This window comes from Petromyzon marinus, chromosome 21 (assembly GCF_048934315.1).
Source record: "Petromyzon marinus isolate PM22_M1 ecotype Great Lakes invasive population chromosome 21, UKy_Petmar_22M1.pri1.0, whole genome shotgun sequence".
Lineage (NCBI taxonomy): Eukaryota > Metazoa > Chordata > Hyperoartia > Petromyzontiformes > Petromyzontidae > Petromyzon > Petromyzon marinus.
Genome location: NC_133687.1, coordinates 4597087 through 4741265, shown reverse-complemented (window position 1 = coordinate 4741265; position 144179 = coordinate 4597087). Strand labels below are relative to the sequence as shown.

General features: G+C 48.5%; 3 protein-coding genes and 1 long non-coding RNA gene across 5 annotated transcripts in view; all 4 read right to left on the bottom strand.

Annotated features, from left to right (window-relative positions):
• Positions 1-722, bottom strand: part of LOC116944492 (NXPE family member 3-like) — a 9660-nt gene extending 8938 nt beyond the window's left edge. Inside the window, exon 1 of the mRNA XM_032958148.2 lies at positions 354-722. Coding sequence (XP_032814039.1) covers positions 354-458 — 105 coding nt within the window. The 5' untranslated portion in view covers positions 459-722. The remainder of the gene's footprint in view (positions 1-353) is intronic.
• A 24842-nt stretch (positions 723-25564) lies between these two features.
• Positions 25565-77342, bottom strand: LOC116944491 (NXPE family member 3-like). 2 transcript variants are annotated; one of them, XM_076068436.1, is made up of 7 exons: positions 76695-77342; positions 38658-39379; positions 38250-38326; positions 37731-37940; positions 37229-37380; positions 31650-31820; positions 30847-30953 (listed from the first exon to the last, which is right to left on the bottom strand). In XM_076068436.1, the coding sequence occupies exons 1-6, from the start codon at positions 76797-76799 to the stop codon at positions 31653-31655; spliced, it is 1434 nt and encodes a 477-aa protein (XP_075924551.1). In that variant the 5' UTR covers positions 76800-77342; the 3' UTR covers positions 30847-30953; positions 31650-31652. The 2 variants fall into 2 exon arrangements, with proteins under 2 accessions (XP_032814038.2, XP_075924551.1); XM_032958147.2 differs by lacking the exon at positions 37229-37380 and having other exon boundaries at positions 25565-30953.
• Positions 77343-78647: 1305 nt separating this feature from the next.
• Positions 78648-89067, bottom strand: LOC142925545 (uncharacterized). Its single transcript, XR_012942490.1, has 3 exons — positions 88420-89067; positions 80876-80970; positions 78648-79661 (listed from the first exon to the last, which is right to left on the bottom strand). It is a non-coding gene; the product is annotated as an uncharacterized LOC142925545 (long non-coding RNA).
• A 20873-nt stretch (positions 89068-109940) lies between these two features.
• Positions 109941-137973, bottom strand: LOC142925544 (NXPE family member 3-like). The gene is made up of 6 exons (XM_076068435.1): positions 137804-137973; positions 136358-137079; positions 135725-135801; positions 135245-135454; positions 125478-125648; positions 109941-110653 (listed from the first exon to the last, which is right to left on the bottom strand). The coding sequence occupies exons 2-6, from the start codon at positions 136981-136983 to the stop codon at positions 110292-110294; spliced, it is 1446 nt and encodes a 481-aa protein (XP_075924550.1). The 5' UTR covers positions 136984-137079; positions 137804-137973; the 3' UTR covers positions 109941-110291.
• Positions 137974-144179: the final 6206 nt, after the last annotated feature.

The following is a 144179-nucleotide window of genomic DNA, read 5'->3' as shown; positions in this document are numbered from 1 at the left end:
TTGGTTAGTGGTGTCGTGGGAGCGCGTGAATGGTGAAGTGTCTGGTGAGTGGTGTCTAAGTGAGGGTTACATGTTAGGTGAGTGGTTGGGTCACTGGCAGTGATTTCAGGTGAGCATCTGGTGAGTGTCAGGTGGTGAGTAGTGGCAGGTGTCTGGTGAGTGTTGAGAGTGGCCCAGATCCGTGGACTCACAACCAAGGCAAGATTCTACCGGCTCGCACCATGGCGATATTTCGCAACAAACTCGATTAAGACGCCAAACACGTAGATAACGCTGCGCGACACCACGCAACAATCGCAACGAACACGGAGGGCAACAAGTGCACGGTGAGGCGGGGCAGGAGACGTTCTCACGTTCATCACGAAGACGACGAGGGCGCTGAGAGCGAGGAGCGAGATGAGAAGCCACGACCTGAAGATCCGAGATGGAGGAAGACTCTTCGAGTCCATCTTCATCATTCAGCCCCGAGGAGGGAGACGCGGAACTCTGCGTGCTCAGTCGAAACCTCAACCACTTGCCCCTCCTCCTCGCCCTCCTCCCTCTCACCCTCCGTCTCCTCCTGCCCCTCCTTCGTCTCACTCGAACTTCGTACTAACCACACTACACCGTATATCACAACGGCACTCGCGCACTCACTGACTTACCCACTCATCTATCCACTCGCCCGCCCACCGACTCACCGACCGATTCACCCACCCACTCACTCACCCACCCATTCACCGACCCACTCACTCACTCACCCACCCACTCACTCACCCACTCACTCACTCACCCACTCACTCACTCGCCCACCCACCCCCTCACCCACTCACTCACCCACCCACTCACTCACCCACTCACTCACTCACCCACTCACCGACCCACTCACTCACTCACCCACCTACTCACTCATCCACTCACTCACCCACCCACCCCTCACCCACCCACTCACTCACCCACTCACTCACCCCCCCCACTCACCCACCCACCCACTCACCCACCCACTCACTCACCCACCCACTCACCCACTCACTCACCCACTCACTCACCCACCCACTCACCCACCCACCCACTCACCCACCCACTCACTCACCCACCCACTCACCCACTCACTCACCCACTCACTCACCCACCCACTCACCCACCCACCCACTCACCCACCCACCCACTCACCCACCCACTCACCACGCTGCAAGTCACCTAACGTATCATGCCGCTTCTCCCCTCGCACGGCTCCGCTATGGAATTCCCTCCCCCCCAATCGTCTTTTTCCCCAGTTCTTATAATAACCAATTCATGAAACGTGTAAACTCTTATCCATTTAACAAGCAGGCAATTTGACTCCTTTACACAGCTCTCCCTCCACATAAATGACGGATTTTTGCACATCCCATAAGCCGCACGTCCTTCTCTGGTAGTGTATAATTTCATCAGCATTGGTTCAACCAACACGAGCAAACTGTGGATGTGGCTTCAACGAACAGTGTCTCATCACCATTGCAGTCTCGCCTGAGCAATAGCGACGCATGTTGCTGGCCGGGTTCGTCCTGGGGTAATCCACGTGAATCCCTCTCACCTCGACCCTGTGTGCGCGTACTGTCTCGGTGACTGCCCGCTTCCCCGTGACCCCACATCTGCACGTGCACAGACACATCACCTCGCTTGTCCCGGTGACTCTCAAGAGTGTCTCGACTCATATTCCAGTGTCTTCTTCGCTGCCTCCCCCGTGACTCGTGGTCTTATATCTCCCCGTGACTGAGTTTCTCCCATTTGAGTCCCCCATTTGGGATTCATGGACTTAGGGAGGGGGGCACAAGGCTGCGCTCCGGGCCTGCCTGTGACCCTTTGACGCTTCGCGGGGCCTCAAGGTGCACCGAGCCTGACACAAGCATCCAGGCACTGTCACCGCCACCCAGTGGTGAACCGCCACTGTGGTTACTGTGAATATGCAGTTGACTATCTATTATCCGGGACGCGATAATCTGGCTTCCAACATTATCCGGCGGTCCGGAGCCAATCCGGCGGAATCAGCAAAACCGCTCCAGTCAGGCGTTTGGCACCATGTGCATGACAAAAAAAGGTAACGATGCTTGATTTCAGTAGCAATATTTTATACAGTACATTATACAATTCAAAAACATGAAAATACTGCACGTATATACATTGTTCATGATTAACAACTACAGTATTGAAAACAGAAAATATAGAGTGCGATCCGGTGTAAAAGTGCGTGTAATTAGGCGTTCGCGTCACTGTGGCGATCATCAAACACGCGTCGTTTAGACAAGAGCATATGTACTACATCACCCCATGCAGTCTTCGAGATTGGAGTGGTAAACAGTAAACACGGTAACTTTGCACATTTAAATATGTATTTTTGTCTATTTGTATGTTGATGCCAATGTCATAAACACATTTAAAACACTAAAAATAAATATACTCAACACTTAAAATCATGTGTTGCAAGAATGTGCAAAAAAATACTATTTTAAATAATGATGTGATTTCGATTTAAAGTTTTCGTGACTGCAAGGATTCATCTTCTTTGGTTCTTTCGGTAAAGTCACTTTACCGAAAGAACCAAAGAAAATGATGTGATTATCCAGCGTTTTTGAAAATCCGGCGCCCCGTTCCCCCCTAAGCCGCCGGATAATCGATGATCTACTGTATTCGATCAATATTGAATCTCGTACATGAGGAAAACACAAGAGTCAGGCCTCCAACTTAGAGTGACTTGGCCTAAAAACATTTATCCGAGGTGTGGGGAATGGCGGTCCTAACATAAACCAAGTTGCAGAGAGAGAGAGATCCAATAACATGTATCTTCCACATGCAAGTTTCCCCTCCGTCGTCAACACAGGGACCTCCAGACAAAGGTTAATTTGTCCCTCGGCGTACTTGTGTACCCATCTGCATTTGCATGGCTGCGTTGGGAATTTTGGGTATGTGCTGATGTTAACACATGGACTCCTCTACTTCTGAAAGCGGTTCCAGAGGTCTGTTCGTAAGTTGATTTGTTCGTAAGTACAACTTTACTACTGCCGATTCCAAACATGTTGTACGGCATGTATACTAAATACGGGGAATGGCTTCTAACGTTGTATAATTACCTGTAGATGTAGATGCCACTGGTTCTTCACGTTCTGCAGATGTAGAAGCCACTACCGCCATTTATTGTGCGGCGGTTGAACTGACGACTCTCGGTTCGAACAGGCAACTGGACATACAGACAGGTTTGTTCGTATCTCTGAAAGTTCGTAAGTCAAATGTTCGTCAGTAGAGGAGTCCTTGTATGTCAGTGCTGGACTCCCTGGGGTGCTTGCCCCACCCACATTGACGGGTAAACGCGCAGGGTTGAGCATATCAATAAACGTGTATTGGTCGCATTCACAGTTAAGCTGATGTTATAGCAGTTGCAGCAAAATGCTTGAGTTGTCAGCTCCAGACCATATCAAAAGAATGTAACAAATAAACAACAACAATTAGAAAGACATTAAAAATGACGAAATATCCGAATTAATCAAAATTACAACCAAATAACACTATAACAATAACCCAAATAACAATCTGTGCACATGTAGTGGAATAAATATGTGCATTAGGGTGAGCGGTGAGATCCCGCGGAGGCGAGGACAGTACGGGTTATTACGGCTCAGCCAGGTGCGGTGGCTGGGACGGAGAGGTTACGTTGGGCCAATTAGGCCAGGAGGCCAGAGGCGGCCGTGATTGGCTGGAGCTGTTGTCAAGGCTGAAATGGCGCCTAAATGTCTGGGGGAGAAACAGGTGCCAACGACGCAGAGCGTCGTCGGGGCACGGACTAATTAATTGGAGATTAATGAGAGCGGGGATAAATCGGGAAGACGCGAGAATAGCGGGGAGTTGGAGTCGGGGGCTGGACGAGGCACCGCGTGGAACGAAGCAGCAGTGGCGAGAGCAGAGTGTTAGCGGAGACGAAGATGCTAAGCAGTTAGCAGTGGAGAGAACATAGCGATAGTGAAGCGCAGAGACGAAGCAGTTAGCAGTGGAGAGAACATAGCGATAGTGAAGAGTGAAGCACAGAGACGAAGCAGTTAGCAGTGGAGAGAACATAGCGATAGTGAATAGTGAAGAGCAGAGACGAAGCAGTTAGCAGTGGAGAGAACATAGCGATAGTGAAGAGAGCAGAGACGAAGCAGTAGCAGTGGAGAGAACATAGCGATAGTGAAGAGTGAAGCGCAGAGACGAAGCAGTAGCAGTGGAGAGAACATAGCGATAGTGAAGAGTGAAGCACAGAGACGAAGCAGTAGCAGTGGAGAGAACATAGCGATAGTGAAGAGAGCAGAGACGAAGCAGTAGCAGTGGAGAGAACATAGCGATAGTGAAGAGTGAAGCACAGAGACGAAGCAGTAGCAGTGGAGAGAACATAGCGATAGTGAAGAGCGAAGAGCAGAGACGAAGCAGTAGCAGTGGAGAGAACATAGCGATAGTGAAGAGTGAAGCACAGAGACGAAGCAGTAGCAGTGGAGAGAACATAGCGATAGTGAAGAGTGAAGCACAGAGACGAAGCAGTAGCAGTGGAGAGAACATAGCGATAGTGAAGAGTGAAGCACAGAGACGAAGCAGTAGCAGTGGAGAGAACATAGCGATAGTGAAGAGCAGGGACGAAGCAGTAGCAGTGGAGAGAACATAGCGATAGTGAAGAGCGAAGAGCAGAGACGAAGCAGTAGCAGTGGAGAGAACATAGCGATAGTGAAGAGTGAAGCACAGAGACGAAGCAGTAGCAGTGGAGAGAACATAGCGATAGTGAAGAGAGCAGAGACGAAGCAGTAGCAGTGGAGAGAACATAGCGATAGTGAATAGTGAAGAGCAGAGATGAGAAGAGACGAAGCAGTAATAGGGGAGAGAACGGAGAAGCAGTGATAGCGGAGTGAACGGAGAAGCAGGGGGAGCGGAGCTGACAGAGAAGCAGTGATAGCGGAGCTGACGGAGAAGCAGAGGTTGGAGAGACAAAGGTGGCGAGCGAGTCGAGTGAAGCACGGCGAGCGAGCCGTGGCAAGCCGGGGAACTGTGAAGCACTGAGGACATGTGGAGAACTGTAAATAAAGTGGTGTTGGAAGAAAGACAAAAGTTGTCCGAGTGAAATATACCACTACACATATATGCATGGGATGAATGATATGTAATTTGTTTTAGTGAAATTTGTTGAGTATACGGTATTGAAATATCCCAGTGTATCGAAACAGTATGTAAATTGGAAGTGCCCAGTGTTCAACGTCTCTATATACATAGGACAGTAGTGTTGACTGTGTGTTTGTGAGTAAGGGTGTGTGTGTAGTCCAACAAAACAACCCCCTACCTCGTGGTGCCGGACAGGCAACACTGTCGTGGACAGTGCTGTGGGGGGAGGGCCAATTCCGATTGGCCTTTCCCCTCATTTCGTTTGTAACCACCACAGCGGCCAAATGGGGGCTCTGGATGGGTGCGAGGGGCTGGTAACCCCTCCACCTTCAATTAATTACCACTAAACAACGACGACAATTTAATAAATAAGCTTGTGCCGGAAGCCCCGGGGGGACAGGCGTCTATGACGTCTCCTGGCCAAACCCCATTTGTCAGAGCCAGGAGACTGAATCCTAACCCTTGGGGCTCCTCCAGAAACAACAAAAAACCACTACGTGTGGCCACGTGGAATATTTGAACGCTTACTGCGGAGGAGAGGCTGCTACTCCTCTGTCGGGAGCTGGACCGGTACCGCCTGGATCTCTGTGGTATTCAGGAGGTCCTGTGGACTGGCTCTGGCTCCTGCCACCATGAGGGGTGGACAGTCCTCGACTCGGGGCAGGAGACTGCCAAACAACAGTGTGTGGCTCTTCTTCTGAATAAAAAAATGAAGGGGGCGTGCTAGCATGGTGGTGAGGTGTGGGAAGCTGTAAGCCCCAGGCTACTTTGGGCTCGCCTTCCCATCAACCAGAGGCGAGGAGTGGTGGTCGTGGTTACTTATGCCCCCATTGAAGATGAACATCCGTGGAGGGATCCAGGCAAGACCGATGAGTCATGTCTTCTATGACCTCCTGTCACAGGTGCTAGCTAAACTGGCCCCTCGGGATAGAGTCATCTTGTTGGGTGATTTCAATTCCCGAGTTGGTCATGTTGGCACCTGGTCTGGAGTAATTGGAAGGCATGGGCCAGATCAGCTCAATAACAATGGTAGGAGGCTACTAGATTTTTGTACAGCCCATGGGCTTGTAATTACCAACACGCTGTTCCGGCATCGGTGCATTCACACCACATCATGGATACATGCCGGGTCCAAACAAGAACATCTGCTGGACTACATAGTGACAGAACAGCGGATGCGGGCCCATGTCCTTGACACCAGGAACTACCGTGGAGCTGATCTGCCCACTGACCATCGACTTGTCATCTGTAAGATGCGACTGCCATTCTTCCACTCCGGTGGTGGGTGTACACCCAGGACCCCATTCAAACCCTTAGTGGCATGGTCTCAGCTAGCTGATGAAGCGAGAATTTCATCATTGCTTGCGGCTGGGGTTGGCATCGTCCCCCACTCCTCATGTCGAGGGAAAATGGGCGAGGTTTAGGACTGTGGCTCATGCAGCTGCAATGGCTTATTTGGGTACACTGGCTGACAGAGGAGGTGTTCAAGCTGGCTGAGAAAAAGCGACAGGCCCCCTATCATCGGCTACAGCATCGCACGTCAGAGAATGAGGAGGCTTACCGCAGCCTTCGCTCGGAGGTTCGGAGAGCTGTGAGGTGCTGCAAGGGTGGGTGGCGGTCGCGGGTTGCTGAGGAGATGGAGTCTGCCTCAATGGCCCGCGATCACAAATCCCTATTTAACTCCATCAAAAAAGTAACCTGCAGCGCCACACCTATTACCATCATTAGGGGAAAGAACGGTGATACAATCTCCAACCCCCAGGAACAGGTTTGCAGATTTGCTGAGCATTTCTGTGAGGTCCTGGGGGAGGGGAAATCCCTCAGCCTGGAAAACATCATGGGACAAAGTGGGGATGACACTGCTGAGGCTGCGGTGCCTCAAATATTGGATGAGGAAGTCACCCCCTGTGAGTGGCTGGCTGAGGTGCCATCCGTTGAGGAAGTACTGAAGGCGATCCAGAGTCTGAGACCAGGAAATGCACTGGGCAGAGATGATCTCCCAAGTGAAATGCTGAGGGAGGGTGGCGTTTGTGCGCAGACTGCCCTACATGACATCATAACAACAGTCTGGGCCACTGGACGGGTTCCGCAGGAGTAGAATGATGCCCTGGTGGTCCCCCTCTTTAAGAATGGGGACCGCACAGACTGTAACAACTACAGGGGCATCTCACTCCTCAGTGTGCCGGGAAAGGTCCTGGCAAGGATTATTCAACATCGCCTTGCTAGGCACGCTGAGGAGAGGCTTGCGGAGCCCCAATGCGGCTTTCAGGAAAGGGCGGTCCTGCACAGATTCCATATTTTCTGTCCGTCTGCTATAGCAGACCATTCCAACCCTTGTTCTCACAATCCTATTCTGGTTATTGCTCATAATTGTGGGAGGTGCAATGTCTGCGCTGATAAAGAGAAAAAAATGTAATTACACTTGTTTATTGCCACACTGTCAACAAATTTTGTATATAAATACCACCACGTTCTGTGTTAAAATCCCCATGGGCTCCTCATGCTCTGTAGGTCAGTAATTCCTCTCCTAAAGTTAGCCTGGACAGCTTAGTTTTTTTCAAGTGGGAGATGGGTGGCGATGTAATGACCGAAAAATTACCCCAAGCCATATGCAGCCTAATGGCTATTTAAAAATAAACAAAGGTCTCCGATTAGAAGAAATAGGCCTCCACGGTGATTGGTCGGGAGGGAGACTTTTAAAGGGATTGGGGAATAAGGGTTGAACGGGAAAACAGAAAGGATCCGTTAAACGGAACGGACAGGGATTGACTCAAGGCAAAAACAAGGACAAGAAGATTCGAGAAAGGGGGCCGAGGGATTTTTAAGTGGAGAGCACGAGGAGTGGGGACACTCGTAGGAAGATACAAGCAGGAAGACATGAACGAAGCCTAGGGTCCCTCATTGAGGAAGTCGTTAGTAGGGTTCCTTATTGTGTAAACTTGAAATAAAAGTGGCTATTCTCATTACTTTGTTGACGGAGTCGTTACACAGACATCACGAGAGGACATGATCAACAACAAAGTCCACTGTTTACCACTAAGTGGCAGTCACGTCACCACGGCGCTGATGTCAGGCGAGGTGCACTCAGCTTGTGGTTGTGCGATCATACACGCCATTTACCACATGTTACATTTACATATTCGTACAGTCACCCAATATACGTTTAATATTTCTGTAATATATAGTACTTTAATGGTACGCTGCAGGTAATTTGTTATTTAACATTGATTTGTGTTCGTGCAATATTTTAGATTTATCATGAGACGCAGTTATTTTTGCTTTAATTTTTTTACGTATATAATTGCAGTATTTTATTTGTTTTGTCATGTTGATGACTCAGGTTATTCTGGCAAATGAGACTCTGTGGAGCTTTAAGCCACAGGGCGAAGCCCTTTCCAGACCTGGAGCCTTTGTTCGGACCCTCTGAAGCAGCTCGGTTTATCTTACCCAGTGTTCTTCCCAAGAGATGCCGGCGCATACGGGGCAGGAAAGTCGGCGCTTTAGCCAGGCTGAGAAGACGGGCTAATCGCCACCCACTTCCCATTATCTTGCTAGCCAATGTTCAGTCCCTTGAAAATAAGCAGAATGAGCTTAGATCGAGAATCTCCTATGAACAAGATGTGAAATACTTCAATGTCCTTTGTTTGACTGAAACATGGCTCTCCCTACTGGTGCTGGGCCTAGCGATTCAGCCTGCTGTATTTTCCATTGAACAGGGGAAAAGGACAAAGGCATTGGGGAAAAGCAAAGGAGGAGGGGTATGCTTCATGATTAACAACTCTTGGTGTGACCACAGTCATGTAGAGAAGCTCTCGTCATTCTGTTCATTCGACCTGGAGTACCTGACAATGAAATGCCGACTCCACTATCTCCCGAGGGAATTTTATTCTGTTAATCTCGCGGCTGTATACATTCCCCCATTGGCCGACACCACTCAAGCTCTCAAGGATTTAAAAGGGATTTTTTTTTACAAACTGGAAGCCGCAAACCCAGAAACCGCATTCATTGTGGCTGGGGATTTTAAGAGAACAAATTTAAGGACCGTTTAACCAAAATTGCACCAGCACATCAAATGCCATACGTGCTTAGACCAGACTTTGGACCACTGATATTCTCCCTTCTGGGATGGATACAAAGCCCTTCCCCACCCACCGTTTGGCAAATCAGATCACTCCTCCATCCTGCTCCTACACATGACCAAATGAATGTTGCCCTGTCGCACTCACTTCAGTCATCGTGAAGTGCTTGGAGAGGAGAGTCAAGGACCATATTAGCTCCACCTTACCCAACACTCTAGACCAGTGGTTCTTAACCTTGTTGGAGGTACCGAACCCCACCAGTTTCATATGCGCATTCACCGAACCCCTCTTTAGTGAAAAATAAAATGTGATTTTTTTCAAATTCAAGACATAGATATGTTTTTTACTGGTACACAAAATGAGCCGTGCATGAACATTACCTTGTTCAAAGAATAAAACCAACACAATGCATAAACTCACAACAAATTACATACCTGGAAATCAATGTGACTTCTGCTGTTGCCTTTGAGAGATCAGTTCAGATATGCGTGGCTTCACCTTGGCAAGTGCCACTCTCATGTCATTTTCACAGCAAAGTCTGTTCCTTTTCTTCGTTTTTATGTCCAGCATCCTCGAAAAGGATTGCTCACAAAGATATGTTGTAACAAATGGTATAAAAAAATCCAGGGCTTTCTTAGCAATAACTGGATACTTGTTCATTTGTCGACACCAAAACGTTGAGAGCGTTGTTGTTCTGAAGAGTTGCTGTTGAACCTGGCTCTGCTGAATTTCAATGATTTCGTCGAGGAATTCATCATTGACATCTGCTGTTTCAACAGCAAACGTGAACGGCTGTCTCACCCATGCTGGATATGACTCTCTTGTAGGGAAATATCCGTCGAGAGACTTTGCAAGCTCATCTAAGTGCGTGGCAATTGTTTGCTTCAGTTCCGTGGATACAGAAATATCTCCGATTCCAGACACATCTTCGATCTTACTTGCACAGTTGTCCAGAAGCGGGAAGTTTGCGAAGTTATTGTTCTCTGTTCGTCGTTTCCATAACGGTAGCTTTTTTTGAAAAGCCTTCAGGTGTTCTTCCGCTTCCATGATATTGACTCCACCACCCTGCATCTGCTGATTGAGATGATTGAGAGCTGTGAATATATCAGCCATGTACGCTAAAATGAGAATGAACTCAGGATTTTTGAAGCAATCTGCATGGCAGTGTTGGTGCTTTTGCAAAAACAGGGCTAATTCCACACGCATGGCAAAAACACGATTCAGCACCTGTCCCCGGGATAACCACCGAATATTAGAATGGAGCAGAAGTACCTCAAATTCAGAGCCCATTTCTTTACACAGCTCACTGAAGATGCGGTGCCTCAGAGCACTTTTTCGCACATAGTTCACACATTCCACCACAGTTTTTAATACTTCTGCCATTTTTGGAGGTAAGGTTTTTGTTGCCAACGCATGCCTGTGCAGAATACAATGCGTCACAATGATGTGTGGTGCATCGGCCTTTACTAGCGCACCAAAACCAGACTTTCTTCCCAGCATGACTGGAGCTCCGTCCGTACAAACTGCAGAAACCATATCCCATGAAAGATTGTTGTCTCTGAAGAAGTCATCCACAAGCTTCTTCACATCGGCTGCCTTCGTTGTTGTTGTAAGAGGCTTACAAAATAAAAACTCTTCTTTTATCATGTCGTCTTTCACATAGCGTACAAAAACAGCAAGCTGGCTTAGATCAGAAACGTCTGTGGTTTCGTCGAGTTGAAGGCTGAATTTTGCCGGGCTTGAAATCAGATCCGCGACTACTTGAGCCAAGATGTCTTTACTCATGTCTTCTATTCTGTCACTGACGGTGTCATTTGAAAGGGGAATTTGGGATAATTTACCTTCGGCCGCTGTTCCGAGTATCAGATTCGCCATCTTTAATGCAGCTGGTTTCACAAGTGTTTCACCAATGGTGTGTGGCTTGCCCTGCTTTGCGATCAGGTAAGCAACTTTGTACGATGCTGTCAGGATCGGTTTGTTAACAGGTACAAATCCAAGAGCAGGCAGAGTGGCCCTTTCATCGAATCTGGCTCTCTTCACCCTGAATTCAGCAAGTGTTGTGTTCTTGTATTCCCCGTCTCCATGCAGCTTCAAGAAGTGTTCCTTTAGTTTTGCCGGTGCAAGACTAGAGTTGCTCAACTTGGCGTTGCAAATCATGCAGATAGGACGCTCACTCCCATCACGTTCCGTGATACATGAGAATCCATGTTGTACATATTCGTCCGACCACTTTCTTCTTTTGCCCGACATAGTTAGTATGGATAAAATATTAAAGAAATCACACGACGTACGACAACAACAGTCACACGTTGACTACTGAGTATGCACTAAATTCCCCGCAGTGCTGATTGGCCAAGCAGTGTAGCATGATCATCTGCAGCCAGTGATGGCCAAGCGGGCCGTGTGTGTCATCACAAATTTACACAATAATTCAAGTGTGTCCGGACCTCCGTGGCGGGGGCTCTGCCGAACCCCTGAGATCGACTCACCGAACCCCTGGGGTTCGATCGAACCCAGGTTAAGAACCACTGCTCTAGACACACTACAATTTGCATATCACCCCAACAGATCCATGGACGACGCAATCGCCACCGCACTATACACCGCCCAGACCCACGTGGCCAAGAGGAATACTTACGTGAGAATAATCTTGATTTGAAGCTTTCGGGACTGCAGGAATCCATACTCTGGTTCTTTCAGGTAAAATCACGAAGGTAGGAAAAATAATAGATCACGACGTTTCGATTACCACACAAGCAATCATCTTCAGGTGGGAGGGAGAAACAGGCTGCTGAAACAAGTCCTTACATATAGAGCCGAGAGAGGGGGGAGGGAGGGTTGCCGCATCGGGCAAAAGGGTGGGGGCTAGAGATTCTGCCTAAGCGAGTGAGAAATCCAAAGATGGGAACCGAGATGGGGGGGGGGGGAAGGGGGCGGTTGTGGTTGATGCGAGGACTGCGAGAGCTGAGGAGGTGGCCATTGTATTGTGAGAGATTAGCATGTCAATTTAAACGAACCAACGCAACGGTGGCTCTGCTAGTGGGACAGTCCGCTCGTTAGAAAACATCGAGGGAAGGAGAGAAAGACACACACCGAGAGGCACACCCACGCACAGAGAGAGACAACAACAACAGACAATAACCGATATTCGCCACTAAGTGGCGGTGACGTCACCACGACGCTTGTGCCAGGCCATGTGCACCTTGAGGCCACGTGAAGTGTCGAACGCCCGCTGACAGAAGGTCACCGGGCAGACCCACGTGCCACGGATCGACTGACTGAGATAACTGGCTGATGCACCACCTGTGCCCCCTACTGTGCCAACCTGCTGTGCTTTAGCCACCCGGTGCTCCGCTTGTTGTTGTGAGCGTCGCTCCTCCGCCCTCCGTTGTTGTTGGAGGGCGACTGCCTCCAACTGCCCAGTAGCGTCCTTCACGAACCTCCACCACAGAGGCCGATCTTGACACTGCTGGTACCAGTCATTGGCAAGTCCATTCAGCTCCACGTCCTCCTGTACCACATCATTCCATCTCTTCTCTAGCCCGTGCCGCTCCCGTTTAGCTCCCTCGATCCGGCCGAACAAAAGCTGTTTTGGCATGCGGTGGCTGGGCATGCGGGCTACATGACCCAGCCAACGCAGCCTTGCCTGCCGGAGGAGCTCACCGATAGGACCTTGCCCAGATCTTTTAAGGATTTGTGAGCTCCTCACACAATCCAGCCTGGTTAAACCCAGGATGGATTGTAGGCAGGCTAGCCTAAATGTTTATAACCGGTGAAGATGTTCCATTAGGGGGGTCCACGTTTCGCAAGCGTAGAGAAGGGAGGGAATTACCGTGGCCGAGAAGACCTGAAGCTTAGTGTGGATCGACAGACCAGGTAGCTTCCACACAGCGTTACGCAACTGATGGAAAGATAATTCCGCTCGACTGATTCTGAGTGAGACCTCTGCTGTTAAACCGGAGCCGGTCATGGGCACACTGCCCAGGTATGGGAAACTCTCCATTCTTTCCACAACTGCTCATCACCGATTGGGAGTTGTGGGGGTGGAGTGCCCAATGGTACAAAATACCCAGGCAGGTGCTTCGTTTTGGTGGGGCTGATGGTAAGGCCCCACCTCTTAGTGGCACACTCCAGTTTCAGCAGCAGCGCCTCCAGCTCCTCCTCTGAGTGAGCTGCAATTACCAGATCGTCGGCATACATAACTTGGTTTGTTTAATAGGGAGCCATCCCTTGACCGCACCCGGGCATTGATCAGCTGCCCATTGTATCTGTACCAGATGGAAAATCCTCAGGTACAGCTACTGAAGGCTTCACTTACTACGTGGTCGAAATAGAAGTTAAATTATGTTGGAGCCAGAGGACATCCCTGTCGCACCCCAAGGTGTACAGGGAATGGCTCTGACTCCTGGCCACGTAGTTTTACCCAGGCCTGCTTACCATCATGAAGGTCCTTAATGAGCGTGAGCAGAGGGTCAGGGACTCCGAAAGCACGATGAACAACCCAGAGCCCAGACCTAGTGATGGTATCATAGGCCTTGACCAGGTCAATGAAGCAGAGATGTATGTCTTGTTGGAATTCCCTACACCTCTGCAGCACCATCTTGTGCATTTTGCACGGGATCTTGTCGCCGGCCCGGCATCCACTGCTCCTATGCGTCCTGGGTCACATTCGGCCCTGTGGGTGGTACGGAGTCTTGCACTTGTGATCCTGGTGTTGCTTGTGGCTGCAGCGGCTCATCGAACACCCAAGACTCCGGCGTAACAGGGCATGGTGGGGGGATGAGGTGCTGAGGGTGTGATGGAAATATGGTTTTAGCCATGACGGGTGGATGTACCAACGGCGAAATCCCGATTTCACATGTACACATTGCAGCCGTATTACTTAAATTATTTCTACAGGACCCTGCCATGGTCGATGCAATTTAGGGGAGCTATGTAATGGGACATGTGGATAATGCAGCCATGCCTTCTCACCAACTGACCATGGGAGTGTGCGATTTCCTGGCATATTGTGTCGCTCAATTGCGGCCTGGGCATTCTAGGTGTTTGCCATTGCCGTTGTCTGTGCTTCATGCAGTCGGTCCAGCGAGACCTGTAAGGACACTGGCTGACCTGATGCGCTTTTTGGAGCATTACCCAGCTGTGTTTCTGTGGGAGGTTCATGCTCCGTGTTGTACATGAGGTAGAAGGGAGAAAACCCCGTGCAGACATGTGGCGCTAGTCTGTAAGCTGCCAATATCCCTGGAATGTAAATATCCCAGTTGGTTTGTGTCTCATTAATAACTTGGTAGAGTATAGATGTTAGAGTCCTGTTTAACCATTCCACCACACTATCCGTTTGGGGGTGGTATGTGGAAGTACGCACTTTCTTTGTGCTTAGTGCCTCGTATACTTTTTTAAGGAGTTTAAAAGAAAAACTATTCCCTGATTAGTGAATAGCTGCTCAGGAGGTAATTTATGCAGCACGTACCCATGAAGGAAGGCATTAGTAATTGAAGCTGCTGTCTGGTCCGGCAGGGGCTGTGCCATTGACCACCTTTTTAGGTATTCTACCCCTACCAGGAGAAATGTATTTACCCTGGATGACCATGGAAAAGGCCCTAGAATATCGAGTGCAACCAATTAGTTGACTCTGGAGACAACGATGAATTGTAAGGGAGGCTGTGAGCTGTGTGCCGGTGGTTTTTGGCATGTGCACTCTGTGCACTCTGCGACTAAGTCGTTAGCATCTGCAGACATGCACGATGGGCCGCAGTGGGGTACCTTCTTTATGGATTTTGGGAAGACCATAGAATCTGGGTGGTCTAGCAACCGAAGGTTTCAGGGAGAGCCGTTTGACTGATTCGATTAGAGAAGTCGAACTGGTAATGATCTTGCTGGTTTTTGTAGTTAGGCCGTTAGTAGGGTTTCTATTGATTTTTGAGTAGCTGCCTTCATTGTGGGTTTATCCATGATGACAGTGGCATTGCCCTTGTCGGCCGAGAAGATGACTATATCATCCCTCTTTTTCAAATTTGCGAGTTCAGAACGCTAGTCTTTGCTGATGTTGCTAATGGGTTTCTTAGCATTTTTGAGGATAGTGGCAATTTCAGCTCTAGAAACGTCTGTTTGGATCCGTATGCTCGTTGATACCGGCGCATCTTTGACCATTATTTCTGAACTTATCTATAACATTTTACCTCCCCGGTGTCGCATTTTGGAACCTGTGGATGCTCCGTGTTTTGCCGCCAATGGCGGATCGTTGGGAATAATCAGACGGATAATGGCTGAGTTGCGTATCGCCGTTGTCAAATTGTCGGGCCACATTTTGGTTTCTATGGCCCTAGCCGTCCCGTGTTTGCTCGGGACCGATTTTCTGGGCAAGATGGCCCTGAAGATTTGTGTTGATCAGGGCTGTCTGTAATTGCCGTCGGGACGGCGTATGGCATTTCTTTCGTCGCCGACTCATATGTCTTCCGCTAATGCGACGGTGCAGGCTATTGCGTGCCGAACAGTGCGGATTTCACCTGGCCCACAAATGTTAGTGCCCCTCCGGTTGCGAAAACCGCTCGATGTGCACACTGTGGATGAGGGTGTTGTTTTGGGGCCATCCAATAAACTTAATCGCGGTATGTCGCTAGTGGTAGCCCAGACATTGGTGTCCCAGGAGGGTACCGTGCTGGCACATGCTTCGTCGGTGCGTCCAGAAAGGGACGTTGTGGGATGTGTCGGGGTTGGCACTCAAGCTCGCGGGTTCCGGGATGTGGACGAGGGATGGATTGATAAACGTTGCTCTGAGTGCGGAGATTTATCTACGGGACAAAGGGGGAAGCTGCGTGCTCTCTTGCCTGAATTTTCTGAGATTTTTAGTAAAAGTAAATTTGATATTGGCCGCACGTCCCTTTTGAGCCACCATATTGATACGGGCGATGCTGCCACGATTCAGCAAAATCCTTACCGCTTGAGCCTGGCTGAGAAAGAACACGTTCGTGTGGCGGTTTATGAGTGGGTCTTGACGGCCTGGAGGTTGAAGACAACTGACTTAATTGTCCCGGGGCGTAGTTGCGGAGGTTGTCGCCGGGTTGGTAGTGGCGCGCATCTAATGCCGCCTTTGCTTCCTCCTCATTGTGCGGGTCAAAGCGTTGGTCGAGTCGACGTATTAGTTCCCCCCATTACGCTTGCGTGCTTGCCCGCCCATCCATATGCATATTCAGCTGTTGTAACGCTTGCGCGTCCATCCAGCCGGGCAAATGATTTCCATGATGGAATCCCTTGCCCGGTGAACACGTATCTTACCTTTGCTTGCGGTGGGGTGCCTCTCTCCCTTGGAGGCATGGGGGGTCGTGCCACTTCTGACACCAAGTTTTTGGGGCCGATGCCCGCCTCTCCACTCCCTGTGAGCGGGCAGGGCGCGACGTCCACCCCCTCCACCCCCCCCTCCTCCTCGTCGGCCGCCTCTGGCCGGGCTCCACCGATCGGGTGATCGGCCCCCCCGTGCCAGTGCCCTCTCTGAGGGACATGGCTAAATGGCTGGCTCACCACCGCCCAGGGTTATCTCGCACACGCCCATGTACACCACCACACAAGCGAACGCGGAGGCATGCACGCGCGTGCCCCTGCAGGCGTGTATTTCACACACAAGCGCGTAATCATTCCGCGCAAAGGTTAGCGCTAAAGAAAACGGCGGTATTAATATGCGCGCGCCCCTCCAGGTGGTTAAGCCCTAATCCGTTGCACACAAAGGCTAATGATAAGGGGCTGTATGAATATGCATGCGCCCCTCCGGGTGGCTAAGCCCTAATCTGCTTTTCACCCAAAGGTTAATACTAAAGGGCTGTATGAATATGCGCGCACGCCTCGCCGTTAATGCTATTGCCGGCTGTGTAAACGCCCGGCGAGCAGGTTTATCGCACCCTGCCCCCGCCCTAATTACTCACACGGCACACTGCACGTGCGCGTAAACAACGCGCGAGCGTCGGCGGCCATGTATGTTATAATACACGCGCGCCTCAGACACACGCTCAAATGACTAACACCGCGCCGAGGTTCCACCCACACACACACAGAAATCACACTGCACCGATCCTCTGAACTAAAGTTTATTACCGGCGCAAATACACCCTACCTGGTGGGGGGGGGGGGGATATTTCGCGGGAAGTGCTTAGACTAACTCTGCCTATGAATCCAGCTGCTCAAACATCCTACCGCATACCTCGCAGCTGGACTCACGGCGTCCCACAGATGCTGAGAGAGTCGGAGGGAGGAGGACGAGAGACGACTTAACCTATCACTGTCTCACAGCAGCACTCGCTGGCATCATTTGGATGCTGTGAGCGGCTTGAAGAGGCAGGATGGCAAGGAGAGGGTCTTGACGGCCCGGAGGTTGAAGACAACTGACTTATTTTCTAAACTTCAAAGGCCCAGGGGGACGTCGCGCCACGCAGCCAATCATGCACCTTCCTTTCGATTGTAAACTGATGTCCCGCCCTTACCTGGAGCGTTATTTTCCGTTACGCCTCGACCCTTTGTCTACGCGCCCGCCCTCGGTCCTGCGGAATACACCTCCGTGGAGAGTCTAGGGCTTTCTCTCCCCCCTCCCCGTCTGCGCCGCCCGCATGCTATTTCCCCCCTGGCCCCTCTCCCCGTGCTGTGAGCGTTCCCAATGCGGTCAGCCCAGTGAGTTTCTGTGCGCCCATACAATTTTAAGCCAATTTAGGGGAACCGCAGTGTAACCTGTCCTGCGAGGGTCGGCCAATCTCCTGGCACCAGGAAACCATGGGACTCTCCCTCTAGGGGCCGTTCGGATTAAAACCCGATGTGCCAGGCAACCCCCCATCAGGACACTACGTAAGTGCGCTGTGTGCGGGTGTATGTTTAGTGCGGGGGCTGGGGGGGATCGCAGCGTTTGCGGAGTTGCTCCGTGGTCGTGGCACCACACATGCCCAAACAGCTTATGTTTGGCTGGATACCTAAGCATGCCCAAGCACCTCCAATAAGTACGGTTCACAGCTGTTGTTCACGTGTAAGTGTGTGTGCGCGCAGTGCGTGTGTTACATGTTTACGCGTGTGTGTGTGTGCGCGTAGGATGGAGACTTCACCCAGAATAATGGCACAGTGCCGTGTCCATCTATGGCAGGACGTTCCGCAACAAGAACGTCAAACTTCATACTAAAGCACACAGGGCCCGGTGAGGAGCATGTGTTAACACACCAACTTGCATGCGCTTAACACGGTAACACACATCCTCGTATGCACCAGTACACGCACGCTACTAAACACATTGACACACGCTAATATACAGTGTGTGTGTACGTGTGGGAATGGGTGCGTGCGTCTAGAATGTTCTGTGTGTGTGTGTATTTAATTATGTCTGTGCGTATGTGGAGAGCAATAGCGCACTGTACTGCAAACCCCGAGTTCCATTCCCGCTCATGGCCAACATCAGTGGCAGCGAATATCTGAACATTCCAGGGCATTCTCTAGGTCAACTAAGCCTTCAATCAGAGCCCGATGCAGTTTGCAAACATCAGCATTGGGAGAAAAATATTTAGCTCGGTTTGTTACTGGCGACCTACCCCCTGATGTGCCATGCTAGCATTTATAGGTGCTCGCTACCTTGCTTCAGCAGCCTGTTAGAGGCTCTATGGGGGTATCCTTTGGCTTTGTGTCTCTAACGCTCCTGGTGTGTGTGTGTGCATGCATCTGTAGGGGCGTGTATGGGCTATGTGTAGCGACGTAAACTGACCGTGTACACTTACCTGTAGGGGCTGACGCAGTCCAGTAGGGGCAGTCGGAACACCCCTAGCCCTGGAGCAGGAGGGGGCAGTGGGGTGTCCTGGGATCCCCCGGGGCCCCTCCCGGTGGGAGGGTCTGCGGGGTGTTCTGGGATCCCCTGCGACTCCTCCCAACAGGTGGGGGGCTGCGGGGTGTCCTAGGATCCCTCGGGACCCCGCCCCTCGGGTGGGGAGGTGCATAAAAGCCAGACCTCTCTACAGGCTCGGGGCCAGTCGGAGACATAAGCAAGAAAACCGGTCAGATAGAACCCTGGGACCCCTCGCCCCGCTGCCCTTGTCAGGGCCGGGACTCTGTGTGGCTAAGTGGTGAGACCCTGGGAACCCCCGGGCCGACGTCCTTGTAAGGGTCGGGTCCGAGCGGGCCAGTGGTTGGAACCCGCACCCTGGCTAGGTCAGGTTAGATTAGCCTCCCCTAGGCACCCATAGCCAGAGGACCCACAGTAACAGTCCTGTATTAGGCACGTCAGCTCGGAGGCAGTACCTCCCCAGGCAGTGTATGATAGAAGGGCCGTTGCCCTGAGTGTGCCGGGTTGTACTGCCGAACGTTGTGTTAAATAAATAGTGTTGCCTCCAAGACCCGAGTCCGACGTCTCCAGAATCCACAACACTACACATCTATACTGTCAATGGTAAACGCTAGGAAACACAAATGGATCCCAGCTTTTTATCTGCACGGACCTTACAAAATGGTGAGAGAGTGCATATATGTGTGTGATCGCGTGTATGTAACTCCTGAAGTGGGGAGCGGTAGTGTAGCGGTTAGCGTGCTGCGCTACGAACCTGGCAGCCCGTGTCTGATTCCCGCTACGGCCAACACCAATGACGATTATCTAAACCAATCCTGGGCCTCCCCTAGGTCGACTCAGCCTCAATGAGTACCTGCTGCCATGTGTAAACATCGCCACTAGTTAGACGAAGGCGGCCGTGAGTGGTGCTGGCCTTCCAGCCCCTCACGTGCCATGCCGGCCTTCATAGGTGCTCGCTAACAGCACTTGCCCCAACAGTTTGTTACTGATTATATGGGGGTCTTTGTATCTATATATATTTAAAGGAGTCGAAACAGATTTTTTTTATTTCGATTTAAAGCTTTCGTGACTGCAATGATTCATCTTCTTTGGTTCTTTCGGTAAAGTCACGTAGAATGAGAATAAAATAATAAATTGATAAAATAAAATAACACAATAATATTCTCACGACGTTTCGGCCACAACACAAGCGACCTTCATCAGGTGAAGGGACGAGACTGTCTGGTAGGACAGCGCTGGAGTGAAAGAGCCACGTTCAGATCACGGCCTTTAAGCTGTGTGAGAGGAACAAAGCGCCTTGACAAAGGAATTAGCATATAATTTAGCATTGAAATGGCTGAATGATTAGCTTGTGACTGGTCACAGAAATAGCTATGTTCAAAGTTAAAGCATACACATCCGCAGAGGCACCCCTTGTTAAAGGAATTAGCATAGAATTTAGCATTGAAATAGCTAAGTTAAAGCATACACATCCGCAGAGGCACCCCTTGACAATGGAATTAGCATAGAATTTAGCATTGAAATAGCTGAGTGATTAGCTTGTAACTGCTCACAGAAATAGCTACGTTAAAGTCAGAGCATACACATTCACCGAGGCACTTAGTACAAATCAAACAGGAGAATTTAGCATTGAAATAACTAAGCGAATTTAGCATTGAAATAACTGAGTGATTAGCTAGTGACTGGTCACAGAAATGACTATGTTGAAGTCAAGGCCTACACATCTGAGCTATTCACAGTACTATATAGTGAACCAATAAAAAAAAAACTAAAATATAAATTACCTTAATGTTATCAATAAACTCTATATTCTCCAATCAGCTAAGCTACCAACAATAAGTCGTTATATATCACAATGCTATATGGCGAAAAAATGGGTGGATTCTTACCCTCAACTTTAGCACCACGGATAGCTAGTGGGCTCACATGACATTGACTTCTCCAAGACGGAGGTTCTTTGCAAACCAACCGGCTACCATGAGAGATTCGTTCATGAGGCCATCCACATATACAAGCACAGAGACAATTTCAACCGAGAAGATGGATTCTGGCTTAGTAACCACTGGAAAGAGGTTTTAAATCATTTCTGTTCTTAATTAATTGTATTTTTACGATGACCTTCAGACCGCAGCTCCTTCGCCACCATTGACTCTTAATACCTCTCACACCACGGTTAATGGTATGGTTTTACAACATGGAGTATAATAGCGCCTCGCAGCTGTCTCTCTCCCCCTCCTCTGTTCCGACCATGGACGGACTCGTCCGTCTGAACGGGGCCCGTAGCTATCCGTTCTTGGAGAAGTCAATGTCATATGAGCCCACTAGCTATCCGTGGTGCTAAAGTTGAGGGTAAGAATCCACCCATTTTTTCGCCATATAGCATTGTGATATATAACGACTTATTGTTGGTAGCTTAGCTGATTGGAGAATATAGAGTTTATTGATAACATTAAGGTAATTTATATTTTAGTTTTTTTTTTATTGGTTCACTATATAGTACTGTGAATAGCTCAGATGTGTAGGCCTTGACTTCAACATAGTCATTTCTGTGACCAGTCACTAGCTAATCACTCAGTTATTTCAATGCTAAATTCGCCTAGTTATTTCAATGCTAAATTCTCCTGTTTGATTTGTACTAAGTGCCTCGGTGAATGTGTATGCTCTGACTTTAACGTAGCTATTTCTGTGAGCAGTTACAAGCTAATCACTCAGCTATTTCAATGCTAAATTCTATGCTATTTCCATTGTCAAGGGGTGCCTCTGCGGATGTGTATGCTTTAACTTAGCTATTTCAATGCTAAATTCTATGCTAATTCATTTAACAAGGGGTGCCTCTGCGGATGTGTATGCTTTAACTTTGAACATAGCTATTTCTGTGACCAGTCACAAGCTAATCATTCAGCCATTTCAATGCTAAATTATATGCTAATTCCTTTGTCAAGGCGCTTTGTTCCTCTCACACAGCTTAAAGGCCGTGATCTGAACGTGGCTCTTTCACTCCAGCGCTGTCCTACCAGACAGTCTCGTCCCTTCACCTGATGAAGGCCGCTTGTGTTGTGGCCGAAACGTCGTGAGAATATTATTGTGTTATTTTATTTTATCAATTTATTATTTTATTCTCATTCTACGTGACTTTACCGAAAGAACCAAAGAAGATTTTTTTATGAAAGGTAAACTTCAAATATACTTGTTCGAAGCTGTTATCAAATACATCTGTAGGCAAATGCTGTCAGCCAGTGTTTTTTATTTCAGCCCTAATCTACACCCAACCGCAAGTATTAAAAACATTTTTGGGCCAGATCTGTAATCGACTTGTTTTTATGGATCACCCGCATGTACTTGCACATACCTGACCTGATACAGTAAGCTATTTCAGTCCATTAAAAAACGACTGCCCCAAAAAGCCCCATTATATCACTTTTCTTCTGTACTTTGACTAAATACTACCTCTCATATATCAGTTTGACTGTCAAGCGACAATTCTTAAATGTGCCCTGGGCTGTGTGTGCAGATGAAAGCCTGAACACTGCCAATCCTAATGGAGACTGCGTGGAAAGATATTCAGCAAACGTACAGTGAGGGAAAAAAGTATTTGATCCCCTGCTGATTTTGTACGTTTACCCACTGATAAAGAAATGATCAGTCTATAGTTTTAATGGTAGGTTTATTTGAACAGTGAGAGACAGAATATCAACAAAGAAATCAAGAAAAACGCATGTCAAAAGCAAGATGGCGCCGATGATGGCAGCCTCGGCCGGTTGGTGCGCCCTGTTTTGTCCAGTTTTGTCTTGTTTTGCTTGATCACCCGTGCTGGTGAGAGAGGGAGAGGCCTGCTGTTTAGCACACCCGTGCTGGTGAGAGAGGGAGAGGCCTGCTGTTTAGCACACCCGTGCTGGTGAGACAGGGAGAGGCCTGCTGTTTAGCACACCCGTGCTGGTAAGATTTTTGATTCCTATATGTTGAATGTATGCACCATCCTGCCAAAGTAAATTCCGTGTCTGTGTGAACTTTCATGGCGAATAAAACCCTTTCTGATTCTGATTCTGACAGAATAACAACAAAAAAATCCAGAAAACGCATGTAAAAAATATTATAAATTGATTTGCATTTTAATGAGGGAAATAAGTATTTGACCCCTCTGCAAAACATGACTTAGTACTTGATGGCAAAACCCTTGTTGGCAATCACAGAGGTCAGACGTTTCTTGTAGTTGGCCACCAGGTTTGCACACATCTCAGGAGGGATTTTGTCCCACTCTTCTTTGCAGAGCTTCTCCAAGTCATTATGGTTTCGAGGCTGACGTTTGGAAACTCGAACCTTCAGCTCCCTCCACAGATTTTATATGGGATTAAGGTCTGGAGACTGGCTAGGCCACTCCAGGACCTTAATGTGCTTCTTCTTGAGCCACTCCTTTGTTGCCTTGGCCGTGTGTTTTGGGTCATTGTCATGCTAGAATACCCATCCACGACCCATTTTCAATGCCCTGGCTGAGCGAAGGAGGTTCTCACCCAAGATTTGACGGTACATGGTTCCGTCCATCGTCCCTTTGATGCGGTGAAGTTGTCCTGTCCCCTTAGCAGTAAAACACTCCCAAAGCATAATGTTTCCACCTCCATGTTTGACGGTGGGGATGGTGTTCTTGGGGTCATAGGCAGCATTCCTCCTCCTCCAAACACGGCGAGTTGAGTTGATGCTAAAGAGCTCCATTTTGGTCTCATCTGACCACAACACTTTCACCCAGTTGTCCTCTGAATCATTCAGATGTTCATTGTCAAACTTCAGACGGGCATGTATATGTGCTTTCTTGAGCAGGGGGACCTCATGTAAGCAAGGATGTGGTGGCTGGGTCAAGTAGCCCGCATGCCCAAGCAGCATCTGTTTGGCTAGATAGTCAAATATGCCAAAGCACCTCCGATTCACCGCATCTCCGATAAGTACTGTTCACAGCTGTTGTTCACGTGTGTTACATGTTTAGTGAGTCACTTCGGAGACCCTAGCGTAGTGGAATAACGCGTGCGGGGGTTTGCAAGCTGCGTGCATGCATGTGCGAGTTACGGACAGTGAGGTCGCATCGGGACAGACAGGTGCGACGACAGAGAGCATCTGAAGGTAGACAGCTAATTAAGATGCATATCAATGATTGGCTGAATTTCGATTTAAAGCTTTCGTGACTGCAAGGATTCATCTTCTTTGGTTCTTTCGGTAAAGTCACGTCTAAAGTATAGGGTAGTATAGGGTAGTATAAAGTAACGCATTGTATAATTCAAAGGTGAATTTGTCTATGTTATAACATGCAGTTTGGATTTGAAGGTATGGTATTGTATTGCATTGTGGTCCTTATGCATGTCATGGTGCAGCTCGGTACACGGCGGCGCACCTTGGCTGCGGCACTTGTTTTGGATTAATTAGTGTTTGTTTCCACCAGCCCCCCCCCTCCCTCCTCCGCCCCGGGTGGGGGCTGGTAACATGCTAATCCAACACCGCCCACACAGCCTTAATAAGACTCAGTCCTGGCGTGACGGGGTCCACTCGGGCCCTGTCTCCTGGATTGACCTGTTTCTTCACCTGAGGAAGGCCGCTTGTGTTGTGGCCGAAACGTCGTGAGAATTTTATTGTCTTATTTTATTTTATTATTTTATTTTCATTCTACCTGACTTTTACCGAAAGAACCAAAGAAGGAAAAAAAAGTGATTGGCTGGTTGCACATGCAAGCGCAAAACAGGCGCCAGGCTGACGGGAGATTGGGACGATAGCGGCAGAGGGGGCGGGGGTCGCCAGCTTAATTGATGAGAAATTAATAAGGAGGAGGATGTATACAGGAGTGTGAGGCCCAGTTGTTGAGTTGGTCGGAGTGAAGACAAGAGTACAGACAAGGGAGGTCCCAAGCTCCGCTCGCCACATCTCGTCCCTCTCCCGTGGTGATGGCTTAACCCCCACCGGTGGCAAGGACGAGGTAGGAGAGGCAAGGGAAGAAATGCTAGCAGTAGAGAAGCTAGCAGAGTGTATAGCGGAAGACTAGCAGTAGAGAAGCTAGCAGAATATTTAGAGGAAGGCTAGCAGTGGAGAAGCTAGTGGAGTGTGTGGCGATAGGTTAGCAGAAGGGAAGCTAGCAGAAGAATAAGGAGAGACTAGCAGTGGAGAAGCTACCAGAGTGTATAGTAATAGGCTAGCAGTGGAGAGGCTAGCAGAGTGCACGGTGGGAAGCTATCAGAGTATGTAGTGGTAGGCCAGCAGTGGAGCGAGCGAAGCGAGCGGAGTGTGACAGGCAGGCTAGCAGTGGAGAGGCTAGGAGAGTGAGAGCGAGGACAGGCAAGCAGTGGAGAGGATAGTGTGAGAGAGGACAGGCTAGCAGTGGAGAGGCTAGGAGAGTGAGAGAACAGGCTAGCAGTGGAGAGGCTAGGAGGGTGAGGGAGAGGACAGGCTATCAGTGGAGAGGCTAGGAGAGAGAGAACAGGCTAGCAGTGGAGAGGGCAGCAGAGTGTATGGTGGGAAGCTACCAGAGTGTGTAGCGATAGGCTAGCAGAGGGAGGAAGAGAGAGAGAGAGCGGAGTGAGCGAAGCGTGGCAGGCGAGCAGCGCAGGCGGGAGAGTTGCGACGGTGTTATGTGGTGTTGAACGCGAGGAGTTCTTTTGAATAAAAGTGACACAGGAGAAAAAGAAAGGTGTCCACGTGAAATAAAAACACTACACTAGTAGTAGGAGGCACTCTCATTTATTCCAGCCATCACAGGCACAGGGGATAACTATATACTTGGTCAGGACAGCCGGCAGACTTCCTGACCAACAACACCGAGGAGGTGAAGACGTAGCACAACGAGTTCCATTCCAGACGACAGCCCTGACCCAGCGTTGGGACCTCCCTTTTATCTCCCCAGCGTGGCCTGGTTCCGCCCTCGGCCACGCCCCCTTCTGGAACCTACCAGAAGGTTCTGGGCTTCACCTCACGTGTCCCCTCTATCACATTTACCCTACATCCCTTACCTCGGCTTATCACGTGACCTGCTAGCCGACCGGGCTGCTACGTCCTCAAATGCCCCTTCTCTGCCAGTAACCAGCGCTACGCGCCTTAGTGACCCATTCTATGTCACTACACATGTGCAGTGGCTAACTCGCAGACACTAAGAGTTGGAGGCACTTCTTTATTAATGTAGTGACATAGAATTGGTCACGTAGCAGCATAGTGCTGGCTGCTGGCAGGGAAGGGGATCTGCAGCTGCAGCAGCCCTGACTGACAGCAGGGCATGTGATAGAGGAAAGGTTACAGAAGGGGCACATCGAGAACCCGCTAGTGGGTTCCAGAAGGGGGGCGTGGCTGGGGTGGAGCCAGGCCATGCTGACAGTATCAGAGGGCCATGGGAGGGGACCTCGGGGCTGTCGTTTGGAGTGGGATCCCCATCGTTGTTGTTGAAGATTGTCGCCATCGTTGCTGTCGTCTCGTCGCCTTCGTCGCTGTCATCTTCACCTGATATTATGCTGCTAGACGGTAGTTGGCTGTCTCAGTTCAGCACCGTCAGTATCAGACGGCTAGTGTTGTGAATAGGCTAGCAACTTACGTCGAATTTGAGTATAAGCGAGAGAGAGAGAAGAATGTGTATCAGCGTAAGGTGTGTATTGTGCAGAGGGTGCTCGATTTAATCAAATAACTGCCTCCAAGAACTTGCATCTCCAAGTAAGTCACTACATTAACAAGCAACATTTTAGCACTTTTATAATAAGTCCGTCTATGGTCAGCGACGTTAGTCAGGACAGTTGGTAAGCTGCGTGACTGGTGACGCCCCGAGATGGTGAAGACGGAAACGACGACAAGAAGGATGAAGGACGGGAAGAAGGGAGAAAACTTCAGCAGCACGACGGGGATCCCACTCCATACGACAATCCCTAGGTCCCCTCCAGGGGCCCTTCTTATACTGTCAGCATGGCGTGGCTCTGCCCCGGCCACGCCCCCTTTCTAGAATCTACCAGCGGGTTGCTGGTGCGCCCCTTCTGTGACCTTTCCCATAGATTCCCCCCTCTGGTATATAACCTGGCCTGCTGACGTCAGGGCTGCCAAAGCCGCAGATCCCCTTCCCTGCCAGCAGCCACCGCTATGCTGCTACAATACTATGAATCTATACCACTACACGTGTAATGAGAGGGTGACACCTGCTGGCCTGGAAGGGGAATCACGGGTACAGTTAAGAAACAACCAATCAGAGAAGGTGTATCTTGGGCAAAGCTAAAAAGCTAAAAGGTGGGGTTAGCTGAGAAACTCCTGGAACCTACTTGAAGGTTCCACGAGAGCGCGTGGCCGGAGGCGGGGCCTAGCCATGTCTGGGGGGATATAAGGGGGAGTGGACCCAGGGCTCGAGGCTCGTGTGTGGGGTCTTGGGTCCTGGCTGCGTCGCTGTTCGCTGACATCTCTCTCCGTCATCCCGCCGCGTGGAAGATCTCCTGCCTGGTTTTCATCATTGTCATCGTCATGCCGCCAGTCAGCTGCGTAGCCGAGTGAGGGTGATGGGACCACGCCGAGTGATCAGCTATGTGTAGCCAGTAGAGACATTAATACCTAGTGTTGTACTCAGTGTGAGGAAGAATAAGTGTTGGCCTGTGTTGTGCCCAGTGTGAGTAATAATGAAGAACTACCCTCTACACGACGTGTCGCGGAAGTCGCTCATTACACATGTATATACGCGTGTGCGTGTGTGCACGTAGGGTGGAGACTTCACCCAGAATAATGGCATGGTGGCTTGTCCATCTATGGCAGGACGTTCCGCAATGAGAACTTCATACTCAAGCACACAGGGCGCGGGAAGCATCATGCGCTAACACACACCAACTTACATGCGCTAATCACGGTAACACACACCCTCGTATGCACAAATACGCGCGTGCTACTGAACACATTGACACACTTCGTTAAACACGTCGGCTTTCGTGACCAATATTCATAATTAAGGTTTTTGGGTTAGATCGCGTAAGTATAAATGTGTCGTTACCCTCCACCACCCGACACACCCAATTAGTAAGGGATTTGCCACGTAAACAAACGTCAATTACCTATTTTCCCGCATATAGCCCGCATACCCATATAACCCGCAGACGCATATACCCCGCAAAACAGCCTTTTATGTAAAACAAATTTCAGATAGCCCGCACCTCCAAATACCCCGCATGCATTCATATCTTTAACGTCGTTACCGCAGCTTAATTCCATCATATTAATACGAAGTTTACATTTGTAATACATTCCACTATCAATTGTTAACATTAATTGTTAACATTAAAATCCCGTCGCCGGTAAACAAAAGCGCACCCACTTCAAACATTGTCGTTTCATTGTACAAACAATTCGAATAATTTAAAACGTGATAACGTGCAATTTTAGTGTGAGTGGTTTATTCAGCAGTGCTTTAGTCAAAGATAAGTGGATAGACCTACCATGAAAACATTAAACGAGTTATGACATGTCACACGTGTAAAATATTTTTGGGATAGCCCGCACCTCCATATACCCCGCAGGGTCTTGATTTGTTTGTGAAAACTGGTATACCCCGCGGGTTATATGCGGGAAAATACGGTACATCTAGCATCATCAATGCTGCTGGACGTAATTACCAGTGCAACGTCGTACTCGAATTGTAAATGTTGTGGATTTACTCTCCAACACACCGGTGGGCTGAAGTAGTAACTAATTGGCGTTTGTTTACGTGACATCCTTTACTAATTGGCTGTGGCGGATGGTGCAGGATTATGACACATTTATACTTACGCGATCTAACCTAAAAAACCTTTATGAACATTCACACACACTAAAATACAGCATACGTGTGTGTCTAGAATGTTGTGTGTGTATATATTTAATTCTGTCTGTGCATGTAGGGAGCGATAGTGCAGTGGTTAGCGCACTGTACTACAAATCTCGAGTTCGATTCCCGCTCATGGCCAACATCAGTGGTAGCGAATATGTGAACATTGCAGGGCATCCTCTAAGTCGACTAAGCCTTCAATGAGGGCCTGATGCAGTGTGCAAATATAAGCATTGGGGAGAGCAAAATTGGCTCGGTTTGGTACTAGCGACCGACCCCCTGATGTGCCGTGCTAGCGTTTATAGGTGCTCGCTGCCTTGCTTCAGCAGCCTGTTAGAGGCTCTATGGGGTATCTTTGTCTTTATGTCTCTAACGCTCCTGGTGTGTGTGTGCATGCAGGTATACTGTCAATGGCAAACGCTGGGAAAAACACAAATGTATCCCAGTTCTTTAACTGCACGGACCTTACAAAATGGTGAGAGTGCATATATGTGTGATCGCGTGTACCTAACTCGTGAAGTGGGGAGTGGTAGTGTAGCGATTAGCGCACTGCACTACGAACTCGGCAGCCTGTGTTCGATTCCTGCTCACGGCCAACACCAGTGCGATTATTTGAACCGGTCCTGAGCCTCCCCTAGGTCGACTCAGCCTCAATGAGTACCTCCTGCGATTTGTAAACATCGCCACTAGTTAGACAAAGGCAGCCGTGAGTGGTGCTGGCCACGTACCCCCTCGTGTGCTGTGCCGGCTTTCATAGGTGCTCGCTAAAAGCACTTGCCCCAACAGTCTGTTACAGGCTATATAATGAGTCTATACAGATTTTTTAAAATGAAAGATAAACTTAAAATGTACTTGTTAAAAGTTGTTATTATAAAATACATCTGTAGGCAAATGCTGTCAGCCAGTGTTTTTGGTTTCAGCTGACTCTCATGCGGATGAATGGCGATGAACTTGCCCTAATCTACACCCAACCGCAAGTATTAAAAACATTTTTGGGCCAGATCTGTAATCGACTGGTTTTGTGGATCACCCGCATGTACTTGCACATACATGATCTGATGCAGTAAGCTATTTCAGTCCATTAAAAAAAGACTGCACAAAAAGCCCCATTATATTACTTTTCTTCTGTACTTTGGATAAATACCACCTCTCATATGAACCTTGTGGCGGTACCCCAGGGTACCATAGTACCCCAGCTCTCGCATATTGTCCGTGATGCAGTAATTTTTAGTTTGTTGGTCGGCGATGCGGAAATTGACTCATCTAGACGAGCTGTACACGATGCACTATGGTGCATACGAGCGTTCAGGGTTTCAGCGCAACCGTCCTCGCTTCGTTTCGACATCGCGGAGTAGCACCAATTTCGGATTGATTGGTACCCCAGTTGCGGAGTTAAGTACACTCCTGGAAAAAATAGTGTCCCTGAAATAAAATATTTAATTTCCCCGGCCATTTTGTATTATTTGGTACCTCGGGGTACCGCCATGAGGATCATTTATCAGTTTGACTGTCGAGCGACAATTCTTAAATGTGCCCTCTGCTGTGTGCATATAAGAGCTTGAAAATTGCCAACCCTAATGGGGACTGCATGGAAAGATATTCAGCAATAATACATAAAATTCCAATGCGAGGTTCACAATATTTGAGGATATGTAATGAGAAATACAAGAGGCTTTACTTAATATACCACTCAAGACAAATTTCTTGAGACTTAGTTTTCCCCAATTCTGGTATTGCGAGACGATCTTCCCATGATGTGTGCCGATTTTCTTCTACATCAGGAAGCGGAAACCTTATTGGGGACACACATAGGCCAGGATTAGCTTGATCTCATTATGGATGATGATGGGCTCGGGATGCAAGTTGTCCGGGAGACGGTGGGCCGCCGTCATTTCCCAGGCATCCAAGATAACCACGGGCAACCCCGCCATGAGACGGCGCATGATCTGGTCGAGCTGACGGGTGAGCCAATCGGACTGGTCGGGCGAGTGGTAGCTGGTGTTGGCCGACTTGAAGATGACCAGCGTGCCGGGGGCTCGCTTCAGCAAGCGGATGACCGCGGCACGAATGCCGCGCATGCGAGCGACGTAGAAAGACACGGGGAACCCCGTGAAGTGAGCCCATAAGCTGATCCCCACCACCGTGTCCTTTCCACCTGGGTTGTAGGACACAGACACGGACACGAGGACGTGAGAATGCGGACATACACACAGCAACGCAGACAGAAGGGATTTTCCCAGATGTTTGTGTTCTTAGTGGAGTGGCTGTTGTTGCACTTTTAATTGAAGCGCGAGGTTGGCTGATGAGCCTAAAAAACCTCCAAATTTCTGGAATTTGCCAGCTTGTCGGCCACTGCGTTAAAATGTCACTGCATAGTTAGCATAGGTCACGGTGGTTTTGCCAATCTCGTACGGTTAAGTAACGACAGCCACTTTGCAGTTCGGTTTTTCAGCTCTGCTCGAATTTATAGCGCAACCAAATGCTATTTGTAGGCGTTGTGACTTCATTACATTTTTACATTCAGAACATGCTGCTGCGGGGTAATGTACTAATAAATTCGCTAATTATAAACTGTTCAGTTTTTCTATTGGCTGTTGTAAATGCCAGTACTTATTCTCACAGGAAGACAGACTCGCATGGACAAGCACACTGACGGGGACACACATGGGTAGAAGCTCGACAATGACGGCGGTGGAGGCATGAGAGCCACCGGCTGGATCGGCTCAGATGTGCAGTGGAAAAAGGGCATAAAATGCCACGTCTAGTTATGAGAGAGTGAGGAGCACGGGGGCTGTTTCAGAGGGGTCTCCTGACCGAGGAGGGTGATAGGCATAGGTAAAGGGCTTCTGACCAGTTAGGCCGTCGATCTCGTTGGCCACGTAGTGAATCGCGGCCACGGGCCCGTGCTGTGTGAGGAAGGGGAGGCCCTGCGTGCGGTAGAGCAGGAACGTTTTGGTGGCCACGCTCGCCGACATGAGTGGGCCCAGCAGCGTGGGCGCGTTGATGTCGATGAACTGCATGCCTGAGAGAGGCAGGCGTGTCATATTTATTTTGCACAGCGCCGTTCACAGAAAACACGTACAATTAAAAACAATAGAACACCACACAATATCACTACTTTCACAAGACAATAAAATAAAGGCCAGTGAATAAAAAGTAGTTTTAATTGAGATTGAAAAATACAAAGGATAGCCTAAGATAATTCCACTGTCGTGTAGTGGAGGAAAAAATGGTCCGTCACCCTTGCAGAGAGCCAAACCACTCAGGGCCTTGTACGTTAGAAACATAATCTGTGGGACACTCGAGGACACCAAGCGATGGCAGATATAAAGCCACCCATCGATACAAACTGCTTTTTATTGTAGCAGAAAGATTTAAACCAGCCAAGAACAATTTCCTGAAATACATCCATGGTTCTTCAGGCCATCTCAAAGAACGTCATAGTTAACAGCATCAAAATCAGTGCCGAGGTTCAAAAGACCAAAAATAGATAATGAACAAAATCAGCAGCCATCAATAAATCATGAACAACCGTGCTGTACAGTAATCTGAAGCCTACTTTGTAGAGGGTTAAATGACCGCATTCGTCTCTGGATGGTTTCATTGAAATGCTACAATATTCTCCAATACTGTTTCTGGAAAAGCAGATTATAAAGGGGCCAAAATTACACAGCTGGTCAGGGTCCACATTCTGTCTTCATCAATGGTTTGACCATACTCTTTGGTTCTATTCGGTAAAGTCACGTAGGTAAAAAATAAAACAACAAAAGTAACGACGTTTTGGCCACAACACAAGTGGCCTTCATCAGGTGAAGGGACCGGACCGTCCAGAGGACAGCGCTGGAGTGAAGAGAGCCAAGCCCAGGTCGCGTCCTTTAAGCTGTGGGAGGAAACAAAAAACGCCTTGACAAAGGAATTAGCATAAAATGATGTACTACTGTGAAAGTTTGGGATATCACTACTTGAATAAATATACTGTACAACTGAAAATTTGTTTAATGTTTGGTTTGATTTAGAACATCTTTCCAATGATTGCTTAATTTGAAACCATCCTCTCGGTTGAAATTGTCTGTTTGTAAATCTGAATTGCCTCGTGGACAAATCTCTGATAAAAACCCGTGGGTTTTCAGAGAACCTTGGTATCGGAGAAAACTATATCGTGATCACCCACAGCGTTGTAACAGTGATCAGCTACGCAAGAAGAATTCATTCTGCCGTGTTTCAAATCTGATTTGTGCTCGCGAATTCGGTCAGAGACATGTCGTTTCATCTCCCTGATATAGCAGTCACCACAGGTGCAGATCAATTTGTAAACCCCGGGGTACTGTAAGTCAGGAATGACATCCTTCACGGATGGGATCAGGTCACGGATTTTGTGTACTGTATTGAACCGGACCAGGATCGTGTGTTTGTTTAGAATTTTGGAGATCTTTTTAGTAACGCCTGCTATATATGGTAGTGTGATGGTTTTGATCGGAGTATGAAGTGGTTGTTTCTGTATGGAGGGATAAACAGCTTGGCGGATGGTACGGTCAGAGTATGCGATCCTTTTGAGGGCCAGATGTACATGTTTTAATTCACTGGTCAGGTGGTGTTGGTCCGAAATGCAATGAGCCCTGTGGTATAACGTTTTGATGAGAGAATTCCTTTGCGTCGGGTGGTGGTGGGAATCAGGTTTCAAGTAGGAATCTGTGTGGGTGGGTTTCCTGTAGACAGAATGTCCCAAAATGTCCCAATGAGCCATCAGGTCTCCTCTCAAACAGAACATCCAAGAATGGCAGCTTGCCATCTTTCTCCACATTTATCAGAGACTTGTCCACGAGGCAATTCAGATTTACAAACACAGACACAATTTCAACCGAGAGGATGGTTTCAAATTAAGCAATCATTGGAAAGATGTTCTAAATCAAACCAAACATTAAAATAATTTTCAATGGTACAGTATATTTATTAAAGTAGTGGTATCCCAAACTTTCACAGTAGTACATAATTTTATGCTAATTCCTTTGTCAAGGCGTTTTTTGTTTCCTCCCACACAGCTTAAAGGACGCGACCTGGGCTTGGCTGTCTTCACTCTAACGCTGTCCTCTGGACAATCCGGTCCCTTCACCTGGTGAAGGCCACTTGTGTTGTGGCCGAAACGTCGTGATTTTTGTTGTTTTATTTTTACCTACGTGACTTTACCGAATATAACCAAAGAGTATGGATCCTTGCAGTCACGAAAGCTTCAAGTCTAGAAATGGTTTGACCGTCGCAGTTTTAAAAGTGGTGTAAATTCTTAAGCTTAAATGGGCAAACGAGGTAGGAGTATGAAAGGAACATTATCTAAGGAACATGTTGTGGGTATCATCATGGAGTAGCCTGTACAACTTGTTACTGAAACCCGCATAGATTTAGAAGTACCATTTGACAAGGCTGCAGTTGAGATGAAGTGAATGACTCATCCATAGTAATTTTGTAAAAACAAATCAGGTGTGTCATTATGGTACTCCGCTGATGTTACAGTGACTTAATTCCAATACTCTTTAATGCAACGTTAGTGTGGCGATCGTCGTGTTTGACCATTGCAGAAAAAGTATTTTTATTGAAGCTTCAAACTTGTGAGATAGCACGGCGTATAGCCTAGTTGGGCGTCTACTAGAGAAGAGCAGTCTGTTCTTGATTTGTTACATACCACGACACCTTATGCATATCTCCTGTAACGATGGTTCATAACTAAACAAGGGTCCTCACGCCTGTGCTTGACGTCACGAGGACACGGATACGAGCCAGTGAGGAAGTCTGGGGCTGTCGACCAATCATGGGAGGAGACAGTGGCGGGGAGGGAGCAATCAGGAAGCCCAAGCTGCCCAGCTGTTTGCATGTTCACCACAATTACGTGTGGTTAATGCAGACAGGATTCCTTGAATAAGGATTCTGTTTGGTGTTTAACATCTTGACACCTGTTTTATTTCCAGAAAGTTGAAAACCTATTGTTATATTTTAATACTGGTGTAGTGAGTTCGAATTAGGTGCACACACGACTCCTTGGGAGGCAACGCTGATTTATTAGAACGGTAAGTAATATAACACTGCACATAAGGTGGTGACCACCAACCTACTCTAGCTAACACATACTTCTCAAATACTCTAGCGTGACCCAGCCAGGTGGCTACTGCCAGGTCCGCTGACTGGAGGCTTGACTCTTCTTGGCGTCTTCACGATGCATCTTCGTTCTTGATACAGGCAGCCTCGAACCTCGTGAGGAGGCTGCTTATATGGGCCTCGGCGTGCCCGGGCCCCACCCCGGCCACGCCTCCCTTCGAGAACCCTCTCGAAGCCCCCCTGCTGTCCACGTGCCCTCCGAGGTGCCCCCTAGGCCCCCAGTCACGTGTCCAGCCGGGGTCACAGAGAGTGCCACGGCCTCACACCACCCTCGTGGCCTCCCGGAGCCCAGAACCGGCCCTGACGTCATTCCCGCCTCCAGCCGGGATGACGTCATGCGGGTGTGTAGACCCGCGTGGTCATGACGCTCCCCCGCATAGTGACGTCACGCTTGTGCGTGTGTACACAGTAGTGATTCTACAATCACTACACTGGCAAGAAAGGTCCCATATTGTAACTGCTCAACCTGAGCAATAAATGCCCTGATAGTGCATTGTCTTTGTGCTGTTTGTCTTTTGGTGTTCTCTGGTCTAACACTTTTGAGACTAGGCTCAAAAGAAAGCTGTCTCTGGTGTGGACCAATCAGTTTCAAAGACTGCATATATTATCAGCATGTTTTTTTGTTTGCATGTTCACTACAAGTACGTGTGGTTAATGCAGACAGGATTCTTTGAATAAGGATTCTGCTTGGTGTTTTAACATCTTGACACCTGTTTTATTGCCAGAAAGGGTAAAACCTATTATATTATGCAGGTAAGGAGTTTTTGCTGGAATACCCACGTGTGTGGCACGTGATCAGTGCTATACAATTGGTGTGTTCTCACTCCTCAGGTGCCTTCTCATAATAAGGCTTTGTTAGCTGTATTAGCTTAGTTGTCGTGAGGCTATGTCGCGTGTGTGACCATTTCACTGCAGTATTTAATGTTAGGAGGCCGAGGCGCAGGCCACATGTGCGGACTGTATAACAGCAGTATTTAATATTTGGATATTGATATGCACGTCCGGGGTGGGTGCGAGTGCAAGCCGCATGAGAAGAGTAGAGATGCTGGGTAAGCATGATTGCTACTGTTGCCAGAAGTTAGTGACACCAGCAGCCTCCACCAAGGGGCGGCATGGGAAGAGAGATCCAGGATAACGTCATGGAGTATCGATACTTTATAAGGAGGTTCCTGCTAGATTTAAATCTTTTTACAATTCCATTAATGAGCATGTGGCATTTGACATCAGAGTGGATCCCTGTCTTGTCTCCCACTCATCGTTTCCACTGGCCTTGTGTAGCCGTCCCACCCTGTCCCTCTCCTCCCATGAATCGTGACAAAGAGGACAGGTGGGCTAAATAGAAAACAAAAATAAAGCTCGGAGACGATGAGTAGATACTCTACGTTGTGTTCTGTCCTCCAGAGAAGTGAGTCACTCTACAACAGCTGAGCACCAGAGGTTTGTGAAACGGTAAAGATTTATTTCAAAGTGTTCTTTCGAGGAGCGTGTGGATGCCTGAAATAATGACCAGACACATTCATCACTCTCCACGTCACACAATATCTCAGCTCAGTCACTCAGCACAGAGTCCATCCCAAATCTAAATTGGGGATGTGCCCTGTGTTCCGAATAGTCTAGACACTGCTGGACGTGGCCTGCTGAGCATGTGAGGCTTTGGGTCCTATCTCTGTTCATCATTGCCTTCAATTATAATTTAAAAAACGCACGAGGCGCTCCGTAGTAATCACAGCAACACGCAGCAGAGTATAGAATCATACGTGTGTAAAGACTCGAACGATAAACTACTAGGAGCCACTTTTTATTCATACAGAACAATCTAGGTCCGGGCTTCGTTGTTGATATTGAAGCTGTACTTTTCCTTGAACGTCCCCTCTCCTTGTTCTCTGCCCTTTTATATCTTTCCAGTCCCCTTTCTTGAATGTTCCCTCACTGTTTTTTTCCCTTAGCCAATCCCTATCCTCCTCTAACAGATCCAAAATGTTGCCTCTGGGTTCCACTCTGTTTCCCGCTTATTCTCATTCAAACCAATTCTTTCAATCACTTCAAAAGCCACCCTCCCGAATTTTGACTTTAAACTTTCGTGACTGCAGAAATTCATGTTCTTGTTTTATTCAGTAAAGTCACGTAGATAGAAAATAAAAATAAAACAAACTAAAAATAAAAAGGTAAAATTAATAAAAATAAATTTAAAATAATAAGAGCAAAAAACAAAAAACCCACAACAAAAATAGTAACATGAAACTTAAAAATTTAAATAATTGAAAATGATAAAAGCAAAAAACTCACGATCTTTTCGAGCGCAACACAAGCGGTCTTCATCAGGCGGAGAGAAAAGAGGCAAGCCTCCGAATGCAACTCCTTATAAGGGTTTCCAACGTGAGTGGGCGGGGGACGAGAGCTGCGCAGGCAGCACGGGCGGGGCAGGCAGTCAGCGAGCGCTAATGCAGGAGCAGAACAAATGGGGGAGTTGGGAGGAGGAGAGCTTATGCAGCTGGTCTATCTTTGAATAACCGTTAGGCTGCACATTGACTTGGGCTTATTTTCGGTCCATATACATGTGATTCATCACAGGTAAGCTCACACCAGCTAGATTTGCTTACCCAAAAACCAGATTTGCGTGCCTTGTGAGGCCATAATATTAATGTTTTGGTCTGGCTCGTACCGAGAGGGCGCTGTGCTGGCTGGGCTTGGATGCGCCAGTGGAAAAGGGGTATTTAAGGCCACCGTTGATATAGATAATAAAAATCACTCTGAGCCGGTGGAGCAATAGATGGTGAGTTCCACCTACCTGGCACGTGAGCGGTGAGGTGCAGAAACCACTGGCGAATGGTGGAGTCCCCGTACATGTAGAACCTCTTGCCGCTCAGGCAATTGGCCAGGTCTTGAAGGGCTGGGAAGGGCCGAGTCTTGCAGGACAGCGACACCCACTCATCGTTGAGGTAGAAGCCACTCGGGGAGGGCACGGGGTGGCCCGGCACACATGGTCCAAGGGCATTTGCTAGGACAGACACGCATGCACAGCCAATATCATATCTACAATAAGTTAAGATAAATTATATCGTAGACAAACGTATGACAAACTTACGGAATTGCTACGATCTTACCATGATACCATCATTTACTTTTACATCCAATCTGTTTTCTTTTTCAATATTTATGGTCGTGTTAAAGTCATAGTCTGCTGAATTTATGAGATTCTCTTCAGAGCATTTTTTATACTCTGGCCCTTCTAAACAGGTGTGGCCACACACGTGATCGGCGTAGCTCAGGTTGTGCGAGATGTGAAGTGTGAGTGCTCAGCACTCACTGAGGTTTTGCGATGATGAGGACGGCTGCACCTCAATCTGGCTTGGATCTCCGCTGATTCTCACCTTGGATACGTTGCTGCATTACCCAGGACCAACGCACAGAATAATGGGTGAGGAATGGACCACACAAAAGGGAAGCCACATCAGCAGGTACCATGTAAGCAAATAAATCACTGTGTAGTGAAGATTCGTCTTGTCTGTAAATTATGAAGCCCATCACAGCAGGAGAACACAAACTAGTAGAACACACTATGCACTCAGGATAGGGCTCGTCAGTAATGCAAACTCATTCTCTTCTCTACTATTGCTCTGAAGTCACCCAACAGTAATCATTATTTTGATCCTACAACCATCACATGAATATGTAGGTGACGATTGTCAAACAGGGGGGAGATCTCAGCTCTTACTTGCTGAAGAACCGATTCTCCTGCTTTGTGAGAATGTTTCTGTGTCCTCCGAGTGAGTGAAATCGCAGAGAGTCGCAGGGCAATGTCCTGGGCTTCTTGCAGAACCACATGTGTCCCGTAGCCACGTCCCTGTACTTGCATATCCTGGGCTTTATCATTAAGCGTGGCACCGCGTTGCACTCGGTGGCCTCGCTTCTCGCTCCTTCCTTCTCGAAGTAGCCGGTAAAGAAAATCTTGTTGGGCACCGAGTCGCGCAGGCGGCTGATGATTTGCACGGCCTCGCTCGAGTGAACCAGCTTGATATCCACGAGGGCCTCGCCAGGCCACGGCAGAACGACGCTCGCCGTGTACGAGCCGTTGTTGTGGTCTAGCACCGAGCCGAATGCTCCCGCCCGGAGCGTGTCTGAGTAGACTTTGATGCGAAAGTAGTCTCCGCCGTGCCGCTTGTCCCTGCCATGGTGGTCCCTGGCCTGCACGCCAAGGTACAGCGTGTCACCCACCGTGAAGTTGCGTGTCCCACCCAGCAGCCGGTAGCTCGTGGCCGCGGGGCTGGTGGACGACTCAAAGTCGAACGAGGACGTGGCAGGCAGGCTTGGCCACCATAGGAGTTGTCGCAGGTCGTCCATCTCAAGGTCGTGTGGCTCTGAGGTGGAGCTTCGGAGGCTTGGTTCAGGTATCGCATGGCGGGGTGGTTTATGTGAGGGAGTGAGGATGAGGGACACCTGGGGAGGTGCAAAGAGGAAGTTTAGACGTAGGATCACGTAGCCCAGAGGGGCAGGATGTCGGTGTCAACATTTGCTTTGGGGATGGCGACACGTTTACGGAAACCTGCAATACACCACATCCTAAAGACAATTCAATGTGGCAGGGGTGAAATAACCATCTCAATTATTCACCATCAGGGCTTACGGTGACGTCATGACCGAGTGAGCAGCGCTCAAACGGACGTCCCTGACCCTTTCGTTGATATCAACTCAGCATACTGTGTTTCGATGATTGTCATATTAGTCTGTGGATTGATTTTACTATTTCGACTCATTCCTAAGGGGAGTTCCCGGTTCATGGACATTCTTACTCGTACGTGGCTAAATTTGGCCTCAGGCCTATCCTAACCAACTGAAGCTTCTGCCTGTGGCTTGTCTACCCCATACTCCACGTGTTTAATGGCAAAACGAGCCCCAGGCAAGAAGTCTGAGGCCTCCTCTCCACTTTTAAGAAGAGACCAGGAACCCCTCCTGGAGATGATGGTCTTGCCGAAGCTCAAACACCAGGAACATATTTCCTTCTGTGTAATGAATCACATATGCGTTCTTTAAAAAAGAACATGTTTCGTGCAACTTTTAAACTAGCAAAACACGTGGTGATACCAGATTATTTTGCAGTGAAATGTCGTACTGTACGCGCGTATCGAGTACCACAGAAAATCCCTTTCCTGTCCAGCTGTTAGTTGTGAATGTAGACTGACACACACACATGGACTTACACACACATGGACTTACATACACACACACACATCGACGTACACACACACAAACAAATCGACTTACACAACAGCTCCGCTCGTTGTTGTGAGCATTGCTCCTGGGCTCTCCATTGTTGTTGGAGGGCGACTCCCTCTAACTGCCCAGTAGCGTCCTTCACGAGCCACCTCCACAGAGGCCGATCTTGACACTGCTGGTACCAGTCATCGACAAGTCCACTCAGCTCCACATCCTCCTGTACCACATTACTCAATCTCTTCTCTAGCCCGTGCCGCGCCCGTTTAGCCCCCTCCTAGCCGAACAAATGCTGTTTAGGCAGGCGGTGGCTGGATATGCAGGCTACATGACCCAGCCAACGCAGCCTTGCCTGCCGGAGGAGCTCACCGATGTGACTTTGTCCAGATCTTTCAAGGATTTGTGAGCTCCTCACAAAATCCAGCCTGGTTAAACCCAGGATGGATCGTAGGCAGGCCAGCCTAAATGTTTCTAACCGGCGAAGATGTTCCATTAGGAGGGTCCACGTTTCGCGAGCATAGAGAAGGGAGGGAATGACCATGGCCGAGGAGCAAGAGAACAGGTAGCTTACACACAGGGTTACGCAACCGATGAAAAGAAAATGCCACTCGACTGATTCGGAGTGAGACATCTGCTGTTAAACCGGAGCCGGTCATGAGCACACTGCCCAGGTATGCGAAACTCTCCCCTCTCTCCACAACTGGCCCATCACCAATTGTGAATTGTGGAGGTGGATTGTCCGATGGTACAAAATACCCAGGCAGGTGCTTAGTTTTGGTGGGGCTGATGGTAAGGCCCCACCTCTTAGTCGCAAGCTCCAGGTTCAGCAGCAGCGCCTCCGACTCCTCCTCTGAGTGAGCAGCAATCAGCAGATCATCGGCATACATAACATGATTTCGATTTAAAGCTTTTGTGACTGCAGGGATTCATCTTCGTGGTTCTTTCGGTAAAGTCACGTAGAAGGGAAATAATAAAATAAAAAATATAAAATATAATAAAATAAAATTATCACGACATTTCAGCCACAACACAAGCAGCCGTCCTCAGGTGAAGAAACAGAGCTGTCGGAAAGACAGCGCTCCAATGAACATTGAAGTAGCTATGTTAATGTGAGAGATTATCAGGATGTTAAAGTCACAAATTAGCATGTAACTGGGATATTAGCATGATGTTAATGTGAGGAAATAGCATGTAACTGGTCACGGAAGTGGCTATGTTAAAGTCAGAGTTTACATATCAACAGAGGCATTTAGTATATTGACGCTAAAGAACTGCAACTACCCTACTACCATACAATAAACCGACGTGAAAAAAACTAAATATAAACTACATCAATATAATCAATATACTCAATATACTCTCCAATAAGCTGAGCTATTAACAATAAGTCATTATACATGACACTTCTATGTCGCTAAAAATATTATATGCCTCCAACTAATCTTTTTATTTATTTTTGCTTTATTATGAACTGCCATAGACAGACCCCAACATTTAATTATACACTGCGTTACTATACACTACCCTCCCTATACCTTAGACTATCATAATATTAGACTTGTAATATTACACTATGTATTATTCTACCAACCCTACTGTATACCACACTGCTGTATATTCACTATACAATTACGATACTATATATTACCTTATAAATTATATTAAACATTACACTGAAAGGTACTAAGAGATTAGCAAGATGTTAAGGTGAGAAATTAGCATGTAACTGGGAGATTAGCATGATGTTAATGTGAGGAATTAGCATGTAACTGGTTACGGAAGTGGCTATGTTAAAGTCAGAGTTTACATATCAACAGAGGCATTTAGTATATTAACGCTAAAGAACTGCAACATGTTGTATATATGCCCCTTTTTCCATATTAATATTAACAATATTTTCCGATACATATCGATACATATTTCTATTGTTTTCTTAAAAAAATAATGAATAAAACAACCCCAACCAGCCACAGCAACAGCAAGCCGGGGCTTAGACGGGCCATCAAATTAAATCAATAATAACTCCTGGGGTCAGAGGTCACAGAGCAAGTGCTGAAGCAGGCAGACAAAAACCAGAACTGACTCCAAGGTTAACACTTCCCCACCACAGCCAGACGAAATTAATGAGGAACCTTGAGATGCACGGCGTGTGTAGACCGGATAAAGGCTCAGCCCTGAAGAAGGGCGGGAGAGACACCGCCGGGTGTCTGTGCTAAAGCTAGCAGTTGCACGATAATGGGGCAGAGAGTGGGGGCCAAAGAGTGTGGGGCAGATACTTAGAGAAACAGCGAGCAGGAATAAGGGCGGGAGGAAGAGACTGCCGGGGCTTGGAATGCCAGCATGTCAGCAAAGAACCAGGCAGACTTAAGTTAAAAGGAAAATTCACAATACATAATTTCATACATAACATTGGTGTTAACGCCATTCACCGTGGACTATGCTCCGCTTACACAACTTCGTTGAACATAAACTACATGACTTAAGCGATGTTAAACCCAGCGTCAGAGAGAGAAAGAGATCCCGGCCGGCCGTCTTTGTCTCCCCGCAGCGCGGGGTAGGAGTGTGTATACGCTCGGGAAAACACCTTCCCTTGACACGAGTCAAACACCACAATGGAAAGCTGACACAGACCTTGGGTTACATACCAAATCATAACTGTGGAACGGTGGTGAAATGAAATGTTAACTTAAAACTTTTTAACCATTCCCTTGTGTGTCGGGGACATGATGCAGGGAGGGAAGCTTGCCCTCCCTCTCGCACCGGCAAACAGAGAGGCAGACAGAGAGACGCCTTCGAGACAATTTGTAACGTCTGGTTGTTTTACTTTTTGATGGTTTATGGAAGGAGGAGGACAGCGGAATATGCCGTGGGTGATGCACACAAGGACACACACTGACACACGTACGGACACACACATACGGACAGATCATGACACAGCAAAATCGAAAGAAGCCCCGCCTTATGGGAAGCTCCAAGTGAAGGGATTTTTAGCATAAAAGAGAACGCTACAGCATTGAAACCTCAGTTCGGTCGGCTCACCGGAGCCGGCCCATCGGGGCTCAGTTCGTCGGGAACTCAGCTGAGTTCGCCGGGAGCTCAGCTGAGCCCATCAGCTGAGCTCGCCATCTCATCAGCAAAGAGCTCGTCAGCTCAACTCAGTTCGGCCAGCTCATCGGAGTTCGGTTCGGCTCGGCTGAGCTCAGCTCAGCTCGGCTCATCAGCTTGCCGACAGCTCATCAGCAAAGACCCGCTTGCCAGCTCAACGCATCCCTGCAGGAGATCAACCGTCGCCGACGAGAAGGAGGTCTCTGCCGCCGCCGGAGTGGCGAGGGTCGCTATTTAGCGACGGGGCCGGACAACGACACCACCGTGCACGCTGTGAGCGAGCTGTGGGCACAATCTATCGACCCAGTTCAGCAACTGCAACAGCGTGTCAACTGCTCAACCTACGTCCCCGAACTAAATCAATCATCGGAGAGGAGAATCGACTGATACATATGACGCACACCGCCCCCTCACCACACAACAACCAGGCGTCTGTTTGACGTAAAGAATCAACTCCGAACACTGACTATTCAACACAATTTATATCAGGAACAAAGACAATCCCAAAACGTGAAGCATCTAAACGTGAAGGCATCGCTACAGATCGGGTGATAACAGTCCGTCGTAATTTAATATTGGGCTGTACTCTTAATCGCATTAATTCCCAACAGATCCATCAATACGAATCGATTCTTGACACCTTCTTCCACAGAGCTACGCTCACATGGGGATTGGTGTGTCCAACCAGATCCTTATCAGGCGATCTGGTCCACAATTAATTAAACTTGGTATAAGATAAAGATCTTGGGGGAAAAAGAGCACACCATCGCCTGCCCTCATTCCAAGCCATTTCGGTAGTCATATAATCTTGCCGATGGATCTATTGAGATTTGTGCCTTTGAGAATAATAACTGTTTTTGATTGTTTTTTTCGTATGAATATCACCGTATAATCTTTAAAGTACCTTTCGTTCATAATCGCCGCACGTACTCGCGTACTCTGCAGAATACTCAACTGTTCCGTGACCCAATATGTTAACATCGTGATAAGGGTTGTATATGATCAATAAGGAGTGCGATACTGCGTGAACAATTCAAGTATAATAATTTATTATAAAGTTAAGGTTTTTGTTAGAATAGCTTGCAATCATGTTTTAACGAATCTCTCTCTCACTAACAACAATTGTGTTATGCGGGGGGGGGGGGGGGAATATCAAAGTGAAACCACACTGTCGTGATGATACTGTATTGATACCGTGTTGAAGTTCCGAGATTGAGAGTTCTCATACCATATTAGAGTTAAGGTTTAATTAGGAAATAAATTTATGAATGCAGAAGTGGTCGTGTGATTCTTTCCTATAATTTTTGCACAAGGACTGTATCCTGCAACGAGATATGAACCTGGGGACCTAAAATATAAACACACTAATACACACTCAGTAAATGTTAAAGCGAGAATCATTGTATTATACTGATCGATAATACGAAGTTAGACAACGAAGCCGAGTTGACACTAGCATAACTGCATACGATTGATTGCATTATCCCGATTGATAACCCCACCTCATCAACGAGGCAGGGCCTGATTATCATAAAGGCTATCATTAACATAACCACACCCACGCGTATAATTAATACGATTACCTCTCGAATTAGCATAATTATATGCATAATTACGCAAATTAACATAATTTCGGATAAATCATGGAAATTTCTAATTTAATTTAATTTTCATTATTTTCATCAAATTTTCACACACCACATATACAACAAATTGGGGGCTCTTGTCCGGGATCTCTCGCAGACAGTTAATGCTTAAATTAAGGAACGAATCACTGTTGTATTAACCGAGGTATTGTTAACAAACATTGCCCTGTGACTGTAACGGGTGTAAAACAAACAAAAACGCACTCTGAAGGAAATACCAGAGTAGCAGTGTGTAACAAAGACAGTTGAAGTAAGATTATTTGTTCGAGTTGAACCAACACATCCTGTGATACAAATGTTTGTATATGCGCTCTGAAGTGAAATTCCAGAGTAACGCACCTCACACACATGATATGTTAGAATTAAGATACACTCTTAAGTATATTAACTACACTACATAATAGAGATGGCACATGACCCACAACATTCTGAGTTTTACACCCCAACGCATAACACCGATACAGAGGGGACCTCCTAGGAGGAGATGGAATCAATGGAAAGACAATATCGTGAACTTGTATCAAAACGTGCAGGCCGATCTGCTACAGAGCAAACAAATCAGAGAGACACATGGGAGGAGAGCTGTATTGATGGGAATCTGGTTTCACCATCCATCACAGAAGAATTCTCTCATCAAGACTCTGTACCATAGAGCCCAACGCATATCCGACCAGGAACACATAGGCAGTGAACTCAAGCACGTACACCAAGCTCTTAAGGCTAATGGTTACTCCGACTATACAATCCGCAAAGTTATCACTAAAAACATGAAGAAGGACCCTCTTGAGGAGCCTTTAAAAAACATCACTTTACCCTACATTGCGGGGATCACAAAAAAGATCTCCAAAATCTTGAATAAACACAAGATCCAGGTCCGTTTCAACACATTACATAAAATCTGTGATCTGGTTCCGTCTGTAAAAGATGTGATTCCGGACATACAGTACCCTGGTGTCTACAAACTAAGTTGCCTCTGTGGTAGTAGTTACATTGGAGAAACCAAACGCGATGTCTTGGACCGCATTCGTGAACACAAAGCAGACCTTAAACACGGTAGGACCAACACCTCGGCCGTGGAAGATCATTGTTATAATTCAGTAGGCTCACATGACATTGACTTTTCCAAGACAGAGGTTCTTTGTAAGCCATCTGGCTACCATGAGAGATTCGTTCATGAGGCTATCCACATATACAAGCACAGAGACAATTTCAACCGAGAAGATGGATTCTGGCTTAGCAATCATTGGAAGGATTTGATAAACCATTTCAGGTCTTAATTGATTGTTCACGCTTACAGTGGCTTTCAGACAGCATACATACAATTTTTCGTCTCCTCCCTCCTCTTTTCAGAACATAGATGGACTAGTCCTTCTAAATAAACTGGCAAATCGCTGCGTGTGGCGCTGACGTTTTTTTAATAAATAAATACACCGTTTAAAAATAAATAAATAAATAAATGCGAACCGACACACCTCATGACGACCGTTTGTGTTATGGTCGAAACGTCGTGAGAATTTTTATTGTTTTATATATATTTTATTATTTTATTGTTTCCCTTCAACGTGACTTTACCGAAAGAGCTAAGATTATGGTGTGTGGGTGACTATAAATCAATGTGTGTATGATGCACACGCATATTAAAATATAAACGGTTGCCCGCGCCGGCACGTGTACATGTGAGAACCGCAGTATTAACGGCGAGACACACGCGGGTATCACGCAGAGAAAATTAGTGGGTGGGTACCGCGCGAGCGCCGATTAATTCATTAATATCCGGACCAATTCTAGATTTAAAGCTTTCATGACTGCAAGGATCCATACTCTTTGGTTCTATTCGGTAAAGTCACATAGGTAAAAAATAAAACAACAAAAATCACGATGTTTCGGCCACAACACAAGCGGCCTTCATCAGGTGAAGGGATCAGGCTGTCTCGAGGACAGCACTGGAGTGAAACACAGCCACGCGCAGACCGCGACCTTTAAGCTGTGTGCGTGGAAACAAGGTGCCTTGATAAAGGAATTAGCATAAAAATTAGCATTTGATTGGCCGACTTAGCATGATGAACGGTGTAGAGGTGGTGTACATGCGGTTGCACATGCCGGTTGGCGCGGGGGGGGGGGGAGGGGGAGTTTACCTATTGATGGTGTGAAAAGGGAATTTTTAGGAGCTGCGAAAGTTTGGGGTACCACTACTTGAAAAATATACTGTACCATTGAAAGTTAGTTTAATGTTTGGTTCGATTTAGAACATCTTCCCAATGGTTGCTTAATTTGAAACCATCTTCTCGGTTGAAATTGTGTCTGTGTTTGTAGATCTGAATTGCCTCGTGAACAAATCTCTGATAAAAACCCGTGGGTTTGCAAAGAACCTTGGTATCGGAGAAAATTATATCGTGATTACCCACAGCGTTGTACCAGTGATCAGCTACGGCAGAAGAATTCGTTTTGCCGTGTTTCAAATCTGATTTGTGCTCGCGAATTCGGTCAGAGACATGTCGCTTTGTCTCCCCGATATAGGAATCACCGCAGGTACAACTCAATTTGTAAACCCCGGGGTACTGTAAGTCAGGAATGACATCCTTCATGGATGGGATCAGATCACGAATTTTGTGTACTGTATTGAACCGGACCTGGATCTTGTGTTTGTTTAGAATTTTGGAAATCTTTTTAGTAACGCCTGCTATATATGGTAGTGTGATGGTTTTGACCGGAGTATCAAGTGGTTGTTTCTGTATGGAGGGAGAAACAGCTTGGCGGATGGTACGGTCAGAGTATCCATTCCTTTTGAGGGCCAGGTGTACATGTTTTAATTCACTGGTCAGGTGGCGTTGGTCCGAAATGCAATGAGCCCTATGGTATAAAGTTTTGATGAGAGAATTCTTCTGGGCTGGGTGGTGGTGGGAATCAGGTTTCAAGTAGGAATCTGTGTGGGTGGGTTTCCTTTAGACAGAATGCCCCAATGAGCCATCAGGTCTCCTCTCAAACAGAACATCTAAGAATGGTAGCTTGCCATCTTTCTCCACTTCCATGGTGAATTTGATGGCGGGATGTCTGGAATTGATGTGGTGTAGGAAAAGGTTCAGAGCTGGGAGGCCGGTTCAATACAGTACACAAAATTCGTGATCTGATCCCATCCGTGAAGGATATCATTCCTGACTTACAGTATCGCGGGGTTTACAAATTGAGTTGTACCTGCGGTGATTGCTATATCGGGGAGACAAAGCGACATGTCTCTGACCGAATTCGCGAGCACAAATAAGATTTGAAACACGGCAAAACGAATTCTTCTGCCGTAGCTGATCACTGTTACAACGCTGTGGGTGATCACGATATAATTTTCTCCGATACCAAGGTTATTTGCAAACCCACGGGTTTTTTTATCAGAGATTTGTTCACGAGGCAATTCAGATCTACAAACACGGACACAATTTCAACCGAGAAGATGGTTTCAAATTAAGCAACCATTGGAAAGATGTTCTAAATCGAACCAAACATTAAACTAATTTTCAATGGTACAATATATTTTTCAAGTAGTGGTACCCCAAACTTTCGCAGCTCTTAAAAATTCCCTTTTCACACCTTCAATAGGTAAACTCCCCCTCCCCCCTGCGCCAACCGGCATGTACACCCGCATGCACACCACCTCTATACCGTTCATCATGCTAAGTCGCCCAATCAAATGCTAATTTTTATGATAATTCCTTTGTCAAGGCACCTTGTTTCCTCGCACAGCTTAAAGGTCGCGGTCTGAGCGTGGCTGTGTTTCACTCCAGCGCTGTCCTCGAGACAGCCTGATCCCTTCACCTGATGAAGACCGCTTGTGTTGTGGCCGAAACGTCGTGGTTTTTTTGTTTTATTTTTTACCTACGTGACTTTACCGAATAGAACCAAAGAGTAATATCCGGACCGCTCCAGAGCGTCGGTGGCTTCCAGCGAGTTAATTAGTAACCCCCGTGGCCGTTCGCCTTGTTGACACAACGGCTTAGTGTAAATAATTAATTAACTCCAAACATCGGCAAGCAGCGAGTCACATACTATTACGTAATCCGCGCGGTTAGGACGCGCGAGTGGGGGGGGGGGGCGCGTGCGTAATTAACCCCTAGGCGGTGTCGGCCAGCCGCTAGCTATGTCGGTCAGAGAGGTCCCTGGTACGGGGGGGGGGGGGTCACCCGGTCAGGGGCGCGGGGGACCCCGAGCGACACAAACACGGAGGGGACGGGGGGTGGGGGAGGCAAACGTCACCCCCCCCCCCCGCGCGTGGAGGGTGAGGGGGGCATCAGCCCCCACCAATTAGACGTGGTGCCCCCCCCCCCGCTCGTGGAGAGTGAGGGGGGCATCAGCCCCCACCAATTAAACGTGGCGCCTGTTGCATACGACCCTTTTTCCATCTTTGCTATTAACAAGAAATTTGCCGATACACGTATTTTTTTTCTTCTCGAAATAATGAATGAAAACACAAGCGCACAGCAAACTGCAAAACACGTAAGCCAAACACTGAAGGCCAGCGTGTGAAACTGACCTCGGCACGCTAGAGATAAGAGTGGAAAGAATCAGAGCCAACTCATTATTGCTGCCACCTGCACTCGCGGGAGGGCTGAGAATCCCCACCGCAGCTACACGGAATGACGAAAATTAATGAGGACTGGAGGGGGGCCAGCATAGCGGGGTGAATCACAGCCTTGTGAACATAAAACAGGTGGTGTTTGGATGATGTGAACCATGGGCCAACGGAGAGAAAGAAAAACGCCTTTGAGAGAGGAAAGATAGCACCAGAAGGCAGGGAAATTCCTTGCTAACGAAGGCAGCAGCAGACCTTGGCAAACAAATTAAGTTGGGGAGATTACAAGACATGGTCACACAGAACATTGACACTACCACTATTCACCTTAAATGACAAGCCCTTGCCCGTTACCCGACCCCACAGACACCGGGGAGTGCAAGTTCCGACCTTCAGAGGCTTACATCTGACTGAGGATATCGAGAATAAATGATAATAAATGATAAAGCTTATACACAGGGTGATGAAAATTAATGAGGCCTTGAATTGGCGGCGTCAGCGGAACAGCGAGAGAGTGTGGGGCAGAGACTGAGAGAGACAGCGAGAGAGTGGGGGGCAGAGACTGGGGGGGCAGAGACTGAGACAGACAGCAGAGAGTGAGGGGCAGAGAGTTACCACAGGCTGTCTGTGCTCAAGGGAGAGTTAAAACCTAATAAACAACGCACACACCACACGATAATCACAACCTTGTTAAAATATATTCATATTATTAGCTCTTTCGGTAAAGTCACGTTGAAGGGAAACAATAAAATAATAAAATAAATATAAAACAATAAAAATTCTCACGACGTTTAGACCATAACACAAACGGTCTTTATCAGGTGTGAAAAACTTATACACACCTGATGATGACCGTTTGTGTCATGATCGAAACTTCGTGAGAATTTGTATTGTTTTATATATATTTTATTATTTTGACGTAGGTTGTATGGTACCTGCTATCACTACAACAGTGCATGTCGACTGTGGTGGTTCGTGCTATCACTACAGCAGTGCATACCGACTGTGGTGGTACCTGCTACCACTACAGCAGTGTATACTGACTGTGGTGGTACCTGCTATCACTACAGCAGTGCATACTGCTGTGGTGCTACCTGCTATCAATACAGTAGTACATACCAACTGTGGTGGTGCCTGCTTTCACTACAGCAGTGCATACTGAATGTGGTGGTTTCTGCTTTCACTACAGCTGTGCATACTGACTGTGGTGGTACCTGATATATCAGACATGCATAATGTGGTGGTACATGGTTTAAATGCAGCAGTGCATACTGAATGTGGTGGTTCCTGCTATGATTACAGCAGTGCATATTGTGGTGGTACCTGCTATGATTACAGCAGTGCATACTGACTGTGGTGGTACCTGCTATGATTACAGCAGTGCATACTGACTGTGGTGGTACCTAGTTTCACGACAGCAGGGCATACCGACTGTGGTGGTACTTGCTATCACTACTGCAGTGCATACCGACTGTGGTGGTACTTGCTATCACTACAGCAGTGCATACCGACTGTGGTGGTACCTGCTATCAGTACAGCAGTGCATACCGACTGTGGTGGTACCTGCTTTCACTACAACAGTGCATACCGACTGTGGAGGTACCTGCTTTTGCTACAGCAGTACATACTGACTGTGGTGGCACCTGCTATGATTACAGAAGTGCATACTGACTATGCTGGGACCTGCTATGATTACAGCAGTGCATACTTTGGTGGTACCTGCTTTCACTACAGCAGTGAATACTGACTGTGGTGATACTGCCTTCACTACAGCAATGCATACCGACTGTGGTGGTACCTGCTATCACTACAGCAGCACATACTCACTGTGGTGGTACCTGCTATGTTTACAGCAGTCCATAATGACTGTGGTGGTACCTAGTTTCACTACAGCAGTGCATACTGACTGTGGTGGTACCTGCTTTCACTATAGCAGTGCATACTACTGTGGTGCAACCTGCTTTCACTACAGCAGTGCATACTGACTGTGGTGGTACCTGCTATGTTTACAGCAGTGCATACTGCTGTTGTGGTACCTGCAATCACTACAGCAGTGCATACTGACTGTGGTGGTACCAGTATGATTACTGCAGTACATACTGACTGTGCTGGCACCTGCTATGATTACAGCAGTGCATACTGACTGTGGTGGGAGCTGCTATTATTACAGCAGTACATACTGGCTGTGGTGGTACCTATTTGCACTACAGCAATGCATACTGACTGTGGTGGTACCTGTGTAGAGGTGTTAACTACGCGCTGTTGCGTAACCCGCGTTGCCACCAGGGCGGTGCAGCATTACCCCTGGGTACAACGGTTGGGGTCAGTCGAGGTGAAACGGATCGTGGCCAGGGTTTGGTGCGAACCAATCAGACGGTTCCACGTGGGAATGTATGATTGGTTCTACCTGGCCACGAAGGGGTATAAGACGGGTGACCCAACGGACCTGGAGGAGTTCTCTCCCTGCACGAAGACAGATGACTGGGCTGAAGCCTAGCTAGGACCCTGGACCAGCCTTTCAGCCCTTCTAAGGGCTAAGGCTCGGCATACCCAGTGGTCAGGACCCACCCGGCCAGCGGTGGGTCAGATAGCCTCCCCTAGGTCCTAGCCGGAGGACTAGGATAGCGGTAGACGTGTGAGTCCCGCCAAGTCCGGAGGTTGTACCTCCTTAGGTATCAAGGAGGTTAGCGGTAGACGTGTGAGTCCCGCCAAGTCCGGAGGCTGTACCTCCCTAGGGTATCGGGTGAGGGGACCGAATATCCCTCTGTGTGTGTTAAGCATTGTATAAGGAAATAATACAATAAACAGAGTGTGCCTCCATAAGAAGTCTGCTCGTCCTTGCAACACTACAACTGGAGTCAGAAGTGGTTGGAAATGGAAACCAGAAGTTCAGCCCACGCGCGGAGCCAGAACGAAGATAATGCTGTCTCACCTGCATGCACCGGCTGCTCCGCTGAAAACGCTGCCGCGTTGACGGCCGCCCAGCCACCGGTTGAGCAGCCGGTTGCTCCCCCTGCCATGGGGGACGGACTCAGGGCAGCACACGGCCGTCTCGCTCAACTCCTACACGCCGCGGCCTCCATTCTCGAAGAGATCAACTTGGAGGTTGCGGGCAGGCCGAGTCAACCGCCGGCAGACGTTCCCGCCATCGGCCAGGGCAGACATTTTGATTTTCCCGCCGGGGAACCACGTGATTCCGCCGGAAGCGGAAGCCAGGGGCATCCTGGGAACGCGGGGGGCCCATCACAACCCGCAACGTCATCAGCACGCGACGCTGCGAATTCAAGTTTCTCAGCGGACGCCGCGTCATCACTGTACCGACACGGTACAGTAGACTCTATCGGCCGGGAAATCGCCGATCTCCGGCTCGAGACGGTACAAGCTGAGGGGGAGACGACGTCCGCCCTCCAACAACGCCTGCCCATCTTCCGAGAATTCACATCTGAAGGGGGCGACTGGGCGGCGTTCCAGCGTCGCTTCCTGAGCCACCAAGAGATGGTGGGCTGGTCGGACGCACAGGCGCTCCGAGCACTACCGGCCACTTTGGATGACGACGCTCTCGCCTCGCTCCTCACCATCCCCAGGCAACAAAGGGCGACTCTTCAATCGGCCCTTCGACGGATGTCCGACGTGTACGGGCCTCCATCTGACGTCCGCAGCCGATTTTACGACAGGCGACGCCGCCCTAAAGAGTCTCCGTTGGCATTCCGGACCGCTCTACTGGCGATGGCAAGAGCGGGTTACCCTCGCATGGACGACGAGGCCATCGATGCTATCGTTCTCCAGAAGATGCTGGAGCTGGCGCGCGAGCTGCGCATCGTCATCCAAGCGGTGGACGACGACAGTATGTGCTCGCTACGAGCCGCTCGGTGCATCCACGCACATCTGCTGCTCCACACGGAATCGACCATCGCCGCCTCGGCTTCGACGTCGGAGCCTGCCAGCAGGGATGCCGAGTTCTCCCCCGACCGGGCCTTCATGGCGACCAGGTCAACGGGCCGGCGATCGTCCGACCACGCTGGTCGCCGCAACGACCAGCAGCGGGGACGGCCTGCTCCACGCGGCGACTTGACGTGCTTCAACTGTGGCCGACGAGGCCACATCTCCTCTGACTGCCGTGCGCCTCGACGACGCCCCTCCGCATCCCGGGGCCAGGACTACAGGACGTCCACGGCATCGCGGCAAAACCAGGCAAGTCGCGACGCCTCTCACGCTCGGCCCTCATTCACACCATACACACTGCAACGCACCATAAGAAGGGCTCGCGATTCGGCGTGTGATGGGGGTATTCTGGCGTTTGTTCGCGGCCACTCGGACCTGGGCAGTGGTCTGAGTTGGCCCATAGGGTAGTCGCGGCGACGGCAGGTTCGTCCGTGGTTGTCGGATCAATCGAGGGTGTGGAATTTCGCGTGTTGGTCGATACTGGTGCGTCGGCTACGATCATTTCGGATCTGATTTACAATATACTGCCCGTACGATGCCGCCCCTTGGAACGGGTTTCTATCCCGTGTTTCGCCGCTAATGGCAGTTCACTTGGCATTATTGGGCAAATTCGGGCGCAAATTTCGATTGGAGACATTAAATTGGCAGGGCCTATTTTGGTCTCTTCTTCCCTCGCCGTGCCGTGTTTGTTAGGCACTGATTTTCTCGCGAAAATGCCTATTAAGATCCTTGTAGATCAAGGCTGCATCGAACTCCCGTCGGGTCGACGGATGGCATTCTTGCCCACACCCTCACATCCGCGCATGGCTAGTGCCTCGGTGCAGGCGTTTGTTGCGAGCACAGTCCGCATTCCGCTAGGGACACAAATGCTCGTGCCCTTGCAACTTAAAAAACCGCTAGCCCCGGAGGCCTCGGCACATGGCATTTTGCTGGGGCCTTCAAACGCAGCTGCTAAGGGGTTAGATTTGGTGGCTGCACAGACCCTCGTAGCAGCCGACAGGGAGCCGTTCTTGCAGGTTTTGAATGTCGGATTGTCCACAACCGTCATTCCGCAAGGAACTGTGCTCGCTCACGCGACCCCGGTGCCGTTGGGGACCGGAGTCGCGGGACACGTGCGTGACACGCCGCAGGTCCCACCTCCTTCCGAATCGGATGAGAGATGGTTGGACGCGCTCTGCACAGACACGGGTGATCTGTCTCATTCGCAGCGAATTAAATTGCGCGCTCTTCTGCGAGAATTTTCCGATGTCTTTAGTAAATCTCAATTTGATATTGGCTGCACCAAGCTGCTGCGTCACCACATTGATACTGGTGACGCTGCCCCGATTCGACAAAACCCGTTTCGGCTTAGCCCGGCGGAGAAACAGCATGTTAAATCGGCTGTGGATGACATGCTGAAGGCCGATATAATTTCTCCCTCCACTAGTCCCTGGAGTGCTCCAATAGTGCTGGTCAAAAAGCACGATGGCAGTCTCCGTTTTTGCGTTGATTTTCGGCGCCTAAATAAAATCTCGGTAGCGGACGCCTACCTTCTCCCTCGTATGGACGAGTCATTGGATGCCCTGGCAGGGGCGCACTATTTCTCCACCTTGGACTTTCTGTCGGGGTTTTGGCAACTCCCCCTCGACGAATCGTCAAAACCTAAGACTGCTTTTCGGACACCACAGGGCCTTTTCGAGTTTAATAGATTGCCCATGGGTCTCCACTCGGCCCCAGCGACGTTCCAGAGGCTCATGGAGCTGGTCCTCGCTGGGCTCCAGTGGGACTCATGTCTCATTTATCTTGACGACGTCATCGTCTTTAGCCGCACATTCGGCGAACACATCGAATGGTTGCGTGCTGTCTTCTTGAAAATGAGGGGCCGCTAACTTGAAATTCAAGCCGCAGAAGTGTCACCTTCTGCGTGAGTCTGTGCACTATCTGGGCCACATAGTTAGCCGCTCGGGCATTTCTACCGACCCTGAAAAAACCAAATGTGTTCAACATTGGCCGACCCCTACATCTGCGGGCGATGTTCGTAGTTTTATTGGTTTTGCGTCGTACTACCGCCGGTTTGTTGCTGGCTTCGCGACGATTGCCAAGCCGCTCCACGCCCTTACATCAAAAGGGGTGGCGTTTCATTGGGGGGACGCAGAACAGGCTGCGTTCGACTCCTTGCGGAACGCGCTCGTGACGGCACCGTCCCTTGCGTACCCCGATTTTTCCGTGCCATTCGTGTTGGACACCGACGCTAGCAATACGGGGATTGGGGGTGTTCTGTCACAAAAAGTTGATGGCATTGAAAGGGTTGTTGCCTATGGTAGCAGAGTCTTGTCTCTTGCTGAACAAAGATACTGTGTGACCAGACGTGAGCTGCTGGCCATTGTTTTTTTTATTCAGCAATACAGGCCGTACCTGTATGGTCAGCATTTTACCGTGCGATCTGATCATTCGGCTTTACAGTACGCTCTTCGGGTTGACCAACCGTCCGGGCAGCTTTCTCGGTGGCTCGAAGTCCTTCAGGACTACGATTTCAATGTCACTTACCGTAGGGGTGCACAACACACGAATGCCGATGCGTTGTCTCGCCTTCCGCCGGCTCAAAAATGTGCGTGTTTTTTGGGCTCGGGCCGTTGTAAGCCGCCACTGCCTGCGCAGGTCGCGCCTCTCACAACGGTGTCAGCCGCACTTCCCGCCGCCTCAGCGCCGATGTTGGATCATGCAGATCCAATGGCCAGTGACGATTTGCTGGGGCTAACTTTGGCCGAATGGGGTCGGCACCAGGGCGAGGACATGTCGTTATTGAGGTTGCGTCGCCACGCGAATAATGCGGTTCCAAGACAGGGCAAATTTAATTCATTTGTCATGAAGCGCGGCTTGTTGATGCATTGGGATGCTGACTCGTGTCAACATAAAATCGTCGTGCCATCCGCCTTGCGATGCAAGGCCGTATGGGCGGCGCATGAGCGTTTATTGCACCTGGGTGTTCATAAGACCATTGGGTTGTTGCGGTTGCAATTTTTCTGGCCGGGCATGCTGCGCGACGTCACTGACATTTTGCTGGGATGCACCCATTGTGCGCAACGTAAACCGCCGGCTAAACCGGCATGCCCACCCCTGCAACCCATTTCGGTCTCTCGTATAAATGAGTTGGTGGCTCTCGATATTTTGGGCCCTTTTCCTACTACGCCACGGGGTAATAAGTACCTTCTCGTTGGGGTAGAGTATTTTACACGGTGGCCTATGGCCTGGGCCCTCCCCAACCAGTCGGCGGCGGCCGTTGTGGACGCCTTTGTTCAAGGCTACGTCCTGGACAAGGGTGCACCAGAACGGTTGCTGACCGATCAGGGAAGAAATTTTTCAGGAGCCTTGCTGACTGATGTGTGCCGCCTGTTGGGCACTAAGAAAGTGCGCACTTCGCCCTACCATCCCCAGACCGACGGCATGGTGGAGCGCCTTCATAGAACTCTCACCGCTATGTTATGCCATCAGGTCGATGAATCCCACCTCGATTGGGACTTGCAGGTTCCGGGGGTCCTCGCCGCATACTGTATGGCACCTCACGCGGCGACGGGATTTTCCCCGTTCTTTCTAATGTACGGCAGGGATGCCTTTCCTCCCGCCGACGTTCGGCTGGAAATCGAACAGCCACCGCAAAAGTCAAAGCTCGTTGACCACTTGCGATTCAACCTCCATAAGTTGGCCGAGGCACGGGAGGCCGCCATTGAAAATTCGGCTTCCCGCCAACGGGCGAATTTGCGACTGCGGGACCCTCGGTCGTACACGCATCGGTGGGCACCGGGAGACAGGGCATGGCTCCACTGCCCCCAGGTGCCGGTGTCCACATCGGCCAAACTCCTCAGACCATGGCGAGGCCCGGTTGAGGTAGTGGAAGTCCTGCGTCCCCAATGTGTTAAAATTAGCTGGGGACGGCGTCGCTGGTGCGTTCACCCTTCTCGGTTAAAACCCTTCGTCACGCCACGCGTCCCTCCACAACACACACGACATGGGGGCCGAGTGTGCGACGCGTCCGACGAGCCGGATGTTGCCCCGTTGGTGCCTAACCCACAGCGCAGGCGTGTTATTCCTCCTGCAGATGACGTGGGAGTGACGGCTCCATGCAGGCCACGTTCGGCCTCAATGGACCGTGGAGCAGCAGGTGTCCCCGTGGAGATGCCTAAAGGCCCACCGGATGCTCTGGCTCATCCTCCTCCTTCCCTTGTGCCGCCGACAAAGCCTGCCATCCCCTACGATGGCCCCGCGAAACGCACGCGCGCGAAATCTCGCCGGTTGTTATAATGTTTTTTTTGGCATGTCTTGTGCCTTGTACATACGTTATGTTGTTAAGGGGGGGTATTTATAGGGGCTTAATTGTTCTTGTTGTTCGTGAGGCACACTCACAATTCTTCTACCGTTGGTAATTTCGGAGTTTCCCATTGTTGCAGCCGGGACGGCTGGAGCTTCCGAAGGAGGGGGTGATGTAGAGGTGTTAACTACGCGCTGTTGCGTAACCCGCGTTGCCACCAGGGCGGTGCAGCATTACCCCTGGGTACAACGGTTGGGGTCAGTCGAGGTGAAACGGATCGTGGCCAGGGTTTGGTGCGAACCAATCAGACGGTTCCACGTGGGAATGTATGATTGGTTCTACCTGGCCACGAAGGGGTATAAGACGGGTGACCCAACGGACCTGGAGGAGTTCTCTCCCTGCACGAAGACAGAAGACTGGGCTGAAGCCTAGCTAGGACCCTGGACCAGCCGTTCAGCCCTTCTAAGGGCTAAGGCTCGGCATACCCAGTGGTCAGGACCCACCGGGCCAGCGGTGGGTCAGATAGCCTCCCCTAGGTCCTAGCCGGAGGACTAGGATAGCGGTAGACGTGTGAGTCCCGCCAAGTCCGGAGGTTGTACCTCCTTAGGTATCAAGGAGGTTAGCGGTAGACGTGTGAGTCCCGCCAAGTCCGGAGGCTGTACCTCCCTAGGGTATCGGGTGAGGGGACCGAATATCCCTCTGTGTGTGTTAAGCATTGTATAAGGAAATAATACAATAAACAGAGTGTGCCTCCATAAGAAGTCTGCTCGTCCTTACAACACTGCACCTGTACGATTAAAGTAGTGCATACTGACTGTGGTGGCACCTCCTATGATAACAGCAGTGCATACTGACTGTGGTGGTACCTGCTATGCTTACATCAGTGCATACCGACTGTGGTGGTACTGCTTTCACTGCAGCAATGCATACCGACTGTGGTGGTACCTCCTATCACTACAACAGTGCATACTCACTGTGGTTGTACCTGTTGTTTACAGCAGTGCATACTGACTGTGGTGGGACCTGCTTTCACTACAGCAGTGCATACTGAATGTGGTGGTTTCTGCTTTAACTACAGCAGTGCATACCGACTGTGGTGGTACCTGCTATGACTACAGCAGTGCATCCTGACTGTGGTCGTTACCTGCTATGATTACAGCAGTGCATACTGTGGTGGCACCTATGCTTTCACCACAGCAGTGCATACTGACTGTGGTGGTATTTGTATGATTACAGCATTACATACTGACTATAGTGGTCCCTGCTATGATTACAGCAGTGCATACTGACGGTGGTGGTACCTGTATGATTACAGCAGTACATACTGACTGTGGTGGTACCTGCTGTTGTATATATAGGCCTTTTTCCAAAAAATTATATTAACAATAGTTCTGCCATTTGTTTATTAATCGATGAAATAAATTCATAAAAACACCCTCAAACCCGCTACCTCCCACAAGCACCAAGCATTTGGAGGTCGTAAAAGGCCATTACATAATAAACTCCGGGGCAAAGGGAGGTTAACGATGACGATCTGCAAAATCTCCAGATTGCCAAAGGACCGCATGCCATGACCTGCTTGGCGCTTTGGACAGTTCACAAACAAATATCCAGAATCACAGGCACGGACACAGAGCACAGGGCAAATGGACATTATAACTGATATATATATTTTTTGTACAGAAAAGTTGAAGCTTGGCTATAAGAATAAGTCGACATTATAGACTGCAGTATTCCTTATATTATTTCTTATTGTATCTTTCTATCTACGTGACTTTACCAAGAGAGCCAAAGTACATGAGTTCCTGCAATCACGAAAACTTAAGTCCAAACTAAGCGATATCTCTGACCTCGAGAATAAAAAGCACGGATCCCTGGATGCAGACAGGGAACAAAAAGTAATAAAACCCTTGAAATACCGGAGGTAACATCTAATGACATTACAAATCTTGGTTAAACATAAACCAAATAATAATCACAAGAGATCAGACCTAGGGTAACTCAAAAGAGATACAAGAAAATAGGTCAAACACACAAGACCAGATAATATGTATTCCATGAAATCAGAGCCTCCCCGGCCGCCTTTGTCTTCCAACAATTTGACACAAACACATGGTAGCCATAAAATACGTATGAAGGGAGAGTGCCTCCCCTCCCTAATAGGGGAGACCACGAAGAGAGGGGTTGGGAATGCAAACAAACAAAATGTGATGGTCAAACAGTCAAAGGTCAAAAAGGGGGGGGGGGCTGCCAGGCCGCTGCTGCCACGGGAGGAGGACGGTGACAGAGGGCATCTGTTGTTTTCTCTCTCGCAAGAGACGCGGAGAGAGGAGAGAGACTTTCACATTTAAGCTCGACAAGGGACAGCTCAGCAAGGGACAGCTCGGCGAGCGACAGGAGAGGGCGGCGAGCGGCAAGCTCCGGGGTGAGACTCTGCAGTCAACCAGGGATGGGGAGACTTGCCGAGTAGCGACGTGTCACCGAACACGAGTTCAGCGCTGGCAGAAGAAGTATCGCTCAAAGTCATTCTATCCTGAGTGCCAGCTCCCACCAGAAGCTACAGCCGAGCAATAGAATAACGAGCACCAACGTGCAAGCATCCGGGAGAAAGGGTGGAAAGCCCAAGCAACGACCAAGCCAGCATCACAGAGAACCAGCTCCACCGAGCAAGGGTGTCTGCCACCAGCGAACGAACTGCACGCGCAATCGGGCATCGACAAAAAGCACGGGGCAGGAGGGAGCGCGTGGGGCGCAGCTCCTCCAGCAGTGGAAGGAGCCTGCTGCTGCCAGCGGACCAGCGGCAAGCGTGATCGAGGATCTTCAAGGACAAGCAACGTGCCGACGCAGCTCCTCCAGCAGTGGAAAGAGCCGGTATCTTCCAGCGGACGGGCAGCTAAGCCGACGCCCCGAGCAAGAAAAAGCAACGAAGCCGTTGTAAGACACGCCCACTGTTGTAAGACACGCCCACCGTTGTAAGACACACCCACCGTTGTAAGACACGCCCACCGTTGTAAGACACACCCACTGTTGTAAGACACGCCCACCGTTGTAAGACACACCCACCGTTGTAAGACACACCCACCGTTGTAAGACACGCCCACCGTTGTAAGACACACCCACCGTTGTAAGACACGCCCACCCTCACACCCTCACCGCTCCGCAGGGGACAAACACATGTTTGATACAAGGGATGCCCAACCTCGGCGTTTGCTTAACGCAAGAAGATCAACAACACTCACACATTAACACGTACAAGAAAACTCATGATAAGTGCATCAACTATTAGTTGATAACGAAGTACATTGCGGTCCATTGAGCTAGGAGATACCCCCCCACCGTTGGGAAAAAGGAATAGCCTATGCCAAGCACGGGGCTCACGGCGTGCTGCCTGGCAATTTTTTTTCGACGCAAACCCCACCGTTCGCAGGCGCGCGTACGCAGACAGACAGACGGACAGACGGACAAACAGACAGACAGACAAAAAATGCCTTTTAAAGGTAAGATTCGCAATCACTTCACGTAGACTTCTCAAACCGGCCTGGGTGAAACGTCACGCCTGAGTGATGTGCTGTAACTGGCTCTGAGTGCACAAAGCAGGTGGATGCCGAGAGGGGGCAGGAATGTATAACAAACTAAGAGGAATAAAGGCGGAAGAATAAAGGAAGCCGTGCTGCGTGAAGGCTTTGATCGGATAAAGCAAGCCGGAAACAACTCAACGGATTCGACGTGCCTCAAAAAGAACGTTGTATAGGCAATGTTTCGGCCAATAGAACTCCTTCATAGCACAACCATCAATTAAGAGCCATCGCGAGATTTATCACCGACGATGAACTTTTGATTTCAAGGCGCTGTTATTGAGGAATGTGTACAAATTGTGAAGATTAATTGTGCTTGTTGCACCACTGCCAACGCAGCAGCAGGTAACTTGAGTAGACAGGGAGAGAGCGGAGCTGAGCAGCAAGAGGGGAAAGAGGACGAGTGGAGGAGTGGCGAGACAGTGAGTGACTCAGTCTTGTTGGTCGTCAGGGTTGTTTGACCATACTTCACCACACTGGGCAGTGCGGGCTGGTGTCGGGTGATGGAGTGTGGGAACGCCTAGGACTGGTTCCCATATCCCCGATGATAGCCGTGGGTGGGAACTCAGGTGTTCGGGTTCGGAGCGCAATGCGCTATCCACTACAGATGCTAGAATTATCCAAATTGTTTTGTGTGAACTCAGAGGCACGTGGACTCACACAAGGACACGTAGACTCACACAGGAACACGTAGACTCACACAGGTACATGTAGACTCACACAAGGACACGTAGACACACAGGACACGTAGACTCACACAGGACACGTAGACTCACACAGGACACGTAGACTCACAAAGGACACGTAGACTCACACAGGACACCTAGACTCACACAGGGACACGTAGACTCACACAGGACACGTAGACTCACACAGGACACGTAAACTCACACAGGACACATAGACTCACACAGGACACGTAGACTCACACAGGACACATAGACTCACAGGAACACGTAGACTCACACAGGGACACGTATACTCATACAGGACACGTAGACTCAGACAGGACACATAGACTCACACAGGACACGTAGACTCACAGGGACACATAGACTCACACAGGACACGTAGACTCACACATGGACACGTAGACTCATACAGGACACGTAGACTCAGACAGGACACATAGACTCACACAGGACACGTAGACTCACACAGGACACGTAGACTCACACAGGACACGTAGACTCACAGGGACACGTAGACTCACACAGGACACGTAGACTCACACAGGACACGTAGACTCACAGGGACACGTAGACTCACACAGGGACACGTAGACTCACACAGGACACGTAGACTCACACAGGACACGTAGACTCACACAGGGACACGTAGACGAGCACAGGGACACTTAGACTCACACAGGACACGTAGACTCACACAGGACACGTAGACTCACACAGGACACGTAGACTCACAGGGACACGTAGACTCACACAGGACACGTAGACTGACACAGGACACGTAGACTCACAGGGACACGTAGACTCACACAGGGACACGTAGACTCACACAGGACACGTAGACTCACACAGGACACGTAGACTAGCACAGGGACACTTAGACTCACACAGGACATGTAGACTCACACAGGACACGTAGACTCACACAGGACACCTAGACTCACACAGGACACGTAGACTCATTCAGGACACGTAGACTCGCACAGGACACATAGACTCACACAGGACACGTAGACTCACAGGGACACACGTAGACTCACAGGACACATAGACTCACACAGGGACACGTAGACTCACACAAGGACACGTAGACTCACACAGGACACGTAGACTCACACAGGACACGTAGACTCACACAGGACACGTAGACTCACACAGGACACGTAGACTCACACAGGGACACGTAGACTCGCACAGGACACGTAGACTCAGACAGGACACATAGACTCACACAGGACACGTAGACTCACAGGGACACATAGACTCACACAGGACACGTAGACTCACACATGGACACGTAGACTCATACAGGACACGTAGACTCAGACAGGACACATAGACTCACACAGGACACGTAGACTCACACAGGACACGTAGACTCACACAGGACACGTAGACTCACAGGGACACGTAGACTCACACAGGACACGTAGACTCACACAGGACACGTAGACTCACAGGGACACGTAGACTCACACAGGGACACGTAGACTCACACAGGACACGTAGACTCACACAGGACACGTAGACTCACACAGGGACACGTAGACGAGCACAGGGACACTTAGACTCACACAGGACACGTAGACTCACACAGGACACGTAGACTCACACAGGACACGTAGACTCACAGGGACACGAAGACTCACACAGGACACGTAGACTGACACAGGACACGTAGACTCACAGGGACACGTAGACTCACACAGGGACACGTAGACTCACACAGGACACGTAGACTCACACAGGACACGTAGACTAGCACAGGGACACTTAGACTCACACAGGACATGTAGACTCACACAGGACACGTAGACTCACACAGGACACCTAGACTCACACAGGACACGTAGACTCATTCAGGACACGTAGACTCGCACAGGACACATAGACTCACACAGGACACGTAGACTCACAGGGACACACGTAGACTCACAGGACACATAGACTCACACAGGGACACGTAGACTCACACAAGGACACGTAGACTCACACAGGACACGTAGACTCACACAGGACACGTAGACTCACACAGGACACGTAGACTCACACAGGACACGTAGACTCACACAGGGACACGTAGACTCGCACAGGACACGTAGACTCAGCACGGACACGTAGACTCACACAGGACACGTAGACTAGCACAGGACACATAGACTCACACAGGACACGTAGGTACACACAGGACACGTAGACTCACACAGGACACGTAGACTCACACAGGACACGTAGACTAGCACAGGACACATAGACTCACACAGGACACGTAGACACACACAGGACACGTAGACTCACACAGGACACGTAGACTCACACAGGACACATAGACTCACACAGGACACGTAGACTCACAGAGGACACATAGACTCACACAGGACACGTAGACTCACACAGGACACGTAGACTCACACGCAATTTTTCTGGCCGGGCATGCTGCGCGACGTCACTGACATTTTGCTGGGATGCACCCATTGTGCGCAACGTAAACCGCCGGCTAAACCGGCATGCCCACCCCTGCAACCCATTTCGGTCTCTCGTATAAATGAGTTGGTGGCTCTCGATATTTTGGGCCCTTTTCCTACTACGCCACGGGGTAATAAGTACCTTCTCGTTGGGGTAGAGTATTTTACACGGTGGCCTATGGCCTGGGCCCTCCCCAACCAGTCGGCGGCGGCCGTTGTGGACGCCTTTGTTCAAGGCTACGTCCTGGACAAGGGTGCACCAGAACGGTTGCTGACCGATCAGGGAAGAAATTTTTCAGGAGCCTTGCTGACTGATGTGTGCCGCCTGTTGGGCACTAAGAAAGTGCGCACTTCGCCCTACCATCCCCAGACCGACGGCATGGTGGAGCGCCTTCATAGAACTCTCACCGCTATGTTATGCCATCAGGTCGATGAATCCCACCTCGATTGGGACTTGCAGGTTCCGGGGGTCCTCGCCGCATACTGTATGGCACCTCACGCGGCGACGGGATTTTCCCCGTTCTTTCTAATGTACGGCAGGGATGCCTTTCCTCCCGCCGACGTTCGGCTGGAAATCGAACAGCCACCGCAAAAGTCAAAGCTCGTTGACCACTTGCGATTCAACCTCCATAAGTTGGCCGAGGCACGGGAGGCCGCCATTGAAAATTCGGCTTCCCGCCAACGGGCGAATTTGCGACTGCGGGACCCTCGGTCGTACACGCATCGGTGGGCACCGGGAGACAGGGCATGGCTCCACTGCCCCCAGGTGCCGGTGTCCACATCGGCCAAACTCCTCAGACCATGGCGAGGCCCGGTTGAGGTAGTGGAAGTCCTGCGTCCCCAATGTGTTAAAATTAGCTGGGGACGGCGTCGCTGGTGCGTTCACCCTTCTCGGTTAAAACCCTTCGTCACGCCACGCGTCCCTCCACAACACACACGACATGGGGGCCGAGTGTGCGACGCGTCCGACGAGCCGGATGTTGCCCCGTTGGTGCCTAACCCACAGCGCAGGCGTGTTATTCCTCCTGCAGATGACGTGGGAGTGACGGCTCCATGCAGGCCACGTTCGGCCTCAATGGACCGTGGAGCAGCAGGTGTCCCCGTGGAGATGCCTAAAGGCCCACCGGATGCTCTGGCTCATCCTCCTCCTTCCCTTGTGCCGCCGACAAAGCCTGCCATCCCCTACGATGGCCCCGCGAAACGCACGTGCGCGAAATCTCGCCGGTTGTTATAATGTTTTTTTTGGCATGTCTTGTGCCTTGTACATACGTTATGTTGTTAAGGGGGGGTATTTATAGGGGCTTAATTGTTCTTGTTGTTCGTGAGGCACACTCACAATTCTTCTACCGTTGGTAATTTCGGAGTTTCCCATTGTTGCAGCCGGGACGGCTGGAGCTTCCGAAGGAGGGGGTGATGTAGAGGTGTTAACTACGCGCTGTTGCGTAACCCGCGTTGCCACCAGGGCGGTGCAGCATTACCCCTGGGTACAACGGTTGGGGTCAGTCGAGGTGAAACGGATCGTGGCCAGGGTTTGGTGCGAACCAATCAGACGGTTCCACGTGGGAATGTATGATTGGTTCTACCTGGCCACGAAGGGGTATAAGACGGGTGACCCAACGGACCTGGAGGAGTTCTCTCCCTGCACGAAGACAGAAGACTGGGCTGAAGCCTAGCTAGGACCCTGGACCAGCCGTTCAGCCCTTCTAAGGGCTAAGGCTCGGCATACCCAGTGGTCAGGACCCACCGGGCCAGCGGTGGGTCAGATAGCCTCCCCTAGGTCCTAGCCGGAGGACTAGGATAGCGGTAGACGTGTGAGTCCCGCCAAGTCCGGAGGTTGTACCTCCTTAGGTATCAAGGAGGTTAGCGGTAGACGTGTGAGTCCCGCCAAGTCCGGAGGCTGTACCTCCCTAGGGTATCGGGTGAGGGGACCGAATATCCCTCTGTGTGTGTTAAGCATTGTATAAGGAAATAATACAATAAACAGAGTGTGCCTCCATAAGAAGTCTGCTCGTCCTTACAACACTGCACCTGTACGATTAAAGTAGTGCATACTGACTGTGGTGGCACCTCCTATGATAACAGCAGTGCATACTGACTGTGGTGGTACCTGCTATGCTTACATCAGTGCATACCGACTGTGGTGGTACTGCTTTCACTGCAGCAATGCATACCGACTGTGGTGGTACCTCCTATCACTACAACAGTGCATACTCACTGTGGTTGTACCTGTTGTTTACAGCAGTGCATACTGACTGTGGTGGGACCTGCTTTCACTACAGCAGTGCATACTGAATGTGGTGGTTTCTGCTTTAACTACAGCAGTGCATACCGACTGTGGTGGTACCTGCTATGACTACAGCAGTGCATCCTGACTGTGGTCGTTACCTGCTATGATTACAGCAGTGCATACTGTGGTGGCACCTATGCTTTCACCACAGCAGTGCATACTGACTGTGGTGGTATTTGTATGATTACAGCATTACATACTGACTATAGTGGTCCCTGCTATGATTACAGCAGTGCATACTGACGGTGGTGGTACCTGTATGATTACAGCAGTACATACTGACTGTGGTGGTACCTGCTGTTGTATATATAGGCCTTTTTCCAAAAAATTATATTAACAATAGTTCTGCCATTTGTTTATTAATCGATGAAATAAATTCATAAAAACACCCTCAAACCCGCTACCTCCCACAAGCACCAAGCATTTGGAGGTCGTAAAAGGCCATTACATAATAAACTCCGGGGCAAAGGGAGGTTAACGATGACGATCTGCAAAATCTCCAGATTGCCAAAGGACCGCATGCCATGACCTGCTTGGCGCTTTGGACAGTTCACAAACAAATATCCAGAATCACAGGCACGGACACAGAGCACAGGGCAAATGGACATTATAACTGATATATATATTTTTTGTACAGAAAAGTTGAAGCTTGGCTATAAGAATAAGTCGACATTATAGACTGCAGTATTCCTTATATTATTTCTTATTGTATCTTTCTATCTACGTGACTTTACCAAGAGAGCCAAAGTACATGAGTTCCTGCAGTCACGAAAACTTAAGTCCAAACTAAGCGATATCTCTGACCTCGAGAATAAAAAGCACGGATCCCTGGATGCAGACAGGGAACAAAAAGTAATAAAACCCTTGAAATACCGGAGGTAACATCTAATGACATTACAAATCTTGGTTAAACATAAACCAAATAATAATCACAAGAGATCAGACCTAGGGTAACTCAAAAGAGATACAAGAAAATAGGTCAAACACACAAGACCAGATAATATGTATTCCATGAAATCAGAGCCTCCCCGGCCACCTTTGTCTTCCAACAATTTGACACAAACACATGGTAGCCATAAAATACGTATGAAGGGAGAGTGCCTCCCCTCCCTAATAGGGGAGACCACGAAGAGAGGGGTTGGGAATGCAAACAAACAAAATGTGATGGTCAAACAGTCAAAGGTCAAAAAGGGGGGGGGGGGGCTGCCAGGCCGCTGCTGCCACGGGAGGAGGACGGTGACAGAGGGCATCTGTTGTTTTCTCTCTCGCAAGAGACGCGGAGAGAGGAGACAGACTTTCACATTTAAGCTCGACAAGGGACAGCTCAGCAAGGGACAGCTCGGCGAGCGACAGGAGAGGGCGGCGAGCGGTAAGCTCCGGGGTGAGACTCTGCAGTCAACCAGGGATGGGGAGACTTGCCGAGTAGCGACGTGTCACCGAACACGAGTTCAGCGCTGGCAGAAGAAGTATCGCTCAAAGTCATTCTATCCTGAGTGCCAGCTCCCACCAGAAGCTACAGCCGAGCAATAGAATAACGAGCACCAACGTGCAAGCATCCGGGAGAAAGGGTGGAAAGCCCAAGCAACGACCAAGCCAGCATCACAGAGAACCAGCTCCACCGAGCAAGGGTGTCTGCCACCAGCGAACGAACTGCACGCGCAATCGGGCATCGACAAAAAGCACGGGGCAGGAGGGAGCGCGTGGGGCGCAGCTCCTCCAGCAGTGGAAGGAGCCTGCTGCTGCCAGCGGACCAGCGGCAAGCGTGATCGAGGATCTTCAAGGACAAGCAACGTGCCGACGCAGCTCCTCCAGCAGTGGAAAGAGCCGGTATCTGCCAGCGGACGGGCAGCTAAGCCGACGCCCCGAGCAAGAAAAAGCAACGAAGCCGTTGTAAGACACGCCCACTGTTGTAAGACACGCCCACCGTTGTAAGACACACCCACCGTTGTAAGACACGCCCACCGTTGTAAGACACACCCACTGTTGTAAGACACGCCCACCGTTGTAAGACACACCCACCGTTGTAAGACACACCCACCGTTGTAAGACACGCCCACCGTTGTAAGACACACCCACCGTTGTAAGACACGCCCACCCTCACACCCTCACCGCTCCGCAGGGGACAAACACATGTTTGATACAAGGGATGCCCAACCTCGGCGTTTGCTTAACGCAAGAAGATCAACAACACTCACACATTAACACGTACAAGAAAACTCATGATAAGTGCATCAACTATTAGTTGATAACGAAGTACATTGCGGTCCATTGAGCTAGGAGATACCCCCCCACCGTTGGGAAAAAGGAATAGCCTATGCCAAGCACGGGGCTCACGGCGTGCTGCCTGGCAATTTTTTTTCGACGCAAACCCCACCGTTCGCAGGCGCGCGTACGCAGACAGACAGACGGACAGACGGACAAACAGACAGACAGACAAAAAATGCCTTTTAAAGGTAAGATTCGCAATCACTTCACGTAGACTTCTCAAACCGGCCTGGGTGAAACGTCACGCCTGAGTGATGTGCTGTAGCTGGCTCTGAGTGCGCAAAGCAGGTGGATGCCGAGAGGGGGCAGGAATGTATAACAAACTAAGAGGAATAAAGGCGGAAGAATAAAGGAAGCCGTGCTGCGTGAAGGCTTTGATCGGATAAAGCAAGCCGGAAACAACTCAACGGATTCGACGTGCCTCAAAAAGAACGTTGTATAGGCAATGTTTCGGCCAATAGAACTCCTTCATAGCACAACCATCAATTAAGAGCCATCGCGAGATTTATCACCGACGATGAACTTTTGATTTCAAGGCGCTGTTATTGAGGAATGTGTACAAATTGTGAAGATTAATTGTGCTTGTTGCACCACTGCCAACGCAGCAGCAGGTAACTTGAGTAGACAGGGAGAGAGCGGAGCTGAGCAGCAAGAGGGGAAAGAGGACGAGTGGAGGAGTGGCGAGACAGTGAGTGACTCAGTCTTGTTGGTCGTCAGGGTTGTTTGACCATACTTCACCACACTGGGCAGTGCGGGCTGGTGTCGGGTGATGGAGTGTGGGAACGCCTAGGACTGGTTCCCATATCCCCGATGATAGCCGTGGGTGGGAACTCAGGTGTTCGGGTTCGGAGCGCAATGCGCTATCCACTACAGATGCTAGAATTATCCAAATTGTTTTGTGTGAACTCAGAGGCACGTGGACTCACACAAGGACACGTAGACTCACACAGGAACACGTAGACTCACACAGGTACATGTAGACTCACACAAGGACACGTAGACACACAGGACACGTAGACTCACACAGGACACGTAGACTCACACAGGACACGTAGACTCACACAGGGACACGTAGACTAGCACAGGGACACTTAGACTCACACAGGACACGTAGACTCACACAGGACACGTAGACTCACACAGGACACGTAGACTCACAAAGGACACGTAGACTCACACAGGACACCTAGACTCACACAGGGACACGTAGACTCACACAGGACACGTAGACTCACACAGGACACGTAAACTCACACAGGACACATAGACTCACACAGGACACGTAGACTCACACAGGACACATAGACTCACAGGAACACGTAGACTCACACAGGGACACGTAGACTCATACAGGACACGTAGACTCAGACAGGACACATAGACTCACACAGGACACGTAGACTCACAGGGACACATAGACTCACACAGGACACGTAGACTCACACATGGACACGTAGACTCATACAGGACACGTAGACTCACACAGGACACGTAGACTCACACAGGACACGTAGACTCACAGGGACACGTAGACTCACACAGGACACGTAGACTCACACAGGACACGTAGACTCACAGGGACACGTAGACTCACACAGGACACGTAGACTCACACAGGACACGTAGACTCACACAGGGACACGTAGACTAGCACAGGGACACTTAGACTCACACAGGACACGTAGACTCACACAGGACACGTAGACTCACAGGGACACGTAGACTCAGACAGGACACGTAGACTCACACAGGACACGTAGACTAGCACAGGACACATAGACTCACACAGGACACGTAGACTCACACAGGGACACGTAGACTCGCACAGGACACGTAGACTCAGACAGGACACGTAGACTCACACAGGACACGTAGACTCAGACAGGACACGTAGACTCACACAGGACACGTAGACTAGCACAGGACACATAGACTCACACAGGACACGTAGACTCACACAGGGACACGTAGACTCGCACAGGACACGTAGACTCAGACAGGACACGTAGACTCACACAGGACACGTAGACTAGCACAGGACACATAGACTCACACAGGACACGTAGACACACACAGGACACGTAGACTCACACAGGACACGTAGACTCACACAGGGCACGTAGACTAGCACAGGACACATAGACTCACACAGGACACGTAGACACACACAGGACACGTAGACTCACACAGGACACGTAGACTCACAGAGGACACATAGACTCACACAGGACACGTAGACTCACACAGGACACGTAGACTCACACAGGACAAGTAGACTCACACAGGGACACGTAGACTAGCACAGGACACGTAGACTCACACAGGACACGTAGACTCATACAGGACACGTAGACTCACACAGGACACGTAGACTCACACAGGACACGTAGACTCACACAGGGATATGTAGACTCACACAGGACACGTAGACTCACAGAGGACACGTAGCCACACACATGGACACGTAGACTCACACAGGACACGTAGACTCACACAGGACACGTAGACACACACATGGACATGTAGACTCACACAGGACACGTAGACTCACACAGGACACGGAGACTCACACAGGACACGTAGACTTACACAGGACACGTAGACTCACACAGGACACGTAGACTCACACAGGACACGTAGACTCATACAGGACACGTAGACTCTAACAGGACACGTAGACTCACACAGGACACGTAGACTCACACAGGACACGTAGACTCACACAGGACACGTAGATTCACACAGGGACACGTTGACTCACACAGGACACGTAGACTCACACAGGACACGTAGACTCACACAGGGACACTTAGACTCACACAGGACACCTAGACTCACACAGGACACGTAGACTCACACAGGATACGTAGACTCACACAGGACACGTAGATTCACACAGGGACACGTTGACTCACACAGGACACGTAGACTCACACAGGACACGTAGACTCACACAGGACACGTAGACTCACACAGGACACGTAGACTCAGACAGGACATGTAGACTCACACAGGGACATTTAGACTCACAGGGGCACGTAGACTCACACAGGACACGTTGACTCACACAAGGACACGTAGACTCACACAGGACACGTTGACTCACACAAGGACACGTAGACTCACACAGGACACATAGACTCAGACAGGACACGTAGACTCACACATGGACACGTTGACTCACACAGGGACACGTAGACTCAGACAGGGACATGTAGACTCAGACAGGATACGTAGACTTACACATAGACAGGTAGACTCACACAGACACACGTAGACTCACACAGGGACACATAGACTCACACATGGACACGTAGACTCACACATGGACACGTAGACTTACACATGGACACGTAGACTCACACAGGGACATGTAGACTCACACATGGACACGTAGACTTACACATGGACACGTAGACTCACACAGGACACGTAGACTCACATGGACACGTAGACTTACACATGGACACGTAGACTCACACAGGGACACATAGACTCACACATGGACACGTAGACTCACACATGGACACGTAGACTTACACATGGACACGTAGACTCACACAGGACACGTAGACTCACATGGACACATAGACTCATACAGGAACACGTTGACTCACACACGACACGTAGACTCACACAGGGGCACGTAGACTCACACATGGACATGTAGACTCACACAGGACACGTAGACTCACACATGGACACGTAGACTTACACATGGACACGTAGATTCACACATGGACACGTAGACTTACACATGGACACGTAGACTCACATGGACACATAGACTAATACAGGACACGTAGACTCACACAGGAACACGTTGACTCACACAGGACACGTAGACTCACACAGGACACGTAGACACACACAGGACACGTAGACTCACACAGGACACGTAGACTCACACAGGACACATAGACTCACACAGGACACGTAGACTCACACAGGACACGTAGACTCACACAGGACACGTAGACTAGCACAGGACACATAGACTCACACAGGACACGTAGACTCACACAGGGACACGTAGACTCGCACAGGACACGTAGACTCAGACAGGACACGTAGACTCACACAGGACACGTAGACTAGCACAGGACACATAGACTCACACAGGACACGTAGACACACACAGGACACGTAGACTCACACAGGACACGTAGACTCACACAGGGCACGTAGACTAGCACAGGACACATAGACTCACACAGGACACGTAGACACACACAGGACACGTAGACTCACATAGGACACGTAGACTCACACAGGACACGTAGACTCACACAGGACACGTAGACTCACACAGGGACACGTAGACTCACACAGGACACGTAGACTCACACAGGACACGTAGACTCACACAGGACACGTAGACTCACACAGGACACGTAGACTCACACAGGGACATATAGACTCACACAGGACACGTAGACTCACACAGGACACGTAGCCACACACATGGACACGTAGACTCACACAGGACACGTAGACTCACACAGGACACGTAGACACACACATGAACATGTAGACTCACACAGGACATGTAGACTCACACAGGACACGTAGACTCACACAGGACACGTAGACTCACACAGGACACGTAGACTCACACAGGACACGTAGACTCACACAGGATACGTAGACTCACACAGGACACGTAGATTCACACAGGGACACGTTGACTCACACAGGACACGTAGACTCACACAGGACACGTAGACTCACACAGGGACACTTAGACTCACACAGGACACCTAGACTCACACAGGACACGTAGACTCACACAGGATACGTAGACTCACACAGGACACGTAGATTCACACAAGGACACGTTGACTCACACAGGACACGTAGACTCCCACAGGACACGTAGACTCACACAGGACACGTAGACTCACACAGGACACGTAGACTCAGACAGGACATGTAGACTCACACAGGGACATTTAGACTCACAGGGACACGTAGACTCACACAGGACACGTTGACTCACACAAGGACACGTAGACTCACACAGGACACGTTGACTCACACAAGGACACGTAGACTCACACAGGACACATAGACTCAGACAGGACACGTAGACTCACACATGGACACGTTGACTCACACAGGGACACGTAGACTCAGACAGGGACATGTAGACTCAGACAGGACACGTAGACTTACACATGGACACGTAGACTCACACAGAGACACGTAGACTCACACAGGGACACATAGACTCACACATGGACACGTAGACTCACACATGGACACGTAGACTCACACATGGACACGTAGACTCACACAGGGACATGTAGACTCACACAAGGACACGTAGACTTACACAGGACACGTAGACTCACACAGGACACGTAGACTCACACAGGACACGTAGACTCACACAGCACACATAGACTCACACAGGACACGTAGACTCACACAGGACACGTAGACTCACATGGACACATAGACTCATACAGGAACACGTAGACTCACACAGAGACACGTAGACTCACACAGGGGCACGTAGACTCACACATGGACATGTAGACTCACACAGGACACGTAGACTCACACATGGACACGTAGACTTACACATGGACACGTAGATTCACACATGGACACGTAGACTCACACAGGACACGTAGACTCACACAGGAAACGTAGACTCACACATGGACACGTAGACTCACACATGGACATGTAGACTCACACATGGACACGTAGACTCACACAGAGACACGTAGACTCACACAGGACACGTAGACTCACACAGGACACATAGACTCACACAGGACACGTAGACTCACACAGGACACGTAGACTCACATGGACACATAGACTCATACAGGACACGTAGACTCACACAGGAACACGTTGACTCACACAGGACACGTAGACTCAATCAGGGGCACGTAGACTCACACATGGACATGTAGACTCACACAGGACACGTAGACTCACACAGGACACGTAGACTCACACAGGACACGTAGACTAGCACAGGACACGTAGACTCACACAACGACATGTAGACTCACACAGGACACGTAGACTCACACAGAGACACGTAGACTCACACAGAGACACGTAGACACACACAGGGGCACGTTGACTCGCACAGCGACACGTAGACTCATACAGGGACATATAGACTCACACAGGACACGTAGACTCACACAGGACACGTAGACTCACACAGGACACGTAGACTTGCACAGGACACGTAGACTCACACAACGACACGTAGACTCACACAGGACACGTAGACTCACACAGAGACACGTAGACTCACACAGAGACACGTAGACACACACAGGGGCACGTTGACTCGCACAGCGACACGTAGACTCATACAGGGACATATAGACTCACACGACACGTAGACTCACACAGGACACGTAGATTCACACAGGGACACGTTGACTCACACAGGACACGTAGACTCGCACAGGACACGTAGACTCACACAGGACACGTAGACTCACACAGGACACGTAGACTCACACAGGACACGTAGACTCACACAGGACACGTAGACTCGCACATGGACACGTAGACTCACACAGGACACGTAGACTCACACATGGACACGTAGACTCGCACAGGACACGTAGACTCACACAGGACACGTAGACTCACACAGGACACGTTGACTTACACAGGACACGTAGACTCGCACAGGGACACGTTGACTCACACAACGACACGTAGACGCACACAGACCTTTAGAATCACGGGGCCTCGTAGCGAGAGACTCCTAAACCCACACAGATGCATTAACTTATATAGAGACCCACAGACTAACCCAAAGACTCGCTAAGGAACACATGGATTCGCAGAGATCTATGACTTCATGTCTAAACACACTGTTTCTGTGCAGTATCAATCCACTGCTGGATGAAGTTCCTCCCTGTATTATGGAGGTGGCCAGAACTGGCACAACCAGGCAAGCTGGTCCCCATCACCACCATCACCATCACGCCATGGCGATGCATCGCGGCAGGGTGGTACCACAGTGGTGATCACTCGCGCAGCTTCACAGCGAGATGCACCTGGGTTCGACTCGCGACTCGGGCGCCGTGTGGGGTTTGTAAGTTCTCCCCCTGGTCTGCATGGGTTTCCTCCGGGTTCTCTGGTTTCCTCCCATAACTTAAAACAAAACGTATACTGAAGTATCACCTGTAAATTACTAAACTGGGATTACACACGGGCAGAGTGGCGCCACGGTGGCTATGAGATGTTAACTCTCTCGCCTGGTTTGCAGGAGGTCGTGGGTTTGATCCCAACCCTGACACCCGCTGTATATTTGGGGTTCACTCTTCCCGTGGTCGCGTGGATTTTTCTCCGGGTCCTCCGGTTTATCCTTCCATATTAAGAATCAACATCACGCGTTTAGAGTCTTTGGCTGCTATAAATTCCCACGTGATGAGCCACTTCGTTGGGCAATCATTTGTGGACAAGTCGCTTCTGAAAAATATTTACATAGCTCAGTGGCCCTTACCTGGTAAAATAATAAAAAAATAGTTTATAGTTTTACATTGCCCCGTACTGAGAAATCTTGGCAGGACCGTCTTAAAAAGAGCCTTAAGACTCAGGGAGACTTTCCTGGGTAAACGAGCGGAATCATAAAGTGAGATAAGAATCGGTAATCGCAATAAATCGTGAACCACACAGGACTAGGGTGCAGAAAGGTGAGGTGGATGAAGAGGAGTAGGAGGTGGAGTTCTCACGTTCATGACGAAGAAGACGAGGGCGCTGAGGGCGAGCAGCGAGATGAGAAGCCACGACCTGAAGATCCGAGATGGAGGAAGACTCTTCGAGTCCATCTTCATCATTCAGCCCCGAGGAGGGAGACGCGGTGACTGCCTGTGCTTCCTCGTAACCTCAACCACTCGTCCCTCCTCCCATTCGCACTCCGCCTCCTGTCCCTCGCCCCCCCTCCCTCTTGCCCTACACCTGCTACTCCTCGTGCCGCTCCTCCTCCTGCTCACCTCTCATTCGCACTGTGTTCAACTACCATACTCTAACAACGCACTCACTCGCCTACCCACTCACCACACTGCAGGACACCTCACTTTTCTTGCTCGCTTCTCCCCGCACACGGGCCAAGCTGTGGAATTCCCTCCTCCCACCAATCGTCTCTTCTCCCCAGTTCTCAGAATAACCTTTGCTCAATTAATGAAACGTGTCAACTCATGTCAATTAAACAAGCAGATAACTGTACTCCTTTACACAGCTGTCCCTCCACATGAATTACGTATTTTGACACATCCCATCAGCTACACGTCCTTCCCTGGTAGTGTACATTTTCGGTAGTGTTAGCTCACGCAACACGAGCCAACTCTGGACGTGGTTTCGGCGACCAGTGCCAGTCTCGCTTGAACAATCGTAGCTATTTGTGGAACAGCTAGGACGACTCAGACTCACATGAGTACCCGGTGCAGTGTGTAAACATCACCACTTGTGAGATAGAGGCGACCTGGCTTGGTGCTGGCCACCCATCCCTCGTGTGTCGTACCGGCCAATCATAGGTGTCTGCTGACAGCACTTGGCCCAACAGTCTGTTCAGGCTACATAGAGGATTGTGGGGCCCGACGTCCATCCCACCGCCCTTGCTCGGCAGGTGGAGTGTTGTATATATAGGTGTTATGAAAATTGAGGAAAATAATGAAAATTAACTGAAATTGGAAATTTGAACAATGTATCCGAAATTATGTTAATTAGTGTAATTATGCGCATAAATTATGCTGATTCGAGAGATAATCGTATTAATTTATGCGAGTGGGCGTGGTTATGATAATGCAGGTCGTTATGGATTATCAGGTCGAGCCTCGGTGACGAGGATTGTGTTATGAATTGGAATAACGCAATTGATCGTATGTAGTTGTGCAGGTGTTGTGAGCATAAATGAGAGAGTCGATTCGACTCTGCTCTTTAATTCCGTATTATCGATAAGGATACGATTACTCTCGATTGAACATTATGAATTATGTGTGTTATGGATTATTTGTCGTGATAGGTGCTTATGATAGGTCCCCAGGATTCAGATCTCATACCCAGAACAATATTATGCAGAATTTCAGGAAGAATCACGCAAACATTCTGCTTTAATCAATTTTATTTTCTAGCTAAACTTTCATTTTTGGATAATATGAAAACTCAAATCTCGGGATTTTGGAATTTCAACACAGCGTTAACATGATACCATCACGATTGCGTTGTTTCACCTCGATAGCGGCACCTGTGGTTAATTCCCGACGCGTAACACAATCGATCGGTTGTTGAGAGAGAGATTAAACATGCATAACTATTCTATCAAACCTTAACTCTATTATATTCAAATTCGTATACTTGAATTATTACACAACACGGCACTTGGTCTTTGATTCGTATCCAATCCTTAACACATTCTGATATGCGAAATTATTATGCTTGAAATCGTCAGCACAGTACCACGGCGATGTTCGTTCATTGATTCATCAACGATTATGCAATTAAAACGTTCGACTGAAATACTTCTGATTGCCTCATCAACGTAACTCAATGGGTGGCGATGTTTTTCGTTATCAGCTAATAGTTGACGCAGTTATCATGAGTCTTGTATGTTTAATGGGAGCGTTGTTGATTTCTTGCGTTGAGCAAACGCCTAGGTTGATTTCCTTGTCAAAAAAAATGTTTGTTCGTTGTGTAGCGGTGGGGGAGTGAGGAGGGGGGGAGAGTGTGGGGGGAGGGCATACGAACGGCTGCCAGTTTCTGTCCACCGCTGGCTGGATGAGTCAGCACGACGCTCGCCGTCGTGGTTTGTGTGGCTGAGGTCCTTAATGATCTTCCTGGCCTTCTTACGACACCGAGTGGCATAAATGTGCTGAAGGGCAGGCAGCGTGCCCCCAATGGTACGTTGGGCTGATTGCACCACCCTCTGTAGAGCCTTGCGATCGAGGGCAGTGGAGTTGCCATACCAGGTGGTGATGCAACCAGACAGAATGCTCTTAATGATGTATCTGTAGAAGTTCATGAGGGTCTTAGTATCCATGCCGAATTTCTTCAGTCGCTTCAGGTTGAAGAGGTGCTGTTGCGCCTTCTTCACCACAGTGTCGATGTGATGGGACCATGTCAGGTCCTCAGTGATATGCACGCCCAGGAATTTGAAGCTTTTGACCCTCCCCACTGGGGCTCAGTCGATGTAGATGGGGGCGTGCTCTCCCTTCTGTCTCCTGTAGTCTATGATCAGCTCTTTGGTTTTGTTGACATTGAGGGAGAGGTTATTGTCCTGGCACTACTCCACCAGGGCTCCAACCGCCTCCCTGTGTCTCATCGTTGTTGGTGATCAGGCCTACCACTGTCATGTCAGCAAACTTGATAATTGAGTTGGAGTAGTGCGTGACCACGAAGTTGTGACTGAACAAGGAGTACAAGAGGGGTCTGAGCACGCACCCCTGGGGGGGGCCCGTGTCGAGGATCAGCGTGGCGGAGGTGGTGTTGCCTACCCTGACCACCTGCGGTCGACCCAATAAAAAGTCCAGGACCCAGTTGCACGGGGAGGAGTTCAGACCCAGCGCCCTGAGCTTAGTGACGAGCTTGGAGGGCACTATGATGTTGAAAGCTGAGCTGTAGTTGATGAACCACATTCTCACGTAAGTATTCCTCTTGTCCAGGTGGGATAGAGCGGTGTATAGTGCAGTGGCGATTCCGTGGATCTGTTGGGGCGACATGCAAATTGTAGTGTGTCTAGAGTGTCGGGTAAGGTGGAGCTAATATGGTCCTTGACTAGCCTCCCCAAGCACTTCACGATGACTGCAGTGAGTGCGACAGGGCAATATTCATTTGGTCATGGGTAGGAGCAGGATGGAGGCGGGATCTGATTTGCCGATCGGTGGGCGGGGGAGGGCTTTGTATCCATCCCAGAAGGGAGAATATCAGTGGTCCAAAATCTGGTCTAAGCACGTATTGCATTTGATGTGCTGGTGAAATTTTCGTTATGTTAAAATCCCCAGCCACAATGAATGCGGCTTCTGGGTGTGCGGCTTCCAGTTTGTTAAGAAAATCCAGTTTAAATCCTTGAGAGCTTGAGTGGTGTCGGCCAATGGGGGAATGTATACAGCCGTGAGGATAACAGAATAAACTTCCCTCGGGAGATAGTGGGGTCGGCATTTTATTGTCAGGTACTCCACATTACTGTGGTCACAGCAATAGTTGTTAATCATGAAGCATACCCCTCCTCCTTTGCTTTTCCCCAACGCCTTTGTCCATTTCCCCCGTTCAATGGAAAATACAGCAGGCTGAATCGCTAGGCCCAGCACCAGTAGGGAGAGCCATGTTTCAGTCAAACAAAGGACATTTAAATCTTTCACATCTCGTTCGTAGGAGATTCTCGATCTAAGCTCATTCAGCTTATTCTCAAGGAACTGAACATTGGCTAGCAAGATACTGGGAAGTGGGTGGCGATTAGCCCGTCTTCTCAGCCTGGCTAAAGCGCCGACTTTCCTGCCCCATATGCGCCGGCATCTCCTGGGAAGAACACTGGGTAAGATAAACCGAGCTGCTTCAGGGGGTCCAAACAAAGGCTCCAGGTCAGGAAAGGGCTTCGCCCTGTGGCTTATAGCTCCACAGAGTCTCATTTGCAAGAGTCACCTGAGTCATCAACATGACAAAACAAATAAAATACTGCAAACATTTTAAATAAAAAATCGAAGCAAAAACAACTGCGTTTCATGAAAAATCTAAAATATTGTACAAACGCAAATAAAGGTTAATTAACAAATTCCCTGCAGCGTACAATTACTATATATTACAGAAATATCAAACGTATATTGGGTGACGATTTGAACGAATATGTAAATGTAACAGATGTGGTAATGTTTGTGATAAATTGCCCGTATGATCGCACAACCACAAGCTGAGTGCACCTCACCTGACATCAGTGCCGTGGTGACGTGACTGCCACTTAGTGGCAAACAGTGGTCGTTATTGTTGATAATGCCCTCTCGTGATGCCTGTGTAACGACTCTGTCGACAAAGTAATGAGAAGAGCCAATTTTATTTAGAGTTTACACAATTAGGAACCTTACTAACGACTTTCACAATGAGGGACCCTAGGCTTCGTTCTTGTCTTCCTGTTTGTATCTTCCTCCGAGTGTCCCCACTCCTCGTACTCTCCACTTATATATCCCTCAGCCCCCTTTCTCGAACCTTCTTGTCCTTATTCTTAGTTTTTTCGGTAAAGTCACGTTGAAGAGAAACAACAAAATAACAAAATATATATAAAACAAATATATATTTTGTTATTTTGTTGTTTCTCTTCAACGTGACTTTACCGAAAAAACTAAGAATATGAATTACTGCAGTCACGAAAGCTTTAAATCAAAATTTCTTCTTGTCCTTGTTGTTACCTTGAGCCAATCCCTGTCCATTTCCTTTAACGGATCCTTTCTGTTTTCCCGTTCAACCCTTATTCCCCAATCCCTTTAAAAGTCTGCCTCCCGACCAATCACCATGGAGGCCTCTTTCTTCCATTCAGAGATCTTTGTTTATTTTTCAATAGCCGTTAGGCTGCATATGGCTTGGGGTCATTTTTCGGTCATAACATCACCCCCATCCCCCACTCATTGTGATATTTGCACACAGCGTTTTAATACGTTTTTTTACGTGTAATATTTGCTGGTTGAATTCCAGGATGTTTCTGTTGTGCGTCGTCGCTTTAGGATGTTCTGTATTCATATTTTGTTTGTTGCGGTTGCACCCGACTTAAGAGCCGCATGGCTCACAGGGCTATACCTAATAAATGAAACTTGAAAACTTGAAACTTAAAAAAACCAAGCCGTCCTGGCTAACTTTTGGGGAGGAATTACCGACCTACAGAGCATGAGGAGCCCATGGGGATTTTAACACAGAACGCGGTGGTATTTATACACAGCATTTGTTGACAGTGTGGCAATAAACAAGTCTAATTACGTTTTTTGTCTATCATCACAGACATTTCACCTCCCACAATTAGGAACAATAACCAAAATAGGATTGTGGGAACAAGGGTTGTAATAGTCTGCCGCGCCGACCAGTCTATCGTCAGCGCCGTCTTGTGCATTTTGCACGGCTTCTTTTTGCCGGCCCGGCATCCACTGCAGGGTCCCCCTCCGATGCGTCCTGGGTCATACTCGCCCCTGTGGGTGGTACGGAGTCATGCACTGGTGCTGCTGGCGGCTGCAACGGCTCGTCGGACACCCCAGACTCCGGCGAAACAGGGCATGGGGATTAGGTGCTCGGGCGATTATGGAAATATGGGTTTATGCATGACGGGTGAATGTAACGACGGCGACATCCCGATTTCACATGTACACATTGCGGCCGTATTACTTCAGTTATTTATACAGGACCCTGCCAGGGTCTATGCAATTTACGGAAGGTATGTAGTGGGGCCTGTGGATAATCCAGCCACGCCTTCTCGCCAACTGACCATGGGAGTGTGCGATTTTCTGGCATTTTGTGTCGCTCATTAGCTGCCTGGGCATTCGAGGTGTTTGCCGTTGCCGCTGTCGGTGCTTCATGCAGTCGGTCCAGCGAGACCTTCAAGGACACCGGCTGACCTGATGCGCTTTTTGGAGCAGGACACGTAGACACACACAGGACACGTAGACTCACACAGGACACGTAGACTCACAGAGGACACATAGACTCACACAGGACACGTAGACTCACACAGGACACGTAGACTCACACAGGACAAGTAGACTCACACAGGGACACGTAGACTAGCACAGGACACGTAGACTCACACAGGACACGTAGACTCATACAGGACACGTAGACTCACACAGGACACGTAGACTCACACAGGACACGTAGACTCATACAGGACACATAGACTCACACAGGGACATGTAGACTCACACAGGACACGTAGACTCACAGAGGACACGTAGCCACACACATGGACACGTAGACTCACACAGGACACGTAGACTCACACAGGACACGTAGACACACACATGGACATGTAGACTCACACAGGACACGTAGACTCACACAGGACACGGAGACTCACACAGGACACGTAGACTTACACAGGACACGTAGACTCACACAGGACACGTAGACTCACACAGGACACGTAGACTTATACAGGACACGTAGACTCTAACAGGACACGTAGACTCACACAGGACACGTAGACTCACACAGGACACGTAGACTCACACAGGACACGTAGATTCACACAGGGACACGTAGACTCACACAGGACACGTAGACTCACACAGGGACACTTAGACTCACACAGGACACCTAGACTCACACAGGACACGTAGACTCACACAGGATACGTAGACTCACACAGGACACGTAGATTCACACAGGGACACGTTGACTCACACAGGACACGTAGACTCACACAGGACACGTAGACTCACACAGGACACGTAGACTCACACAGGACACGTAGACTCAGACAGGACATGTAGACTCACACAGGGACATTTAGACTCACAGGGGCACGTAGACTCACACAGGACACGTTGACTCACACAAGGACACGTAGACTCACACAGGACACGTTGACTCACACAAGGACACGTAGACTCACACAGGACACATAGACTCAGACAGGACACGTAGACTCACACATGGACACGTTGACTCACACAGGGACACGTAGACTCAGACAGGGACATGTAGACTCAGACAGGACACGTAGACTTACACATGGACACGTAGACTCACACAGAGACACGTAGACTCACACAGGGACACATAGACTCACACATGGACACGAAGACTCACACATGGACACGTAGACTTACACATGGACACGTAGACTCACACAGGGACATGTAGACTCACACATGGACACGTAGACTTACACATGGACACGTAGACTCACACAGGACACGTAGACTCACATGGACACGTAGACTTACACATGGACACGTAGACTCACACAGGGACACATAGACTCACACATGGACACGTAGACTCACACATGGACACGTAGACTTACACATGGACACGTAGACTCACACAGGACACGTAGACTCACATGGACACATAGACTCATACAGGAACACGTTGACTCACACAGGACACGTAGACTCACACAGGGGCACGTCGACTCACACATGGACATGTAGACTCACACAGGACACGTAGACTCACACATGGACACGTAGACTTACACATGGACACGTAGACTCACACAGGACACGTAGACTCACACAGGAAACGTAGACTCACACATGGACACGTAGACTCACATATGGACATGTAGACTCACACATGGACACGTAGACTCACACAGAGACACGTAGACTCACACAGGACACGTAGACTCACACAGAACACATAGACTCACACAGGACACGTAGACTCACACAGGACACGTAGACTCACATGGACACATAGACTAATACAGGACACGTAGACTCACACAGGAACACGTTGACTCACACAGGACACGTAGACACACACAGGACACGTAGACTCACACAGGACACGTAGACTCACACAGGACACGTAGACTCACACAGGACACGTAGACTAGCACAGGACACATAGACTCACACAGGACACGTCGACTCACACAGGGACACGTAGACTCGCACAGGACACGTAGACTCAGACAGGACACGTAGACTCACACAGGACACGTAGACTAGCACAGGACACATAGACTCACACAGGACACGTAGACACACACAGGACACGTAGACTCACACAGGACACGTAGACTCACACAGGGCACGTAGACTAGCACAGGACACATAGACTCACACAGGACACGTAGACACACACAGGACACGTAGACTCACATAGGACACGTAGACTCACAGAGGACACATAGACTCACACAGGACACGTAGACTCACACAGGACACGTAGACTCACACAGGGACACGTAGACTCACACAGGACACGTAGACTCACACAGGACACGTAGACTCACACAGGACACGTAGACTCATACAGGACACGTAGACTCACACAGGGACATGTAGACTCACACAGGACACGTAGACTCACACAGGACACGTAGCCACACACATGGACACGTAGACTCACACAGGACACGTAGACTCACACAGGACACGTAGGCACACACATGAACATGTAGACTCACACAGGACATGTAGACTCACACAGGACACGTAGACTCACACAGGACACGTAGACTTACACAGGACACGTAGACTCACACAGGACACGTAGACTCACACAGGACACATAGACTCATACAGGACACGTAGACTCTAACAGGACACGTAGACTCACACAGGACACGTAGACTCACACAGGACACGTAGACTCACACAGGACACGTAGATTCACACAGGGACACGTTGACTCACACAGGACACGTAGACTCACACAGGACACGTAGACTCACACAGGGACACTTAGACTCACACAGGACACCTAGACTCACACAGGACACGTAGACTCACACAGGATACGTAGACTCACACAGGACACGTAGATTCACACAGGGACACGTTGACTCACACAGGACACGTAGACTCCCACAGGACACGTAGACTCACACAGGACACGTAGACTCACACAGGACACGTAGACTCAGACAGGACATGTAGACTCACACAGGGACATTTAGACTCACAGGGACACGTAGACTCACACAGGACACGTTGACTCACACAAGGACACGTAGACTCACACAGGACACGTTGACTCACACAAGGACACGTAGACTCACACAGGACACATAGACTCAGACAGGACACGTAGACTCACACATGGACACGTTGACTCACACAGGGACACGTAGACTCAGACAGGGACATGTAGACTCAGACAGGACACGTAGACTTACACATGGACACGTAGACTCACACAGAGACACGTAGACTCACACAGGGACACATAGACTCACACATGGACACGTAGACTCACACATGGACACGTAGACTCACACATGGACACGTAGACTCACACAGGGACATGTAGACTCACACAAGGACACGTAGACTCACACAGGACACGTAGACTCACACAGGACACGTAGACTCACACAGCACACATAGACTCACACAGGACACGTAGACTCACACAGGACACGTAGACTCACATGGACACATAGACTCATACAGGAACACGTAGACTCACACAGAGACACGTAGACTCACACAGGGGCACGTAGACTCACACATGGACATGTAGACTCACACAGGACACGTAGACTCACACATGGACACGTAGACTTACACATGGACACGTAGATTCACACATGGACACGTAGACTCACACAGGACACGTAGACTCACACAGGAAACGTAGACTCACACATGGACACATAGACTCACACATGGACATGTAGACTCACACATGGACACGTAGACTCACACAGACACGTAGACTCACACAGGACACGTAGACTCACACAGGACACATAGACTCACACAGGACACGTAGACTCACACAGGACACGTAGACTCACATGGACACATAGACTCATACAGGACACGTAGACTCACACAGGAACACGTTGACTCACACAGGACACGTAGACTCAATCAGGGGCACGTAGACTCACACATGGACATGTAGACTCACACAGGACACGTAGACTCACACAGGACACGTAGACTCACACAGGACACGTAGACTAGCACAGGACACGTAGACTCACACAACGACATGTAGACTCACACAGGACACGTAGACTCACACAGAGACACGTAGACTCACACAGAGACACGTAGACACACACAGGGGCACGTTGACTCGCACAGCGACACGTAGACTCATACAGGGACATATAGACTCACACAGGACACGTAGACTCACACAGGACACGTAGACTCACACAGGACACGTAGACTTGCACAGGACACGTAGACTCACACAACGACACGTAGACTCACACAGGACACGTAGACTCACACAGAGACACGTAGACTCACACAGAGACACGTAGACACACACAGGGGCACGTTGACTCGCACAGCGACACGTAGACTCATACAGGGACATATAGACTCACACAGGACACGTAGACTCACACAGGACACGTAGACTCACACAGGACACGTAGACTCACACAGGACACGTAGACTCACACAGGACACGTAGACTCACACAGGACACGTAGACTCGCACATGGACACGTAGACTCACACAGGACACGTAGACTCACACATGGACACGTAGACTCGCACAGGACACGTAGACTCACACAGGACACGTAGACTCACACAGGACACGTTGACTTACACAGGACACGTAGACTCACACAGGACACGTAGACTCACACAGGACACGTAGACTCGCACATGGACACGTAGACTCACACAGGACACGTAGACTCACACATGGACACGTAGACTCGCACAGGACACGTAGACTCACACAGGACACGTAGACTCACACAGGACACGTTGACTTACACAGGACACGTAGACTCGCACAGGGACACGTTGACTCACACAACGACACGTAGACGCACACAGACCTTTAGAATCACGGGGCCTCGTAGCGAGAGACTCCTAAACCCACACAGATGCATTAACTTATATAGAGACCCACAGACTAACCCAAAGACTCGCTAAGGAACACATGGATTCGCAGAGATCTATGACTTCATGTCTAAACACACTGTTTCTGTGCAGTATCAATCCACTGCTGGATGAAGTTCCTCCCTGTATTATGGAGGTGGCCAGAACTGGCACAACCAGGCAAGCTGGTCCCCATCACCACCATCACGCCATGGCGATGCATCGCGGCAGGGTGGTACCACAGTGGTGATCACTCGCGCAGCTTCACAGCGAGATGCACCTGGGTTCGACTCGCGACTCGGGCGCCGTGTGGGGTTTGTAAGTTCTCCCCCTGGTCTGCATGGGTTTCCTCCGGGTTCTCTGGTTTCCTCCCATAACTTAAAACAAAACGTATACTGAAGTATCACCTGTAAATTACTAAACTGGGATTACACACGGGCAGAGTGGCGCCACGGTGGCTATGAGATGTTAACTCTCTCGCCTGGTTTGCAGGAGGTCGTGGGTTCGATCCCAACCCTGACACCCGCTGTATATTTGGGGTTCACTCTTCCCGTGGTCGCGTGGATTTTTCTCCGGGTCCTCCGGTTTTTCCTTTCATATTAAGAATCAACATCACGCGTTTAGAGTCTTTGGCTGCTATAAATTCCCACGTGATGAGCCACTTCGTTGGGCAATCATTTGTGGACAAGTCGCTCCTGAAAAATATTTACATAGCTCAGTGGCCCTTACCTGGTAAAATAATAAAAAAATAGTTTATAGTTTTACATTGCCCCGTACTGAGAAATCTTGGCAGGACCGTCTTAAAAAGAGCCTTAAGACTCAGGGAGACTTTCCTGGGTAAACGAGCGGAATCATAAAGTGAGATAAGAATCGGTAATCGCAATAAATCGTGAACCACACAGGACTAGGGTGCAGAAAGGTGAGGTGGATGAAGAGGAGTAGGAGGTGGAGTTCTCACGTTCATGACGAAGAAGACGAGGGCGCTGAGGGCGAGCAGCGAGATGAGAAGCCACGACCTGAAGATCCGAGATGGAGGAAGACTCTTCGAGTCCATCTTCATCATTCAGCCCCGAGGAGGGAGACGCGGTGACTGCCTGTGCTTCCTCGTAACCTCAACCACTCGTCCCTCCTCCCATTCGCACTCCGCCTCCTGTCCCTCGCCCCCCCTCCCTCTTGCCCTACACCTGCTACTCCTCGTGCCGCTCCTCCTCCTGCTCACCTCTCATTCGCACTGTGTTCAACTACCATACTCTAACAACGCACTCACTCGCCTACCCACTCACCACACTGCAGGACACCTCACTTTTCTTGCTCGCTTCTCCCCGCACACGGGCCAAGCTGTGGAATTCCCTCCTCCCACCAATCGTCTCTTCTCCCCAGTTCTCAGAATAACCTTTGCTCAATTAATGAAACGTGTCAACTCATGTCAATTAAACAAGCAGATAACTGTACTCCTTTACACAGCTGTCCCTCCACATGAATTACGTATTTTGACACATCCCATCAGCTACACGTCCTTCCCTGGTAGTGTACATTTTCGGTAGTGTTAGCTCACGCAACACGAGCCAACTCTGGACGTGGTTTCGGCGACCAGTGCCAGTCTCGCTTGAACAATCGTAGCTATTTGTGGAACAGCTAGGACGACTCAGACTCACATGAGTACCCGGTGCAGTGTGTAAACATCACCACTTGTGAGATAGAGGCGACCTGGCTTGGTGCTGGCCACCCATCCCTCGTGTGTCGTACCGGCCATCAAAGGTGTCTGCTGACAGCACTTGGCCCAACAGTCTGTTCAGGCTACATAGAGGATTGTGGGGCCCGACGTCCATCCCACCGCCCTTGCTCGGCAGGTGGAGTGTTGTATATATAGGTGTTATGAAAATTGATGAAAATAATGAAAATTAACTGAAATTGGAAATTTGAACAATGTATACGAAATTATGTTAATTAGTGTAATTATGCGCATAAATTATGCTGATTCGAGAGATAATCGTATTAATTTATGCGAGTGGGCGTGGTTATGATAATGCAGGTCGTTATGGATTATCAGGTCGAGCCTCGGTGACGAGGATTGTGTTATGAATTGGAATAACGCAATTGATCGTATGTAGTTGTGCAGGTGTTGTGAGCATAAATGAGAGAGTCGATTCGACTCTGCTCTTTAATTCCGTATTATCGATAAGGATACGATTACTCTCGATTGAACGTTATGAATTATGTGTGTTATGGATTATTTGTCGTGATAGGTGCTTATGATAGGTCCCCAGGATTCAGATCTCATACGCAGAACAATATTATGCAGAATTTCAGGAAGAATCACGCAAACATTCTGCTTTAATCAATTTTATTTTCTAGCTAAACTTAAATTTTTGGATAATATGAAAACTCAAATCTCGGGATTTTGGAATTTCAACACAGCGTTAACATGATACCATCACGATTGCGTTGTTTCACCTCGATAGCGGCACCTGTGGTTAATTCCCGACGCGTAACGCAATCGATCGGTTGTTGAGAGAGAGATTAAACATGCATAACTATTCTATCAAACCTTAACTCTATTATATTCAAATTCGTATACTTGAATTATTACACAACACGGCACTTGGTCTTTGATTCGTATCCAATCCTTAACACATTCTGATATGCGAAATTATTATGCTTGAAATCGTCGGCACAGTACCACGGCGATGTTCGTTCATTGATTCATCAACGATTATGCAATTAAAGCGTTCGACTGAAATACTTCTGTTTGCCTCATCAACGTAACTCAATGGGTGGCGATGTTTTTCGTTATCAGCTAATAGTTGACGCAGTTATCATGAGTCTTGTATGTTTAATGGGAGCGTTGTTGATTTCTTGCGTTGAACAAACGCCTAGGTTGATTTCCTTGTCAAAAAAAATGTTTGTTCGTTGTGTAGCGGTGGGGGAGTGAGGAGGGGGGGAGAGTGTGGGGGGAGGGCATACGAACGGCTGCCAGTTTCTGTCCACCGCTGGCTGGATGAGTCAGCACGACGCTCGCCGTCGTGGTTTGTGTGGCTGAGGTCCTTAATGATCTTCCTGGCCTTCTTACGACACCGAGTGGCATAAATGTGCTGAAGGGCAGGCAGCGTGCCCCCAATGGTACGTTGGGCTGATTGCACCACCCTCTGTAGAGCCTTGCGATCGAGGGCGGTGGAGTTGCCATACCAGGTGGTGATGCAACCAGACAGAATGCTCCCAATGATGTATCTGTAGAAGTTCATGAGGGTCTTAGTATCCATGCCGAATTTCTTCAGTCGCTTCAGGTTGAAGAGGCGCTGTTGCGCCTTCTTCACCACAGTGTTGATGTGATGGGACCATGTCAGGTCCTCAGTGATATGCACGCCCAGGAATTTGAAGCTTTTGACCCTCCCCACTGGGGCTCAGTCGATGTAGATGGGGGCGTGCTCTCCCTTCTGTCTCCTGTAGTCTATGATCAGCTCTTTGGTTTTGTTGACATTGAGGGAGAGGTTATTGTCCTGGCACTACTCCACCAGGGCTCCAACCGCCTCCCTGTGTCTCATCGTTGTTGGTGATCAGGCCTACCACTGTCATGTCAGCAAACTTGATAATTGAGTTGGAGTAGTGCATGACCACGAAGTTGTGACTGAACAAGGAGTACAAGAGGGGTCTGAGCACGCACCCCTGGGGGGGCCCCGTGTCGAAGATCAGCGTGGTGGAGGTGTTGTTGCCTACCCTGACCACCTGCGGTCGACCCATCAAAAAGTCCAGGACCCAGTTGCACGGGGAGGAGTTCAGACCCAGCGCCCTGAGCTTAGTGACGAGCTTGGAGGGCACTATGGTGTTGAAAGCTGAGCTGTAGTTGATGAACCACATTCTCACGTAAGTATTCCTCTTGTCCAGGTGGGATAGAGCGGTGTATAGTGCAGTGGCGATTCCGTGGATCTGTTGGGGCGACATGCAAATTGTAGTGTGTCTAGAGTGTCGGGTAAGGTGGAGCTAATATGGTCCTTGACTAGCCTCCCCAAGCACTTCACGATGACTGCAGTGAGTGCGACAGGGCAATATTCATTTGGTCATGGGTAGGAGCAGGATGGAGGCGGGATCTGATTTGCCGATCGGTGGGCGGGTGAGGGCTTTGTATCCATCCCAGAAGGAAGAATATCAGTGGTCCAAAATCTGGTCTAAGCACGTATTGCATTTGATGTGCTGGTGAAATTTTCGTTATGTTAAAATCCCCAGCCACAATGAATGCGGCTTCTGGGTGTGCGGCTTCCAGTTTGTTAAGAAAATCCAGTTTAAATCCTTGAGAGCTTGAGTGGTGTCGGCCAATGGGGGAATGTATACAGCCGTGAGGATAACAGAATAAACTTCCCTCGGGAGATAGTGGGGTCGGCATTTTATTGTCAGGTACTCCACATTACTGTGGTCACAGCAAGAGTTGTTAATCATGAAGCATACCCCTCCTCCTTTGCTTTTCCCCAACGCCTTTGTCCATTTCCCCCGTTCAATGGAAAATACAGCAGGCTGAATCGCTAGGCCCAGCACCAGTAGGGAGAGCCATGTTTCAGTCAAACAAAGGACATTTAAGTCTTTCACATCTCGTTCGTAGGAGATTCTCGATCTAAGCTCATTCAGCTTATTCTCAAGGGACTGAACATTGGCTAGCAAGATACTGGGAAGTGGGTGGCGATTAGCCCGTCTTCTCAGCCTGGCTAAAGCGCCGGCTTTCCTGCCCCATATGCGCCGGCATCTCCTGGGAAGAACACTGGGTAAGATAAACCGAGCTGCTTCAGGGGGTCCAAACAAAGGCTCCAGGTCAGGAAAGGGCTTCGCCCTGTGGCTTATAGCTCCACAGAGTCTCATTTGCAAGAGTCACCTGAGTCATCAACATGACAAAACAAATAAAATACTGCAAACATTTTAAATAAAAAATCGAAGCAAAAACAACTGCGTTTCATGAAAAATCTAAAATATTGTACAAACGCAAATAAAGGTTAATTAACAAATTCCCTGCAGCGTACAATTACTATATATTACAGAAATATCAAACGTATATTAAGTGACGATTTGAACGAATATGTAAATGTAACAGATGTGCTAATGTTTGTGATAAATTGCCCGTATGATCGCACAACCACAAGCTGAGTGCACCTCACCTGACATCAGTGCCGTGGTGACGTGACTGCCACTTAGTGGCAAACAGTGGTCGTTATTGTTGATAATGCCCTCTCGTGATGCCTGTGTAACGACTCTGTCGACAAAGTAATGAGAAGAGCCAATTTTATTTAGAGTTTACACAATAAGGAACCTTACTAACGACTTTCACAATGAGGGACCCTAGGCTTCGTTCTTGTCTTCCTGTTTGTATCTTCCTCCGAGTGTCCCCACTCCTCGTACTCTCCACTTATATATCCCTCAGCCCCCTTTCTCGAACCTTCTTGTCCTTGTTGTTACCTTGAGCCAATCCCTGTCCATTTCCTTTAACGGATCCTTTCTGTTTTCCCGTTCAACCCTTATTCCCCAATCCCTTTAAAAGTCTGCCTCCCGACCAATCACCATGGAGGCCTCTTTCTTCCATTCGGAGATCTTTGTTTATTTTTCAATAGCCGTTAGGCTGCATATGGCTTGGGGTCATTTTTCGGTCATAACATCACCCCCATCCCCCACTCATTGTGATTTTTGCACACAGCGTTTTAATACGTTTTTTTACATGTAATATTTGCTGGTTGAATTCCAGGATGTTTCTGTTGTGCGTCGTCGCTTTAGGATGTTCTGTATTCATATTTTGTTTGTTGCGGTTGCACCCGACTTAAGAGCCGCATGGCTCACAGGGCTATACCCAATAAATGAAACTTGAAAACTTGAAACTTAAAAAAACCAAGCCGTCCTGGCTAACTTTTGGGGAGGAATTACCGACCTACAGAGCATGAAGAGCCCATGGGGATTTTAACACAGAACGCGGTGGTATTTATACACAGCATTTGTTGACAGTGTGGCAATAAACAAGTCTAATTACGTTTTTTGTCTATCATCACAGACATTTCACCTCCCACAATTAGGAACAATAACCAAAATAGGATTGTGGGAACAAGGGTTGTAATAGTCTGCCGCGCCGACCAGTCTATCGTCAGCGCCGTCTTGTGCATTTTGCACGGCTTCTTTTTGCCGGCCCGGCATCCACTGCAGGGTCCCCCTCCGATGCGTCCTGGGTCATACTCGGCCCTGTGGGTGGTACGGAGTCATGCACTGGTGCTGCTGGCGGCTGCAACGGCTCGTCGGACACCCCAGACTCCGGCGAAACAGGGCATGGGGATTAGGTGCTCGGGCGATTATGGATATATGGGTTTATGCATGACGGGTGAATGTACCGACGGCGACATCCCGGTTTCACATGTACACATTGCGGCCGTATTACTTCAGTTATTTATACAGGACCCTGCCAGGGTCTATGCAATTTAGGGAAGGTATGTAGTGGGACCTGTGGATAATCCAGCCACGCCTTCTCGCCAACTGACCATGGGAGTGTGCGATTTTCTGGCATTTTGTGTCGCTCATTAGCTGCCTGGGCATTCGAGGTGTTTGCCGTTGCCGCTGTCTGTGCTTCATGCAGTCGGTCCAGCGAGACCTTCAAGGACACCGGCTGACCTGATGCGCTTTTTGGAGCAGCACCCAGCTGTGTTTCTATGGGAGGTTCGTGCTCCCTGTCGTACATGATGTAGAAGGGGGAAACCCCGTGCAGGCATGTGGCGCTAGTCTGTAAGCTGCCAATATTCCTGGAATGTAAATATCCCAGTCGGTTTGTGTCTCATTAACAACTTGGTAGAGTATGTTAAGAGTCCTGTTTAACCATTCCACCCTACTATCCATTTGCGGGTGGTATGGGGAAGTACACTTTGTGCCTAGTGCCTTGCATACTTCTTTAAGGAGTTTAGAAAATATTTGTTTTCACACCCCCTCCCCCCCCCTCCGTGCCGGTCCTCTTGTGCTTTACGGTCATTTTATGCTAATTCCTTTGTCAAAGCGTTTTGTTTCCTCCCACACAGCTTAAAAGGACGTGACCTGGGCTGGACTGTCTTCACTCCAGCGCTGTCCTCGTGACAGTACGGTCCGCTTCACCTGATGAAGGCCACTTGTGTTGTGGCCGAAACGTCGTGATTTTTGTTGTTTTATTTTTTACCTATGTGACTTTACCGAATAGAACCAAAGAGTATGGATCCTTGCAGTCACGAAAGCTTCAAATCTAGAATTGAAAACCTCTACGGGGAGGGCTTTCACCTATCTGTTAGAACTTTTAACAGACAACGGGACAAGAAGTCACAGCTCATCGAGACGCTGACCTTCCTCAAAAGATGCCGCGACCACAAGGTAATACCCATCGCCTTCACACTCACTTCTGCTGCTGTATCCTCACCGAATTCTAAACAGATTCTGTTTAAGGCCAGCCTATCTTTCATCTCAGAGAGGATAAGGCTACTCCGATTTGAACTCGATACTTTAGACAGGACTCTCCTACAAGCTCATTTAATGTTAATACAAAAAATGTCACCTTCTGATTGGAACCACGTAGACAACATGACTGCTTCTTCTGCTGATTCACTATCAGTCAAATGCAAAGCTAACCTGATTTCTAAATGCAACCACCTATCAAAGGAGAACCCAGTCCCACATATAACAAAACTAGACGTTAACAAAATCGTCATTAATCAGAGTAGCACCCCGATTTCGGACAATCTGAAAACAGTACTAGCTAGAGGGCTAAATTTTGCTGTGACCCCAAAACATATACCTGTAGATGATATCATCTCTCAGGTCGATGTAGCCCTCAAAGGCGTAGGACACATCCAAGCAGACGTTGCGAGAGCTGAAATAGCCACTATTCTTAAGAATGCTAAGAAACCCATTCGCAACATCAGCAAAAATGAACGCTCTGAACTCGCGAATTTAAAAAACAGAAATGATATAGTCATCCTCTCAGCCGACAAAGGCAACGCTACTGTAATTATGGATAAAGATTCATACAACTACAAAATCCAGAACCTTCTCAACGATGGAAGTTACTCAAAAATTAAAAATGACCCTACTAATAGCCTAACGATAAAAACCAACAAGATCATCACAAGTTCGACCTCCCTAATCGAACCAACTAAACGTCCCTCCCTAAAACCATCTGCTGCAAGACCCCCTAGATTATATGGTCTCCCCAAGATTCATAAAGAAGGTACCCCACTACGACCCATCGTATCCACGATCAACTCCCCTACCTATAAGCTAGCACGTTTTCTGTCAGATACCTTGCTACCTTTCACTGGCAAGACCTCCTCAGCAGTACTTAACTCAGCCCAATTGGCCTCTATGGTCAAAGACGTTGTACTGTCCCCTGACGATATCCTTGTCAGCTTCGATGTGGTCTCTCTGTTCACCAAGGTCCCAGTACCTGATACCATTGAAATAATTGAAAATTTGGTACAACATGGACTAGACCCCAATACACCTGCACTGGTTAGGCACTGCCTCACCAATACCTACTTTACTTGGAATGGCACCTTTTACAAACAAAATGAGGGTACCCCCATGGTTTCTCCCTTGTCACCAGTGATAGCAAATGTTTTCATGGAGAAATTTTGAATCAGACGCCATCCAGACTTCCACCATCAGACCTTCCCTGTGGAAGAGATATGTAGACGACACTTTCGTCATTTGGCCACATGACCTCCCAGCTTTAAACCTTTTCCTACACCACATCAATTCCAGACATCCCGCTATCAAATTCACCATGGAAGTGGAGAGAGATGGCAAGCTGCCATTCTTGGATGTTTTGTTTGAGAGGAGACCTGATGGCTCATTGGGACATTCTGTCTACAGGAAACCCACCCACACATATTCCTACTTGAAACCTGATTCCCACCACCACCCAACTCAAAATAATTCTCTCATCAAAACGTTATACCACAGGGCTCATTGCATTTCGGACCAACACCACCCGACCAGTGAATTAGACCATGTACATCTGGCCCTCAAGAGAAACGGATACTCTGACCGTACCATCCACCAAGCTGTTTCTCCCTCCATACAGAAACAACCACTTGATACTCCGATCAAAACCATCACACTACCATATATAGCAGGCGTTACTAAAAAGATCTCCAAAATTCTAAACAAACACAAGATCCTGGTCCGGTTCAATACAGTACACAAAATTCGTGATCTGATCCCATCCGTGAAGGATGTCATTCCTGACTTACAGTACCCCGGGGTTTACAAATTGAGCTGCACTTGTGGTGATTGCTATATCGGGGAGACGAAACGACATGTCTCTGACCGAATTTGCGAGCACAAATCAGATTTGAAACACGGCAGAACGAATTCTTCTGCTGTAGCTGACCACTGCTACAACGCTGTTGGTGATCACGATATAGTTTTCTCCGATACCAAGGTCCTTTGTAAACCTACGGGTTTTCATTAGAGATTTATCCACGAGGCAATTCAGATTTACAAACACAGACACAATTTCAACCGAGAAGATGGTTTCAAATTAAGCAACCATTGGAAAGATGTTCTAAATCATACCAAACATTAAACTAATTTTCAATGGTATTTATCCAAGTAGTGATATACCAAACTTTAATAGAAGCTTATTTCACTTCACACCTACATTTGTAAACTCCCCCCCCCCGTGCCGGTCCTCTACGTTTCACTTCACACCCCCCCCCCCCCCCCCCTCCATGCCGGTCCTCTTGTGCTTTACGGTCATGCTAATTCCTTTGTCAAAGCGTTTTGTTTCCTCCCACACAGCTTAAAAGGACACGACCTGCGCTGGACTGTCTTCACTCCAACGCTGTCCTCGTGACAGTACGGTCCCCTTCACCTGATGAAGGCCACTTGTGTTGTGGTCGAAACGTCGTGATTTTTGTTGTTTTATTTTTTACCTACGTGACTTTACCGAATAGAACCAAAGAGTATGGAGCCTGTTGTATGTGTAGTTCCTCTACTGGACTTTTCCAGTATGCATTTAACCAAATAGGGGGCGAATCTCCTGTATTGATATGATGAGGCATTAAGGGCTTCCAGCCTATGTTGTCCTGCCCCCTGCTGAACATATCCGAGAACTGCAGGAGCATCGATCTCAAATGGCTCTGCTGCGCCTCTGACAGCTCTGGATTTTTCAGCCATGTATCAACGGCTGATAACGGTTCTTTATCGACTCCTGCGATCACCGTTTTCATCGAGTCATCTGATTCTAAAGATAAAGGTATCACATGAAATAGTATCGTCCCCGCCTCGACATTTAGCGCTTGCAGGAACGGTCTTTGGTCCGCGTTCAAGACTGTCTCTGTGCCTACCAACGTTAACCTGTGTCGTTGCCTTTGACGGGGAGACCACAATCGGCAAGTCAACCCGTGTTGTGACTAGCGGTTTGTCGTGCTGGTATCGTAAGGTACAATCACGGACTCACTGACCAGCGCCTGTACAGCCATCCCTGGTTTAATACACTGGCCCACCAGTTGCAGGAAAAAAATGCGAGTTCCCGATAGCATTTATATGTCACCCTGGTCAGTGAGTATCCGGAGAGGCACTCTATTTAAGAAATTGGTTCCCAGCAGGCATGCAATGGCTAATGTGCTGGAATCCAATATGGGTTCCGACAAGGCGAGCTCCCCAATTTGCACCTGTGCATCGATTTACGCCACGATCCCCATGCTACCGCCGTTTGCCGCCACAGTCGTGCTGGTGTCCGGTGCTAAGCGACGGCCATTGGGCAATTGCAAGTCAAATATCAAGTTGGAAATAATAGTGGCCGACGCCCTCTTATCAATCAAAATGCGAACCTCTACATCTTCTACTGAACCCACCACGACCGAGTTTCTTCTACAGGTTTCCCGACTCGGGCCACTCGTGGTGGAGCGAGTCCCGACCCTCTTTAAGGAATTTCGCAATCCCGTTATCCCCGATGCTCACTGATTCAGACGGCACATCAAAGATGGTGGTGGAGATGGTGAGAGGTGATGAGTCCCTAGAGGAGTGGGGTGAACTACATCTAGCCGGGTGTCTGGGTTGTCACGACTTGCCTGGTGTTGCAGCGCAGCGGCCGCTGATGACGAGGTGGACGCTGTCATCGCTGACAGCAGATAGTCGCTCCTGCATCTATGCGCAATGTACCCGGGCCGGCCGGAGCAATGGTAGGTGATAGGTGGGACCCGCCGTGGAGTCAGCATTTCCCCTCTCGGCCCCCTACCTCGAGGTCGTTGCTGAGTCGTCCCTCTGCGCCTTGTCCACCCATGAACCGCTGCCGCCCTCTGCTGCTTTCGACTGTTGGCAGGGTCCTCCGTCCAGTCCGATGCCTGGTATGCAGCCTCGAACCAGCTGATGAACGCTGCCCAGTCGCCTGCTGCTGCAACAAACTTTTTGACCGACTCCGGTCGGCGAGGCCCTCTTGCGCACCACCGGGGCTGTCTCTGGCGATGGTGTCCCGGCCGCCGCCACTGCTCCGAGCGTCCCTGGCTCCCCAGCCACCACAGCAATTGGCTGGATAGCTCCGACCACCGGTTCTCCCACTGCCATCTCCGCCGCTCCTGGTCTCCCCTCCTTTCCGGCGAGCTTCACCACGAGCTGGGAAACCACGTGTGTGAGGCGGTGGATTCGTCCCTCTACTGCTGCCATCCTTGGGTCATGAGCGGCATTTAGGTGAGTGGAAGCCCCGATTGGCTGTGGCTGTTCCTGTTCTGTCACCGCTGGCGCCGCCATAGCCTCTTTTGCGTCCCCGAGGTTGATCTCCGGGTCCTCTCTGCTCGGGACGTTCTGGATGAAGACCTCGTCATCGGACATCGCCGGTGGGTTCCTTCGTCAGCTTGGGCATGACAATCTTCATTTACCCCATTTCTGAAGCCAGTTGTAGTGATGCCAACAGACGTTTTTGCTTTACTAAGAGCCTTTATTTTGGACATGCTATTCCTAGAACTGGGCTTCGGTTCTTGATGCTTGAACTTCGTCTTCTCTTGAACCATCACATCCCCTTGTGCTCTGCACTTTTATATTCTTCGAGCCCCCTTTCTCAAAGGCTTGCTCACCCCATTTCCCTCAGCCAATTCGTCTTCCTTCTCTAACAGTTGTTAACTGTTACCCCGACAATCCACCCTCGTTTTTCTGACTTTTACGTTTGAATATATACTTGGAAAGAGTGATGGATGCCATTCAGGGCAATTCAGTGTTCATATGCTGAATAAGTTAGGAAAGGATACAGAACTGAGGATTAATGTGGAAAGGACAAAGACGATGGTGTTTGGAGGGGAGGACATTGAGAAAGAAGTAATTCTAGTGTAATGAGCGACTTCCATGACACGTCGTATCGAGGGAACTTCTTTATTACTCACACTGGGCACAACACAGGCCAACACTGGTTCTTCCTCCCACTGAATATACTCGAGGCAATAACACCTCTACTGGCCACACGCACAGCCGATCACTCGGCGTGGTCCCCTCACCCTCACTCGTCTCCGCCGCTGGCTGGCGGCGCGACGATGATGGTGATGGAACCCACACAGGAGATCTTCCACGTGACCGGACGATGGAGAGAGATGCCAGGACCCAGATCCCCACACACGAGCCCCGAGCTCCGGGTCCGTTTCCCCTTATATCCCCCCAGGCGTGGCAAGGCCCCGCCTCCGGCCACGCCCTCTCGTGGAACCTCCAAGCAGGTTCCCGTAGTATCTCGGCTAGCCCCACCTGTTACCTTTGCCCCAGATACACCTCCTTCCTTGATTGGTTGTTACCTCTGTGGCCGTACCCGTGAATCCCTTCCCAGGCCAGCAGGTGTCACCCTGTCATATTAGCAGGTGTCACCCTGTCATTCCACTAGAAAGCAGCAAGATTGTGAATGGAAAGAAATGTGTATACTTGGGAAGTGAATTGACATAGGACAAAGACTACACGAAAGACATAAGAGTCAGAAAGACATAATAGTGAGGAAAGATAGGAACTCAGTACATGAAACTGTAATGTTAAGGCTCATAGCAGAGGAAGGACAAAAAAATGAAAATAGGATGGCATAGATTTTTAGAAAGCATTTCATTTAACTAAGCAAGATATAACGTTGGTTATATTAAGATCAAACAGAGTTGGAAAAAGACTGACATAGATTCTGCAGTATATAAGTGAAAGGTCAAAGTCAGTAATAAAGTTTGGACAGGAAATTGAATGGTTCCCAACAACAATAGATATGAGACAGGGAGATCCACTATCACAATACAACATTGTCACGTACTTGGAAAGAGCGATGGATGCCATTCAGGACAATGGCACAGAAATATCCGTGCAAGAATATAGAATAACTAACCTGAGATTCGTGGATGACATAGATCTTTGATGGAAGAAATCTGTCTAGTGCCGCAGAAAAGTGTTCATATGCTGAAGACGTCAGAAAAGGATGCAGCACTGAGGATTAATGTGGAAAAGACAAAGACGATTGTGTCTGGAAGGGGGAACATTGAGAAAAAATACTAGAAAGCAGCAACTAGATTGTGAATGTAAAGCATTCTGCATACTTAGAAAGTGAGGATAGCAAAGGCAAAAAGAGTAATGGCAGGATTCAATGACATCTGGAAAAGCAAGCCAATCAGGTACAAGACCGAACTGAATATCCGAAGAACATGTGTGTTCAATATAGCATTGTATTCAACCTCTGGGTTAACGCGTAACATAGGCCCTTGAATCAAGGCGGGGAAGGCGCTATCACCCAAATTGACCACTCCGTACTATGGGTATGGTCAACTAAACTAAATCCTTAAGTCGGCTGCTCTGTTAAGCGTGGACGTTACAAGATAACCAATACACAACATCGTTACCCACATCTATTGCAAGCCGTCAATGTGTATGTGCGGTTGAGTAACACATTCGTCTTGGTGACTCTCCTCCTCGGTGCCTCCTTGGATGACTTCATTGGCCTCTCTCATCTCGGCAATATTCATTCTGGTCGTTCCTGAGAAGAGGGGAAGAGAGTGCTGGGTCAGTTTTTCCCCGAAGAGGATGTCTCCCTCTCCAGCATTCGTCACGATGACTCCGGACCCGGTCTTTCTGAACCTGAAAGACCTCTTGTGCTAGTTTAAGGCGACTTGGATTAACCACCCATTGCTGGCTTCTCATCTAGATGCGTACACTTTGCAGAGCAGAGAATATGGACAATTTCTACCAGGCGCTGCCAGGGACGGTGCAGCTTGGCTGAAGGGCCTACCTGGACCTGCAGACAGTGTAACCAGGCCCGATCTCCCTGCTCAAAGAGTACTGGTCTTTGCGTATTTTTTTGCAGGCATTCGTTCGCTGATTGTGATCTGCCAGATTCCACCATCGCGGCTTTACGAGCTTCTCTCAGCCTTTCTAGTGGTAGTCTGAGGGAAGATGGCCACGAAACCGCTTAGCAGGGAGAGCCACCAGTTGGTCCTCCCGTCCATCAAAAAGAAGGGGGACAGCCCAGTCGATAAGTGTTGTGCTCTACAATATGCCCCTAGGACTCCTGGGATGTGCAAGTCCCAGTCTGTCTGATCATAAGTGACAACATGGCACAACATTGCGGACAGTGTGCGGTTAAGCCTCTCTCCTTGTCCGTCGCACTGAGGGTGGTACAGTGAATTTTGAATTTTATTAGTGCCCATGATATCACAGACATCTCTCAACAGTTTAGCAGCAAAATTTCGAACCTGGTCTGTGAGCATTTTCTCAATGTGGCCTTTGTCCAATACATAGCAGTGGAGAAAGGCTTCTGCTGTAGTAGCAGCCATTTTCTCTGGTAGTGGCCATGCGACGGTCTAACAATTGCAATACTTCGTCCTAATGAGCAAATACTTATTTCCTCTTGCTGTTTTAGGAAATGGACCCAGGATATCCATAGCCACCAGCTCGTTTTCCCTTAAAACTGCGATCGACTGCAGGGGACGATGTATGGGTTTGGAAGAAGGTTTCCTTCTTGCACACTCGACATTCTTGGCCAAAAATATCGAGATTACAGCATGAGCAACGTTTTACGGTGGTCCAAGTGCATAAGTTGTTCGGAGTGCACTTCTAATAGCAACTGTTGCCGCAAGGCAACGACGCTGCACCCTCGCGTCCCATCTCATCAAGAGCCCTTGCCATTTTATAAATGGCGCCCCCGCTTGACCATTTCAAGCAGATTCAGCTGCTTGTGTGGCAAATAACTGTATTGGATCCATTCAGTCCTCATAAGCCCAAGATCGTGATCTATGGGCGGTACATCATTTTCCAGCATTGCTGCAATTATCGACGTCACCTTTCCCGGCGAGTCAGGGAGGGTCGATTTATACCGTGCCACTACCGTAGCACATGGCCATGGGTCTTTGCACGGTAACCTTGACAACGCATCAGCATTACAATGACGGGTACCCTTCCTGTGTGTGACATCGTAAGAGTACTCCTGGAGCTTTTCAATCCACCTCGCCATCTGTCCCAAAAGTTGATACATTCTTAGCGAAAATTGTAATGCTGCATTATCGGTCCACACGGTAAACCAGCAGCCATATAGGTGGAGCCGAAACAACGTGACAAAATTTACTACTGCCGGGAGTTTCTCTACGAGTGACACAATAGTGCTGGTTAGCGGTGGAAAGCACGCGACTCCCGTACGCAATTACCACTTCTGCTTTCCCTTGTGACAAAACAGCACCTAAACCGACATTACTAACATCTGCATCGAGGGTGCTGCTCCCCCTTTACCACATTACTCAAATATTTAATAGACCCCTGTACAAAATTACACTCCGATGGTTTCAGTTTAGCGGCTCACACTTTTAAGAAAACCTTTCATAACCTCACCAGGTGTTCTTCAAACGTCCTGCTAAAAACAATGCTGTCATCGCTCTGGGTCGCCACGATCGAGCGGCGTGCTGATGAAAATGGTGATGAGGGTTTTGATAATAAGGTGTATGTGTGGTCTGGCTGGGTGTCCGGGGTGTCACGACTAGCCTGGGTCTTTCTTTGGAAGTCCAGCAATGTTGCCTGGAGCCGGCTTGGTTGTCTTGGGTTAACTTCCCCTCGGCATCCTCTCGCGATGTGGCCTAACCTCCCGCAGCAGTAACAGTGGATCACAGCATGGTCCCGGATTCCTCTGCGGTTTTGCCATGGTCGCTGCTATTTGTAGTTCATGCCTTGGGTCGTTGAATCCCCGGATGGCCGCTGTCATCTCCTCCAAGGTCGCCTGAAGATCACCCTCCTTGCTGGGCCTGGTGGCGGTCACCATTGTCGCTGTTCCTGTCGGCTCCACTGGTACTCTGGCTCCTCCGTTCTCCGTCGCCCTTGACACCTGCGCCGCTACTTCACATGGCATGGTGCCAGGGCTTCTTTGTCTGCCTGGAGGCATTTAGCGAACCACATTGAAGTTTTAGATTTGAAGCTTTCGTGACTGCAAGGATCCATACTCTTTGGTCCTATTCGGTAAAGTCACGTAGGTAAAAAATAAAACGACAAAAATCACGACGTTTCAGCCACAACACAAGTGGCCTTCACCAGGTGAAGGGACCGTGCTGTCACATTCCAACGCTGTCTTCGTGACAGCACGGTCCCTTCACCTGATGAAGGCCACTTGTGTTGTGGCCGAAACGTCGTGATTTTTGTTGTTTTATTTTACCTACGTGACTTTACCGAATAGAACCAAAAAGTACACATGGAAGTTTGGTCGCTCTCCGGCACAATCGGCAATGTAATGCTGCTTTGATGGAGGAGGCTTCGTATCCACTCTGCCACCAGAGCGTTCCAGGGCCACCTCGTCCAACTGTGGGAATGCCACAATTGCGAGCACTAACAAAGCGCTTCTCTAAGCCATCGGTGGCTCATTTTCTCCTCTACTTCAGGCTAAAAATCGCTGCCTTGTGCTAGACAGTGGGCAGAAAATCTCAACCATCCTCTCACAAGGTTTTGCCGGATCGACCCAGGACCTTCGGATGATGTTGTAAGCCAGATAATTGCACGCCGGATAATCGATGATCAAATGTACATGACAATTTGTTTGGCTTTGTCAGGTGGTGAAGAGTTCTGGGGAGCCTACACATATATGGGCAGCCTACCCACCATCCTTCACCTACCTATCCCGAATTGACCAGCATGTTGAAGTATGATCAATCTCCACCCTTGCCAACCAACTGACACGGCGTTAGGAGGCCTTCATCCAGCTAAAGGCTCAGGCTCTGGAAGTCGTTGCTCACGCCACTAGAGGCCGCTTTTGGAGTGCATTTGGCCTACTCTCCACTACGTGTCACTAGAGGTTGGAGTAATCCACACTTTACCCCATCACCTGCGACCTGGCAATCACCGACTTAGCTGGTGGTGGTGGTTGTGCAACCCACTGCTGCTGCTGCATTGCCGATTGTGGTAGCATCCGAGCAGCATTAATAATGATGTCGATTCCGCTTGTTTACTCCGAACAGTCCCACCGAGACTCTTGAGGCGTCCTGCCAAGCTTACGCAGTAGGGGAGCGATGCTTACTGCTGTTTGTGAACCCAATTGAGTGGATTTGCGGTGTCGTTTGTTTCAAATTTGGATTCGTGACGCCGGGGCACGGTGGTCTACTCTTGGGAACGACGTCACGGGATCTTTAACGTCCACTGCGAGTGAAGCGGGCGGCGTGTAGTATTACTGTGGTTAATACGACTGCAGTATTGACCAGGGTGGCGTGCCAGGTTCGAACCGTCAACCTCTGCAACGAACGCTCCATTGCTGGAGCATGTCACCACTCGCTCCACGTGGTGGCGTGGATTTTTTTTATTTTGGTTGATAATGGGTTTTCCCTTTTTTTTCTGGCAACAAAACAGGTTCGAAGCTTTCGTGACTGCAGGAATTACTCTTTGTTTTTTTTTCGGTAAAGTCACGTAGAAAATAAAATCAAATAATAAATAGAATACGACGTTTCGATTGCAACACAAGCAACCATCATCAGGTAAGAATGAATGAGAAAAAACAAACATAGTAAACTTAGAAATATAATGCAACTAGCAGGTGTACCCGGTCTTCGCACGGAAATTAATAGTTTAGTCCATCACAGATGTGATGTCACCGCTCACTTGCCGTGCAATAGATTATATCCATTATTCTCGTTTGAACCACCTCTACGGGGAGGGTTTCCTCACAACTCACACTTAACTTCTAATTTAGCAATCTTTGGGAGAACGTAAGCAACCAGGCTATGCGTTAACTGTGTGTTAGCCCACTCTCTGTGTTGCATTGCATTACACTTCCTAATTTTACTAAATTTGTTGTCAAACTTCCTATTTCTCTCTCTAAATGTTTCCTTGCTTATCTGTTTCACACTTAATTTATAATTTAGCAAAATTTGGAAGAATGCAATCAACCAGGCTATGCGTTAATTGCGTGTTAACCGACTCTCTGTGTTGCATTGAAATTAGTTCGGTTATTTTGCTGCTATAAATGTCCACGTGATAAGCCACTTTGTTGAGCTATCATTTGTGGCCAGATTGCGTCTCAAAAAGAAGTGAATACCTCGGTGGGCTTTGTCTGGTAAAATTAAAAATAGTTTCGTTTTATTTCTATAATTTTAAGTGATTTGTTTACCTTTCCTATACTTTGCACTCCTAGCGTGTTTTTGTATTTTAACTTTTGACCCACCCCTACTGGACAACCGCGAAAAATAGCTTTATAGCTCATCGGATTCCTCCAGTATAAATACATACTCTGATTCTAAAATAACAATGTTATTCGTATATCTACTGCTGGATGAAGGCCTGCCCACGACCTTGTTTAATTCAACGCAAAATGATGCCGCACGGTTTGGATTCGTACAGTGGGGTCTGAATGTGAGCACATTTTGGTACAGAAGCAAGGAGCAGAGATAGGCCGCTCTGTGAGTCTGTGGGTCTCTGGGTATTACAGGTCTCGGTGTGGAACTATGGGACCCTCATCATCATCATCACGATCAGGGGCAGATAGCCCGTAGGGTGTCCACTGCACATTTCGTCATTTGTTTCCACTTTCCGTTGTCTCGTGCCAATATGCTCAAGTAGTGTACAGCTTGCTAGCACCAATCTCCTATGCCGTCGTTCCGCCATGCTATGGTCGGTCTTCCTCTTTTTCCGGTTCTTTTCATTTTTTTTTAAAACGCTCTTTTAATTTTCATGTTCATCCTACATATGATATCAAAAGTGCCATTTTCCTTCTAATCACTGCCTGCATCAGTTCGTCTTCTGTGTGCAAACGTTTTCTTACTTCTACGCTGGGTCACTCTTTGGGTCCAGATTAGATACAGTATCCTTCTGTAGCAATCCATTTCAAATTCCAACGTCTTATCTCAGCCAATCTATTTCAATGGCAAAGTCTCATACATATTGGACCCCTACGTAACTATATGGATTTCTGCACAGGCCTTAGGGGAGGGGTCTCATAGCCGTGTCTGAATGTGCCTCAATTTAACAACATCCTTCACCGTTCCCACGCCAGGTTGCCATGACGTCACTTTGCCGCTATTGCTATGCCGACCGGCAGCCATGGTGCGGCACGTGAACCTTGTGGCCGGACCCCGGGGTCCCGAATAAACGGAAGTCAAAATCGCAATTAATTAATTCATTCATTTTTGGCGACTCCGTCCCATCGCGCACATAAACGCCATGACCCACCTGGCGCGGCGCGGATCATTATGTTGTCACGTCGTCCAAGCACAGCGAGGACGAACGTGCAGAAGAGCTGAACAAGCGGATGCACTCCATGCTGCGGGTATGGGGCAGGATTCTAAGTCTCATCCAAAGCTGCTCAAACTGCCTACACGACTAAAGTCCTTTATTTGTCATAACGGTATGCATAATACAGTGAAACTGCTCTCTTATTTTCATTATTATTTGTGACCTTCCAATGTCTGCAGCCAGGATCAATCGATGACAATCATGTTACCTGCAGATATTTAACAAATGAGATGCGTTGCATCGTTGATTCCTCCTGTTTGATAATACTTCTCTTGTCCGTATGCATTTGTGTAGATAGGTTTTTTTTACGGTTAAGCCACAGTCCCCACATACCGCTCGTATCAATGTGGATAAGAGGAGCGGCGACCCACTGCTCTGTAGAGTAACATTGGTATCAACGCTTGTTACAATATGAACAGCGCATAAAAAAACGCGTACTATTTTATGTACTGTTTCAACGTGTTCACAAATCCACACTGAGAAACACGATGATTGACAGAGGGGTGTAATTTATTTTTTTGAAAGTGTATTTAAATGGTACTGCAGGTAAGTAGTTTTCAGTTACAAAGGCATAGTTTAACAAGACAACACTTGCCACCATCCTTCAAACCCCGTTGGTGAAAAAGAGCTAAGGTTTTAAATTACGTTATAATGTTTATGCGAGAGCCGGGAGCTTATGGGACCCCGGGTCCCGCCATAAGGTTCACGTGCTGGGTACCATAACTGTAGGGGCCACCACGGTCTGCTGGGCTCATGGGGCCCCAAAGTGCCCCACAACGAACCCCGTGGTCTCCATGAGCGTGTCGGCAGACTCGGGCCCGCTCGGCAGATTCATGTTCAAGCTGCTGGAGGTGGTGAGGGTAAGGGGGTAACCGGGGGCAAGGGTGGGGGGGTGAGGTTTTTTAAAAAAAATCTGAATCAGTTGCGGAGTACAGGCCCACAGGTCCAAATTGACAAATGGCCAGCAACACACAGCACTCCTGAAGGTGTGATAGATAAGGATTAACATGTTTCCTGTACAAGAACTTGGGAAGAGAGGCAATTGGAGGGAATTCTTAAGCGGAGCAGTGCAAGGGAAGACGGAGAGAAGTGAGGTGACCTGTGGGTGGGTGTTGTGACCTGCAGTGTGGTGGTTGGACACAGTTTTGACGATATGAAACTATCTGGTAGACAGTTCTTAGCATGGGTAGAGGAATGAACGAGTGCACGGCAACAGTAACGAGGGTATCTGTAGCTATAGAAGAGGGACAAAGAGGCGACTGATGAGCGAGTGACTCGACTAAATCCGTGAGTGCTCGATCATCAGTTGGCCTCACTGTAGCATGAAAGCCTCCACATCCTCTCCAAGAGTCATTGGTCTATCTACTGCTGGATGAAGTTCTCCCCAAGTTCTCGCCGTCCATTGTGGTCCTGCGATGTCACGATCCGTTTTGCTCTCTGTGCACGAGCTGATCTTGCTCCATCTCCACGGCGGTCATACCCATTTTGTCTGCCGCTCTGTTACCAGTCTTGACCATTGGTCGTGACGCGTCTTTCACGAGCCCCACTCCTCTTAGCGGTCAATGTGACGATGTCTCGACCCTGCGTGTGTTCTCTGATCCATGCGTTCCTCTTTCTGTCCCTAAAGTTTAATCCTCATCGTGGTCTGTCCACTGCTGGATGAAGATTAACGTGATGATGTTTCTATCCTGCGTGTTTTCCCGTCAGGATGTAATTCCCAGCGTGCACGGTTCCTAGTGCTCTGACCGCCGTTACACTAATTAACATAATTGTCTCGGCTCTGTTTCAGTTGAGAACTGCCGTGGTGCACAACACCGCAGGTGAGCGAGAGTGTACGCGAGTACGAGTTTGCTAACAACCTGTGTAAGCTATTCAGGGGATCGCTGTCTTTGTGAGCGTGTGAGAACGTGTGACTGTGTTCCTGTGTTTGTTGCGTGCACGAGCGTGTGTAGCGGTATTGTAGTGGTTAGCGCTGCACTGTGAACCTGGATACAGAGTTTGATTATCTGAACCGGTCCTGGGCCTCTCCTAGGTTGACTCCGCCTTAAATGAGTTATAACAAAACGATGTCCGACGGGGAATTTTCCCCAAAAATAAGAATTGGAAATGGGGGGAAGCGAGAGTAGGGACCGTAAGCGAGCAAACATTGCCTTTGCGACGAAAAGCGGAACAATTTCTCCCATAAACAATGGAATACGGTAGGAATTGGGACTGTAACTTAGGGAAAATGTGTATCATACCTAGCAACCGATTTACGTACTCTCCATGCACAGTACTATCCTGCACAACACAATATACATCAAAGCAATTATGTAGTTTCAGGATATTTTAAACAGCATGTATACATATCAAACGCATATCTATTTTTGTGAGCATTTGAAAGAAGCCCTGTACACGTTAAAACTTTTTTTTTCCATAGAAAACGTATTTCCGACATTTTAAAGCCATGACTCAAACAGAAAGCAATTTTTGTGTAAAAAAGCATGGAATCTTTAACAGCATTTTTAAGATTTTACCTTAACCTATAATTTTTATGATCTTATCTTGTGAGTGGATGAGTTGTGCTTGATTGGCTTGATTGCTCAAGGTGTTGGGAGAGGATTATGCCAATTAAAATGAGCTCTCAATCCGCACAGCGTGAGAGAACACGATGGGACTGAGAAGCAGCAAAATGGATTCTGCAGATGGATGCTAAGATGGCGGCGGCGTGAAATGGGAGTTCTACTTTTTCTACACCAAGCTGAGCTCCAGTCGAAAACGACAATGACGCACGTGTGGGGATCTTTTATGTTGGGTTCCTCAAAAAGTCAACGACGTGAGTTTGAAATAACGTATATTGTGGCGATGTATATTGTATTATATTTGATATATGCCATTATATGCCATTATTTGAAAATTATTCATTTATTTTTCATGTATAAAAAAATGTTCAAAAGTGGAATGTTTTGGGGATGAAACATAACTCAGCTTTTAACATGGAAGTCAATATGAAAATTATGATCATTTAACGAGAATTCGCTTACCGATCAATTTTTGCGGAATGTATCTTGCTCGTTATACCAGATGCGCCTGTACTTTCATACTGACCCTCCTAATATACCACTCAAGACAAATGCATTGAAACCTTTCCCCTATTTTTGCATTGCGAGACAATTTTCAACCCTACTGGGGACACACGTAGGCCAGGAGGAGCTTGACCTCGTTGTGGATGATGACGGGTTCAGGGTGCATGTTGTCCGGGAGACGGTGGGCCGCCGTCATTTCCCAGGCATCTAAAATAACAACAGGCAACCCCGCCATGAGACGGCGCATGATGAGGTCCAGTTGAAGGGAGAGCCAATCGGACTGGTAGACCGAGTGGTAGCTGGTGTTGGCCGACTTGAAGACGACCAGCGTGCCGGGGGCTCGCTTCAGCAGGCGGACGACCGCGGCGCGAATGCCCCTCATGCGAGCGATGTAGAGAGATACTGGGAACCCCGTGAAGTGAGCCCACACGCTGATCCCCACCACCGTGTCCTTCCCACCTGGGTTGTAGGACACAGACATGGACACGGATGTGAGAGAGAACACGGTCACACACAGCAACGCAGACAGAAGGGCGTTTCGAGGGTGTTTGTGTTTTTAGTGGCGTTTGTTGTTGCACTGTTCATGGAAGTGCGAGGTTGGCTGATGAGCCAAGAGAACCTGGTTTTCCAAATTCCTGGGGTTTTCAGAATATCGGCCCCAATGTCACAATGCTAGAATAGGTCACGGGTGTTTTTGCCCTTCTGGCACGGTTAAGGAACGACAGCTGCTTTCCAGATTTTTTCTTCAGCTATGTTTTAATCTATGGTACAAGCACACGCAAAATTTGGTGTGACAACATTTCATTCAGAAGAACTTGCTGCAGTGAGGTAATATATAATATACAGGCACTCCCCACGTTTACTAAACAATGTGTTCCTGGAAACCCCGTCATGAATCAGATCGTCGTAAATCGGACCCTATTTTCCCATCATCATCACAATCCATGGGCATATAGCCATCGGCAGATAGATCTGCATGTGTCTACTGCACATTTTGTAATTACTTTACGCTTTCCTCTGTCTTGTGCCAACATGCCTAAGCATCTTTCTGGCACCAATATCTTATGTCATCAGCTATTCTCTGTTAGGTCTTCCTCTCTTTCCAGTTCCATTTTTCCGAACAACACACTTTTAATTGTCCTGCTGTTGTTCGTCCTGTATATGTGTCAAAATAGTTCCAGTTTCCTTCTGATGACTTCCTGCATCACGTCTTCTTCTATGTGCAAACTCTTTCTTACTTCTACGTTGGTCACTCTTTGGGTCCGGTTTAGATGCACTATCCTTCTATAGAAATATAATTCAAATGCCAATATCTTATCTCTGGCAGTCTTTTTCAATGTCCAAGTCTCGCAGGCATACAACGCTGTACTGAAGACGCATGTGCTTCTTCAGATCTGATTTAATTCTGTCATTACTCATTTTGCCTTTGCGATCCTCACTCTCGTGTCTTTCGTGTAGTCGTCCCATGTCTGCTGCTTTCTTGTATTACTTCTTTCTCAATATCCTCCCTGTTGTATCTATGCCATTTATCAATAAAAAAATTTAAGAGTGATATTGCCTATTCTTAATGTAATAGTTATTTTTTTCTCTCATATATCTGGATTTCGCTCGTTCTAAAAAAACGCAGTAACGGAGGCCTAAATTTCGATTTAAAGCTTTCGTGACTGCAAGGATTCATCTTCTTTGGTTCTTTCGGTAAAGTCACGTAGAATGAGAATAAAATAATAAATTTGATAAAATAAAATAATACAATAAAAATTATCACGACGTTTCGGCCACAACACAAGCGGCCTTCATCAGGTGAAGGGACGAGACTGTCTGGAGGACACCTGATGAAGGCCGCTTGTGTTGTGGCCGAAACGTCGTGAGAATTTTTATTGTGTTATTTTATTTTATCAATTTATTATTTTATTATCATTCTATGTGACTTTACCGAAAGAACCAAAGAAGACAACGGAGGCCTGTGAACTCCTCCCTTGAGACAACAAAGGCCAAAGGAGCGCCCCCTGCTGATTCAGCAGTGTTCCTCACACAAAAGAGACATCTGGAGGTTAATTATCCACAAGTCTTCACTTGGAAAAGTTGTAAAATTGGATTGACCAACACCCCATAGGAATATTTTCAAACATCTTTGTATTAAAGGTTAACTTGATAGAATGTATTGTTATATGATGATGTAGCTCAGGTCAAAATATTTCATCTGACTATTTTGTTTATTTTCATGAACAATTACTATTACGCTGTAAGGTCTGGGATAAGCAGGTAAAACTGAATGATAATGCAAGGAGTGATCCAGGGAATTTCCGAGAAAGAAAGGGAGACCCCATGGCAAAACACCATAAACTTGCCGTCCACCCGATGGCAAATGCAGGGAAAAGAGACAAGAATGTGCCTTGCCATTTTACTCTCTGAATTAAATTAACCCTGGTGCCTGGAAAGTTGAAACTTTCAAATGCCAACCATGCATATGAACATTCTTAAGCATCCTGGCATTAAACATTAACTTTGGTGATAGGATATATTGTTACATGGCAATACAGCAAATAGTCAGGAGGTTTTGAATACGACTAGTTGCATATTTGATTAATATCCACCTATCTATACATAAGTGCCATGACATCTGGGTTTGACATAAACTTGATAAAGAATTATTGAAGTTTTGTATTGAAGTATTGAATCAAAGGATCATTCAGAAGATATACATAATACGAATTATGTCAATTCTCCACGACCAGAATAATATGTATTCCAGGGGTATAACCAGAGCCTGCCCAACCGCCTTTGTCTTTTCAGTGGCTGTAATTTCATGCTGCAGCAGGAATTCATTTTAAAGACGAGCCGACCTAAAAAGGGGAGAGGCCGTTTCACTATAAACAAGGCTACAGACACACACCACACGTAGGGGCAATTAAGAACATCTGCATCCACAAGCCTTGAGATGACCTCCGGAGGAAGGGGGGGGGAGTATGGCCACGGTGACAATCACTGGCTCAGGATATCCAGGCAGCCACATCAAAAGGTCCACTAAAAACTGCCCAAATGAATGCGAAGGGCGTAAAGGTGGGAGTTAATTTTATTAGAGTTATAGCATCAGGCGCCAGGAGGTCTGTGGAGCCAGAACCAGGAATTAACTCAGGCTGACCCGCTCGATGCACCACATGTGCAAAGGTGGGAGAAGCTCCGGGCCTTTATGTGTGTCTTGGCCTCGCTGTGCGCTGCGTTGCACCACTATCCGAGTAGTTAATCTCACATTCAATAAACCTTCACAGCCGGGGTGAACATCTGACGCCAACGTATTTAATTATTAAAACGAGGTAAAACTGATGGAAAAACACAACACAAAATACAGCATCCATTAATACTTGTGTAATGAGCAACTTCCGAGACACAACGTGTAGAGAGGGCTTCTGATTTATTTATCACACTGGGCGATAGATAGAAATGCATCTACATAGCTAAACACAGCCGACCTTTCTACACAGCCCCATTTTTGGCGTTTAACTACATAGCTGGCTGTCTAATGTGGCGATGACGACAATGGGAGCCGTGCAGAGGATCAGCCATGCGGCCAGATGACGAAGAGAGATGACGGTGATCAGTGGCACAGACAGGACCCGGAACCCCGTGACAGCCCCGAACCTTCGGTTATGTCTCCCCTATATACTTCCCGGCGTGGCCAGGCCCCGCATCCGGCCATGCCCCCTTCTAGAACCTTCGAGCAGGTTTCCGGAGTTTCCCAACTGACCCCGCCTTTTACCTTTAACCCAGGTACGCCCCCCTTCGAATTGGTTATTATATAACGCGCCCATACCCATGATTACCCCTCCTGGCCGACAGGTGGCACCCTGTCATTACACTTGCAATATCAATACAATGAATGAACACAGCAGCATCATAACATTGTCTTAGATAACATGAATCTCAATAATAGGTCCTGGATGGGCCAGGCATCTACATTAGCACTGAATAGCTATACAAGAGAATAAGCTACTATGTTAAATAAGGTCACTTTATGTAATCACCATACTGCAGCCTAAATGTACAGTGCTGCATATAACACTGAACTGTGGATGAGATACTTCTTCATCCTTGCTCTCAAAAACGCATTAAAGTTACATGGACACAAGTCTGGCTCGACAAATAGCATTCCTCAATAATGCAAGCGGCAGGCTTCATTGTTAACTAGGCCCCATATTTACCATAACAATTTTACAGCCTTATAAAGGCATTTACAGCATTATAACGGCAATCCCAACATTATAACAGCATTCCCAGTATTATAAGAACAAAAACTAACTTACAGACAATGCTTCTTAAAGTCCCGCAATGAACAGATGCACCCGTCTTCACTGAGACGCTAATTGTGCCTCCATCTTGTACTCTGTGTAATGGCTGACACTCCCTCCTGGCCTCGGGACTTAGAGACCCCTAACCCAGAACTTCCTGGTCACGTACACCACGTGTGCAAAGATGAGAGGAGGATGTTGGGCCTTAGGTAATTAACCACATGAGGTAGAAATCCGATATAAACAGCACCCAAAATCATACAAGTCAGTTATGCAACGGCAAACTCTGAGAGGCACCCGTAACCAGCCAAGTGTCAAGAGTCTTGCAGAAGCAAGTTCTAGGGTATGGTCTTCGTAAACAACCAGAGAGTCGAGTCTTGCTCCGGGGTATGGTCCTTGAAATCAATCATAAGTGTCGAGTCTTGCAGAGGCAAAGGCTCTGTGTTGCTTAGTGTTGAGTTCTGCGCTGACAGACTCCGAGTACTGCTGAAAGTTTTATTCTATGTTTTTCCTCATGTTTTGATTCACTTGCAGAGTCAAGGACTTCGATAAGTTGTACTGTACTAAGCTAAGAGTTGTGAGACGATAACAGGTGTGCAAATAATTTTTCATGTAATACTGTGATCAGCTAAGACGTGTGAGAAGTTAAGTGGAGATTTGAGTTATACACTAATGTCGAGAGTGCATTAAATGTTGTCTAAGCTGTAGGCTGGAAAGTTTATGTTGTCAAAGTGACTGATATTCTGATGATGAGTTTTGATCAGTTCTGCAGAGTGAGCAGGGAGCAGTGATGAGCAGTGATGAGCGGCATACAGCAGGAGACCTCCCGAGGGAGGGGGGGGGGCACCAAGGGTGCTCGCGCAAAGCAGGCAGCTGCTGACAAGGAATGAGGAGCAGCGCGGCCACATTGCATTCTGACTGCTGATCGAGCCTGGCATGCAGATAACCTGCAAACGTGCAGCACAGCAGCTAACGGCTGGCCACAATTGTGCTGACTCGGGAGCCCCAAGCACCCTCCAGCGTTGATCGAGCATGATGCACAGACAACAGAGAGAAGGAGCAGCAAGCAGCCGGGCCGCGAGCGCAATACAACTGTAATGAGAGAGCGCACCGACCGGCGACGGAGGGCTGCATAGCCACTGCTGCATCAGTCATAGCCAATCAGAGCTAACGGTTCCATCTGGGCCAAAGTTAATGGGCGGAGCTTGTGGGTATATGCGGAAACATCGGGAAGGTTCGGAGGGGGGTGTGGTTAGAGGCGGAGCTTGGCTCCGCCGAAAGGGATATAAGGAGCGGTAAGGGGAGGACTGGAGGTCGGTGTGGGAACCTGGAGTCCGGACTGAATTTCCGCCATCTCGTCACGCCACCAGCCACGTGGCAACCTCGAGGGCCGAAGCTCTCCCCTCGCACTGCGCGCCGTCAACTAGTGGTGCGCGGGAGAGAGAGCGAGGGAAGCCGCGCGGGAACGGAGGAGCAGTGAGCACGTGCATGCAGAGAGAGGGAGGGTGACCATCCAGAAAGGTAGTGTGGTGCCAAGCAGTTTATTGCAACTGGAGTCAGAAGTGGTTCTTTTTGAGACAAGAAAACACAACAGAGTGCGAAGATGTCCAAGCGTCTCAACAAGAAGAACCCACCTGTGGCGTCTTCCGACAACGACGACTCAGTCACCCAGGACCTGCCGACCCCGGGTTCCGTGGACCCGGTTGCTGGAACCTCGGTTGGTGCAGTCATCGCGCCAGAAATGGACGGCGCGTCGGCGGCATCTTCGTCTCCGCGTGCGGACGACGGCTGGCAGCGCGTTGCGGAGCAGCTGGACTCGCTCTGCACTGTTCTTCTCCAGCTGGTGTCACTGGTCGTGTCGTCTGCGGTGACGGGACGGCTACAAGACGTGTCGCCGAGGGGCGACGAGCAGAGGCCTCTTCAGGGGACCTCGGAGGGTCACCCTTTGGAATCGATGGCCTCCACTGCGGTCACGGGAGGACTGTCCGCCATTACACTCACGGCGGACGCCACGCGGCAGGAAGCCGCCATCTTGGGCGAGGCTGTTGAGGCGCGGTCGGAGCCCGCCATTTCCATTGGAGCCGCGTGGCGAGCCGCCATGTGAGGCTGCTGCTGCTGGACGTGGCGGAGTGGGGCGCAGTCACCTTCTTCCTCACATCAAGGAATTCGTCGCGGCGGGCAGCAATTGGAGCACTTTCACATGGCGTTTTGAGGTGGCATTCTGTTTGGTGCGGTGGTCAGAGGAAGAAGCCTTGGGTGCTTTATCTACCATGCTCGATGATGATGCACTGGCGGTGTTCCGTTCGATTCCTCCAGACAAAAAGAAGACGCTGAAAGACGTGTATGCCGAAATGGCAGAGGTTTACGAGCTGCCTTCGGATACCCAACGGAAGTTCGTGCATCGTAGGGGCGGGAGTTCCGAATATCCCCTGGCCTACTGCAGTGCTTTGTTGGTGCTGGCGGTGGCTGCTTATCCCGACGTCAAGCATGAAATACTCGACCCACTCATCTTGGGTAGGATGTTGGCGTTGGCAAAAGACATGGGGGTTACGCTGCCTGTTTGCGGTCACGAGCCGCTGACGTCCCAGTGCCTGAACGCGCAAGACAACTTACAACGTTGGGCCCAGATGGCTGCTTGGACGGGGAACCCGGCTCGTGACGGTGAGCCTAGAGGATGGTCACCATCGAAGGTCATCCACATTCCGGACGTTGCGCCGGGGGACGGGGATCTGGCAGCCGCCGTTCCTTGTTGGGACCCGCTGCGAGGGGCTGATCAACATCGCCGAGGGTCCTATGGCCTGCGCCGGGGGGACGAGGGGGCTGCTCGGTGGGCAGCTGTTACGTGCTTCAAGTGTGGCCGCTTGGGCCACTTCGCCCGGGATTGCCGGAGTCGCCCTCGTTCTCCGACGCCACCTGCAGCTCCAGCTCCGGCACCAGCTCCGTCAATGGGCCAGCATCCTTCCGTGCAGGCAAGTAGGGACGCATCAGACACCCGGCCTCAGTTGTCACCTTAGGCATCTCTTGTCACGCATCAGGTTCCGACGCATCATGATTCGGATACTGTGGTTGGGGATTGGCCTCTCTCGATAACGCAATGGAGGAAGCTAGCGCGCCACGTAGTTTCTGCAGCGGCGGGATCTTTGACGGTGCTCGACTCCATACAGGGTGTGGATGTTCGGGTTTTGGTCGACACTGGGGCATCTGCCACTATTATCTCCAATATGATTTTCCAGCTCCTATCTATTCCCGTTTGGCTTTTGATGCGTGTGTTGCTGCCAATGGTGGGAGTATGGGCATCATTGGTCAGGTGGATGCCCATATTTATATTGGGAATGTCGCTGCGTCAGGGCCGGCCTTGATTTAGAGATCCTTGGCGGTGCCCTGCGTGTTGGGCACTGATTTTCTCAGGAGAATGCCGATTAAAATTTTCGTCGATTAAGGGTGTCTTGAGATGCCTTCCGGATGTAAATATTTTTTTCTGCCGTCCCCGCTCTTTCGTTCGCCGCCGTGCGCTGCCATCCAGGCGCTGGCGGATGTTATGGTCGAAATTCCTCCGGGGTCTCAGATGCTTGTTCCATTGCGGTATCGAAAAGGGTTCTGTGGCGCGGATACGGCGGCTGGAATCCTTTTGACTCCCTCGAACACTGCTACCAAATGTCTTTCTCTTGTGGGCGCTCAAAGATTTTCCGTTCCGAGCAGGCCCCATTCTTGCAGGTTTTGAATGGAGGTCCGGAAGGGGTTTTGGTCCCTGCTGGTATAGTACTGGCTGATGCCACAAGGACGTGTCTGGCTGGTTGGTGGGGGCGACTCTTCCGGATTCATTGTCGGACAACTGTTGGATCGCCGAGCTATGCCATGAGAATTTATTGTTGGCCGCCGATCAACGTGGGGAGCTGCATGCGCTGCTGACCGAGTTTGCTGACGTCTTTAGCAAAGATGATTTCGATTTGGGTCGTACGTCGCTTTTGTTCCACCACATTGATACCGGGGTGGCCAGCCCTATTCGGCAGATTCCCACCGCTTGAGCCCCATGGAAAAGGAACGGATGCAGAGCGCAGTGACATAATTTCCCCATCTAACAGCCCGTGGGGGGCACCAGTTCTTGTCAAAAAGAAGGAATGCAATCTCAGATTTTATGTCGATTTCCGCAAACTTGATAAGGTGGTTGTGGCCGATGCGTACCCTCTGCCACGGATGGATGACTCCCTCGATGCGCTGTCGGGAGCGCGGTATTTTTCGACTCTCGACTAGTCTTCCGGGTTTTGGAAGTTGCCCCTGGACGACTCTTCGAAGCCAAAGACCGCATTCCGCACGCCTCAGGGGCTCTTTCAATTCAATTGTATTCCCATGGGATTAAATTCCGCTCCCGCCATGTTCCAATGCTTGATGGAGCTCGTTTTGACTGGATTGCAATGGGACACGTGCCTCATATATTTGGATGATATTATTGTGTTCAGTCGCACGTTTGAGGAACACCTTCGATGGTTGCAGGCCGTTTTTTACAGGATGCGCTCTGCTAACCTCAAATTTAAACCAAAAAAATGTCATCTTTTGCAACGTTCCGTGCATTACTTGGGCCACATTGTGAGCTCGGACGGTATTGCCACAGACCCAGACAAGACGTCTTGTATTCTTGGTTCTTTCGGTAAAGTCACGTAGAAGGGAAACAATAAAATAATAAAAATATAAAACAATAAAATTATCACGACGTTTCGACTGTAACACAAGCAATCATCATCAGGATGTACGGAGATTCGTCGGGTTCGCATCGTACTACCGTCGGTTCGTTCCACAGTTTGCTACAATCGCTAAACCTCTGCACGTCCTCACTGCTAAAAATCAGAGATTTAAATGGGGACCCTAGGAGGAGGCTGCATTTGTGGCCCTTTGTGATCGCTTGGTTGCTGCGCCGACGCTCGATTACCCTGATTTTTCCTTGCCGTTTATATTGGACACCGATGCCAGCGATACAGGAATTGGTGTCGTCTTGTCCCAATCCAAGAACGAGTGGGATTGCAGGACGGCCTTCTGATGTGGAGGGATGATATGGTTGGCCGGTGGCGTGTTGTGGTTCTGTTGCACTCCGGCATGAATTGGTTCAAGTGCTGCATGCCGACAAGTTGTTGCACCTGGGCGTGCAGAAAACCTTGCTCACACTGCAACGGGATTACTTTTGGCCTGGCATGACGGCCGAGATCGCTAACGTTATCCATGCCTGCCCTGCTTGCGCTCGACGTAAACCGCCGCAGCAAAAATATAATCCGCCTCTACGGTCTATTTCGGTTACATTTGTTCTGCGGGGGGAAGGTTATACGGGCGGAGCACGAGCGGTTGATGCACCTTGGTGCCCAAAAAACTTTAGCTACTCTAAAAATTTAATTTTTCTGGCCGGGCATGGCCGACGATGTTTATAATGTGCTGGACAGATGCACGGAATGCGCTCGCGGTAAACCTCTGCCGAGAGCAGATTGCCCACCGCTAAAATCCATCTGCGTTTCCCGGGTGAACGAACTCGTCGCGCTCAATGTTCTCGGTCCATTCCCCACCACTCCGTGAGGGAATACATACTTATTGGTAGGGGTGGAGTATTTGTCGCGTTGGCCAATGGCCTGACCGTTACTAAACCAGTCAGCTGAAACCATCACAGATGCGTTCCTTCATGGCTACATATTAGATAAAGGCGCCCCTGAACGTTTTGTCCAAGCTCTTGAAGGAGGTTTGCGAGCAATTGGGTACCAAAAAGGTGCACACGTCGCACGTCGTTACACAGAACCCTGACTTCGATGTTGTGCCAACGTGTCAATGAAGCCCAGTCGGACTGGGACTGGCGTGCCCGCAGCATACAATTCCGCCCCGCAAGCTTCTGCCGGGTTTTCCCCGCTCTTTTTAATGTATGGAAGGGAGCATGACCCACCAATTGATGTGCAGCTCAAACCACTGGAAAATTGTACTAAGATATAGAACCCCATGCAGCCTTTCCTACAGTGATTGGCAGAAGCTAGGGAGGCATCTCGGGGGAACTCGGCCTTGCGGCAGGCAGCCAACGAACGGCTCGTCAAGCCCCACCAGTCCACTACCGTATGGACGCGAGGGGCAAGGCATGGCTCCACTGCCCCCATGTCCCGATGGGTACCTCCCCGAAATTACATAAACCATGGCAAGGGCCGGTCAAAGTGGTGGAGGTGAGGAGTCCACAGTGCGTGCAGATTAAGTGTGGCCGCCGCCGCTGGTTTGTGTACCCATCGTGGCTTAAACGTTTTTTTCCACCTGCCATTAGTCTTTCATCTCCACTTCCTGAGGGCCGGGTGTCTGGTCAGCCCGATGAGCTGGGGCGCGTGTCGGCTGACTGCCTTCCTCAGGATAATTATATTATTCCGCCCGCAGGGTCCAAGCGCCTAACGGGGCCAACGCCGCCGGTCGTACCGGCCCGGGGGGAATGGGGGAGTCCGGAGCCGCCATCGCCCGACCCCCTACCACATGGGGGTTCTTCGGCTCAGGAGGTGCCGTGCTCGTCGAGCCATCTTCTGGCTGCTCCCGAAGCCTCCAGTGCGTTCTAAATTGGAGGCCCACACGTTGCGTTGGTTATGTTGGTCATCCGAGACGGCTGAGTTTCATAAAGGGGGTGGGGTGATGTAGAGTAAATAGGGTCTCTACGGCGTATAAGCCGACTACAACCACAACTGGTAAAGGAGTGTGCACACCCCGATGCCACACTGCCATGAGCTCTCCATACCCACTCCTCCGGAGAAATAACAGCCATCTTTAGAAGAGAGCAGCAAGCCAGAGAGCGAGGAAGACATAGGTCCAGATGACCTCAACAACTTGATCAGAGATCTTGGTCTCACCAAATCCAATGCCAAGCTTTTGACGTCTAGGCTCAAGCAGTGGAACTTATTGGATGAAAATGTGCAAGTCGCAGATTAGAGGAAGCGTCACCAACCTTTTTGCAGCTTCTATACCCGTCAATATGGGCTCTCCTTCTGCCACAATGTGACCAGTCTGTTCTAGGCAATCGGAATCACCTCTAACCAGAATGAGTGGCGCCTCTTCATTGACAGCTCATCCAGGAGCCTCATAGTCGTGCTATTCCATAATGGTAACAAGTACCCATCTCTTCCCCTGGCTCACTCGGTACACCTCAAAGAGGATTACAACAGCATCAAGAACTTGCTGGACCCCTTGAAGTAGGATGAGTATGGCTGGGAGGTCATCACAGACTTCAAAATGGTGTCAATTCTGATGGGTCTCCAAGGCGGTTTTACCAAGTTTCCCTGCTATATTTGCCTTTAGGACAGCAGGGACACCAAGGTGCACTACCACAGGCGGGACTGGCCACAGAGGACCGAGTTCTCTGTGGGGAGAGCCACTGGTGGACCCCTGGAAGGTGTTGATGCCACCACTGCACATCAAATTGGGCCTTATAAAACTATTTGTCAGAGCTGTAAATAAGGAGTCAGCAGCCTTCAAGTACCCTTAAGATTTATTCCCTAAGCTGTCTGAGGCAAAGGTCAAAGCCGGTGTCTTCATCAGACCATAGATGAAAAATATCCTGGAGTGCAATGAATTTCCCAAGAAGCTCACTAGTAAGGAGAAAGCGGCATGAGACAGCTTTGTCGTAGTGGTTCGTGGATTCCAGGACAATCACAAGGTCCAAAACTATGTGGAGCTGGTTCAGACTCTGGTGAAGAACTATTGCACAAAGGGCTGTATGATGTCCCTCAAAGTCCATATCCTTGATGCTCATCTTCATAAATTAAAGGAGAATATGGGAGCTTACTCGGAGGAGCAAGGCGAGCGCTTCCATCAGGATATGCTGGACTTTGAACGCCGCTACTAAGGACAGTATAACGAGAACATGATGGCAGACTTCATTTGGGGGCTGATTCGTGGAAGCGATTTACAGTATAATCGTAAATCTCGAGAAACTACTCACTTCTAAATCTGTTGTAGTAATTTTTGTATTCCTTTAGTATAAATACATGTTAATTTAGATTCATATGTTGTTTTTTTCTGACTTTATGTGAACGAAAAGACACGAATTCGCCCGTTTTCTCATTGAAAATAAGTAAATTTCAAAATATCACTGTCCTGGTCACAAAAGCAAAGTTTGTGGGGAATAATAGCCATTTTTAATTTGAAGCTTTCGTTACTGCAGGAATCCATACTCTTTGGTTATTTCGGTAAAGTCACGTAGGTAGAAATAAAACTAAAATAAATCACGACGTTTCGGGCGCAACACAAGGGTCCGTCATCAGGTGAGAAAGCATGATATGCTGCTGAGGCTGACTGTTTTAAAAGGTTTGAAATGGGTGTAGCCCAAGGGTCATAAACGAAGTGGGCAGGGCTAGTGATGTTAAAGTGAGAAATTTGCATGTAAATGTAAGATCAGAGCGCTACCTCCATGACGAGGGTGTGGAGGTGGCCATTGTATTGTGAGAGATTAGCATGTCAATGTAAGATCACAGAGTCGCTGCCACATTGAGGACACGAGCGACGGTAGCTGTGTTAGTTTGAGACATTTAACCTGTTAATGTAAAACCAGAGAGTCGAAAATAACTACTAACATCGGAAGGTAGGGTGGAAACATCACAGCCATTTATGACTTAAACTGGTTAATAACGTCCGTCTAATGATTGCTCAGTTTGTACCCATCTTCTCGGTTGAAATTGTGTCTATGTCTATATATTTGGATGGCTTCATGTACGAATATTTGTTGATAGCCAGTGGGATTGCAGAGTACCTTCGTCTTGGAAAAATCAATTTCATGTGATCAGCCACGGCCGAGTCATTGGTCCTACCGTGTTTCAGATCTGCCTTATGTTCTCGAACACAGTCTGAGACAGTATATGTTCCATTAGTTAAATTATAGGTAGTGTTAGGGTATATATTCAATAAAATTAAATAATAATAGGAAATGCGGAGCGTATGTACAGCGATACGATGCAGGTAGTGATATAAAACAGACGACTGCGATACAGTACTGAGAGAAGACGAACCTAGTAATTGGATAGGGGAGGCACAACTATTTACGGCTATGGGATTTTATCTTTATTTGGGGGGGAAATTGTTCAGTTTCCGAAATTTAGGGCTACGGATCGTTCTTGGGAACCTAGCCCTTCCGTAAGCCGGGGACTGCCTGTACGTTTTAGTTTTTGTCATGGGAGGCATAGCATCAAGCTGCGGTCTGATGGCACATCGGTTTCTTAGAATGTGCTGCACGGTCAAACTGATGATCTGTCTATCATAACCAGATCTATCATATTAGTATGTTTTCCATCCAGTACCCTCCATGTCTATTTTCTGCAGTCTTTTTGTTTGAACTTAGTATTACATATTAGCATGTCATGTTTTGCAGATAATTCTAGCAGTTTCTCACCTCTTTCATCTCTTTATCCATATCCATACCTTTGCATTATGCGTTCCCATCCGGTGTTATCCTTCCCAATTTTTGCATTCCAGGCTCTCACAACTATCTTAATATCTTCGCTAGGCAGTTCGTTTAACGTGCTTTCCATCGTTTCATAGAACTCTCCAATATCCTTCTTGATTTGAAGCTTTCGTGACTGCAGGAATCCATACTCTTTGGTTCTTTCGGTAAAGTCACGTAGGTAGAAATAAAACAATAAATCACGACGTTTCGATAGCAACACAAGCCATCGTCTGCAGGTGAAAATCACGATAGCCGCGACATCTGCAGCAGACATCGTGCTGCTTGCAGCAGGCATCGCAGCTATCGCGATTTTCACCTGAAGACGATGGCTTGTGTTGCTATTGAAACGTCGTGATTTAGCTCCAATATCCTCTTCTGTGCTACCTGATGTTGTGCATATGTTTTGATGACATATTTAGGGGTTGTCCATTAAATCTCACTACAATTTATCTTGGACTAGCCAGTCTGTATCGCAATAATGATGCTTTGGCTTTTGCACTCAACAAGAACCCTACTCCTCTGGTGCACACTTTTTCGTCCCCTGAACAGATCACTTCACCCCTTTTCTGTCCATCTCACTTTTGTCAGTTCCCATAGACAGTAGAAACAGTGGAAACATCACTTGCCAATGTGTGCCTATCCTTTATTCAGCCATATTTCACAGGGTTTAATAGGTAAACATCCACAAAAAACACTTGAGAATAACAAAAGCTCCATGCTAAGTCACATAGGAAATCAAACTGACTTAAAATATGTTCAGTCATGTCGGAAGATGCGTCGTAAATAAAGTTTCTCCATCGCAAATCGATCCATGGTGGCATATAAAATATCGTAATTCTGGATCGTTGTAAATCGCCTGTACTCTATTATTATCAATTTCAATGTATTCTATTGATTACTCTATGTACCAGTTCTTATTCTCATAGGAACTCAGACACGAATGAATAAGCATACAGATGGACAAACAGATGGACAAACAGATGGCTTACAGCTCCACTGGCTCGGCTTGGATGTGTCATGGAAAAATTATACAATAAAATTTCGAGCAGCCCTGAGCCAAGCTGAGCCAAGCTCAGGGCTGCTCGAAAGCCTGACCAAAACAGCATAGGCCTTTAGATGTTTCTCAAAAGGCAGAGTGCATTTTATGTTGCGAATGTGCAAAGGGATAAAGTTCCACACCAATAGGGCGATGGCAGATAACTGACGTGAGACTGTAACCGTTCGTGACCTTGGTGTCTGAAGCAGATTTTGAGTGATGCTGCGTAGGGGTCTATCCTTGAGCTTCAGTGCAAGGCGAGAGCAGTGAGGCAAGGTATGCTGGAAACCGGTGGTAAAAGCGCGATTACAAAGACAGGCGATTTTAAATATGTATTGCTGGCGAAAGGGCGCCAATGAAGACTATGGAGAGTGGTGGCTGAGTTTAGTCGTAGTTGGTAGACACCAAAGACGACACAAGTGAGGTTCTGTAACTTTTGTCATTTAAAACTCCACATCTAGTTGTAGAAGAGTATGGATCGTGGGTGAGGAAGTGGGGAGGGTGATAGGCATAGGTGAGTGGCCTCCTTACCAGTTAGGCCGTCGATCTCGTTGGCCACGTAGTGCAGGGCAGCCACGGGCCCGTGCGACGTGAGGAAGGGGAGGCCCTGTGAGCGGTAGAGCAGGAACGTCTTGGCGGCCACGCTCACGGACATGAGCGGGCCCAGCAGCGTGGGCGCGTTGATGTCGATGAACTGCATGTCTGAGCAGGGCAGGCGAGTCATAGTGGCACTCGACTGATGTCACGGTGACATCATTCCCGTACTTATTCATGCAATGACAGTGTTAAGATGGTCGTATTTGGCCATAAGTAAAGTCTATATTCTGGGTTGTACAGGACAGCCCAGGACGTATAGATAGTAATTCTAAATTCCTAGATTGCTACTTTGACTTTCTAGATCTTGTTATGATCATGTTTGACATAGTCTCAAGTGAAACGTCTTTTCTAATGGCTGAATTTGGTCGTGAGGATTGTTCTTAAACTTACCAGTGAGTTAAAACAGTAACAATGATAGACATGTTTATATACAGTAGATCATCGGATAATCACACCATTCTTTAAAATGTCTTATTTTTGCACATTTTTGCATAGTATTATGTGTTTAGGTGTTTTGTACATGTTTTTTGTGTCGTAAAAAATAGTTTACTGTATGAAATTGGCAAAAAGATACAAATGTACAGAAATAATATCCTACTGGACAAAGCTACTGGATTTACTCTACCGTACTGACCAATCCACGCTCGAAGACATAGGGCGATCTACGCAGTACTACGCTCTTGCAACGTGTCTTTGACGATCGCTGGACTGAAGGCTGAATAACATGTACTTTTCACCATATCACACTGTATATTTTACGTGTTTATTACTGTAGTTATTAGTCATGAAAAATGTAAACACGTGCAGTATTTTCATAGTTTAAATTGTTGTATGTGTTGCATAATGTACTGTATTTAATATTTGACACTGAAATCAAGCATCGCTGCTTTTTTGTCACGCACATGGTGCCGTTTGCCAGACTGGTACAGCCTTTGGAAGCTGGAAAATTACGCCAATAATCGATTATCAAATATACGTGACAATTTTCTTGGCTGTGTCAGGTGGTGGAGGGTTCTTAATGACACAGATTTGGTCATATAATTGCATGACCTAACCCAAAAATCTATTATGAATTATGGTTGCTGTGAAAACCTACATGGTAAGCCTAGGTGTGTTTCAACTAGAGAAGAGCTGTCTGTTTTTTATGCATTCCAACACACAGTTCCCTACAAACTCTTATGCCAATAACCTGCAAAGAAGCTTCATCGCAAAGCCTGGGCCACAGGACCTAGTCACTCGACCTACAATAATAATAATGCCCTTCACCTATGAAGCTAAGACTTTAACATCTGGCTGTCACCTGATGAAGCTAGTTGCAATTACTGGCGAAACGTCGTACTCAGATTGGTGTGCTCTACTAGTAATGAATTGGCATGTTTTGTTTACGTGACAAACCTTGCTAATTGGCTGTTTCGGGTGGTTGCGGGTTTAATGACACATTTATATTTATATTCTTGGTTCTTTCGGTAAAGTCACATAGAAGGGAAACAATAAAATAATAAAAATATAAAACAAAATTCTCACGACGTTTCGACTGCAACACAAGCAATCATCATCAGGTGGATGATGACTTTACTGAAAGAACCAAGAATATGAATCCCTGCAGTCACGAAAGCTTTAAATCAAAACATTTATATGTATGCTATCTAACCCAAAAAAACCTATATCATGGATGATATTGGTCGCAAATGTCTACGTGTTAAATTTAACATTACAATTGTAAAGACGCTGACACACGTTGTGCTTGGAGCTTTTCTTTATTTGAAACAGCACCAACACTGGACCTCATTTCTGGCTTGAGTCTTAAAGCTCCTACTCTCTCCGAATGTCCCCTCCCCTTGTGCTCGCCTCTTTTACCCATTTCGAGCCCCTTCTCTCAACATTATTTCACTGTACTCCTTTCAGGCAATCCCCGTCCTTCTCCCTCAATGGTTCTCAAATGTCGCCTCAATGCTCAACCTTCGCTACCCACCTTTTTCAGTTTTAACCTCTCCTCCAATCCCTTCAAACCTCGCCTCCTGACCAATCACTATGGAGGCCTCTTTGCACCAACAGGAGGCTTTAGCCTACTTCCTGTTAGTCTGTTTGGCTGCATGTTTGCTTCGGGTAAGTGCTCTAGAATTACGGTCATTACATAACCTCCCCCCCCCCTCTTTTGAAAAAAGCTAGCCATCCCAGCTAATACCAGGGAGGAATGACCGGCCTAACAGACCATGGGAAGCCAAGGGGATTTTCACACATCAGGACCCAGTGACACCATTCCAACATTTTCTGTGTCTATGTGGCAAAAAACAAACATGAAACGAACAATGTGTGCTGTGAATGATTTAGGATTGCAGATGTTGCACCTCCCACAATTAGTAACAAAAACAACAGGAGGATTGTGAAAACAACGAGGTGCAATGGTCTGCTGTGTTATCCAGGACAGTGTCAACGCCATCATGCACATCTTGTGCGGGTCCTCATTGCAGGACTGGTATCCTCTGCAGGGTCCCACGACGAGGCGTCCTGGATCACACTCCATTATGTGAGCGGCACAGGGTCATGTACGGGTGATTTGGTTGCAGCTAGTGGCTGCAGCGGCCCGTCGGATACCCCAGACTCTGGCGAAACAGGGCATGGAGATGAGGTGCATGGGTGATGATGAAGATCCCGCTTTAGGCGCGATGGGTGAACATACCAACAGCGGTGTCCCAACTGTATGTACACGCTCCACTATTTCGACTGGGCCCTGCCATGGCCGATGTACCTTAGGGGAGGTACGCAATGAGACCTGTGAGCAATGCAGCCATGCCTTGTTGCCAACTGCCCAGGGAAGTGTGATCCCGTGGCACCCAGGGCACGTTAGCAGCCTGGGTTTTTGAGGCATTTTCCATTGCCGCTGTCCTCGCTTCATGTAGTCGGTCGAGCGGGACCTGGAAGGACACCACATGACCTGGGAGTCTTACCCAGCTGCGTTTCTATGGGAGGTTCATGCTTCCTGCGATACGTGGGGTAAAAAGGGGAAAACCCCGTGGAGGCATGTGGCACCGGTATATATGCTGCCAAGACCCCCGGGATGTGGAGATCCCAGTTGGTTTATGTCTTGTCTACGACTTGTTAGAGCATTGCTCTCAAGGTTCTGTTCAGCCGTTTAACCATTCCATCCGTTTGAGAGTGGTATGGGGAAGTGCGCACCTTCTTTGTGCCCAGTGCCTCACATACCTCCTTTAGGAGATTAGATGACAAATGTCATCCCTGGTCAGTGAGGAGCTGCTCTGGAGGACCTTTGCCCATCACATATCCGTGAAGGAATGCATCAGTAATTGATGCTGCCATCTGGTCAGGCAGCGGCTATGACATCGACCACCTTGTAAGATATTCAACTGCTACCAGGAGAAATTTATTCTGCCTTGGTGAGCATGGAAAAAACCCGAGAATATCGAGCGTGACAAATTCGTTGACTTTCGAGACAACACTTGGCTGCAAGGGAGACTGTGACCTGTGTGCAGGTGGTTTTCAACACACACACACACTCCGTGCACCCCGCAACTAAGTAATTTACATCAGCAGACATGCGCGGCCAATAATAATTACGTTGCAGGGTCAGAAGTGCTTTCTGGCATCCCAGGTCCAGCAACTTATTTGCGTTAACCTCCTGCGTCAACCTGCCTCGCACGGTTGTGGGTACCACCAGACATCGTCGGTGAACGATCATATCCCACCACATCAACAACGCTTCATGCAATACAAACTGAGACCCCATTTGAGAGGGTGATGCGGAGAGTTTGTCTATACCCAGCGGCGCAAGAGTATCAGGCTGGCGTCGTCAGCCTGAAACTGTCCCCATTCTGCATAAGTCAGACCCAAACCGTAGTCCCTGCACGGTTCTTATATTGGTAGCTCAGCAGGTTGAACTGCTGCTATCGTCGCTGGTGTGTCCGGGACAGTAGGCTTACATCGGCCCACACCTGATGTGCACGCACACGGGTCCTCTTGAGGTCGCCTTGACAATGCGTCGGCATTTCTGTGTTTTAGGCCCTTGTGGTGTATAATCTGATACGAGCACTCCTGCAATTTCTATAGCCAGCGTGCCAGCTGACCCAACAGCTGGTCTATCTGCGAGAAGTAGTATAGGGCGGCATGATCTGTGTGGACTGTACATTTTCTGCCATATAGGCAGGGTCTGTAAATGTGTACAAAGTACACAATTGGCAATAGTTCTCGGTGAGTTACAAAGTAATGCTGCTCCGCCGGCGATAAAACGCGACTACCATATGCAATAATCACTTCCACTCTGCCCTTTACCTGAGAGAGGACAGCCCCTATCCCTAGATCACTGGCGTCCATGTCTAGAATGAAGGGCAGGGAGACGTCTGGATATGCTAGGGGTAGAACATCTGTAAGCTAATCACAGCGTGACAAAGCCAGTTTCCTCCTCTATCCCCCAAATAAACTTCTGGTTCTTGGCTGTCAATGCGTCCAGGGGCTTTGCGATCATGGTAAAATTAGGGACAAACTGTCGATAATAAGACGTGAAGCCGACAAAACTGCGTACATCACCCACGGATTAGGGGGTTGGCCAATTTCGCATACACACAGTTTTCTCTGGATCCTTGGCAAGACGCGACTCGCTCTCCGCGTAACCCAAATATCGCACGAACATTTGCATAAAATTACATTTAGACGATTTTAGTTTTAAGTTGGTTGATTGTACTCTGGATAACACCGCGCAATCGCTATAACTGTTTGTCGAACGAGCGACACCCATCTATCAAATTCACCATGGAAGTGGAAAAAATGGCAAGCTACCATTTCTGGATGTTTTGGTCGAGAAGAGACCTAAATGGCTCGTTGGGACATTTGGTCTACAGAAAAGCCACCCACACGGATGCCTATCTAAAGCCTGACTCCCACCACCATCCAGCCCAGAAGAATTCCCTCATCAAAACACTACACCATAGGTCCTGTTGCATCTCCGACCAACACCACCTAGCTAGTGAGTTGAAGCACCCACACCAAGCCCTCAGGATGAACGGATACTCGGACCATACAATCCGCAAATATGTCTCCCCAGCCATGCGGAGACAACCTTCTGAGGATCCAACCAAAACCATCACTTTACGATACATAGCAGAGGTTACCAAAAAATATTTCCAAAATCTTAAACAAACACAAGATCCAGGTTCGTTTCAACACAGTACACAATATCCGTGATTTAATCCCATCTGTAAAGGATGTGATTCCTAACATGCAATATCCTGGTGTCTACAAACTGAGTTGTGGTTGTGGCAGCAGTTACATTGGAGAAACGAAACGACATGTCTCAGACCGCGTTCGTGAACACAAGTCAGATCTGAAACACGGTAGGGCCAATACCTCTGCCGTTGCTGATCATTGTTCTAACGCTGTGGGCTCACACGAAATTGATTTTTCCAAGACGGAGATACTCTGCAAACCTACTGGTTACCTTCAGAGATTTGTTTATGAAGCCATCCAGATATATAAACACAGACACAACTTCAACCGAGATGGGTAAAATCTGAGGAATCATTGGAAGGACGTTATTAACCAGGTAAAGTCTTAACTGACTGTGATGTTTCCATCATACCTGCCTATGTCAGTTGTTATTTTCGACTCTCTGTGTGTGTCTCTCTCTCTATGCCTCTCTCGTAGATATCTCACATGTCCTTTGGATTGCACTCTCATGCTCACATGTCCTTTGGATTGCACTCTCATGCTCACATGCCCTTTGGATTGCACTCTCATTCTCACGTGCTTACGTCCGTGGATGGAATTCCTTTCCAACTCAGACCCCGCTTGCTTGCCCATCGCCACATATATGACCTCCTTGTTGTAACTGCTCTCTCGCTGGTTCAGCAGTTCCACTGCTGGATTATATTTTTTCCGCCTGAGGACGACTGCTTGTGTTGCGATCGAAACGTCGTGATTTATTTTATTTTATACCTACGTGACTTTACCGAAAGAACCAAAGAGTATTGATTCCTGCAGTTACAAAAGCTTCAAATCAAGATCCAATGTAACCTTATTGAGGTGGTGGAAATCGACACAAAACGCAAACTGCCATCCAGTTTTTTAATAAGTACCACAGGAGCCCCCCAAGAGCTGGTGGATGGAAAAATTATCTCCGCTGCTAATATATCATCCACAGCCTGTTGTACGTGTAATTTCTCTACGGGGCTCATGCAATACGAATTTAGCCGAATAGGGGGCGAATTTCCTGTGTCAATGTGATGTTTTGCCAAAGTCGTGAATCCTATGTCATACTGCCCCCTGCTGAACACATCGGATAATTGTAGGAAAAGTTATCTTAGTTGGTCTTTTTGCACTTCCAACAACTCTGTGTTCTCGTCACAGTTTGTTTACCCAACTTTCCTTAGTTGGTGGAACATCGTTAGTGACTCATGCTATCACGGTTTCTGTTGAGTCCACCGCCTTGATAATTACAGGTCCCGCATGCATTAATATGGTCCCTGATTGAACAGCGATCAGCCGCTCCCCAACATTCAATACTTGTAGGAACGATTTTTGGTCCGCTTTCACCACCGTTTATGCATTTGATGGAGCAATCACAATTGGTGAGTTGGCCCGTGTCGTTAGTATTTATTTGCGGTACCGCAACGGAATTAACATTTGCATGCCTGGAGGTAGAGTCATGGACTTGTTGACTAGCGCCTTTACTGTCAACCCAATCTCAGAACAATTCTCCACCAGTCGCAGGAAAAAAATGCGAGATCTCAATGACAATTCTATGCTACCCTGATCTGTGAGTATCTGGAGAGGTAATTTTTGTAAGAAATCGGTTCCCAGCAGGCATGAAACCACGAGCATGTTTGAGACAAGTATGGGTCCCGTCAAAATGAGCTCCCCAATTTTTACTTGGGTTTCAATTCGGCCTAAAATCCTCATGTTGCCCCCATTTGCCGCTACTTATGTACTGGTGACCAGTGTCAAGTGGCAACTACTGGGCGGTAACATGTCAAATATTAAGCTTGAAATGATAGTGGCTGATGCCCCCATATCTATTAACATGCATACCTCTACCCCCCCGATTGAGCCCACAATCACTGAGGTACCCGCGGCTGCTGCTACGACTCGCTGGCCTAACTTCCTCCACTAGTGGCTCGACTTGGGCCACTGATGGATGAAGCAAGTCCTGGGCCTTCCCCCGAGGTTTTTGTAAGCATGTCCTTACTGACATCTTTCGATACAGATGGTACATGCGACATGGTGATGGAGGCAGTGAGTGACGATGACTCCCTAGATGCGTGAGGTGAATTATTTAGCCGGGTTTCTGGGGTGTCGCGACTCGCCTGGTGTTGTAGTGTAGTGGCCGCCGATCAAGAGGTGGATGCCATCACTGTCGATGGCAGAGGATCGCTCCTGCACCCCTGCGCAATGCGGCCGGACTGGCCGCAGTGATGGGTGGGCCCTGCCGTGGAGTCGCCATCTCCCACTTCAGCTCTCATCCCCGATGTCGCTGGAGGATCGTCCTGCTGGGCCCTGTCCACCCGCGGACTATCACCACCACCACCTCCTCCCGTTGACCCCCGCTGCACTCTACCACCGCCGCAACGAGTGGGCCCGAAGCCCAGGCAGGAAGTGCAGGCAGCGGTGTCCGGGATTTCTTCCGCTTGGGCCACCACCTGGGTTCATTGATTTATTTCTTCATGTGCCTGTAGGCACAGGGCCACCCACAGGGAGGTCTGCACCTCCTCCTCCACTATCGGTCGCATGACGGCCATCTCGTGTACCAGCGTCAGTATTTTCTCTAGGACGAGGAAGTCCAGCGCAGCTTCATCCAGCCGAAGGATAAGCCGCCTGGCTGAGCGCCATCAGGACACTGTGGTAGGCGCGAGGTGACTCGGCATCTTCTCGCTTGCGCTGCTAAATTTTTATTTTGGCATTTGATGGTGGGTTGAAGACCTCCGCCATCTTGCGGCATGCTGCTTGTAGCGTGGTTCTCCGCTCCGCTGGTATTTCCTTGAAAATGGCGAGGGCTTCGTTATTTAAGGCCGTAGGCAATGCATTTAGCGCTTCCTCCCTTGTCTACTCCAAGACCTGGTGTGTGGTCTAAAAACGTCTTGTGAAGGCTCCCCAGTCGCCACTGGCCGCTACATACTCCCGGACCAGCCTCAGCAGGCGAGATTGGTTGGCCGCTCTCTCGTGCACCGCCAGGGCTGCCTGTTGGGATGATGCCCCAGCTCCCACTGCTCTCGTTGTGGCTGCGCTGGACAGCGCCGGCTCCCCGGCTCCACTGGCTCCTGCTGCAGTCGGTCGGACTGCCCCGACTGATAGCTCCCCTGCTACCACCTCTGCAGCTCCAGGGCTCCCCTCCTTTGCCTTGAGCTGCAGTTCAAGCCAGGAGACAGCATCTGTGAGGTGGTCAAGCCGGCCCTCCAGCCGCTCCCAGCCTCCGGTCACCAGGGAGGCTTGGGTGAGTAGGCTCTTCGGCTGCTGCAGCTTTTGTAGCTCTTGCTTTGCCGACTCCGTCATCGCCTCTACCGCATATCCGAGGTTTGTCTCCGGGTCCTCCTCTCCCGGGATGTTCTGGAAAATTAGCTCCTCATTATCCGACGTTGTCGGGGGGTTTCTTTATCGGTTTGGGTGTGACATTCTTGAGGTATCCCACTTCTGACACCAGTTGTAAAGATGCAGACACATGTTGTACTTGGAGCCTTTATTTGACACAGTACCAACACTCGGCTCCACTTCTGGTTTGACTCTTGAAGCTCCTACTTTCTCTGAATGTCCCCTTCCCTTGTGCTCTCCCTTTTTATCCCATTTGAGCCCCTTCTCTCGAAACTTCTCTCACTGTACTCCTTTTAGCCAATCCCCATCCTTCTCCCTCAGTGGTTCTGAACCGTCACCTCAACGCTCAACCTTTGCTTCCCGCCTTTTTCAGTTTGAACCTCTCCTCCAATTGCTTCAAACATTGCCTCCTGACCAATCACTATGAAGGCCTCTCTGAACCAATAGGAGACCTTGGCCTACATCCTGGTAATCTGTTTGGTTGCACATTTGCTTCAGGTTAGTGCTCTAGAATTATGGTTATTACACAATCAAAGATGACATCGGGTCAGAAGATTGCTATCAAATATATGAATGACAGAGACATCAGCAACAGATTATATGTGATGCTGATGATGAAAATGATCATCAACAGTGGAGGACTACTGCTGCCAGATGTTTGTGGACCCATTGGCCTTAGCAAAGTGGCTGCACAGGAAGAGAGAGACCCAGGAAAACATAATAGTATCTACAGACATTCTTAGGAAGTTCCTGCTAGATTAGGATATTTGGCCAATTCCATGAATGATAATTTGGCATTTGACTTCAGAGTAGGTTCCTATCGTGTCTTCCATTAAACCATTTTCCACTCCACAACCAAGCCGTGATGAGTCATAATGACGTGGCTCAATAAGCACCAGGTTGTTTTTCCACTGCAGAAGCCGAGCCGTACTACTGGTGCCCCACTGAATGAGCCCCATCCCTTGCCATGCTTGGTCTCAAACCAGAGCAGATGTCTTGGGGGGTCAGCATAGCGTGGTTTGTTTCTGGCTCATACCGTGAGGGCCTCGCTATGACTCGGCCCAGCTGTGGCAGTGGAAAAGGGGTATTGTTCCCTATAGACAAGGCAAATTGAGCAGGTGGAGCAATATAAAGATGAGGAGTTAATGCTGATGGTGAGGTCTTTCTACCTGGCACGTGGGCGGTGAGGTGCAGGAACCACTGGCGGATGGTGGAGTCCCCGTACATGTAGAGTCTCTTTCCGCGCAGGCACTTGGCTAGGTCTTGAGGGGATGGGAAGAGCCGTGTTCTGCAGGACAGTGATACCCACTCGTCGTTGAGGTAGAAGCCACTCAGAGAGGGCATGGGGTGGCCTGGCATGCACGGCCCAAGGCCGGCCACTGAGAAGCACACATGCACACACACTCAATAAGGTAACTTTTGTTTTTCAGAATTACGAGAAATCAATAAAATATAATTCACTATGACACCCCTATTGACTTTGACTCAAGATATGTTTGTTCTTAGAACATTTATGACCGTATTTCACTCGTAGCTTGCCCGAGAATCTTGAAAAATTTTCTTGTACTCTGGCTCAACTGAGCAGGCCTGGCCACACTCTAGACAATCCCAGCTAAGGCTGCGTGAGACATGAAGTGCTCAACACTCACTGAGGTTGTGCCGTGATGACGACGACCACACATTGATTTGGCTTGGATCTCCGCTGATTCTCACCTTGGAGACTTTGCTGCATTACCCAGGATCAAAGCACAAAATAGCGGGTAGATAACGGGTAGGGAATGGACCAGGAAGATGGGATGCCATACCGGCAGGTAACGTGTAAGTGAAGACTCAGTCCATGCCTTTACAAATTGTGGAAATTGCTGTGTAGCTGAGATTGGTCTTATCAGCCATACTTGAAATTCCATCACAGCAGGAAAATGTGTGCAGGCTGAAAGCAAATCGATTGAACATGAAAAGGTGTGCTCTCAAACATCAAGAAAGCACGACTCCCATCATGCCTTGCGGGCAAATCATGGGCTTACCACATTACTTGTAAAATGCTCTAAGGCTTGCCCAGACCCCAGCACAAGAGCTAAATGTGGCCGCATTATTGTTTACATCACCAACTCATTGAGTCCAAACGAGGAGTAGAACATGCTGTTGTATCAGGATTGGGCTCGTCAATCTTGAAAACCCATTCACTGCTCCATTGGCCTGAACTCATCATTTTGTTGCTACAACTATCAAGTGAAATGCATGGGAGAGATTGTCAAACGGAAGAGGGAGATGTCTGCTCTTACTTGCTGAAAAACCGCTCCTCATCCTTTGTGAGAATGTTGCTGAACCCTCTGTTCGAGTGAAATCGCAGGGAGTCGCAAGGCAGCGTCCTGGGCTTCTTGCAGAACCACATGTGTCCTGTCGCTTTGTCCCTGTACTCGCACATCTTGGATTTCAACATTAAGCGCGGCACCGCGTTGCACTCGGTGGCCTCGCCTTTCGCTCCTTCCTTCTCGAAGTAGCCGGTAAAGAAGATTTTGTTGGGCACCGAATCGCGCAAGCGGCTGATGATTTGCACGGCCTCACTCGAGTGAACCAGCTTGACGTCTACAAGGGCCTCGCCTGGCCACGGCAGCATGACGCTCGCCGTGTACGAGCCGTTGTCAAGGTCCAGCACCGAGCCAAATGCGCCGGCTTGGAGCCTTGGTGAATGTACCTTAATGCGGAAGTAGTCTCCACCGTGCCGTTTGTCCCTGCCGTGGTGGTCTCGGGCCTGCACGGTGAGGTGCAGCGTGTCACCCACCGTGAAGTTGCGCGATTTGCCCAGCAGTCGGTAGCTCGTGGCCGCGGGGCTGGTGGAGGACTCGAAGTTGAATGAGGACATGGCGGGTGGGCTCGGCCATCGGAGGAGCTGCCTCAGGTCGTCCATCTCGGGGTCATGTGGCTCCGGGGTGGAACTTCTGGGGCCTGGTTCGGGCCTTGCATGGCGGGGAGGCTTGTGCCAGGGAGGTATGATCAAGGACACCTGGGGAGGCAGTGCATGCACATCAAAACATGAGTAAACTAAGAAAGAATTAGGGTTAAGTAATTTAATGACAGGAATGAGTAACTAAATAAGGGGGGAATTACCAAGTGAATGAAACATGAATGAGAGAATGATAAAATAATGCATCAATTAATGAATGAGTGACTGAGGGATAATTTAACGAATTAAACAAACGAGACAAAAGAATGAGTGTATGAATGAGAGGTAAAAAAGTGAATGTAGGAGGAGCGAGAGAGTGAATGAGAGAAAAATAAGTGATGGTATATGGTAAGTACTCGCAACATGTTTCACAATAACGTGGTTCTTCTATTAGGAAACATTTTGCACAACGCGGAATGCATCCGTTATAACGTGGGACCTGATCATTATAACGCGGTTTCTCAGAAGTTGACAACAAACTACTTTCTTGAGCTGCACAACTGAGCCTTATGATATAGTACGTGTACACATGCATTGTATATCACGAAGATTTTTCGTTCCATTATTTAAGGGGACATTTTTTCTTTACGCATTTTTTGTTGAACGCAGCACTTTTCAGGAAGGCATCTACCGCGTTAAACAGCAGTTGTGTACAGTATACTGTAATGGTGTAGTGCAGTAGTGTAGCGTATTCGTGCAGTTGTAATGAAGCTCCTTCACAGGTTCCACTTTTGAGAAGATGTATTCTATAGTAACGTATTTACAAGGCGAGAGTATGACTCACACATTTCAAAAGGCTATGACTATCTGCAGCCCCGGTGGTTTCCACGAGATTAATCTCGAACAGTCCTTTTTGATCGTTTCCACGATGTAGATCTCCAACAGTCGGCCCCGATGCCGTCCACCTGCAGTCCCTGAGCCAGCATGCCTGATCGCGGGCCTCGCTCCCCCTTATGTACCCACTCCGCCACGCCCTGGTAACTTCCAGCACTTTCCCCCAGTAGATTCTTCCAGCAGACTCTAACCGTCTTCTAATTCCCTTCTCGACTCTTCCCTTATATAGTACCCTGCACCAGTTACACCCATCTCCACTGGCCCCACTATAACCCTTGCCATGGACAGTACCCTACATCAACCCACCCCCCATAAAAATTTGCCGTCCCGGCTACAACTCTCATTTTATAATAGGGGACTGTATGTGGGCAAAAATGGGATCGCACAAGGAATTCAAACCTGGGGGATGGATGTCATTAACACCGGGATCACACAAGGCATTCAACCCTGGGGGCATGGAGTACATAAAATTTAACCTCTGGCCTAACGCATATCATAGGCCCTTGAATCAAGGGGGGGGGGGGGTGTTATAACCCAACTTGACCCTTCCTTATCATAATTAAACTCTTACGTGACGTGGGCTACCCTGTCAAAGGTATAGATTCTTAGGCAAGCAATACACAACATAGTTAGCCATACATATTTACATGTTAATACAGTGAGGGAAAAAAGGATTTTATCCCCTGCTGATTTTGTATGTTTGCCCACTGACAAAGAAATGATCAGTCTATAATTTTAATGGTAGGTTTATTTGAACAGTGAGAGACAGAAAAACAACAACAAAAATCCAGAAAAACGCATGTCAAAAATGTTATAAATTGATTTGCATTTTAATGAGGGAAATAAGTATTTGACCCCCTCTCAATCAGAAAGATTTCTGGCTCCTAGGTGTCTTTTATACAGGTAACAAGCTGTGATTAGGAGCACACTCTTAAAGGGAGTGCTCCTAATCTCAGCTTGTTACCTGTATAAAAGACACCTGTCCACAGAAGCAATCAATCAATCAATCAGATTCCAAACTCTCCACCATGGCCAAGACCAAAGAGCTCTCCAAGGATGTCAGGGACAAGATGGTAGACCTACACAAGGCTGGAATGGGCTACAATACCATTCCCAAGCAGCTTGGTGAGGTGACAACAGTTGGTGCGATTATTCGCAAATGGAAGAAACACAAAAGAAGTGTCAATCTCCCTCTGCCTGGGGCTCCATGCAAGATCTCACCTCGTGGAGTTGCAATGATCATGAGAACGGTGAGGAATCAGCCCAGAAGTACACGGGAGGATCTTGTCAATGATCTCAAGGCAGCTGGGACCATAGTCTCCAAGAAAACAATTGGTAACACACTACGCCGTGAAGGACTGAAATCCTGCAGCGCCCGCAAGGTCCCCCTGCTCAAGAAAGCACATATACATGCCCGTCTGAAGTTTGCCACTGAACATCTGAATGATTCAGAGGACAACTGGGTGAAAGTGTTGTAATCAGATGAGACCAAAATGGAGCTCTTTGGCATCAACTCAACTCGCCGTGTTGGAGGAGGAGGAATGCTGCCTATGACCCCAAGAACACCATCCCCACCGTCAAACATGGAGGTGGAAACATTATGCTTTGGGGGTGTTTTTCTGCTAAGGGGACAGGACACTTCACCGCATCAAATCAAAGGGACGATGGACGGGACCATGTACTGCCAAATCTTGGGTGAGAACCTCCTTCCCTCAGCCAAGGCATTTAAAATGGGTCGTGGATGGGTATTCCAGCATGACAATGACCCAAAACACACGGCCAAGGCAACAAAGGAGTGGCTCAAGAAGAAGCACATTAAGGTCCTGGATTGGCCTAGCCAGTCTCCAGACCTTAATCCCATAGAAAATCTGTGGAGGGAGCTGAAGGTTCGAGTTTCCAAACGTCAGCCTCGAAACCTTAATGACTTGGAGAAGATCTGCAAAGGGGAGTGGGACAAAATCCCTCATGAGATGTGTGCAAACCTGGTGGCCAACTACAAGAAACGTCTGACCTCTGTGATTGCCAACAAGGGTTTTGCCACCAAGTACTAAGTCATGTTTTGCAGAGGGGTCAAATACTTATTACCCTCATTAAAATGCAAATCAATTTATAAAATTTTTGACATGCGTTTTCTGGATGTTTTTGTTGTTATTCTGTCTATCACTGTTCAAATAAACCTACCATTAAAATTATAGACTGATCATTTCTTTGTCAGTGGGCAAACGTACAAAATCAACAGGGGATCACATACTTTTTTCCCTCACTGTATCCGGATATGCATAATTTGTCCTGAGGGTATATCCATTTTAAGTGAGAATTGTAGTGCCGCATGATCAGTCTGCACGGTAAATCTGCAGCCATTTAGGTAGGGCCGAAACAACGTGACAAAATGAACTACTACCCAGGAGTTCTCTACGAGTAACGCAATAGCGTTGTTCAGCAGAGAAAATCACGCGACTCCCGTATTAAATTACAAATTCCGTTTTCTCCTGTATTTGTTACAAAACCGCACGTATACTTACATGACTAGCATCTGTATCAAGGATGAACGGTAGCGAGAAATCCGGGTATGCTAGTGGCGGAGCATCGGTTCACCTTGAACTTTAGGTGCTTTAAATGCACGCCCTCACCCAATTTGGTGTGAGAGCGGGCAAGGGTTTAGCTACGATAGCGAGCCGGGGTACAAATGGTCGATAGTAGTAAACAAATCCTAGGAATCGCCACACCGCTGACCACATGCCCCAAATATGTAATTGAGCCCTGTACAAAATGACACTTAGATGGTTTCAATGTCAGTTTGGTGGCTCGCACTTTAAATAAAACCGATCGCAGTGTCATCGGATGTTAGTCAAACGACCTACGAAAAACAATGACATTGTTGAGATAAATCAAACTAATCTCCCATTGTCTTGGTTCTTTCGGTAAAGTCACCACCACGTAGAAATGAGAATAAAATAATAAATTGATAAAATAACACAATAAAATGCTCACGACGTTTCGGCCACAACACAAGCGGCCTTCATCAGGTGAAGGGACGAGACTGTCTGGAGGACAGCGCTGGAGTGAAAAAGCCACGCTCAGATCGCGACCTTTAAGCTGTGTGAGAAGAAACAAAGCGCCTTGACAAAGGAATTAGCATAGAATTTAGCATTGTCTCTTCTCACACAGCTTAAAGGTCGCGATCTGAGCATGGCTTTGTTCGCTCCAGCGCTGTCCTCCAGACAGTCTCGTCCCTTCACCTGATGAAGGCCGCTTGTGTTGTGGCCGAAACGTCGTGAGAATTTTATTGTGTTATTTTATTTTATCAATTTATTATTGTATTCTCATTCTACGTGGCTTTACCGAAAGAACCAAAGAAGATGAATCCTTGCAGTCACGAAAGCTTTAAATCGAAATTTAATCTCCCATTGTAGGACCGACAGTACAATATCCATGAGGCGTTGGATGGTTTGCCGGTGGTGTGAGTAATCCCACGGGGAGTCTATTAAATTGGAGCAACCCCTGCGGTGTTAGAAAAGCAGTTGTTAATTTGGATTCGTCGTCCAGGGGAAGTTGCCAAAACCGTCACGATAGATGAAAGGTCGAAAAATATTTTGCTCCTTCTAATGCATCGAGAGAATGATCAGGGGATACGCGTCCGCGATCCTAACCTTATATTCTTAGTTTTTTCGGTAAAGTCACGTTGAAGAGAAACAACAAAATAACAAAATATATATAAAACAATAAAAAATTCTCACGACGTTTCGACCATAACTCAAACGGTCATCATCAGGTGTGTCGGTTTGCATAAATTTATTTTGAAAAGGCATATTTATTTATTTATTTATATAAAAATAACGTTTGCGTCACGCGCAACGATTGGTTGTTTGCCAGGACTAGTCCATCTATTTTTTGAAAAGAGGAGGGGGGAGACGAAATTTGTTTTTATGTATGCTGTCTGAAAGCCACTGTAAGCGTGAACAATCAATCAAGAACTGAAATGATTTATCAAATCTTTCCAATGATTGCTAAGATAGAATCCATCTTCTCGGTTGAAATTGTCTCTGTGTTTGTATATGTGGATAGCCTCATGAACGAATCTCTCATGGAAGCCAGATGGCTTACAAAGAACCTCCGTCTTGGAAAAGTCAATGGCATGTGAGCCTACTGAATTAGAACAATGATCTGCTACGGCCGAGGTGTTGGTCCTACCGTGTTTAAGGTCTGCTTTATGTTCACGAATGCGGTCCGAGATATGGCGTTTGGTTTCTCCAATGTAACTACTACCACAGAGGCAACTTAGTTTGTAGACACCAGGGTATTGTATGTCCGGAATCACATCTTTTACAGACGGAACCAGATCACGGATTTTATGTAATGTGTTGAAACGGACCTGGATCTTGTGTTTATTCAAGATTTTGGAGATCTTTTTTGTGATCCCAGCAATGTAGGGTAAAGTGATGGTTTTGAAAGGCTCCTCAAGAGGGTTCTTCTTCATGGTTTGAGTGATAGCTTTGCGGATTGTATAGTCGGAGTAACCATTAGCCCTAAGAGCTTGGTGTACGTGCTTGAGTTCACTGCTTATGTGTTCCTGGTCGGATATGCATTGGGCTCTATGATACAGAGTCTTGATGAGATAATTCTTCTGTGATGGATGGTGGTGGGAATCCGGTTTCAGATAAGCATCCGTATGGGTAGCTTTCCTGTAGACAGAGTGGCTCATTGAACCATCAGGTCTCTTTTTAATTAGGACATCCAAAAAAGGTATCTTGCCATCTATTTCGACTTCCATGGTAAATCTGATGGCTGGGTGTATGGAATTGATGTGGTCGAAGAATTGGTCTAGAGCAGGCCGGCCATGTGGCCAGATGACAAAAGTGTCATCCACGTACCTCTTCCATAAGGTTGGGCGCAGAGTGGCAGTCTGGATGGCGTCAGTCTCAAATTTCTCCATGAAAATGTTAGCTATAACTGGAGAAAGGGGGGAGCCCATTGGGGTGCCCTCAGTTTGTTTGTAGAAAGTTCCATTCCAAGTGAAGTATGTATTGGTTAAACAGTGTCTCACCAGGGGGGGTACCTCAGTGTTTAGTCCTTGATGAACCAAGTCTTCAATGATTGCAATGGTGTCAGGTACAGGAACCTTGGTGAATAAGGAAACTACATCAAAACTGACAAGCAGGTCGTCTGGGGACAGGGAAATACCCTTGATTGTTGATACCAGGTGAGTAGAATTTTGTACCGCAGAGGTGGTCTTTCCAGTGAAAGGACGCAGGATTTCAGACAAAAAACGAGCTAGTTTGTAGGTGGGGGAGCTGATAGTAGAGACTATGGGACGAAGAGGTGTATCAACTTTATGTATTTTTGGTAAGCCGTATAATCTTGGTGGCCTGGCAGCAGAAGGTTTCAATGAAAACTGTTTAGATTGATCAATTAATGCGGTTGAATCAGAAATTATTTTGTTGGTTTGTGTGACGAGGCTGTTGGTGGGATCTCTTTTTATTTTTGTATAACTACCATCGTCGAGTAATTCTTTAATTTTGTTGTTGTATTCTATTTTATCCATGATAACAGTAGCATTGCCTTTGTCAGCTGAGAGAACTACAATATCATTCCTCTTTTTTAATTTATATAATTCAAAACGCTCATTTTTGCTGAGGTTGCTAGCTGGCATCTTAGCGTTTTTGAGGGTTGCAGCGATTTCAGATCTTGCTACGTCTGCAGCGATGTGACCCAGGCCCCTGAGAGCAACGTCTACTTGGGCAATTATATCATTAACTGGTATGTGTTTAGGTGTGACTGCAAAGTTTAGACCTTTAGCTAAAACGGATTTCAGACCATCGGAAATAGAACTGTTACTGCGATTAATTACGACTTTATTAACGTCTAACTTTTTGGTGTGTGGGTCCGGTCTTTTGTTGAATAGGAGGTTAAATTTGGAAATCAGGTTTTCCTTACATTTGGTCGACATAGTAGCAGCTGAAGAGGCAGTCATATTGTCTACATGTTCCCAATCCGATGTGGACATTATTGCCGTCAATGATAAGTGTGATTTGTAGAGTGTCTTGTCTAACTGATCTAGTTCTGTGCGTATAAGTCTGATTTTTTCTGAGATAAGAGCTAAGCTAGTTTTGAAAAGAATTCGTTTCGCATTAGAAGAAGTTACAGTAGCAGAGGTGAGTGTAAATGCGATTGGTATTACCCCAGAGTCGCGGCATCTCTTCAGGAAGGTGAGAGACTCGATCAGCTGAGCTTTCTTATCCCGGAGTTTGTTGAAGGATCTTAAAGTTATGTGAAAACCCTCCCCGTAGAGGCGATTAAATTTTGATTTAAAGCTTTCGTGACTGCAG

Excerpts from the sequence above, each read along its gene's own strand:
- LOC116944491 (XM_032958147.2), bottom strand. The coding sequence starts at position 76,799 with ATGATGAAGATGGACTCGAAGAGTCTTCCTCCATCTCGGATCTTCAGG. Across the intron at positions 38,327-38,657 it reads GAGAATCGGTTCTTCAGCAA|CAACGTATCCAAGGTGAGAA; the intron begins GTAAGAGCTGAG and ends TGGGTAATGCAG. Across the intron at positions 30,954-31,649 it reads CGAGATCGACGGCCTAACTG|GTGGAAAGGACACGGTGGTG; the intron begins GTCAGAAGCCCT and ends CCTACAACCCAG.
- LOC142925544 (XM_076068435.1), bottom strand. The coding sequence starts at position 136,983 with ATGGACGACCTGAGGCAGCTCCTCCGATGGCCGAGCCCACCCGCCATG. Across the intron at positions 135,802-136,357 it reads GAGGAGCGGTTTTTCAGCAA|CAAAGTCTCCAAGGTGAGAA; the intron begins GTAAGAGCAGAC and ends TGGGTAATGCAG. Across the intron at positions 125,649-135,244 it reads CCTCACCGCCCACGTGCCAG|ACATGCAGTTCATCGACATC; the intron begins GTAGAAAGACCT and ends TGCCCTGCTCAG.